This window comes from Platalea leucorodia, assembly GCF_965183815.1.
Source record: "Platalea leucorodia genome assembly, chromosome: 3".
In the NCBI taxonomy this organism is placed as follows: Eukaryota; Metazoa; Chordata; class Aves; order Pelecaniformes; family Threskiornithidae; genus Platalea; species Platalea leucorodia.
Window position 1 is genome coordinate 15,094,820 of NC_138825.1, and position 130,157 is coordinate 15,224,976.

The window sequence follows — 130,157 nt, forward strand, 5'->3', positions numbered from 1 at the left end:
GCACCCATAGTGTTTGCTGTGATATTCTGTCCCCACGTCCTCCCCGTATCCCTGAGCAAGACAGGTAGCTCTGGAGTCCCGTCACTTACCTGAAACCCCACGTGGCACCTGCTGCTCTCTGATGCCCTCCGCTGTGGTTCCTCATTCCTCCCCAAAATTTCTAGCAAGGCAGGATTTGGCACGTGCTGTGGCTTCTCTGGAGCTGCATCTGGCCCTGGTCAGAGGGCCATGGTCAAACGTCCTAGATAAATGCTGAGCTGCCATTTCCTTTCCTACGGAGAAAGCATAAGTAAGATATTTCTGTCTCCTCTGGATACTCACCAGTTTTTGACAAACTCATAGAAATTAAACGTCTTTGAGTCATTCATGTTTCTGGCAATTGTGGCTGAAAGTAGTAACTGGTTCAATAGTTTTGGAGGGTCAGCACGTGGGCAAAACGATCACGTAAGTCTCCTATTCTGAGGAAATCAGGATCAAAACTTGCCTTTCCCGTATTCACATGTAGGCCCTCCACTGACTGCTGTGCTTTTCTGGCTCTGTCTTTGCTTTTCTAATGATGCTCCAACGATTTCTGTGTTCTGAAGTAATATGTCTTTTTGTCTTCCAGGATTTTTTTTTTTTTTTGAGCTAAAGCTACTGTGTGGCAATAAGTTCAAACTCTGAAACGCTCTAGAATCGGGCCAAGTATGTATATTTTGCTCTTGCTCTGCAATATAATAGGGTGCAATAGATGATCTTAGTGGCTTTGCATTGGATTTGTCTAGAATAAATGCTGGATGGGCTCCACCACGTTCTGTGATCGTATCACAGAGGGTGTCTCCCAGGGGACGTCACTGATGTTTTCATTCATGGTTGCAGCTGTAGTACCACAAAACAGAAAAACTGAGCAGGTCTCTGCTGTTCCTCACTGCTGGTCGCAAGCCATGCGCAGAAATGAGCTGTAACTTTGAAAATGCTGCCTCAATGTGGTCTTTTTGGTGCCCTACAGGCTGAAGTTCTTCACAAATTTATCATGACCTACATAATTGACCTATATTATGTGTCTATTTGTTAAATAGGTTGCACTAATTAGAAACATGAATGGGGATGGCTTAGCGGCTATTTATTTATACTGAGGTGTGTGCCTGTTGTCTGCAGTGACGTATGGGAGGATCATTTCCAGATTTTCCCCCTCTGCGCCCTCCATATTTGACCTCTGCCTTGGATTATTGCAATAAAATGTGAACTGATTCTGCTTTCAGAGAAAAAAAAAAAGTAAAATTGTTTTTATTGCTTTTCTAGGCAAGGGGATATATCCTCGTTTATGTCCGTATGCGAGAAAATTAAGCATGAGGAGAAAATACAGCAAAATTTTCAAGCCCTTGACTTGTAGGGCAGCAAGTAGGAGCTGAGCGTGCTTTGCACTTTGGTCACTCTATTGAGACACATTTCTAGGCTGGGAAACAGCATTACTACACCCTGCTGGTATTTGAACATTTTATAACGAATGGATTTATTTCTCCTTGCACTTGTGCCTCACTTGCAGACTGTAGGAACTGCTTGAAATCTAGGGTGATGTTGAAATGTGCTGAGTTTAATGGAATGGCACCTGCTCCCAGCAAGTATGAATTTTGCTTTTAATGTTTTAGACCGAAGTCCAAAGCCCGGGTGATTGGCCTCTAGGGGCAGATTTGGATCACAGCTTTAAAACAGATGTCCGCAACTACAGACCCTAGCAGTTGTATTAACAGCGCTGTCAGGCGGTTTCCACTGCTGTGTCCTCATTCATACAGACGGTATGCGCAGAATGTAATCTAATTAAGGAGAATTCCCCAGATTTTTTTCATGTCTGCTATCAGTGCGTTTTTAACTTCTCCAGATTCATTAGAAATGCATCCATCTGTGGGCTGTCACGTAGCACTGTGTTGAATATTTTCCGTAATTCCTTCAAGAAGGTTGTTTTGAAGAAAAAATGAGTGGGGAGGATGAGTAAAGTGAAAACAAATTGCTACTGTTTTTAACTGTTCACGATTTCAGGAATTGTTCCCCCTGTCTCTTATTAGGGATGGGTTTCTAGGCAGTCAAAAATGTGTGTTCTACCAGTGAGTGTGTGGGCAAAGTGTTTTTTCAACTGTGTATATTATTCATTAGCTAAACAGGTTGTCACTGTCCCACTGCACAGGTTTGTCTAGCTGAATAGACAGCCCGTGCTGTGACCAGGCTTTTGTTAATAAAGATTTTTATGACCTTGTCATAATCTTGGAGTCAACTGTGAATATTCTGAGGGAGAAGAAAGTCCTTTCTCACCTTATCCTTCTGCCTCCTGAGCAGAAAATTGATCCCAACCTCCTCTTTAGAGCTTTTGAGAGCTATTATTGTATGATGTATGATGTTAAGGTTCAAAAAAAGCAGCTTTGGGTAAAAATGCTCTGGTTTTAAAGAACATTTTGTGCATGATATTTGAAACATAGAGTAATTTGTCTTCAAACTGAGCTCTTGAGGTTCCCATGCTCAAACTAGGGCCAAATTTGAAGTTTGGTCAGGCTGCTCAAAGCCTTGTCCAGTTGAGTTTTTAGTATCTCCAAGGATGGAGACTTTCTGGGCCCTGTCCCAGGACTGAACCACCCATAAGGTGAAATTTGTTTCCTGATACCTAATAGGAACTTGCCATGTTCCAGCTTGCGCCCGTCGCTTCTTGTGCTGTCACTGAAGATCTCTGGGAAGAGCCTGGCTCCGTCTTCTCTTCTTTAGGTAGCTGCAGATAGCAAGAAGCTCTCCCCTTTGCCTTCCCTTCTCCAGGTTGAACAAACAAGTGCTGAATGGAGGGGTAGGGTCTCTTCCCTCTCCTGCTGGCTCCCCTTTTGCTAATACAGCCCAGGGCATGGTTGGCCGCCTTTGCTGCAAGAGCATGCTTCTGATCCTGGTCAGCTTGGCCCCTGGGGGCTTTTCCATGGAGCTAACCCTCAGTCTGTCCCCTTGCGTGGAGATTTCTGTCTGTCCTGGGGCAGGACTTGGCATGTGCCTTTGCTGGACCTCATGAGGCCCCTGTCAGCCCGCTTCACCAGCCTGTCCAAGTCCCTCTGAAGAGCAGCCCTGCCCTCCAGCTTGCTGCAGAGTGCAAACTTGCCCAGAGTACGTTGCATCCCGTCTTCCAGGCCATTAACGAAGACCTAGATAGTATTGACCTCTGAAAAATGCCCTTAGTAATCAGCTGCCAGTGAGACTGCCGACTGCAGGCAGTAATTGTGGGCTTTGTGCAATGGTTTGCATCTTCGCATGATTACTTGTTTTCACACTGATTAGTTTCATGACAAATTTTCTCTGTGTGTCTTATGATATTTTCAATGACTATTATATAAAAGCATGTTAGAAGCAATTTAAAATTATGAAGAACAGAAAACTGAGAGTGTCTGTCTTTCCTTAATATTGATAATATTCTATTGCTCGATATGTGTAGAAATGGAAATATGGAAATAAAGCTGGCTGCTGACTCCCCCCTATGTATATAACGCAAGGTATCCAATCTTAAAATTAAATCTGACCTGAAGAGTTACTAGCACATGTTTCTTCATTGTACAAAAATGTGACTGGGTCAGATTAAAGAGCAAAAACTACCTCTAGAGGCCCATTTCGATGTGATGGTGCTGTCTGAGGCAGCACAGCCTTCTCTGACGCTGCCTTCCTTGAGCAACAAGAGGAGCTGAAGCCACGGAGGTCTGAGACACAGCTCTGTGGGTTTCGCTCCATGAACCTTTCATGTCAGCTTTACAGAGGGAGATGTAAACAGCTGTTCACAGGTGCTGTTCTTGTATTTATCTCAGGAGCTGTGGAGGAACGCATCAGAAACAAACCTCGACTTTAATTTAGGGTACCTTCAAAAATGTGGCGTTGTATCCAGAGGACTATGCCCAGCTTAAACATCTGCATCAGATCTGAGTGCAGTATTGTTTTCTTCTTCGCTGAATGTCGCTTCTCGTGCCCTGAGAGCCGTTTTTGGAGGTGCTCTGCTGTTGCGGTTCCCCTTTAGGAGGAGTTCACTGCTCCTGGTCCTCCATGTGGTTTTGCCTGACCCTGTACATTGGTGATGAATGCTTAGAGTCTCATAAGGGAGAATGATCCAGAAAGTCACTGTTCCGCTCTGAAACATTGTGAACCTCTCATTTGTTAGGAGGTGCCTGAAATTTTGTGTGTGAAATAAATCATCGTACACCTTTGAAAGAAAAGAAGTATTCTCAGTTAGTTTTTTCATGTCTTGCACCAGCTACTGATAAATAAATATTAGCCTTCGGTCATTTATGCTTCAGGAGCTGCAGGACTGTTCTCCAGTATTTCTAAGCTTTCTTGAAGAAGCAAACTAATTTTCAGTGGTTTAGTTCCTGTAAAATGAACAGGTTCTAGTTCCCCAGTAATAAATTCACTGTTGGTTATAAAGCACTTGTATGCCAGGGTGAATGCAGAAGTGCCTGGATAAATAGTTCTGATCAGCTCAGAGAAGCAAACGTAGGAAATCTCTGCTTTTCAACCTGAGGGACTATAAGAAGACTTTTTTCCAAAACCAGTCTCGTTGGCCTTTGAGGACTGGGCCTTTTGGAGCACCCACCTTGGGCACCCAGAAATGTGGACACCAAAACCCATTAATTGCTTTTGAATACAGAATGTCTTCTCTTGTGCCACGTTTTTTCTCAGTAAATGATGTCACCTACCTGTCTTCTAACATAATTTATGAAAATAAGTCTCTTCTTGCAAAATGTCATCTTAGTCTCTCTGATGAGCTCAGTTTCTTTGATATCATGGTGCAGAAAAATTATGCTGTAAGTGAGATTTTCGGAAGTGACTTTTGACGTTAGGCACCTGTGTGCTGGTTTGAGCCACCTCTGTGCTCAACATGAAACCGAAACTGCGTTTGTTGCAGAATAAGCAACTGAAACAACTGCTACGTTTTAGTAGAATGTATAACTGTGGTTGTCTGGAAAGGTGATGTATTAACAAGTTAAAATATTTTGGTTGGGTAACTGTGAATTTAGAAAAGCTATCTTTTGGGTCAGCTAACACACTGAAAAGCTCATCAGTTGCAGAATAGTATTTGAAATACCCTAAAGGGACCCATTTCTAAAATTTTCTGAGTGTAGTCTTTGGTGAATAGTTTGGCCATGGTTTTCAGGCAGTCATTACTCTGGGTGCAGAAGGCAGTTGCAAGGAAGCTCGCTCAGAAGAGCATGCAGGGTATCGTGTGTGCTACCACGGAGCCCGGTCCGAAGAGGGCTGCTCAGCCCCGGGGAGATGCTGAGAGCTTGGCTTACAGCAAAGTTTGTGGGAACAGAGAGGGCTCAGCATTTTCACGCTCTTTGAAATCAAAGCCAGGCACTGGAGAGAGTGGGCTGGGAAACAAGGTAACAGCCTTCATCCTTGCCAGTGCAGGCTTGAGGGCTGGGTCTTCTGGATCAAGGAGCAGACAAGACCCCAAGCTTCACCTTCCCACGCCCCAGTCGTGTGCCTCTAACCAACTTGGGAAGCTGGGATAGCGGGGAACCAGAACCACGGCAGGTGAGTGAGTGGGAAGGGGAAGGAGCAGTGGCTGTGTGGCCTGCTGAGGATGCAGGAGGTGGGACGATGAAGGGAGAAGCCTCGGAGCTGTGTCCTGCTGACCTGGCTGCGCCAGCCTGCTCCTGCCCCTCAAGCCCTTCTGTCCAGCCCATCAGAGCTACCAGGGAAGCAAAGCATAGCAAAACCGAGGACTTTCCCAGAGGCGGTAGAGGTTGCTCGTGGTAGGGACAACAGAGCCAGAGCGGGAGATCTGCAGAGGCCTGCTCAGTAGAGGTACTGGCTGGCCTTCTGCAGTCAACGGGGGAAGCCCTCCTCATGAGCGATTCAGCTGTTTGAAGAGCACTGCGTCCCAGAGGGATGAGGGAATCAGGTGCTAAACCTTCTCTTGTGTTCCCAGCGCAAAGGGAAAGAAAAACACGTTTGGGTTGACCTGGCACCAGCCCGTCCGCCCCCCTCCCATGAAAACCACTTCACCTCTAGCTTGTCCTCATGAATAATGGGGGTTTGAATTTACCAAGCGAAGTGATCGGCCCCTCCAGCCTGCTATTCATTACTCCAATTAACAATCAGTTGCCTGAAAAATGGGCCAATCTGTTTCTTGGGGAGCCGCATAGAAAATCCACAAGGCAAGCCAATTAGCATACCAGCCCTCACCGTCTAGGGAATTTAATTTAGTTATTTGGTTGATCTAAGTACCGAAATATTGTTGTTTTGTTATGGAGCATATAATGTTTGTTAAATGGCTGAAATCCCCCGAGGGCCATATGCTGCTGATATTCTTTGCGTCCTTCCGAGCCGGCAGAGGCAATAAGGCAAAACTGTTTTGTCCCGCACATGGCCCCTGTATTTTCCTGGCACGACACGGCAGCTGGACGCAGGCAGAACAAACCTTCGCCACCCGGGGTGGGCGGGATAGCTTCCCTCCGAAATAGTTGCACACTTGAGCAAGCCCATTGTCTGCCCAGAAAGCATTTCAACCGCCTCTTACCAGGCAGCCGCTGCGTACAAAAAGTACGCAGCGCCAGCCTTCGGACAACCTGTCTGCACAGCGTATTGTGCGGGGGCAATTAGTTTGCAAATTGCCCATTTGCACATCCGCGCATGAATTAGTTACATTGCTCCCACAGGATTTATTATTCTTATCGTTACTATTAAGGAAGGCCCATGAATAAATAAGGTAATTTGGACAAACGCCTTTCTCCCCACACACATGCAGTTCTCGCCTCTTCCTCAGAGAGGAAAGGCAACGGGTGGGATCCCTGGGAGGAAAAGAGTGGTTCCCAGGGATGTTGCCTCTGTGTGTTTCAAAGCCTCTGGGTTGATGCTGGTGCAATGGTGGCATGCATTGTGCAAAGTTTTTTGCTCATTTAATAGCATTTTTTTTTCCCGGTGAGAGAAAATATATGACAGCTGTCAGTTTGTACCGCCGTCGCTGGTGCATGTGCTCTGTGCTTGGAGATGTGACCCCAATCCCGTAACTGAACTGCTCCTTCATTTCTGGAGAAATCCCGTGTTGGGATTTCAACAGCCAAAGAAGTACCAGAGCCACCAATATATTCAGCCTGATTTAACGACATCAGTTTTATTCTGGTCTGAAGTTGCTGGAGCTGGTGGAGAGTCATGTTGGAAGGAAAGGAGTCTAACTGAACGGACAGTCCTGCTCAGTGTTCGCACCGCATTTAGTTCTCCAGTTCCCAAACTCAAACTGCAGATCACTGCTACCTAATCAGCAGATGAAAAAGTATAGATGAGGTGTGGATCCATCTGTCATACTCTGGCATTTTGGTCAGACATTTCAATTAATCTGTACATGCCGACGAAAGCGTTTGTGCTTTTACCACCTTTGATAATCTCTGCGGGTGTCTAAGGGTTCAGTTACTCAGCTTTGAACGTGCTGATGTTTCTCCACCATCATGAGGAAGGAGAAGGGCCCTCCTGAGCTGGGTTTTAGCTCAGCTGCTTACCTTGCACGCCTTGCAGACCCTAATATGACTATTCAGCTCCTGCTAGATCCGCACCTTCTGGACCACTGGATTTCAGCCGGATGTCCAGACCCTTGGCAGTCCAGGGGCTACTGCCAGGGCTGTGGAAAGTTATAGAAAAGCAAGTTGTGGTCAGAAGGCATGAATGTGCTACATGGATATCTGCATTTCTTCTGCGAAATCTCAGAGGCTGCTGTTGTGGATGCTCTGTAGGACTATCTTTGACTTTGAGTAGTTGATCAGGGTAAAGAAAGAAAACTTACTGCTCTGCAAATATCTTTGATAGCTGTAAAGATTTTGAAAAATACTGTTGTAACAAGAATTTGCTCTTGAGTTATTTGGCATAGTGGCTGACTTTAACGAAGGTCTGGGCATTTGCACTAGGTCATCAACTTTGTTCCTGTCCAGCCTGGCTCTGGTGGCTTGTTCTCTGACACATAACTCTGCTCTGGCACATCTTCCTTCACTGCATTCGTCGTTGCCTGTTTATTACAAGAAAAAGACATAAAAAGCCCACAGGCATTGCTGTACGGATACACGGTGCCTGATTTTCTGGGGTGCTGTGAGCCTGCAGCGTTCATAGCTTTCAGTGGGAACTGGGTAGAGTGGGGCACGTGTGAACATCAGACCCGTGTCACGGATCTGTGTAACTGGTCTGTAGTCAGCACCGAAGCATCCCAGGTTACTTGGTGTTTTCCCAAAGAGCCGGTATCTTGCTAAGTGAGGCCAGCAAGGGATGACCAAGGCAGTATGATTCCCACGCTGTTTTTGCCATTTTGTAGGACTATTTTTTTCCACTAGACTATTTGGAAGGCAAAATGCAAGGATATTTTCTTTCCAATTACAGAATTTGTGAAGGCAAAACAAGTTGCATCTTTCCTGACCTTCTCCTCCAGAAATTCAACATGTATTCTCTTGCACACTGATTAGGTGAGTTACCTATGGCAAATCCCCCTCTACATCTCTGTCGCTCAGTCCCCAGGGGCCACAAAACAACGACAAAACAAAACAAAAAGAGAAAAATATCTCTCTGCCTTGTATCGTTATGACCTAGTTGCTGATAATGTCTTTTCTGAGGGTGAATAATTTTACTGTACCCCGTGTACATATGACGCCATGTATGAACAGCCAAGTTCATAGTTGGCACAGTTAAGAACAGCCCATTTTTTTGGCTGCTGTAAATAACATTAGAGAATCGATGGTGAAAAATATCTCCCTTCTTTCTTACCCAAATTCATCTCACTTCAGAGAGAGAATGTGTTCCAGCCATGGCATTTTATTCAATCTTTTCTTCAGCTATTTTAGGCACCATCCCAAAGGACTGTCTCCGGTCACCATCTTTTTCCATGGAGATGTAGATTTGCGTTTGGCTGTAGCTTTTTTGAAAACAAAATGTATTTCTGCAGGTGGTTAAATTTGTCTGTGTATCTGACCTGACCCCGTGCTATTTAGTGCTCATTTTTGAATCCTCTGCAAATGTGATGAAAACCCAGTAACATTTAATGTTTCTTTGCAGCCTCGTGGTTAACCAAACTCTACTGGGCTGAGAAAAGGCTGGTGTTGATTTGAGGATTTAGCAGTTAAACAGATTGAAAACTCGTCAATATGGGCACAGCCAATGTTGTATAACACTCATTTCTTTTTAAACCAAAATGAAATAAAATTTCTTTGAGAAGCCATAGTATTATTTTATCAACATGCTTACATTCTTTGAGCCAACTTCTAATCTGATGGAAAAGGATCATTTGTCTTTTCTGAAGCTGTAAAAAGCAGGACTTCTCTGGTGCTGTGTTAGCTCTCCCAGATTCCTTACAAGTTAACTCGTCTATTGGCGTTGGAGAATTTCCCCTTGGAAAGTTAAGGAGCTGGTAGTTTCCTGCAGCTGTCACCAAAAGATGTGACCACTGCTTCTTTCCTCGTTTAAAACTGCAAAAGTTTCTTGACTAAAAGAAAATTATTCTGAACCGTGAACGGCAGCTTAACAAGCAGCGTATTGTAGGAAAGCTAGCTAATGAGCAGGAGATATGTTTGCTCTTGGTAAATGTAGAGACTTCCTTCTTACTTTCTTTGACTCTAATAGTCACGGTCTTTTTCAATGCTGTCTTTATATTCCTATACTGGTCCTCGCCATTTCCTGCTTGCCAGTCGGTAACCATTGGGGCAACCATTTCATTGGAGCTACTGCAGTTTAAAGCAATTAATGATGTGATCTTATGTCTCAGCCCATCGATGGTTCTAAGATTTGAGGAGCTCAGGCTATGCATGGGGTAATGAAGGACCAGGACCCAGCTTTCCTGGTACAGGCCACCAGTCTTTGGTCATAGCTGTGGTCCAAATGCTTTGGGGAACGGGTAACTGCTGCATTTTATTAAAGACACACAACTGAGATAATAATCGGATAAAAGGATCATTTATTGTCAAACGATTATGGAGCTGCATTATGTGATTTCATATCTTTTCCTTCAAAATCTCTGCATTTCAGACCAGCTTGCTGTTTTACTCTGTGCCATTAACACTTTGGTATTACACAGGAGTATATTTCACGTGGCAAATTCTGTGGAATATGGATTATGTTATCAGGAAATAAATAAAAATTTCTCAAGTTGGCCTTGGCTCTGCTGGTGGTAATCATGAAATTGTTTGTCCTTAAGCTACAGCAGAGGATTGGATTCTTAAAAACTGAATAGGGAAAAATGCTTTTAGAGTGATTTCTTTACAATAAATACATGATAGTCTTAAAGCTAACTGATAATCTTTGTGAGTCCATTCCACGTGAAGCAGGGGAGCAACCAAATTCCCAGCTGATGTAAGTCAACGTAGTCCCATTAGCTGACAAAGCTGGGTCAGTCCACAGCAGCTGAGGATCCAGCCCCGTGACTTTGAAAGAATCATCGTCTTGCTGGCAAAACCAGGGAAAAGACTATAACAGGATTTTGTGAGGGCAAATAATATTAGAGAACAAATAAGATGGGCTGGGGACCAAACAGGACGGCTGTTTCATTTGTCATTTATTGAGATTTTTTTTTTTATTGGAACATGCACCAGTGTGGGCAAGTTGTCTCATAGATCCGCTCAGGGCTGTTAACCTTTCTTAGTATCTATCACTGTAGTGCAGTTAGACTCACGAACAGTACACCTTTAATAACAAAACTCCTGAGTTAATCTCCTTTAGAGGTCTGCATGGCATTACTAGCTATAATCTAACCCTTCCAGGTTATTGTAGATGCACTTATGAGCACAAAACCTTCTTTGGGAGAATTAGGTATTTTCTTATTATGCATGCTAATACCTTTTCACTGAATATCACCAAATTCCATGAAAATCTATTTGATTTTCACTGGCAAGTTGCAGAGTTTGCTCAATCTGTAAAAGAGGATCTTAAGAATTGTCTCTAGTGAATTGTCCTCCAACTACTTCTGAATTATGCAGGTGAGGTACTCAGTGATGAACTGATGGAAGATGAAAGCAGTTTGCCTTCAGAACAGGCAGATGCAGGATGCGTGTGGGGAAGGAAATGCTGAAGCAGATGGGTCCCCGCTGTATGTGGAGCCATTTCAGGACGACGGCCTGATGGTTGAAGCATCCACCCATCTCTGTTCCTCTCTCTGCCTGCAGGACCTCATTGCCATGTGTCCTGGGAAAATGTGCGGCCGCTTGGGCTGACCATTGACCAGCTGCTTAGAAGGTATTTAAGGTTTGCAGGGTTGCATGTAGACACCTAAAGTCTGAGCCCCAGGCAGCTAAAGCCTGTATTGGATCTGGTCTTTAACCTCTGTGTCTCAGCTCCTTCAGGGAAAATAATGCTCCATTTCTCTGCCATTGTATGTCCACGTTTAGCAAACTCTCCGGGAAAGGGACCTTCTCGTGCTTTGCTTGTCGTGCTGATAATAAATAACCGCAGCAAGGAGACTGGAGTGACCACGGCGAAAGGAGCTGCGCTTGCATCGCTAGCAGCAGCAGGCAACTCCTGCCCAGGAGGTGACCCCTCATTGTGCCACAGATCCCTTACTGATCTTGTCCCCATCTGGGACGTTCAGAACTGCCTGGGCAGCAGGGCTGTCTGGGCGGTGGGTGCCCGGACGCCTGTCCTCCGCCTCGGGAGGCAGGCGCTGACCAGTGCCAGCTACCTTGCGCTCGTCGCAAGGTGGATCAGGGAAATCAGGTCACAGCAGAGATGGGTTGCAGCTTTGCCATCTGCAGAAGAGTTTGAGAGAGTCTAACATGCCGGGTCAGTGGCAGGTGTCCAAGGCACTGGGAGTATTGGAGACTCTCGTCCCTCCTGGGTTATGAAGGACAAGAAGGACTCTGCTGGTAGATGATGTCTCCCATCCACTCTGCAGAGTCTCACCTGCACCCAGCTACAGCTGCAAACCAGTGTTGGTCTTTGTGCTCCCCAGATATCATATTGCTGGAATATTTGTATTTATAGAACCCTTTATTGAGACCATAGCCGAGATGCGATTATGTGCCAAACTCTGAAACACAGTAAATGGAACAAGCTGGTGAGTCCCCATTTCCCACCATGGCTTCAGCATGGCCATGGAGGAGAAACAAGGTGGAAGATGATATAGTGCTTAGTACTGTGGGCTCTTTGATGTGAAAAATGGTCTCTGGTCCAAGGTGCAGGTAGACAGGGGTATTCCCTCCATGTCCTAGAGAGCTGAGTTGTCCAAGGGCTCCCTGAGAGCTCATGGCTGAGCTGGAAATTGAATTGAAGCTGCTCAAGTGCTTGAGATAAGTTGCCTCCACCTTCCCTTTCTAACTAGCTCATCTTGGGTCCCGTGTGCCATTCGGCTTGGGCGGCCACCCAACACGAGAAATCCCAGGCTGATCTGTGATACTCTTGCCAGCTAGTTTTACTTTGGTTTTCATTCATTACTTTTGCTTTTCAGAGAGTCGTTCCATGGGGCTTGGCTTGAAGAGGGGCTGAAATGCCATCACGCGCTCTGCACCTCGGGAGAGGAAGTGTAATTAAGCCACCTACCTCTTAAACGCACAGCCTGCCTTTGAATAATCACGGAAAGCCCCCACAAGGGTTAAACACTTTATTTAGATGGCTTTGTTTGTTACGTGTGTGCTTTGCTTGTTCTGAGAATTAACGGAAGATAAGCTAAAAGTTCATTTATAAGAGTATTAAAGGATAATTATGATGGAGTAAATGCAGCGGGTCAAAAGGCATTATGATGAACAGAATCATAATATAGGGCTTGAGAAAATAAGCTAAAATGTACGATGCCTAACATCACTCACTGGACGCCACAGAAAGTGTACTTCTTTGGTTTTCTCTCTGCTTCTTTACTCCCAGTCTAAATTAAAGTTGTGTCCGTCAGCACTCTGCTGTTCGCGCACGAACACGTAATGATAATCAATTGCAGTAACTTAAATTAAACTTTTGGGCAGGCATAAATATGTGACCTTTTAATATCAACAAAATGATAAAAAAGATTTGGTAGGAAATCTGTTTCAATCAGATTAGAGGAGAAGTGGGTAAAGCTGATTACAAGCCCGCTAAACACAGTATTTGGGCAGTATTTGTTCAGAAACAATAGCGTTAATTCTACTTTAACAAGTATTATCTGGAAAATCAATAATTAATGGGAACCCATTATCAACTTGTAATTTAGCACAGAGATTAAGTTGGGGGAGAAGTGAAAGCGAGTGGGCAACCTGCTTTTACTTGACCTGTCAGGCTGATGGATTAGCGAGTGACAGCAGGTTTCATATTTTTTTAACAGAGAGGTGGTAGAAATAAGTCAATTTGGGCCTCTTGCTGTTTGGCACGACCTTGTCCTCCTGCTTCCTCACGCTTTGCAGAAGAGCCGCCTTGCCCAGCCAGGTGACTGCGGCCCGGGAGGCGACGTCTTCGGTGGCACTTGGTCCTGGGACGAGGGGGGAAATTGCCCCCGAATCCACAGGGTGCATGGAGAGGGGTGAACGGAGGGAACAGAGGTGGGCAGAAGGGTGCTGTTTGCGGATGGTGTGAACGGGCGCGGTCACACCATCTTGGCTTGGCTTCCCAAGGGGGCATCCCCCTCCTTAACATCTTTCCGCACCTCCCAGCTTGCTGAAGTGCCCCCTACCATGTTTTCCCCTTGACTGACAGGACTCGTAGCGACATGTGTGAATGCACGTGAACGGCCAGATTCTCCCCAGCCGGCTCCTCCCTTCCCCCCCACCACATCAGCTCTATTTGGAGAAACAACCTTATTTGTCCTCTGTGCTGTGCTGGGACTCAGATGTCGCGTGTGCGCCTGTGGGCCAGAAGTGGTGCGCGCGCGACTTGTCGCTGGAGTAGGTCATTGCAACAGATGCCAAACAGATAATGGTTTTGCGAAGACGACATACTTCCAGAGGATACAGATGTTCTGATCAAGGATCTGTGTGTATGTGTGCATGTGTGTGTGTGCCTCTCTGGGTATCTCTGTGTGTTTGCTGAGGCCAGAGCAGGTTTTTAGAAGAGGAGCATCGCTGTTTGCTAAATTTCAGGTGGACAGCAGTGAGCCACCATTTCCACCTCGCTGCCGGCCTGCCCATCTTCTCCTCCTGGGCAGAGGCTCTTTTTTCCCAGAGTCGAGTTACCTACCTGGTTTTGGGCAGAGCAGGATGCAGTTTGTGGGCTGTAGTGGTTTAACAGAATAAGGGAGTAAGAGATGGGTTGGGGACAGTGGCAAGCAAGTAAGCCAGTGCTAGAGGGCTTGCGGAGCCCCCGGTGCAGCTGGACATGGCTATGCAGATACCCATGACTGGGATGTTCTTTGCCTTGCTCAAAGGCAATAGTCAAAAATGAGATCAAGGAAGCCCTGCTGACACAAGCAGTGGCCTATGGATAGAAGAGAGGCAAGTGTGCAGGGACGTATCACCTCTTTTAGCAGAGCGGTGGATAGAGCGGGAAATGGCAACGTCTCCGGCTGGCCTCATGTTTCCCACCAAACCTGCCCTCACTAGTGGTGCGGGTAAAGGACACCACGACAGGATGAGAAGCCCAAGAGCTGGCCTTGTCTCTTTGCTTCCACTGGCTGCGTCCTCCGTCTTTGAGTTGCGATGACAGTCGGTCTGGTCCTTAGAGGGTGACTGAAAGGCTGATGTCCAGACATCGGCTGGACGTCGGCTGGCCCTGGGGCCCGGCGTGCAGCCCGGGTTGTGATGGGGGCTTCTTGACAGTCAGCAAGGCGGGATGCTCTCGGCGAAGGGAACAGATTGAAGGCAGATTGTGTGGGTGAAGCAGCACCGTGCTACGCAGCTAGGGAGTGGCTTCAGAAATGGCATTTAATCATTCAACATTAACACAAGACATCTGTCACCATCCTCGGCAGTGACGGGGCTACAAGGCAAAACAATATGTTCCGGCACTCCTAATCACTGGAAAAACACTACTTTTTGCAGAGAGTTCTTTTAGTGCCCGGCACAAATCCTTCTATTTTATTATAGCAATCCCAGCCAAATCCTCCAATAAATGGAGTTTTTATTAATGTGCAGCTGTTAAATGAGAAAAAATAAAACTCAGAAATAAAAATGAATCCCTGAATAATCAGGCTGATCCCAGGCAGTAAGAACAAGCAGGCCAACCACATACTTATAGCTTTTTGGTATTATTTAAAAATACAGTCAGGGCTTTTTTTCCCCCTCTGTTTTTTTACACAGGCCTGATTAGATTTTGCTCAGGAAGATCCGAGCCACTTCTGTGGGCTGGAAGCGCAGCAAGGAGGAGTGAGAGGCTCTGGGATGAGGGCCACATCCAGTGCATGTGCCTGGTGTTTGCCTGCTGCCACGATCAGGAATTTGCTCTGGCCAGGGAGGAGAGTGGCGGGGTGGCACCATGCCCAGGGCAGCCGGGGTCCGGCTTTGCCATGAGGGATGCGCTTGCTTCTGTGTAAAAGTGAACAGAAGAGAGTGTCAAAAAGAGCGTGGAAAGAGGTGAGTGACAAAAGCCCTCTGGCCGTTGCAGCTCACATCAGAGGGACAGGGCAGTTTGCTTTAACCTGTCACAGTTTGCGGCTCTTTGCCTTGAACTGGAGCTTGCCAGGTGAAATGTCCCTCCCCGAAGTGCCATTTTGCAGTTAAAAAGGAAGGAAAATCGATCCCGTGATGATGTGATGGGTGAGGCGGGTGCTGAGTTGGGAAAAGCGATGCCTGCCCTGGGATTTAGCCCCAGGTCCTTTCCCCACGCACAGGTCCTGGCCTGCCAAGGCGTCTGCAATCCCCATGTCATGAGTGGAGAGGCCTGCCACGAAGGGAACAAATCTCCTTCCTTTATGCTCGCTATTGCTGCTGGGAGACCTGGTCCAGCTCCGCTATGCCCACAGCACAGCCACACGACCGCACGGGTGCTGGAAGCTGGGCTAAACCAGGTCCCAGGCTACAGTCCAGCTGGCAGTAAAGCAGCCATCAGGAGCCGTTTCCTGATGGCTCCAGCCCAAAGGAGAGTGCTGAGTGAGCAGAGACGTAGGAGACCTGCTGGAGCTGCCATCAGAGGCGTGCACGTGTGTCCAGGTAGCTGAGACCTCGGACAGCCCTGTGGGGACCCACCTAGAGCTAAGCCTGCAATGGAAGGGCACAGCCAGCCCGGGCAGCTCCCCCAGAGCCGAGAGGGCTGTCATCCTGCCCGAGGCGCTCAGAGCTGAGCTGTGGCCCTCAGGACAGCGGCTGTCACCGGCGGTTGGACCCTGGTCACCCAGGGGTGCTGCCTGGCGAATGCAAGGCAGGAGGGAATGCCCCGAGCTGATCACACCCTGCCCACGAAATGGCACAACCACCTCCGATATTCATTCTGATTAAATTAGAGCCAAAGTAAAGCCCTAATTCTTCTGATTAAAGCTTAGAAGTTAAGCTCTTCGGGCAGGATGCGTGCCTTGCCCTGTGCTCTCCTAAACCACTTTGTCCACTCGATGAGAAGACACTAATAATACACTTCTATATGTTTCTTCTCAGGCACGCATGATGCCCGGTCCATAGGGTGTATGATGTTCCTGGGACATCCCACCACTTCTGCCTGAACAGTGGTATTTATCTGTGGTCACCTGGCTATTTTCGGAAGCGGGGAGGTAGGAGGAACTGCTCCAAGCAAAGCAGAGGTCCAGGTCTGCCAGGGTTCAGCCTTTAAATGGCTTGGGCTTTTCCCAGAGGAATTGCCCTGGGAGAGATGCCCCAGCCCAGGCATCAGTTGAGGTGTTACCCAAATGCTCTTTTACATCAGGTGCTCTACAGCCCACAGTCACAACCCTGCAGGGGATGGTAAAAGGCAACTAAGGCTACAGCGATGAGTTAGGGGATCAGGGACAGAAGCAGATGTAATTGTCACTGTTTTAGCCTCAATGAACAGGCGTTTTACCCCAGGGTAGCTCTGTTATCAAGCTTCACTTGAGTGTACTGTACCCTGCTTTTCTGCTCTGCAGGACTTTCTGAGGACACAGGATGGGATCGTGCATGAGGCTCGCCTGCATTGCACCTGCCTTTAAGGAGGAGCTCCTGGCACCCGCTGGGAAGCCTGTCCCTGGGCGAGACCTGGGCTGTGGTTTCAGCAGGGGCTGGGGGCACATCCGTAGGGCCCCGTCCTCCGCATACGTCCAGCTTCTTGCAGGGAAGCTGGGAAACTTCTGCCTCTAACATCTTGCATGGGGAAGCTCTCCCGTCACTCCTCTGCACCACGGGCAGCGGCAGAGCCTGGTATTGTTTGTCACAGATCAATGCATTTACCCATGTGGAAGAATGTGATTACCACCAGGGCTCGGCTTTTCTTTCCCCTTGAACCGCTCCCGCTGTGCTGGTGAGGGGCTGGCTAATTGCCTCTTTTCTCAGGTTGCCCATGGGGATGGCTGCCCCGCAGCCCGCTGCGCAGCTCACGCTGGCCACGGTTCACGCCGGCGCTCTCGGGGCTTCTCCCAGCCCCAGCATCTCCTTTGCCAAACAAATGAACACTCAGCCGCTGCGCGGGGCCACGGGGCTCTTCGTTACATCTCCCCTCGTGCGCTGAAGAAACGAAGGAGGGGTCACTTAAAAAGGGAGAGAAGGATGGGCCGTGGGCTTCCAGCTAGGAGGGGAGATGCAGGTAACCCTCTCGCCTGTGCTCCAGACCGTTATGGTGCCGGGATGGCCAACAGAAGTAAGGAGAAGTGGGGTAGGACACCCTCAGCGGCGTGTCCCCTCCCAGGTGGGCTGCGTCCACCCCCAAAGATGCTCTGCTGGACCGGGGCAGCCAGCACCCCAAAATGGGGCTGGCACAGAGGTTTCCTGCCCTGGGCTGGGCAGGGCGAGGAGAGGAGAGGGAAGGGTATTCCCCAGGGTTTCTGCTCGTTCACCTGCCGGCAGGCTGGAGGGCGCTTTGGCTGGCTGAGCACTGCTGGAGCCGCGAAGGAGGGTGAGCAGGGGGGATGCTGAAGGAAACCGATAACCAGGCATCCGTCCCCCAGTGAAACTGGAACCTTTCTTGGTACTGAGCAAAAGGAAACGAGAGCCTTTGCTGCCATTTCCAAATAGGAAGAAAATATGTTTATTCCACCTTCAAAATCCAGCAAAACCTCAAGCCAAAAGGGAAGGCTGCAGACAATGATCCCACAAGGCAGAGGTTTATTTCTTCCTCTTAATCCTTTTCCTCCTCCTTTTTTCCCAGATTGTGACAATACCAATAATATAAGTCCTTATTTGAGGTGATTAAGTAACTGTTTGTTGTCGGCAACATTCAATCTGTTCATTTTGGACAATATGTTCCCTTTTGGCATCAAGGTCCACCTTGACTACATTGGAAGAATCATGTCAAAGCAAAGATCAGGAGCTGGAAAGTCCTTTGTGCTAAAATTTGTCCTTTATTATAAGAAAAATTAATCCCACCAGAAAATTTTACAGATTTTACAACTAGTTGCTGCCAATGAAGGAACTGAAGAGAAAAGAAGTTAAAAAGATGGCTCAGGAGTGACATTGGTGAGAGCAGGGCTGAGCTATGGCAGGAGAAGCAGGCGGGGGGGAGTCCGTGCACGTTGAAAGCTGCTCTTTCTGCATCTGAAAAAAAAAAAAATTGCGGAATGCAGAGTCAGAGCGCAGAAAACGCGTCCCTGACAGCGCGGAGGGAAGCTGGGCACGAAGAGCTCTCCTGCAGGGTCAAGAAAAATGGGTGAAATTTGCTACAGGAACCCTACCTCTTATATCTGTATTTCTAACACCAAATAACAGGATTGCGGGCAAAGGTGAGACGGCCAAGCACATAGGCCTCTACTCATACAAGAGGGAGGATCCACGCACGGGGATATATTTGATGTTATTTTTCTGTTAGGTCCTTTAGATGGTCTGTTTGGGACAGGATTGCTTCAGTAAAGGGTCATTTGCTTGGGTAACGCTGGTGGGCTCTGTGAGACAGCCACATGTCAGTCTCCTTAGTTCAAGGCCCTAGTTTATGTCTCTTGGGAGTCCAGCCCTTGACTGGGGGAGGGGGGCCGTGAAATTCATTAATGAATTATCTGCTCTGTCTGAAAAGAAATGGAGACATTGCGTGGTGTTGGGAAGCCGTGCTCCAGAATCTCCTGGCCTTTCTGCCCACGCCATCTCCCCGCTCAGCTGCAGAGAGGGAAAGCCCAGGGTATCGCCCGTCACGGCAGACCCAGAATTGCGTTGCAAGCCCAGGCCGGTGCTGAGAAGGGGACCTGGACCTCTTTGCCCAGCCGAAACCGTCAAATTCACCTTCAAGCAGAGGCGCTGCATTTCGGCACCTGTTTGCATTCAGGGGAGCCAATCTAGAAAGCGGTATTAAAGGGAAGAGTGAGAGTAGCTGCCTGTGCGCGTGGTGTCCCCTGCTTTAATTAGGTTAGCTTCTTTCATGGCAAGTGCTGTCATACCGAGCTGAAAAATCAATACCATATGGCACAGCACTCAGATAGCAAACTTGGAGATTAATTAAAGGAGAAGTAATTCTGTCAGGTCTCATAGCATAGCGCCTACGATTAGGCATGGCTGAACTGGTTTGGAAAGGCAAAGGCTAGGCAGCACCTTCACCTAGAGCTGAGCTGGGCTCTGCACCACTTTGGGGTCAGAATAAAGTGAAATCCTCCTTTCTCTACCCGCAGTGGAGATCTACTAGAAATATTGAAATCACTGTTTCACGTGTCTTCCTGGATTTCCCTGCGTCTGCAGGGCTAGCCACTCGCTTCCAGCTTGCTGCAGGTCAGGACGGGGAGGTGGGAAGGGAGGCATTTGTTCTGGGAGGCTTCTGCTTGGCAAGGTGCTGGGTACGAATGTGGAGAAGGGGCTGCCTGGGGGCTCACCGTGCTCCTGGGCTGGGAGCTGGGAAAGCCACGGGAGGCAGCAGAAAAAGAAAATGCAGAGGTTCAGATGTTACGACAACCAGTGCTGGACAGGCACGTAGGGGAAGAGAGGGGTGGCTTGGAGGCTGGGTGGGTAGAGGTGTCTGGGGGGGAAGGAGGCTGTGAGGTGGAGGAGAGGCGAGGCAGGGAAAAAAATCGGCCTTCGAGTCACCAGAAGAGCAGCCAGTTCTCACAAGGACCATTTGCAGCCACTTCTCCATCACTCCTTCACCTCCTGGGACCAGTCACTTCCAAACCAAGCCGGTTGTCCCTGAGCTTTTCCAGCACCCCTTGCAGTGGCAAGCTGTAGCTGTGGCTCTCGGGGCGGGGTGAGGCACGGCCCATTCCCCAGCACGTTGCTGGGTGTCTGAGGGCCAGCCAGGTCAGGAGACCAGAGTCCTGGAGCCAAGCCCAGATTTCCCATGGAAGCAACTGGTGCGTCTGTGGCGGGCCGGGGTATTTTATGATGTTACACCCAGAGCGAGTGCAGAGCAGCAGCAATGCCCCTGGCACCTGGATAAGGCGCCTGCGCTAGGATCCGGCAAGATTTGGCTCCCAGCTCTGCCCCTGTCCTGCTGCCTGGCCATGGGCAGGTCCCTTCCCGTTCCCTGGCCTGTTCGCTGCTGACATCCTCCGGGCTGAAGCACGGCGCGTTCCCCCAAGCCTCCCTACCTAGATGGCTAACGCTAAAACTGTGGGTGTCAGTGGAGATATTCTGAAAGACCTTGCTGGGCTTTAACTTATTTTCACGTCATGCCATTATCTGATTGAAGGCCAAACATCTGAATGAAGAAACTGGCTGACAATCTTCCATTCTGGAAGTTAAGAATCTAGGTTCAGTTCAAAACCCACTAAGATCAGTAAAAATCTTGCAAGGGGTTTCATCGTCCTTGGGTCGCGACCTTCATAGGACCAAAAACTTCTCTGCTCTCCCAAGTGTAAAAGAAACCTGAGGTGGTGGTGAAATGTTGTTTTTCCATTAAAAAAAAAAAAAAAAAGAAAGAAATCTGACTCCATCGTTTGGGAAGTTTCATTTCCAGGGCGCGTACCAGAGTGGGACAATGTCTACCCCTCTTTTGGGAGATGCTGATTTAATGAATGTGGCAGCTATTGTGTGTGCTTGGGAGCCTCACAGCCGTTTTTCTTCTGCTGATATTTTCTTTTCTTTCTGCTTTAATGAGTGTTTCTCTAATTGACTTGATGATTTCTGTTTAATTAGCACATTTTAGAGGAATGATCAAAAAATAATAAGATAAAGTAATCGGACAAGCATAGTGCAGAGGAATAATAGCTCCTTTGTGGGGCTAATTGGAGTGGACAGTCCATCGGCTAGTTTGGGGCTCCTCACAGTTGGATATTCCCAGCCTAGCCATGCCGTGTGCCCAGGACTTCCAAGCACCCACATAGACCCAGCTCCGGTAGTCATTTCAATTAGCTTTAATGAGCTGTGAACGAGCACCAAGGCGAACCGAGTCTGGACCTGCTCTGTTTTGCCGTTGCCCAGATTTTGTGGAAGGCTGCGGAAGCGAGCGGAGTTTGCCCAGGGGCTACGGCCGGCACAGGGCCCCGGGTACCACCAGGCAGAGCATCCCCCGGGAGGGCTGTGTCCCAGCTCACACACCCTGTGTAGGACAGGAGGGAGTTGCCGACGGGGATGTGAGATGGGCAGGTAAACAGGACTAGAAAACAACAAAATGGAGTGGAAGCGAAAAGCACCAGCCGAAGGAGCAGCCAGAAGTCAGGGCTACGGCTGTTGTGCCTGCTCCACCTGGGTTTCTTCCTAAACACCCTGTCCCTCATGTTCCCGTTTGTCACCTAAAGGTTTACGCCTCTGGGACAAGCCCCAGTCTCCTCCCTAGGAGCAGGGACAGGGCTTTCCATGGGCTACGTCACCTATAGCACCTGGAAATACACAGGGTGAGCTCTACTTGCTCACCAATTGCCAGTCATGCCTCTGGTTGCGGTTGTAGGTGTAGCACCTTGATGGTCATTTGTTTGCCCTGTGTTAGGCTAGGAATTAATTAGGAGATGGGCTCCAGGCTGCTGTGACAGCTGTCTGCGTGCGGCACTTCCCAGCAGTTTGATTAATTCTGCGACGCTCCAGATGTGAGAGCCCTATGCATCGGCACATGGTTTGCTCTTAAACTCCACTTAAACCGTGACTGCTCTTCTGGTTTTAATCAAAGGCAAATGCCTTAAGACAGAAATCTGTGCAGAGGAATTAGTCTCTGGGGCATGCAGAGTGGGACCTGGAAAGGGACCCCCCCCCCTCTGGTGCCAAATTAGGGCTGCTGAGGCACTTGTAGTAAGCTCGGCTGGCGATGCTACAGCGCTAAGCAGGTGGTGTGCACGGCCAGCTGTGGCTGCACTCCCCCTGCAAACCCTTTGCTTCACCCACGTAAACTCGAGATAGAAAAGAAGCGCTTTCCACTGCCCAGCAGTGCCAGGAGCACAGATTTCCCCATTCAACCTGGCCATGCTGCCTGCCCCTGCAAATCCATCACCCCAAAATGGAGGATATTTGGCCATTACATATACCCGCTCCTAACTGGCCAGGAGCGCACACATAAACCACCGCTCAGCCCTGGCTGCAGCCTGAGAAAAGTCCCATTGCAAGAAGGAAGCCCACCTGTAACTCAGAGGTGGGGATTCAGCCTTGCAAAATACGGACGTGCCTCACTGCTGCCTTCTCCCCTAGCGATGGGCTATTTCTCAGTTCCTTTTCATCCGTGTGTCAGAGGCAGTGTTTTCACAACAGCCATCACTTCCCCATGCTCCCAGCAGGACATGGAGGAGGTGGAAGAAAAGTCCTTTTCCTTCTGTCCGTGCTTACTGAGGCAGGGATCTTCCCCCCGGGCTCCCACCCTTGCCAAATTGCCTGCGTTGCCATCGGCTGGCTGCTCGCCCTGCTGCGCTCCACTGCTGGGCCACCTTACACCCACGCAAGGTCCACCACGGCCACCAGCCAGCTGGCTGAGCTTGCCCTGCAGAGCGGGCACCCAAGGGCTGTGGCTTCGATACCGTCCCTGGGGACCAGGCTCCAACCTCGCTCCCGCGCTGGGTTGCCAGGAGCTGATGCGGGTGTGTGGCGGGGAGCAGGCGGGGAGCACGGGGCTGTGGCTGCCGGTGCGGGTCCGACGGGTGGGTGTGTGGCAGGAGCTGGGCTGTCGGAGAGGGGTTCTCTGTCCAGCCTGGAGCATGGGAGCCTCTTCCACCCGGGGCTGCCTGAAACTGTCAGATGGTCCTTTATTATTGACCTGATTCATATCTAAACCAGGGAGGTGAAAGCTGTCTTATCCCATTACTAATCCCCTAACCCAGGCCCTTCAATACCTTCTCCTTGCTTCCCCCTCCTCATCGCTGCAGCAGGTGGTTGCAAGGCGAGGGCACATCCTTCCAGGGTTTCCCTGTCCCTGCAAAGACAAAAACCCACCGGCTGCTGGCTCAGGAGCCATCATCGGCCAAGGAGGGTCTGCCAAAATGTTGAATGTATCTGTAATCCCCCAAGGACTTGCAAGTCTTGTCCCCGGTGTCCGAAGGGGACAGCCCCAGGCACCCATCCCATCCTGTGTGCCCTGACGATGCCATCCCATAGGGTGCTGCAGGGTACGGTGGGTGCCTGATGTGGTGCTGGAGCAGCCACGGGGAGGAGGGGACACCTCGGGAACTGTCCCACCTTGCTGTGCCTCGCAGTCCTGCAAAGTGCAGCGGGGAGCAGAGCGCAGGGGACGGGGGTGCTCCAGGATCGGCTGTGGGTAGCACCCACCCCTGGGATGTGGGTCTGCGCTGGGGCCGGGGTGCTGCGGCCTCCGCCCGCCCTGGACGGAGCCCTCGTGGAGGGGCTGGGTGCTGGGGCACCCCGGGGCTGCCGGGCCGGCTGGCGCAGGCGCCCTGCCCACGGCGGGGGGGGAACCCCAGGGAAATTAGAGCAAGGGGCGATGTTTGATGTTCTGCTCTTTAAGCAATTAATAATCTTTCGGCGTCGGAGAATCAGCTGAAAATCTTCCCTGGAAAATAATGAGCAGAGAAACATTTACTGATTAGTCTAATCCCAGCTAATCCTATCTGATGAGCATATATCAAGATATCCTTTAACTGATTTATTGTCCAAAGGACCGGTGGAGATGCCCCTCTCCACCACGGCCGGGGGAGCCGGCGGTGGCAGCAGGTGCATGTCCCCCACCCTGTCCCGCAGCCCCGTCCCCCGCGGCACCGCCACGGCCGCCCCCCGCCCCGGGCAGCAGCGCCGTATCCAGGCCACCTCGCCAGCACGGGGAGATTTAATCGCTATTTCCATTTCTGCATCTATCGGCTTTCTCTTGGGTTTGAGCTTTTATGTTTCATAAACTGATTAGGAGCAATTATACGTGCTTTATCCCCAAACTTTCCAAATGCCTAGGCCATATGCATATTTAAGGCTTCATCATCTCTCCCAACAGCTCAGCCCGAACATAAACTGCTGAAATCAAGCTGATTCTGGGACAACGTCAAAAATTAGGGTTTTATCCACTAATATCTGCTCGGACAGGAAATTTGTTGTGGGTGGTGGCCGGATTATGGCTTCTAATTACTGTGGCAGATCCTCCCCGCCCAGCAGTGAAAGTCTCCGATTCCAGCAAAACTGTGGCAAAACCACTCTGGAGAAGCGAAGGTGCCCAAGGGGACCCCGGGGTGCCCCGTCCCCGGGCGGGGGGCAGCCCTGGGTGGGGATGCCCCAAGCATCCCTGTATCCCGAGCACATGGGGACCCCCAGTTGGTGGCTTTGGGAGCGTGACCCCCCCCAGCTCCCGCTCCCCTCACGCCCGTTTGCCTTTCTCGGTGCGAAGCGCGATGGCCCAGAGGGTTCCCCCCCCCAGCCCCCAGCGCCGGCCACGGCAATTATCCTAAATGAAAGTTATTGTTCTGCTAATCCCGGGAACAGCTTGCGAGGGGAGATTTGGGTCTTTCTTTAATAATGCAAAGTTAATGCGGAGTCCCCTTGTAATTATCTTTATCAGAAGGACCCTCGGTTAATCTGACCGTCCGGCGAAGGCCCGGATCAGGCGGCCCGTGTAAGCCGGTTGTAAATCGTTTCCATCAACAGATGAAGGGAAGGGGGGAAAAAATTGCAGCCCAGGTGCAAGAATCTGGGAGCAAAAGGGAGCACGGAGGCAAGGCACCTCAAGGTGGCCCCGGCCCCGGCGGGGGGGTCACCTGGGGCCTGGGGACAGAGCGGGCTGGTGGGACGCCCTGTCTGGGACGTGGGGCTGAAGGGCCACGGGGCCGGATGGGGGGACTGGGGTGGGGACCTGGGGAGGGCCCTGGGGGGCCCTGGGGAGGGGACATGGGGACAGAGCCGGGGAGAAGGCCCGGGGAGGACGGGGTGGGGAGGGTTATGGGGGAGCCGGGTGGCGGGGACCGGGGGCGCAGGGGAGGGCTGAGGGGGTCCTGGGGAGGGACCGAGGGGCACCCGGGGAGGGGACCCGGCGAGGGGATGGGGAGGGCCGAGGGGCGGGGGCCGAGGGGAGCGGAGGGAGGGGCGGCGGGGGTCGGGGGAGGGGCGCGGGAGTCCGGGGGGGCCGGGGCCCGTTAATCCGGGGATTGGGAGCGCCCCCCCGCCGGCCCGGGGTGTGATTGGAGCCGGGGCCGGCGGCGGGACCATAAAAAGGGCGGCGGGCGGGGGTGCCGGCTCCGGGCCGGGCCAGGCGGCGGCGGCGATGCCGGGCCGGGCGGAGCCGTCGGGGGGACGCTCGGCGGCGGGGCCGGTGGCGGTGCCCGTACCGGTGGCGCCGGGGGCGGCGGCGCGGGCGGGCGGTCCGGGGCTGCGGGCCAAGGGCTTTGCCATCACCGACCTGCTGGGGCTGGAGGCCGAGCTGCAGCCGCCCCCCGGCCCCCCCCCCCCCCCGCCGCCGCCGCCGGTGGCTACGAGGGCGGCGGGGCGCTGGGGCTGGGGCTGGGGCTGCTCTGCGGGCTGGGGGGGGCCGGGCGGCCCCTGCCTGCTGCCCGCCCCGCTGCCGCTGCTGCCCGCCCGCGGCCCCCGCCCGCCCCCCGGGCCGCCGCCCGCCGCCCGCCGCCACAAGGAGAACGTCTCCGGTGAGCGGGGCCGGGACCCCCCAGCATCCCCCGCATCCCCCCCCGTCCCGGCAAGGGTGGGAGCCGATCCCCTGCCCCGGGATAGCGGCACCGGCGCGGTGCTCCGGCCTCGGCCGCCGCCCCGATGCCGCCGGTCGCTGTGGGGAGGGGACCCCCGCCCCGGGCCCGCACCCCGCTGGCAGCTGGAGCCGTGTTTGGGGAGCGGGGTTTGGTCCCCCCTGCTCCCGACGGGAATGTGACTCTTCCCCTCCCGCATGCCGCTGCTGCCAGACGAGGACAGCCTGTCCGGGGACGCCGGCGACATGAAGATGTCCAGCTCCCAGGTCAAGAGGAAGAAACGCCGGCACAGGTAGAGCCCGAGAGCGGGGCTGTCCCCCTTCTCGCTTCCCGCTGTCCCTCTGGTCCCCAGGCCGGGGCGGCGGGTGTCCCCACGGGAGCGACGAAAGAGAAGGGCTTGCAGCCGGGGTGGGGGGAGGATTTTCAGGAGGGGGCTGCCAGCCCCACTGCTCGCCGTGAGGGTCTGGATCGTCTCACGGGACGCTCTCCTCTCGGCAGGACGGTGTTCACAGCTCACCAGCTGGAGGAACTGGAGAAGGCTTTCAACGAAGCTCACTACCCCGACGTCTATGCCCGGGAGATGCTGGCCGTGAAGACGGAGCTGCCGGAGGACAGGATACAGGTAGGTGGCTGCGCCGTGGGGTCTGCGGGCTGCCGGCGCCCGGCTGTCTCTTCTGCTCGATGGCCAGTGGTGGGAGGGTGGTGGCACTGAAATGCTGTGGGTGGTGGAAAAGTGGTGGCACTGAAATGCTGCAGGGCGCTTGGGGGGGCGGCTTAGCTTCCACACCCCCGGCGCTGAACAGGCTCCAAATGGAAATGCAGAACCAGGGGACTGAGCTGGCCCCGACAGCGGCTCGCTGCTGGCAGCTCGGCTCCGGAGACCCAACTCAGGCAGGAGTTGAGAGCAATTCCGGAGCTGCCGGGCCAAGCTGTGTCCTGCCAGCTTGCCCAGTAGCTTGGCCCTTTGAGGGACACGTGGTATTTTAGGGCCTGATCCTGCCCCACTGTGGAATAGCTTAAGAATGGGGTGGTAGTCTGGGCAGCAGCCAGGCTGTATCTACTCCCCTTGAGCTTTCCAACGCAGGAAGGGGGTGGGGAGAGGGACCTCAGCACCCTCTGTCATCATCGGTCGCTGCATTACGGACCCCTTTTTCTGGAGAGGTCGGTGCTCCGTGCAGAGGCAGCGGAGGGGCCCTGGGGGCAGGCGGAGCGTAGGGTGACTTTGGCTGGGATCACCCTCCTGTGCCACAATCAGCCTCCTGTAACGTGTGCTCCCTCTCCCCCCCTTCCTCCCTCCTCTCACTGACACCCACGTGTGTGCCCTCCCTCACCCCCCTCCCCGCGCACCGCACCGGCCGCCCTCCCGTCGCCACCGGTGCATCCGCACCCCGTGCTCACACACCCAAACCCCTCCACGCACCCCCGCGGCTGCCCCTTTGCCCCGGACGCACGCTCCCCCGTGCCCAACGGGCCCTGGCCGCCCGGCCGCGGGGGCCATCTCCTCCCCAATCCCACCCCTCCGTGCTCTCCTGGCTGTTACCCCTGAAGGTTTGGTTTCAGAACCGAAGAGCCAAGTGGCGGAAGCGGGAGAAGTGCTGGGGCCGGAGCAGCGTGATGGCCGAGTACGGCCTCTACGGGGCCATGGTGAGGCACTCCATCCCTCTGCCCGAGTCCATCATCAACTCCGCCAAGAGCGGGCTGGTGGGATCCTGCGCCCCGTGGCTGCTGGGTAGGTGGGAGCTTGGGGCTGGGGGAGTCGGGGGGGTGGCTGCGGAGTGAACGTCCCTTCCTCTTTCGCATGGCCGTCCTTGCCTTTTCCCAGAAAAGAACCGCACCTTGGCCATGAGCTGTATGCAGGCTGGAGAGCACCTTGGCTTTTCCACTCCCTCCTCGCAGGGAAAACCTTTTACTGCCATATCAGACAGGTGCCTGCACGTGGTTAGGGACAGCTTCCTAGTGCTAGCAGCCAGTGTGGTGGGACTTACAGGGCGTCTAGGAAGTCATCACCCTCCCCCCCAACTAAAAATAATGCTACCTCAGAGCGACCCTCTGCTCATGCACGGTCCTACACTGAGGCAGCACTCGAAATCCAGGCTGGGATGGGCCGTCACAGCACCCCTCTCCCTGGAAGTCTTCCCTGCTGCAGGGGAGGTACGGACCGGTTCTGCGGCAAGCCATCCCGTCGGGCTGCAGAGAGCAGCTGGCAGGGCTCCGGGTCGGGGAAGGCTGGTAGCTAGTGTGAGTTTTCCTCGGGATGCAAGCGAGAGCTGAAAGAAGCAGCAGGAGGGCAGGAGGTGATGCTGAGTGGTCCCGGGCAGAAATAAGCAACCGGCGCCCTTGGCTTTGCTCTCTCCCCTCTGCAAGGCATGCACAAAAAGTCCATGGAGGTGAGCAGGAAGGCGGAGAGCCAAGAGAAGCTGGCAGATGGCTGGCGAGCGGAGCAGGAGGAGGAGGAACTCAAAGGGAAGCAGGCCAGTTCCCAGAGGGGCTCCGACAAGCTTGGCCCTGCAAAAGATTCGGAGGACACAGCCATCGACCTCTCCAGGACAGCCAAGCACGAGAAGAGGGGTGTACTGAGGCAGTACATCAATGGGGAGCCCCCCGCAGAGCAGAAGGACAGGGACCACTGAGCTTGGGCTGCCCCGGAGGAGGCCAGGCCTCACAGCTTCCTGGCGAGATAATACTATTTATTGATTTATTGATATATATATTTTTTCTTAAATAATTGAACTTTTATCTGAATTCAGGGCATTTTAAACCTGGGCACACACATCCCCTTGTCCCCTCACTTTCCAGCTGTTCACTTCTCAGCAGAGCCGGGGTGGAGGGTGGGAGAGGCGTCCCAACGGGGCCAAGAACAGTGCGGAAACGAGACCACGTTGTGGTCAGCGTGGACGGTTGCTGGGGAAGAGCCGCCCTTCCCCCCTGGGCTGTGAACACTTCCCTGGCCAGCCAGGAGCACAAAGAGCAGCGATGCAATGGGAGTCGCTCCCTTCTCAAACGCACGGGTGCACAGAGGGTGCGGGAGTTTACAGACACCTTCTCCGAGCACTTCCACCCCTGCACGGCGCCCGCGTGGCAAGTCCCTCCGCTTTGAACACGGAATTCTTCCACCTCGAGGAGCAGCAGGGTTTTTAAACATGGTAGGGTTCATCCTCAAGCTGGTGTAACCTGACAGACGCGCCGGTTTATACCTCCTGAGGATCTGGCCTGCCAATGCAGCCTTATCACTGGATTTACACTGTGTAGCTTCCTTAACTCATATTTGGGAGAAGGGGGTAAAGACATTTTTGTTTATGCAATGATTTTGTACGCTCTTGAATGTTATCTGCCATACTATGCATAATAGAACAGACCTTTTTGAAAACCAAGCCATAGTACCCTGGAGCAATTAAACAATTTTGTGAATTGACATAAGAAGATATTTTGTAATTGTCTGTAAAAAGTGTTAATGTCAGAGCTGTTTCTTGGTCGTCCTATATTTATGTCTAAAAGCACTTTAGTGATCTGGATTTTTGAATGTGGCTCTTCCTGTTTTGTCCACCATTTATTTATTACGCATCCATAAATAAAATCGTGGTGTATCTTTGGTTTTCATGTTCCGCATTGCAATTTGTACCTTCCTTTGGCACATCCCGTGGTAGTTGCTAGCTTTGAGCGGATCCGCTGCAGACTCGTGCCTAACCTGGGCCGGAGAGCTCTGCTGAGGCAGTGTAGTTGTTCCAAGGGGGCAAAGCAAAGCCCTCGTGTGTCTCCCTGGAACTGAGGTCCCATCCAGTGGCCTCCACGTGCCAGAAGGTGAGTGATTTGTGCCTGTCAAAGAGCCAAACTACGGCTGATGGGTTAGGAGATGGTCCAAAACGGAGCACTCGGACAATTCCTGAGGGAAGTCACAGGGAGAAAGTTGCTCCATTCTCCCAAGGACCATTGAAAATGCTTCTCGATACAGCTCAAGCGCAAGGTTCTTCACTGAAATGTATCCTGCCCGGACGGCAGGAAAGGCGCTCTGCCTCTTGGGTCTCTGTGCAGCGCTCTCCTCCTCCTGCTGATCCTGCTGCTTTGGAGGGTGCAGAGTTGGGCCCTGCGTCCCCACGTCTCTTGTGGTTAAACACAAGGAGCAGACGCTCACTTGGGCAAGGTGAACGCACGGTGGGAGGTAGCGCTGGGGGCACCACCGCCTCCTGGGGAGGCACACAGAGCAGCTCCGTGGTCCCAGCCGCACCAGCACCCCCAGCGAGGCGCAAGGGCGCCGTGGCCATCCAACTGCCCAGCTCCTGGCTGCGACGGGTCCTCATCTCGTGGCTGGGCTGAACTGGCCCACGCACACGCTGTGACAGCTCTCCTGGAACACCTCCAGTTTCATCTGCTGGCCAAAACATAACGGAAAATTATTGAGAAGGTTTTATTACAATCTGAATAATTCCAATTTGGAAAGTTTCCTAATACAGCTCAGGGGGTGTGCGGCCATGTAACGATGCTGTCACCTGTCCCCGCCTCTGCTGCTGGGCCTGGCTCCTTGCACACAGGCAGCCACAGGCTGTGCCGGGCGGGGGGGGGAGCGGTGGGATGCTGGCTGGGAACAGCAGAGCAATAAAAGTGGCATCTGCAGATTTCCTGCCTTTCCCCTCCTCTGCTCGGCCAGGCCCTGCTGGGCGGAGGGGGGAACATATGCATGGCAAATACAAGCTTTGCAGCAAAAAAAATGTTTGCTGGGGGGGGCCGTGGGGAGCACGGTTCAGGGAAGGACCAGCCAGGGCTTATTGCAGCAGCAATTAGGCTTGCCGAGAGCCGAGACTTAGCACATTGGAGGCCTAATCCTGCCTGAGCAGCATCTGCAAACCTTTTATTTGGGCCCTGCCATGCTGGCACTGGATGCCTGCAATCATTTTTTTTTTTGCCCTGCCTGCGTGCAGATGGCCTGGCTCTTTGCCTTGTGCTGGGTGCAGCGCTGCAAGAGCAAGCACGTCACCACCACAACTGCTGCAAGGGGAAACACCACAGTCCTGGCCCCACGCAGGGTGCGGAGAACTCTCCCGGTAGGGCCAGGTGGGCTCCCAGCTCTCACCTCACACTGCGAAGGGGGAGTCATGGGGAGGGCTGCTGGCCTGAGACACTTTTTGTGTGCCAGGAAGTAACCGTTGCCACCAGGAGCTGGTCTGGCCTGGCAGGGTCTGGTGGGGCAATCCTTGGAGCAGGGACAGTCACTTGCCTCTTAGCTGCCTGCACTAAGCCTGGCAGGGAAGTGCTCGCTGTCCTTCCATGTGTCGCTGTGGTTGTAGCGGCAGTAGGAGTAGGGCAGCACATTCTCCTTGTCATTGTTTCAGATTTGATCCATCCTGAGATCAGTGGTAGCCAAACCTGGCCATGGCTCCTCTCAGTGCAGGTTCAGGCCAGGGCAGGTCACAACAGTGTGACAGAAGAAACCCTTGACTTATGGCAACGGCTGCCGCTTGCTCACATCTCCACTGCTGCAGCAGGGTTGCCCATGGCGAGACCCCGCAGCCATCGTGGTGACCGCACCGGGGCCTGGCTGGCATGAGCTTCCCTCTGCAAGGGGCCCTGGGGGTCCCTCAGCCACAACACCTGGGTTTGCTCAGGCGGGAGATCCCTTTGACGTGGCTCGGGCAAGAGGAGTTGGTAACGTCAAAGCCACTGTTCAGCAGCCAGCGCTGCTGCAGCCTTGCTTCAGCTCATCCGAGCTGCCGCCCGCCCTGGCACATCCAGGTCTTTCCACAGTGCGTACGTACAGCACTAGCTGGGGACTTAAGCAATATGCTAAACCAATCATGAAAGAAGGGACGAGGAAAGGGAAAAGGCAATAAAATGAGATTATTTTGTGTGTCTCTTGGCTTTTACAGAATTGGAGGCTGACTGTTGGGCATGCACATCTGGGGCTTGCAAGGAGGCGGTGGGGGCGTCCTGGTGACGGGCCCAGAGCTGGCCAGAACAGAGAAGGCTGCAGGGCTGCATTTGCAGAAGCATCTTCATGGTGCCATTTCTGTACAGCTCAGTAATATTAATTTCTAACTGGCATCTTGTCTCAGCCGATCCTTGCAAGCCACTGGCTGGATTTTCAGACTGAGAGGTTAGGAAGCGAGTATGAAGGCTTTGTAAGCACTCCCTTGTGTGGAGCTGGGCGATGGGACGCGGGGAGCAGGCCAGGAGCGGGAAAGCCGGCTGGAGTCCTTGAGGTAACCAGAAGCCTCGCTCCTTCCCCTCAGGCCAACAGACCCCTGCCTACCTGCGGGGCGACACGCAGGGGGTCTGGATGCAGAATTAAAGAATCCTACGGGGGTTTGTTTTTCATTACTTGCTTCTTGGCTCACCGGCAGGTGCTCGGTAGGATGCGCAGCCCCTTCCCCAGAGCAAGCCGGCTTCTCGCAGAGGCCGTGGGCACCCATCAGAGGCTCTGGCTTCCCCCAGACCGCTCCTTTCCAAGGGCAGTTCGGCTCTAACGCCAACACAAGCACATTCTCACGAACCAAGTGCACGTATTCAGCCTGCAAAATCTCACCAGGCGGGCGCTGGCGAGGGCAACCTGTTCCGCCCTGGATGCGCGCCATTATTCCACCTTCTGCCGGCGTGAGGCTCGGGGAGGGCAGGGCAGGGCAGGGCGGCAAAGGCCGCACCCGCCTTTTTGGCCCCGTTCCCCCTCTCTCCCACCCCCCGCAGCCCCCGGTTGCGGCCCCGCCGGAGCCCGAGCGCCACCCGAAGCGGGGCCGGGCCGGGGCGCTGCTGAGGGAAGGCAGCCGCTCGGCACCCACTCTGTGATCCCTGACCCCCGCAGGGCCGCTCTGCACCGCCGCTCTATGGCCTTGGCGGAGCGTGAGGCGCCTGCGCGCCGCGCCCTCTCTAGCCGCGCGGCTCTATGGTGGCGGGGGCGGGGCCGGTCTGCTCCGCTCGGCTCTATGGCGGTGGCGGTGCTGCGGCCGCTGGACGCCCCGCCGGCGGAGCTGGCCCCGGCCACCGCGCTGCTGCTGGCTCCGCCGCCGCTGTGCGCGGCGCTGCGCGGGCGGGGCGGCGGGTTGGTGCTGGCGGTGCGGCCGGCGGGGCGCGGCGGGGCGCAGGCCGTGCTGCTGAGCGCGGTGGCGCTGGAGGCGGGGGGGGCGCGGCGGGGCGCGGAGCTGTGGCTGCGCGGGGCCCTGCTGCGGCGGCTGGGGCTGACGGCCGGCCGGCGGGTGGCCGTGTGGCCGGTCCGCCGCCCGCCGGCGCTGGCCTGGGTGCTGCTGGGGGCGGCGGGGCGGGCGGGGAGGCCGGCGGGCGGCGCGGTGCTGGTGCGGCGGGGCGAGGCGCTGCCGGGCCCGGGCCCGGGGCCCGGCCCGCTGGTGCTGGAGGCGCGGCCGGCGCTCCAGGGGTTGCTGGGCAACGGCACGCGCACCGCCCTCGCCCCCCCGCCGCCCCCGCGCGAGCCCGCGGCCGGCGGCGCCCCCTGCCGGCGCACCGCGGCGCCGCCCCTCGTCTCCCGCTTCGCCGCCGCCGGCTCGGCGGAGGCGGCGGCGGCACCGCGGCTGCGGGCGGCCCCCGCCGGCGGGGCGGGCGGCGGCGGGGCGGAGGTGTGGGTGAGCCGGCGCGGGTTGCTGGCGCTGGGGCTCTTCCAGGGGGAGTGGGTGCGGGTGGGCGCCGAGGGGGCGGCCCGCGAGCATCTGGCGGCGCTGCTGGCCCGGCCGCCGCCCTGGGAGTACCCGCGGGCCGCCCGCCGCGGGCCGCCCGACGGCGCCGCCCTGCTGGCCCCCGCCCTGGCCTTCAACCTGGGCTGCGACCCCGCCGCCGCCGCACACCTCCGCCTGACGGTGAGCCGGGGCCGGGCACCCCCGGGGGGCGCGGAGGCCCGTGGGCCCGGTGGCGGCGGGGTCTCACGCTGCGCCCTTTCCCCTCCGCAGAGGTACGAAAGATCCGGCGCTGCGGACGGGAAAGGCAGCCGGTCCGTGCTGTCCGTGCCCCCCTTCGCCAAGGAGCTGCACCTAGAGATCGTCTGCTCGCCGGCCTACAGCGCCCGGGGAGGCTACGACTGCGTCCTCTACAAGCACTTCGAAACGCCCCGGTGAGCCGCGTGGGGAGGAGACGCGCTTCTGTTCGTGGGGTGCGTTCGCGAGAGGCACCCTCGCTCTCTGTCTGTGGCACCCAGATCTGATACACGCTCACGAGGTGCATAATCAACAGCGTAATGCAGATGATGAGTAGTCTTAGAATATCTTCTCGTACCGTCTTCTCCTGGTGAGTGTGCTTCGCTTGCTCGCAACATCTCTTCTCCTGTCCTTCAGAAGTCATCTTCAAGTCTCCTTCCTTGTGATCTGCCATCCAATGCTGAGGGCTTCCAAGTGCTGCCCACAAACCTCCACTCTGCGGCATGTACTTAATGCCTTCTTTGCCTCAGTTTTTAATAGTCAGACTGGTCATCCTCGGGGTTTTCAAGCCCCTGAGCTGGGAGATGGAGATAGGATGCAGAATGAAGCCCCAGTTGTCGAAGAGGTGGCAGTCACCGACCTGCTCCTCCACCTGGATGTGCACAAGTCCATGGGGCCAGACGGGATCCACCCGACGATATTGAGGGAGCTGGCAGAGGAGCTGGCCAAGCCACTCTCCATCATTTATCAGCAGTCCTGGTCAACCGGGGAGGTCCCAGATGACTGGAAGCTAGCAAATGTGACACCCCTCTACAAGAAGGGTTGGAAGGAGGGTCCGGGGAGCTACAGGCCTGTCAGCCTGACCTCGGTGCCAGGAAAGGTCATGGAGCACATCATCTTGAGTGCCATTATGCAGCAAGTGCGGGACAACCGAGGGATCGGGCTCAGCCACCATGGGTTTATGAAAGGGAGATCCTGTTTCACTAACCTGGTCTCCTTCTATGACAAGGTGACCCGCCTAGTGGATGAGGGGAAGGCTGTGGATGTTGTCTACTTGGACTTTAGTAAGGCGTTTGACACAGTCTCCCACAGTATTCTCCTGGAGAAGCTGGCTGCTCACGGCTTGGATAAGTGCACTCTGCGCTGGGTTAAAAACTGGCTGGACGGCCGAGCCCAGAGAGCGGTGGTAAACGGAGTCAAATCCAGCTGGCGGCCAGTCACGAGCAGTGTTCCCCAGGGCTCAGTGTTGGGGCCGGTCCTGTTCAACATCTTCATTGATGATCTGGATGAGGGGATTGAGTGCACCCTCAGTAAGTTTGCAGACGACACCAAGTTGGGTGGAAGTGTCGATCTGCTGGAGGGTAGGAAGGCCCTACAGAGGGATCTGGACAGGCTGGATCATTGGGCTGGGGCCAACTGCATGAGATTCAACAAGGCAAAGTGCCGAGTCCTGCACTTTGGTCACAACAACCCCATGCAACGCTACAGGCTGGGGGAGGAGTGGCTGGAGAGCTGCCTGGCAGAAAAGGACCTGGGGGTGTTGGTTGACAGCCGCCTGAACATGAGCCAGCAGTGTGCCCAGGTGGCCAAGAAGGCCAATAGCATCCTGGCTTGTATCAGGAATAGTGTGGCCAGCAGGACCAGGGAGGTGACAGTGCCCCTGTACTTGGCACTGGTGAGGCTGCACCTCGAGTGCTGTGTTCGGTTTTGGGCCCCTCACTACAAGAAGGACATCGAGGTGCTGGAGCGTGGCCAGAGAAGGGCAATGAAGTTGGTGAAGGGCCTAGAGCACAAGTCTTGTGAGGAGTGGCTGAGGGAGCTGGGGTTGTTTAGTCTGGAGAAGAGGAGGCTGAGGGGAGACCTTATTGCTCTCTACAACTACCTGAAAGGAGGCTGTAGTGAGGTGGGATCGGTCTCTTCTCCCCAGTAACAAGCGATAGGACGAGAGGAAACAGCCTCAAGCTGCACCAGGGGAAGTTTAGGTTGGATATTAGGAAAAACTTCTTCACCGAAAGGGTAGTCAGGCACTGGCACAGGCTGCCCAGGGAAGTGGTTGAGTCTCCATCCCTGGAGGTATTTAAAAGAAGGGTAGACGTGGTGCTCGAGGACATGGTTTAGTGGTGGACTTGGCAGTGCTAGGTTAACAGTTGGACTTTATGATCTTAAGGGTCTTTTCCAACCTTAATGATTCTACAATTCTATGATTCTATGTTTGTAACCCCGCTTTTCAGCTTTGAATGAAGTTGAGTAATCGGGAAACTGGATGTGTTGCCATGTTCTCTTATGACACCTGCCCCCCCGAGCCTTTTTCCTTTGGCTGTCAGGGCTTTCTGTTGGAATTATACTCGGCTGTTCCAGGGCTAAGGAGGCTATTTTGTCTGGAAGAGATGGTCTTTAATGGCATTCATCTTCTGTACCATTCCCAGAAGATTCCCCTCAGTAGTGCCTTTAGCATGCTAAATCTTTAAGTGGCTTTTTATAGTTTCATTTACAGGATAGGAATGAGTCGGTATGAATACATTCTTTTCTGTAAAAATGCATGTGGTATGGGGCGGGCAGGACACATGACCAGCAGGATTTACTCTTTTTTCACTGGTGAAACTCCCTGGGCTTTTTTGTAGGCTTGTCCAGGAGGGAGACATCCTGTGTGTTCCAACATTTGGATATGCCGAGTTTTTAGAAGTAAATGCAGACAAATTCCTCAGGTAGGTGACAACAAACTGTGACTCTGTTACATGGGTACTGTGAGAGAAAAGGTACTTTTCCGCTATTGACTCTCTTGAAACAAGACAGTTGATTCCATTCTGATCTGTCCCTGGAGTTTAAAGTTTATCTGCCTCTTATTTTAGGGGGAAGAGGGAAATTTTTTTGTTGGATTATGGAGGGCTGCAGCTAAGAGGGAGGCCTCCCTTAGCTCACTCAAATAGTCATGGAGGGAAGAGAGGAAAGAGAGAGAGAGAAACTGATGGGGAAAAAGAATGAAGAGGAGGAAGGGGTGGCCTGAGGACAGCCAGTGCCACATAAATAAAGCAAAGTGGAAGTTGGGCCTTCTCAACATGTGACAAACAACAAAGTGTGAATATAAGCCCTTACAGTTCACGTTAGAATAACTTTCTCTTTGGCCACCAATTTTGCCTTCCTTGGGTTTGCTCATATGGCTTTGAAACAGTTCTGTGCTAAATGAGAGAAAGTCACCTTTGCATCAGAGTAGGGGTGCTTGCAGCAGCATTTGTCTGGTGTTAGTATAAATGTTTCAGCTGTGTCACTGAGGGAACTGCCACAGGTAGCCGAGGCGTGTGATGCAAAGGACTGCCTTGAATTGTTCATGCAGGAAGCAACATGTAACGCTGCTCAGCTCCGCTGTGTATTTTAAAATGTAGTAGTTTTATAGCACTACTACAATGAGTATTTTCTAGGTTTCTTGGAGGGGAGGCAGGACCACAGGAGGCACAAATCTTCCATTTGTGGACTTATATATTAGCCCTGTGGCAAGCCAGAGAAGACAGCAGAGTTCATGGGACCTAAAGAGCTTGGAACTGTGTTGGTGTGCAAGTGGTACAGTTATTCAGAGGGCAGAGAAAATCCCAGAGGAAACTTCTGCAGATCCTTTAATCTGTCCAGTGGGATATCAATGTAGGAAGACATGTTTTTCCTGCGAGGCGTCCAGGACAGGATGCTTGTCAGGCTGTCGTGGTATTTGGGTGAGTCCTATCTGCAGCCTAGAGGACTCTGCGCTGTAATGTTTTATATGCTGCAGGTGAATCTGTGCGGAATTGTAGTGAAGGAAGCAATGGTAGAAGAGAGAATGTCTTGAGCTCTTAGACAGATGAAATAAGGTTAGTGCAGCCATACTTGTGGGCTGAAGCCACCAGCGGAAGCTGTGACTGTTGCCGGCCCTGTTGGTCTGTCTGGCCAGACAGCACAGCATGGGCCGTGAAGGATCCATGTGGGTCCTGGGAGAGAGCAAGAGTATCTCTGCTTACCTGTGCCTTTCAGCTGTCTTCTTGCTGACAGCTGTTTCGTTCCTGCCTTCAAGATCTTGACTCAACAATTTCGACTGCTTGTTTTTTTCCCTTAGGTGGCCAGAGCTTTACTTCAAAGTGAGGAAGATTTTAGGCATGGTGGAAGGCGAGCAGTCTGAGGGTTATCTGGTGGACACCCAGAACACCTCTGTCTATCTGGTAAGACGTCAGTGGAGAGCAGGGAGGCTGTACAGGAGGTCTGAGGCTGAGGTTGCACTATGGATGACGAAGGTGCCTGTGGAGGCTTGTGTCTCCTGCCATTGAAAAGTGGCATTTCAGGACAGACTTTGTCACTTGGTACCTGTCTTTTCTCAGGCAGTGTTCCACAGAGTGCTGTTTTCCCTTCCTTGCAGGTGGGTTCAACAAACAGCGCTGTCCCATCTGCCCCAGCCTATAACAGCCACGAGTTCTGGAGCAGTTTGTCTCCTGCTGGACTTTCTGATGTCGTGAAGCAGCTCTGTGATGCTCTTCGGCCTTACCTGAACAGTCGGTGAGTTAGAATTCCTTTTAGCAAGCCCCAGGAGAGCTGGGACCCTGCTCCTCGGTCACTGGGAGAACTGCCTCTGTGTTACAGGGCAAGTGCGCTGAGCGGGGCCGGCAGCGTTCTCCTCTCAGGGCCAAGTGGCAGTGGGAAACTGATGGCTGTCAGAGCTGTGTGTAGCTGCCTCAACCTCCACCTCTTCAAGGTAATTCCTCCTGCGGTCAGTTGATTGGTGGATTTACAACATACAAAGAATTATGGAAATGTTCTTTAAGTTAGCCATACCAACACCCCTGTTGCAACCATGACACGAGCCTACCCAGAAGCTGCTCCCATGCGCACATGCAGACAAAAGGAGTCTGAGTATGCTGAGCTTAGCAGCTCGCTCTGGCATGGGTTATGACTGCTGGTGGGCAGAACCTCAGAGCAACCATGTGAATCAGCCTAAAGGTCTGTCTAGCCCTTTGGCCCATGTCTGAAACTGGCCAGTAACAGATGCTCAGGAAGAGAGCATAAGCATGAAGAGATGTTTCCTCTGGCGTGTACCCTTTAGTGCTCCAGGATCAGTAATTTGGAGATCTCTTGTCACAGGGGGTGCATTTGTACCTTTCTTTACTGACTCTTGCTATTATTGCTGTCAGTCTGATGTACTTTACAGATACCGCAATACACAGCTGTATTTCAGCAGACTGCCTGCCTGTCATTTGATAGGTCATTGAGTTGATACTGTACCCCAGAGGGTGGCAGTAACTAAAATATACTGAGAGAAATCGGAGAGGTGATGAGGGCAGGAATCGCAGTGGCATTGCGTGTTTTCAGTTGTCCCTGCATAGGTTGGGCAAAAGACATGTTGGAAAGCGAGGCAGAGATGATGCTGAGATCTTCTCTAGCTGGGTGGGAAGCCTAGAAAAGAAATGCAGCCCTTGGTTTGATAACAGCATGTGTGCCAGATCTGGTTCAAAATCTCATGGCCTGTAGAAGAGCTGCCCTGTAACTGTGTTCACATTCACCATGCCCCCTGCCCCCCAAGAGCAAAAAAGCCCCCAAATCTTCTGTAGCAGTGCTTGGCTTCTGAAAGGGGAACAACATGAGAATGAGGTTTCTTTAGAAAGAAAGAATTGGCCAAGGTAAGGAAGTGTTATATCTGCTGTGGGGGTGAATGAGGGACACTGTGCCGCAATACAAGGCCACTGCATAGACTGAATAGGGATGGGCTTGAGAAAAGTAAATGGGAGACAAAACAGATGAGCGGCAGGGAAAGGGCAGTCGCTGGAAACAAGAGGCATCCTTCAAAGGGCACAAACCTGTAGCAGGTTAGAGTGAAGGACTGAGCGCACTCTGGGGTGACTTCACTACTCATGAAGAATCCGTGTAGTTTTTGCAATGGGAAGTCCTGTCCTGTAAACCTTCAGAAACTTACTTGAAGGTGTTACCAAGCATGTGGTGAAGGTAACTTGACCAACATGGTCTACTTGGGTTTTGAAAAGGCTCTTTGGGAAACCGAGTGGTGGTGGGATGTGAGTGAAGGTCCTGGCATGGATAAAGTGCTGGTTAAATGTTGGAAATGGGATGGGAGTAGTTGGTGAGTCTCCACAATCAGCAGCAGAGCTCTGCAGGCATCTGCACTGGGAGCTCAGGAATGACCTGGGAGAGGGGGTGAACTGTGATGTGATGGTTTGCTGATAAGTTATTAACGGTAAGAGAAAAGGGAGACAGACTGTCCTTGGACTAGAGGAGAGGTTTAATGAGACCAAGTGACTAAGCAGTAAAATGGCAGGTAAAATTCGCTGTAGGTAGTTTTACATGGAAAATTATAGATTTCAAGCTGACTGTCACCAGTCAGTGTCAGGAATTTGGTTTTATGTCAATGACTCCATGAAAACTTGAGCTCTGTTCTCCATATATGTCAAAAATCAGATCACATTTTAGGAAACAGATGCGAGAGTAGGTGCTGCTGCTGTGCCATTCCGTGTCTTGCCACAGCTTGAATGTCGTGCACAGTTCTGGTGTTCCCATCGCAAAAGCATAAAGCTGATCTGATCTGAATTCTCTCAGTGCCAGAAGGCACACAAGGCGCGAACATTGTTCTTCCACTTTGATCTGTTCTCAGTCTGTTCTTAATCCTTTCTGATCGAGTGCTCTGGGTCTTGATGTCTTTCCTCCCGTCTATCAGCTTCCAGGTGTCTTCACATTTTTTGAAAGTTGATGCTCGTCGTTTCTGCAACTGTTTATTTTTTTCCGGGAGGAGGTAGTTGGCCTCCTGCCCAGCCCCCATGACTTGGAGGGTAAAAGCATAAAGCTGAACTGGAAAAATTCAGAGGAGGACACTGCGGAAGATCAGGGGTCTAGGCCAGTTTCTGCATGGTGAACAGCTGAACAGGCTCTTCAGCTTGAAAAAATAGAGAACTTAGGGAGAGTTTGTTAGAGGTTTACAAGATCTTGAGTGGTCAGCAGAGAGTGGAAAGTGTTTACTTTTCTCTGTGCCAGCACGAGGCCTGGGGCTGTCAGGTGAAACTAGTGGGAGCAGGCAAGCTAAAGGAGATTGTTCTTTGTGTAGGTAAGAGTATTTGGAGGAGAAATCTACTGTTATGAAACCACATCTGACTGGGAAAATCCCTTTTGGTGGGAATGGTAGGTGCCTGCAGAGTACTGAGAGGAGAGGGTTATGTGCGCCTACCCTGATCTTACTCTTTCTTAAGCTGCCACTTGTGGTCATGCTTGGAGACAAAATAGTGGGCTAAACGGGCTCTTGGTCTGAACCAGTACAGCCATTCATGTTTTCTTCCAGCTGTGGCTGTACTGGGTAAGCTTCATGGCCAAAATGAGGTCTAGCCCCTGTCTCTGTCCAGCACTGGAGGTTCTGGGCACCACGGCAGTCTTCACTGACTTGATAAAAAGACTATTTTCCTTCTGCATGCCTCTTTTGTTCACCCTGAGAGTCTGGGTGTATCCTGCAAATGCTTTAATCTCCTTGAATCTGTAGAGTTAGATTTGCAAAAGTGAGGGGATTGGAAGTCACATGGTGACTTTTCTAGGAGAGTTTCTGAAACTCTGAAAGGACTTGGAAGAAGAAGAAAGATGGAAAGAAGAGAGCTGGAAGGTTTGTTTTTGTGGAAGGAAAACATAGGCTTGCTCCTTTTTTGTGGGTATTTTTTGAGTAAACTCAAAGAAAACAAGTTAAGCATTTTTGATATTTGGGTTTTCTTCTTCTATTTAGAAGTTGGGTCCTGTTAAGTTGACATTACTCTCTTTAACTGTTCTTTTCTATCCAAGTAAAGCCGTAACAGTGGGTCAGTGGGGGAGGTGGATACAGCCTTGGCCAGCTGCTGTGCAGCTCGTCTTCTGGACATGATCCTTAGTGGTGCTGAGCTCTTACTCTTCTGCAGATGTGCCATAGCTCTTGGGATCCAGTACGAGATTGCAGAGACTTCACAGTACCTTCAGATCCATGTATAGGACGTGTTTGGGAGCACTGTGGCACTGCCATGTCCTGGCAGGTGGCCTCAGGTTCTAGTGTGACGTGCAAGGCTATAGCTCTGATTTTGGCCTTGTGTGATCTTTTAAAGACTAACACTCTTACTGTTGAAACCAGAGGTATTTTCTGTCCATCTTATTCTCCTATCCCAGCTTTTACACTCTCCCCTCCTTTTCTCACTTACTGCAATGCTTACATTACCATTCCACCTTCTCTTCCCTTCCTTCTGCCTGCTCTCCTACCAGGACACAGTAATTCTTCCACGCTGTAATCTCCACCACTTGATGATCAGCAGTTTTTTCTCCTTTCTCTCTGCCCTTCTGTACTTGCATACAGATACTGCTGCCATTTGGCTGTGCCTGCCACAACCCTGTTTTTTTTCTATAGTACATGGAGCACAGGAGTTCCTGTGCTCTGTGTCCCCGTCCTTACCCTTTACGTCAGCTCTTGAGGCTGCGGCGTTCTCCCTGCTCCAAGCTACCTTTTCCGAGGATGAGGCCCAGGGAATCCCAGAGATGGTTTGGCTCGCCCTGAGCGACCTCGCAGCACGAGGAGGCAGCACTGCCTGTTTCCAGCAGTGCTCAAGCTGCTGTTCAAGGCTCACCAGTCACCAATCATCCATCACCTTGGATGATTTCATCAAATGTTTGCTTTGTAAACAGTCCCGGCCTTTAGCCACCTCTAACTTATTTTTTTACCCTGCTTACCTTCTGCCTTCCTCTTGTACTTTGAGCCTGTGCAGCACTGGGTTGAACAGTTTCCTGAGCCTCCCCCTCCGCTCTTTGTACTGTTCCTCCAAGGCACCTTCTTCTCCCTGTCTTGGCCTCTTCCACGGCTTTCCCATCCCTTCCAGCTCAGGTTGCTGAGCCGTGACATCCACTGTGTTGATTTCTCCAGACCCTTGGCCTCACCTCTTTCAGACAAAACCTTCCTGCCCCCCTCATCTCCTGCAGAGAAGCAAGAAACAGCTGTTTCTCCATGCGAGAGAGTCCAGAATGTGTCTGTTTTGAATATGTCCCAAATGTGTCTATTTTATGTCTCTGGAAGACATTCACTTAGTTCTCCTTTCAGCTGTGAATTGCCTGTGGAAAGCTTTGTGGAAGTGAACATTGTCCTGGGTCCCCCAGCTGTCCATGTTGCAACCACTGCAGACTGTGTGTTGTGTGGTCTGTCTCACAGGTTGATTGCGTTAGTTTGTGCAGTGACACCAGTGGAGCCACAGAGGAGAAAGTACAGATGGCCTTTGCCCAGGCCCAGCAGTACCGTCCATGTGTGCTCCTGCTGAAAGACATCGAGGTGCTTGGCAGAGACCGGGACAGGCTAGGAGAGGACGCCAGGGTCATCGCTACTCTGAGACGGCTGCTCCTGGACAGAGACCCAGTGCTGAGGTATGGACCCTGCACGTTTGATGTGGGCATCTGAGGTGATTGTTTGCTTCTGCCATTCCTAGGCCAGCAGGCACCGTTACATCAAGGTGACTAATTGCTAACGTGCCCTGTTTTATTTTTAATCTGGTGGAATCTCTCCCAGACTTGCTTTGTTTATTTCAGAGGGCTCTTGTTCTTCCAGCTTAGTGGCAGAGGGCATCAGGAAGCTTTGTTGTCTGCAGCTGGTTTCTGAGTTGTTCAGATGAGCAAACCTGGTGTGTTTGCTCTGAGGCATGCCAAGGGTCGCAGCGACCCTGGAAGGGAGCTGGACCCCGGGAGAATCTTGAGGCTGATGACAAGTACCGGGGTGCAGGAAGGGAGGCATCAAGTGAAGAAATGAGATGTCACTTGAAGGGCCTTGACTTGGAGACAGAGCTCCCAAAGCAGTTCAAGGGCAAGCTGGAGCAGAGTGGCTGCAAGACACCTTGGCCAGTATGTGCGCTTTTCTCAGAGGAAAGGCTAGCCATCAGAGAGTGACTTGGCGTGGGTGATGGCAGTGTAAGAGGGGAGCTTCCATAGAGCTGAGACCATGCACTGTCCCCCTTTTCTCAACAGCCACCCGGTCCTGGCGATCGGCACAACCTGCAAGCCGCAGGATGTTCCTACAGATGTGCTGACTGCTTTCCTTCACGAGGTGAAAATCGAAGCCCCTTCAGAAGAGCAGAGGAGGTCGATGCTGAGCATGCTGACTGCCAGTCTGCCTCTGGGCAAAGAAGTGAGCCTATCCAAGCTGGCCTGCAGGACTGCAGTGAGTGAGACCACAGCAGCAAGGGGAGATGGGCAGGCCGGGAGTACTGGGCTAACCTCCCCTACCTGGCCATGGAGGAAGGGGGCAATTCCCACAGCCTAGTCAACTTCAGTGGTTAACGCTGGTCCTCAGATACCAGCTTTAACTGGAGATTTCTAGTGTCTAAGGACTGCACACCTTTTGCAAAGGTGTCGGCTGATGCTCAGCTCTGCTAGAAGACAGAGCCAATAGAAAAAAAAGAAGCTAGAGCCTTTAGCCGGGGCACAGAAGCTCAAAGAACAGCTCTGCGAGGAATTTTTCCCCATACACCTTCTATGGCCTAACTGGAGCTGTGGTCAGGGGCTGAACTGATGCTCTTTGTTTCCGCATTCACAGGGTTTTGTGCTGGGAGATTTCTGTGCCTTGTTGTCCCACAGCAGCCGGGCTGCTTGTACCCGCATCCAGGCCTTGAGGTAGCACAGGCAACAGGGCAGGAGGTGGGGGAGGGCAGGGGCTGCAGCCAGCTTGATAATGCCAGGAGTGGGGCAGAGCCTGAGTTCTTCCCTTCTCTTCCCTTCTCTTTCCTCTCCAGTTTTCCAGGCGGACTGAGCGAGGAAGTGGAGAGAGATTTTTGCACTGCTGGGTTTCCAGTGCTTGAAGAGGATTTTAGTGTTGCGCTGGACCAGCTGCACGACGCCCATTCGCAGGCGGTGGGAGCCCCGAAGGTAGGATGCTGGGGCAGAGGAGGGGGGGTTGGTTCTCTAGAGCTGCTCGGCTCCGGATACTTCTCACAGACCTCGCCAGACGGGGCTGTGCTCTAGCATGTCACTTCCTCCTCTGTCCTTCCACATGTTCCCCCAGCCTTGGGTGGGAAACAGTCCCACTGTGGGCTTTCCCCCACTAGTGCTTTTCACCCTCTTGGCTTTGAATTTGGTCAGGGAAGCCCTTGCTGCTCTAATTGGAGACAGCTCGATTGGCTGGTGCCATAGGGGTGCCAGCTGTGTAGCCCAGCCTTTCGAGAGGCAAAGGCAACTGCAGGCTGGCTCTCCAGCCGCTTGGCGTGTGGGAACAGAGAGGCTGGGGCACAAGCTGGTGAGGGTGTTTCCCCACATGTGTGAGAAGCCTTATACTTGATCCCTGGCCTTGGACACTGCTCAAGCTGGCACGGGCTTTTCTGACAGCCGGGTAGTTTGAAGAGCTTGGGGATTCTTCAGGGAAAGGGACGTGGACTGTCAGAGAAAACCAGCAGAGTCAGCTTCTCGGGAGGGGCATGATCTGCCCCCGGCAGCTCGGCACCCAGGGAAACAGCATTTGGCGTGGCTGTTTTTGCTGGGTAATGTGGTGTTAGGACCCAGCGAAGTGATTGGAGCCTCTTCTCCACACCCTCGACTGCAAATGACTGAGCTCAGCAACTGGCCTTGGAGCAGTTATTCTGGCACTTTCCCCAACTGCCCATTTGCAGTCCTGCCCTAGCAGGATGACACCTTGCTGGTGTCATCATCCCGGAGCTACTCCAGGACTTAATTCATTCATAAATTTACTGGAGACTGAAATGAGCTCTGCTTTGAGGCATTTGCCAAGTTCACTGTAAGACAAATAATAACCATAGAGCATGCTCAGGAGCGAGTGGTGTGAATGGGAGCTAATTTTGTTTGTATTTTACAATCCTTTATCAATTTCTTAGTAGTTATAATTGGCTACAGTTCAGAAAGCCCATTAGCAGACCTGGATACTCTCAACATACATAACTTTCAATTCCCTGCTTGCATTTTCTGGTTAGTCACACATTTGTTTGCAGTTACAGCTTGAGCCTCCTAGAGAGAACTAATTTCAAACCTCCAGTTGCTAGCAGTGTCTGCAACATGTCCTAGACTTACGATGTTCTCCCCTGAAAACAACCTTGCTGCAGTTTTCCAGCTCCCATGCTGATGTCTGTAGAGCTTTTTCTAGCGAGGCAGTATAAGCAAGAGTGGAATGGAGAGGGCAACTTTTCCATTCATCGGCACTGAAGAAGGAGGGCCTGTGACCTTTTCCTTTAAAAGATTTTTTTTTCTGGAAATCCTTATCTTGTCTGACCTGATTTTCCTGGTGGACTTGCTGGACAGCTGGAGAAATAGCGTGAGATAACATCATCTCAAGTAGCAAAGGAAGGACAGCCAAACTGGCTGAGGGGGAAAGAATTTTGCTCTAGCCTATTTTTAAACTCCCCGTTTGTGCTGGCACCTGTTCCCCACCTGGCCAGCAGCTGGGGGGAAGCGTTTTGGGGCTTTGCTTTCTCTGCGCATTCCCAGGAGAGCTGCTCTGACTCTCGGGAGGATCTGTCATGCAAACTGTGGCATTCCTGCTATTTCTAAAGCTGCGAGCAGAGCAGCAGCATCCTCCAAGATTGTTTTGCTCAGCGTAAAATAATGAAAGTGGCATGGCTCACCCCTCTCAAGTTTACTGTCTTTCCTCTCTTTGCAAGGATCCCTTGCATGTTTGCAGTTGACCCCATCCCTATCTATTTCTTGTAAGCATCCATGGACTTTGTTCTTGCATCCCCCCTTTCAAAAGCAGCTAGTTTTCTGTATGGTGTCCTCCAGGACGTCTGTCTCTCGCATCCTCCTTCACACGACAGACGTCCTAGTAGCCCAGGTTTTGTCGCTCTGGTGTGAAGCCCTTGCACAATCTCACCACCCTGGGGGACAAGGTGCCCTGAACACAAGTAGCTCGTAATTGCTAGGTCCGGGTTGCTTTTTTTTTTTTTTTCTTCCTATTTTTACCTTCCCTCATCTGTCCCAAGGGCTGTCTGCAGCAGGGCTCTCTCCCCACAAAGCTGCAGGCAACCCTGGCAGATAGTTTCCCCGGGATATTTTTGCTGACAGATGATACGAGGTGCAACGGAGGATTGGAGACGAGGCAGCATGCTGCAAGCGCAGCTTGCTTGGCGCCGCATGCAATTTGTTTTCCTCACTGCAAAGCTCGGGAGAGCTGAAATTTGGATGCTGGGGGATCCCACAGCAGGGATGTCTGGGTGGTGCTGTGTGGGGCTGACTTGCTGCGTAGCCAGACACAGCTGACGGCACAAGGGGCTGATGACTAGTACCCCACTGGAGCAAGAGCTGCCCAGGCCTCCTTGGGGCTCAGGAAGAAGTGCTGACAGGGACTCTCCTTGTCTTGGCAGATCCCCTCTGTGTCCTGGCAGGATGTTGGTGGGCTCCAGGAGGTGAAGAAGGAGATCCTGGACACTATCCAGTTGCCCCTGGAGCACCCAGAGCTGCTGTCACTGGGTCTGTGTCGCTCTGGTCTGCTGCTGTACGGGCCTCCAGGGACAGGGAAGACCTTGCTGGCAAAAGCCGTGGCAACCACGTGCACCATGACGTTCCTTAGGTGAAGAGTGGGGGGTGTCACGCAATGGGGCTGACTTTCTCCTGGCGGTGGATGGGCATGCTCTAACTGGCTCCCTCTTCTCCTGCCCCACAGCGTGAAAGGGCCAGAGCTCATCAACATGTACGTTGGGCAAAGCGAGGAGAACGTGCGTAATGGTGAGCAGATTGCATCCTGCTCCTGCATGTGGGAAGATGGGGCTTTTCTGTGGTGCTGGAGGCAAGGAGGTAGTGCTTAAACCCCTCTTCCGAACTCCTACCCACAGCTGCCAGCAAGGGCACGAACTGAGCTGTCTCCCACACCCAGCCTGTTCCCTGCCTCGCCGCAGCTTCCCCTCCTACTCTCTCTGCTCCTGTCGCTCTTGTCCCTGGTGTTCCTGATGGGACAGCAGCCCCTCAGAGACACAGCTGAGCCTCGGGGCCCATCGTGCTGGGTGCTGCATGTCTCCACTCCCACTGAGCCCCTCAGGCAGGAGCAGCTGGTGGTGAGGAGGCAGTGTGCAGCTGGTTTCCATCCACAGCTCTTCCCTGCTGGTGATGTAGCAGGTCCTGTTGCTGTTGACTGCTCCTCCAGGTCTTTCTCACCTTTTGTGCTGTCTCCTCCCAGTGTTTGCCAGAGCCAGGGCAGCTGCTCCCTGCATAATCTTCTTTGATGAACTGGATTCCCTGGCCCCCAGTCGTGGGCGTAGTGGAGATTCAGGGGGCGTCATGGACAGGTCAGTGAGCATCCTGTGTCCTTAGAAGAGTACATACCTGCCTCAGCTGGGGGGATGCACAAGCTTGCCCTGCGAGGCAGAGTCCATCCCAACTCTCTCTACTTTTTGCCTCCCTGCTCCCTTCAGCTCCTCTGCATGGCTCCTCTCCTCTCTCTGGACATTAGTATCGCTGTTTGCATTGCTGCAGCTTCCCGATTGCCCAAGCTTGTTGTGCAAACATTTGGTTAAGACAGAGTCTCTTCCAGCTGCTTCTGTGGCTGCCAACTGTTCCCTTTGGCCTCTCCAAGGTCATCCTTCACACCCCTGCCGTGCTCTCCTCCTATTAGCTGCTGTTTCCCTGCAGTGGGAAACCTTTCAGCTGCCTGTATATACAGCTTGGAGATACCCAGAAACAGGGTTATTTCCCCCCAGGCCTCTTCTGCTGAGCTGATAGTCCCCATCCAGTCTTCCCTTCCATCCACGAGGGGTTCTTCAGAGTTTTCCAGTGACACCATGTGGCCCCGGCATTTGTCTTCACACACACAAACCAGCAGCTCTGGAAGGAGCTGGATATGGTGCCCATTGGTCACCTCAGGTGATGATCCTGGCACCCAGTGGAGATATCCCCATTCCAGGAGGTCTCTGCAGCACCGAAGTACTGTGCTGCCAGACCAGCTTAAGCCCCATGGCTGCAGAACTAGATCTGCAATGTTAACCATTCACCACCCTGAGGACTGGTTGGCAGCGTCACTGGCCTGCCAGGGTGTCCCTGGCGTGGACTGACAGGGCAGGCTTGCAGCTGAATGTGCTGGGCAGTACCACGTAGCAGGGAGAGCTAGGATCAGCCAGCACATCCGAGTGGGGAACCTGGGCCGTAGCCATGCGTGCCTGCCTGTGTTTGGTCTGTGTTGCCAGTGTCTGATAGCATGTATAAGCATGTGTGGCCATCCTGGAAGGATTCAGAGCCAACCACAGGCCTGAAGGACCGTCTTGGTACCAGGGGTTTGCATTCGCTTTGCAATGAGCCTACACGCTCTCTGGCTGCGCTCAAACAGAGAATTCTGGATGGCTGTGTCAGGGCTCTTCAGAGACGAGAAACATGAGCTGAAGTCCAAGACATAGACCTGCCAGTGGCGTTGCTTATTCCTCTTCTCCTTTGGTGGCTGAGGGTGACAGCGGGTGACTTGCCAAGGCCTAGTTGTGAGCGTCCTCTTTTGCTCCCTGCAGAGTTGTCTCACAGCTCCTGGCTGAGCTTGATGGCCTTCATTCCACCAGAGAGGTATTTGTCATTGGAGCGACAAACAGGCCTGACCTCCTGGACCCAGCTCTGCTCCGGCCGGGCAGGTATGTCGCATCACACCCTGCCTCGCACCAGGGTAGCTCCCCAGAGTTCGTCAGGCAGTGATGAGATTGGCCTGTGTCCCCACCACGCTCCCTCCACAGAGGCTGTTCCTAAAGCTCCCCCAGCCCTGGCTTGTGGGGAAAATGGGAAGCCAAGAGGAGGCCAGTGCCTATGGCTGTAGCAGCAGCACAAGATACTGCTGCTTGTTATCTCCCACCACTCTGGTTGTTGCCCCAGCAGCAGAGCAGGGCAATAAGGGACCTGCCGTGGCACCAAACTGGCAGGAGGAATTGGTCCCCCAGGGCCTGTTCTGCAGAGCTGTCCCCCAGCCTGTCCTCATGCCTGTGGCTTGCCTGTCCTGGGGCAGGCCTTTGTAACTGCTGTTGTTGGACCTCAGGTGGTTCCTGTCAGCCCATTTCTCCAGCCTGCCCCGGTCCCTCTGAAGAGCAGCTCTGCCCTCCAGCACATCGACTGCTTCCCCCTCAAGCTTTCTATCATCCACAAACTTGGTAGCAAAAGGAGCTGCCCCAGGGCCACCCTTCAGTTTCCAGTGCACAGGGCTAGCACCAGTGGCCAGTTTGTCTTGGCCTGTTCTCAGCTGTCTCTTCTCTCTGCTGGCAGGTTTGACAAGCTGGTCTATGTGGGCATAAATGAAGACCGGGAGTCGCAGCTGCAGGTGTTGAGCGCCGTCACCAGGAAGTGAGTGACCCTGTGCTCTCGCAGCAGCCTTCCACCACTCTCCAATGGGTCGCAGCTTTCCTGGGGTTGATGTGTAGTGTGCTCCAGCTTGGCTTCATGTCTGAGCCCTGGGGAGCACCTGAGTCACTGACCCACAGCCAGCAGAACTGGGGCTGGTTTTCCTACAAGATGGGAGCAGCTTGGCTGGCTGACCAAGTGGGGGGGCTGGGAGAGTTCTCCAGTCACCGTGCCCACATGCTTCTTGAGGAGCTCAGCCAGATCCTAACAGCGTGATGGGACTGCAGCGCACCAACATGGCAGGAAGCTCCCATTTGCTTCCTGCAAGAGTTCCCCTAGCACATCTCCTGCTGTTTCCAGGTCCAAGGGTGAAGGCAAGCTCTGTTTGTCTCACTGCCTGTCCTCCTGCGATGCTGAGGGCTGTTCAGCCTGTGCTCTGTGTGTCTTTCCAAATACTGGTTGTGTGGGATCACTGAGCAGTGGGGTTTGGGCTTCCCCAGCTGCTCTGAGTTCCTGAAAGCGTCTCTGGAGGGAGAAAGGCAAGCCCTGTAATTCAGGTGCAGAGGTACCACCCACCACAGCTGGGCGAGCAGCTGCGAATCTGCCTCTGCAGGGACTTTCTGTCATGGTGAGCTGTGATCGATGCTGCCCTTGACGATAAGCTAGCAGGAGAGGTGAGAGCGTGGGCTGGCTGCGAGCATCTTTTCACACCGTGTGGCTTGGCAGTCATGCCCTCCAGCGCTGTGCTGCTGTTCATGCTGAAGGAGGCTCACTGTCTGCAGTGTGGTTCTGATGGGATGGTTTGGTGTTAGTGGTTTGTGCTGTCTGTAATTAAACTTGTTCTTATCCAGCCCTGGCTGTAGGCTGTTCCCAGGCATGTGGAGCACTTCATTTCTTTGAGTGAGAACTGAAAGTTGCCTTTGATCCTACTTAGCAGGAGAGAGGATCTTGCTGCGAGGATGTTTCAAAGAGAAGTGACTGCATTGAAACAAACAAACAAACAAACCCCTTTCTGATTTTTTTTTGGAGTATGCAGGGCACAGTCCAGAAGCGGCTAAACATGGGGCCTCCGATCCCTCCTGCCCAGTCGCACTGGCTGCTGCGTCTCTCCTGGTCTGTGTTTTCTGTGGCTTCTACACCTGCAGTTTTCTCACTTGGCAGGTTTAAACTGGATCCTTCCGTGAATCTCACCACCATCCTAGAAAAATGCCCAGCTCAGCTGACAGGAGCAGACATCTACGCCCTGTGCTCGGACGCCATGATGTGCGCTGTCAAACGCAAGGTGGAATGGATTGAGGAAGGTAGGAGCCCAGCCCCTACCTGTCCCACGTGTTGGGACGGCCCAGCACAGGGGCAGAGAGGAGAGTTACCACTACTGGTTTTGGGGCTTTGTGAGATGAGACTCGACAGCTTTGGGACCATGTCTGAATGCTAGGCTCTGGGTTACTGGCAGGCAGGTAGTTTCTGCAGGTGTGATCATCACCTCCAATGCTTGGCCCCAGGGGGAAGGAGGGAGACACAGGTTTTCCTTCCAGTCTCCGGTGGCTGGAGAGGGGGCTGTTGGATCTCACCAGCCGCCCCTGTGCTTGGCTCTCAGCCTTTTCCTGTTCTCTCTCTCACGCAGGGCTGGATACCGAGAGCTCTGCTCTGATCCTGACCATGGAAGACTTCCTGCAGGCTGCTGTGAGGTTGCAGCCGTCAGTCTCCGAGCAGGAGCTGCTGAGGTACAGACTCATCCAGCAGAAGTTTGCTGCCTGCTAATGCTCAGCAGAGCTGGGACTGGAGGAGTGATGGGGACAGTGTGTTAAGGGGTACGAGAGAACAGGCACAAACAGGCACCCACCTGCTCTTCTCTGATGTCTCCCAGGCCCCCCTCTTTCGAGCTTGGGTGGAAAAGTGGCTGTGCAGTTTCTTGAGCCAAAGCCTGGTGGAAACGCTGCTCTGCTCAGCCAAGCTGGTGGTGGGTTCTGTAATGGTCCCTCACATCTCGGAGAGCACTTTGTAGCTGCCGGGAGCATACTGGGATGACTTCCCCACAGGGAGGAAGCCGAGTCTCATGGTTGTGGGCAATGTAGGAGTGTCTCCATGGGTGACAGAGCATTGGTGGGGGAGCAGGGTCCAAACTGCACCCCATTTGGCAGCAAGAGTGGGGCTGGAGGCAGTTGCTCGTTGGGCTGTCAGCCTCCAGTGAGGGGTGCTGGCTGGAGGGCAGCAGGACCCAGGGCACTGCTGCTGCAGCTGGCCTGGGCTTGACATGGTCTCTCTGAATAAATACAGGTTGTCGGCACTAGATATTCACTGCCTGGCCTCAGGTCTTTGCTTGCTGATGGTGTCTGTGGGCTAGGAGGGTCCCTGCGAGCCCATGGGTGGGCTGGGCGTTGCAGAGAAACCAGTGTCCTGCAGGCAGAGGTGGGGAGCACACCCACGAACAGGGCTGGGGGTCACTCTCGTCTGGCAAAGGTTGCCAGAATGGCTGGAGCCCAGAGCAGATGAGGAGAGGCTGAGGGAGTGGTGCTTGCTCAGCTGGGAGCTGAGCTCCCTCTGCAGAGGGAGCCCAGTTCTTCCTGGAGGCGCTGGGTGACAGGACAAGAGGCAATGGGAGCAAGTGCCAGCAAGGGAAACTCCCACCAGAAACTAGGAAAAACTTATCACAGGGAGAGGGAGGGCTCCAGCCTTGGAAATACTCAACCCTTGGCTGGAGCAGCCCAGAGCTACCCTGTTTCCACTAACCTGTGCTGAGCGCGAATTGGCCCATACCCCCCTGAAGTCCTGTCTCGCCTCCCTCTGCAGCCTCACAGCAGCTGCCGGCGTGATTGCGTGTGCCCCGCTTCCCGACCTTTGCCAAGGATGCCAAATAAATCTCCACTTGAGCTGCGTGTGGCAGCCAGCTGGCCGGCAGCTGCCTCTGCCTCCGCCAGGTCCCTGCAGCTGCTGGCGTGGCTCACGGGCAGCCCCACGTTAAGCGAAGGGCCCGTGTGCGCGCCAGCCCGCGAGGTCATTGCTGCCAGGCTGCACCGAGATTGCTGGCAGTCGTGTCCCTGAGCCAAGCGTGGCTGTCGAGAACCAGCTCCCCACCGAGCTCCTTCTCGAAGGGCTGGTTCTCCAGCAGCTGCAGGCATTTCATGCGCGAAGACCCGGCCGACGCGTGCCTCAAGCCCTGTTGCTCTGGCACCTGAGCGTGTTCAGGCAGAGCTGTCCCTGACCGCAAGGCGCTGCTGGGATCTGGCCACCATCTCTTCCCCAGGGCGGGCAAGGAGGGAGCTGCAGCCACCGCAGAAGCGCTGGTGGGGTGTGTAGAGCCTCCCCGCCCTGGGAGCCCCGGCAGGGGGGTGGGCACCCCTGGATAGGGCTGATGGGGTGTCAAGGGGTCAGCACCTGGTTGCGGGTGCAAGGGAGAAAACCAGTTGCAGCACACCCCTGTGAGCGGTGCTGCGGTGGGCTCGGCAGCAACCACCCAGGAGCCAGCCCACCCTTGGCTCCGCTTCAGTGGGCGCCCCAAACCCCACACCGCAGGCATGACTGGCACCTACAGCCGCGGGCTTGGGGGTGAGGCTGTGCCTGCACCCACCCTGCGGTTACGTGCTTCCATGGGAGTCCTGTGGCGGCTGTGGCCATCCCCCTCGCCCCAGACACACGGACACACGGACCACGGGCTCCAGTAGGTCTCATGAGCGCTCTTAATTAATGGGAGGGAACTCCCCGGCGGCTCTCAGCGATGTCCCCAGCCCCCTGCTTGTCCCCAGAGCCGCTCGCAGCTCTCAGCCACCACAGTCTCATCTCCACGGCCCCCTCAGGCTGTCTTCTTCACGACGTGGATGAAGTAGCAGGGGACGTGGGCCTGCCCCGGCGTGTAGGGCTGGAAGTCGCCCAGGACGCTGTGCTGGCACTTCCCCTGGAAGGCTCCTTTCAGCAGGGCTGTGAAGGCCTCCAGCCGGTGCGGGTAGTACGAGAGCCGAAACTTGCTGCAAGGAGGCAACAATGGTGAGGTGGGGGGACAGCGGGGCACGGTGCCAGCCCCTCCCCGTGCTGTCCCCGCGGCCCCGCTCACCTCAGCTCTGGGTCTGCCCCCGCCTCGGTGGGGGGGACCTGCACCGTGTAGTCCAGGGTGACCATGTGCGCCTTGTTGTTTACCAGCAGCACCGAGGTGGTGATGTCCTTGGTCAAGTCACTCTGGGGACCGCAGGAGGACGTCTGTGTCCTGCAGGGATGCAGTGGCCCCCAGCCCAGGCACAGCCCTGCTCCCTGCCCCGCCTGGCCCCCTCGGGGCCAGGGGGCTGGGGCAGAGGGGAGTGGGATGGGGCAGGGTCTGCCAGCCACCCACCTTGTAGTAGATGTTCTTGCCAGGCGGGGCGCAGCCCGTGGCCAGGATGTGGTCGTAGTTGCGGTGGTCAATGACCAGGACGCCCCCAGGCCGCACCATGCTGGCGATGTTCCTCAGGGCCAGCTTGTGGTCGCTCTGGTCCCCTGCAGAGGAAACCGTGGTGTCCCCAGGCACTGGCTGTACCCCATGGCACAGCCCATGGGGCCTCATCTCACCCATACACAGACACACATGCACACACCTGCCCCCCCCCCCCCCCCCCGAGTCTCAGCTTGGAAAACCCACAGCCCCACCCATGGTATGAGCTCAGGCACGTTCTCAGCCTCACCGGGGCAGAGCGTGCCACGTGGGGATCCCACCACCCCGCTTGTGGCACAAGTCTGGGTGTGTCTCCAGCCTTGCCAGAGACGTGACATCGATGCACACAGCTCCACCGCCACCACGGGACCCAATGGCCCCACTCATGCCACGAACTGGGGCACGTTCTCAGCCTCCCTGGGGACACGCCATGACACAGCAACTCCACCGTGTGTAATCCACTGCCCCACTTATGGCATGAGTTAGGGCGTGTTCTCAGCCCGCTGGGAGATGCTGTGCCTAGGTAACCCCCCCCCCAACTCACCTTTGAAGTCAGGCAGGTGCGCGAAGGAGTTGCCCAGGCAGATGACTGCGTCAAACCCGTCCCCTGGCTTCTCCAGGTCCTTCTCCAGCGTGAGCCAGTTGGCCTCCTCGATGACTGCAGCGCGGGGGAGCGGGTGAGGGCAGGGACACCCCCACCTACCCAGCAGCCTCCCCTGCATGCCAGACCTCCACCCCAGCGTCGCCCAGCCCTTCCCCGGCCCCTGCGGGTGCTGGGTCCGGCCTGGGCGGGCGAGGGCCACGGCCGGGGCTCGCCGAGCAGCCGGCGCCGGCAGGTCCCTGCCCGTGCCTGCAGCGAGGCCGCCCGGCCAGCGGCGCCCGCGCCGGGGGCCTGAGGACGGCGAGGGGCCGGGGGGAGCGGGCCAGGGGCCCGGCGCCGGGGTGGGGTGTTGGTGTCCGCACGCCCCCCGCGGCCCCCGCACCCCATCGGTCGAAGGGCTCCTCCTTGCGCCGCTCCCAGCGCTCCTTCAGCGCGTACTTCAGCATCTTGTCGCTGGCGTCGACGCTGGTCACCTGGAAGCCCTCCTCCAGCAGCATGATGGAGTCCACCCTGGGGACAGGGCCGTCAGCGGGGCCGGGGGCGGCCGGGGGGGGCCCGGGGCAGCCCCGGGGGCGGAGGGGAGGCGGGCGGGCGCGGGGCGCGGTGCCTCACCCGGTGCCGCAGGCCACGTCGAGGACGGAGCGGCAGCGGTGCTGGCGGAGCAGCGCCAGGAGCCAGCTGCGGTACTCGGCCGTGCGGCTCCGCGTGTCCCCGATGTACAGCTGCCACACGCGGGCCGCCTGCCCGTCCGCGTACTGGTCCGGCAGCCCCTCCGCCGCCACCCCCAGCGACCGCGTCCGGTACACGCTGTCCACCATCCCGCCGACACGGCCCGGCCCCGGCCCCGGCCCCGGCCCCGCTCCGCCGCGGCCCCGCTCGGCCGCGCCCCCGCCGCCCCGCCTCCACCCCGCCCCCGCCGCCCCGCCAATCCCCGCCGCCGCCAGCCCCCCCGCCCCGCCAATCCCCGCTCGCCCCGCCCCCTCACACCGCCCCCCCATTGGCCCCGGCGGCGGGGGCGGGGCCGGGCGGCAGCGGCCGAGCCCCCGCCCGCGGCCGGAGCCGCGGAGCCCCGGCGGCGCGGGGGAAGCAGGGCCGGCGGCGGCGGCGCTTCTGGGGAAAAAAACGTCTTTATTTACAGTGCGGGCGGGACGAGGAGCCGGCGCCGGGGCGGCACCCGCGGCCGCCCGTAGCTGGAGCCCCAGCAGGGCCGGGGCGGCGGCTCCGTGCCGCCCCCCCCGGCCCCCGGCTCGCAGGATGGCACCGGGGCGGGCAAGGCTGGGCCGGGCGCTGCGGCCTCCACGCCGCCACCCAAGTCCCTTTTCCTTTGGTACCCGCAGGACACGGCGGGGCGAGGCCCCGGGGGGCCCGGGCTGCCTGCCTACAGCTCGTCGGCCGGGCTGTGGGTGAGCGGAGCCTCCTCCTGCACCCCGCTCTCCTCCAGGGCCTCCCCTGCGGGCAGGAGGCCGGCAGCTCCCTCCTTCTCATCCTTCTGGCCCTTCTTCTTCTTCTTCCCGCTTTTTTTCTTGCTCTGCTTCTCCCCCACGCTTGCGGAGTCACCCTTCTTGCCAGTCCACTTCTCTGCCAGGCAGCCTGGGGAGGAGAGGGGGCCCTGAGGGAGAAGCGGGGCTCCCCGCACCCCGTTGGGGCTCCCCCGCCCTCCCCTGCGCGCCCTCGCTGCCCGCGGCAGCGGCCAGCACTTACTGGTGTCCTTTCCTTTTAGCACGTGGTCGGCGCAGAGAAACTGGGAGAGATCCTCCGTCTGGTGGTGCCGGTACCAGTCCTCAATCACGTCTTCGTACTCCTCCACCAGCACGTCGCACTGGCGCAGAGAGGAGAGCCGAGCTCCAGCCACGCGCTGCCAGGTCCTGCCGACACCCCCGTTGCCGGCAGCGCACCCCCGGACCCTCCCTCCCCCATGCTCCAGCCCACAAGGCCACGGCAGCCACCGAGGGCCAATCCCACCAGGCCGGGTACCTGCTTTTTGAGGTCAGCCACCTCAGCGGAGGTCTCGTTCCACAGCTCGTAGGGGATGTCCATCACCACCTTGACGCCCTTGTGCACCAGGTTGTGCAGGGTCTCGAAGGTCTCCGACATGCCCTGGGGGAGCAGCGCTGCCCGGTGAAGCGCCGCTCCTCCCGCCGGCCTCCCGCTCTCCCCTCCCAGCGCCGGCCGCGCGACCCTGCCCAGGGACGCAGGTACGCGCAAGCCAGCCAAAATCAGGGTTCCCCAGGGCATCAGTGTTACCAGGAGAGCATTCAAATCCCCCTCTGCAAACCCGCTCCCAAAAAACAGCAGGAAGACACGGGCCGGGCTCCCTCCATGCAGGCCACCCCCACAAGGACAGCGCCCCACACCTGACTTGGGGGGCAGCGTGGCCTTGCATGCTGGGCGCCGGCAGGGGACCCAGGGGATGGGAAGAACGGACCTCGGTTCGGCGCCCCGGCAGCGCAGGGGTGGGTGAGGGATGCTTGGGAGCAGGGAACTGGAGGACAGCCCTCACCTTTGCGAATCTGTTACTGCCGCTCCTCTCCTTGTGCAGGTTGTAATCCAACAGCCGCTTGCAGATGTTCTCCGTCACCTCGATTAACCGGATGTCCCTGCATGGAGAGGAGGGAGGGCTCGGACTCGGCACTGCCCCCCAAGAACAGCCAGGGCACAGGGCAAGCCTCGGCCCTGCCGCTGCGGTGGAGGAGCGCTCTGCGGCTCCCCCAAGCCGAAGGAGCACCCCCCGGCCGCCCTGTCCCACCCGCCCCACCAGCCCTGGCACGGTTCGGTTTTCCCAGAGGAGCAGTGCGCGGCGCAGCCTGCCTGCGGGCTCCTGAAGCCCCCGGCTCTGCAGACTGCGGGCAGCGATGGCGGCAGGAGACCACCTGTCCCACGTTCACTTACGACTGCGTGTACTTGACGGCAGAGCCCTTCCCGTCCAGGAAGCCATACTTGGTGTCAATCACTTCCTTGGTCTTGCCAGTCTCCTCAAAAGCGGATTTCAGCTCCACCGCCACATACTTGCACACTGCGGGAAGGTAAAAAACACAGGTGGGTTAGGGGGTCTTGCTGCTCTGATGGGCAGTGTGACACAGCGCCTGGGGAGGGGACAGTGGCAGAAACAGGCACCAGGAGTCAGGCATGCTAGAGCCGCTGTGAGCAAAAAAGACGCCTCGGCCATTCAAAGAAATAACCAGGAACGGCTCAACTGATTCCATGGGCCATCCCTTGAAGCAGAAACCCCCGAATCAATGCTTTGGTGTAAGTGCATCCGCACAGCCAGCTGCTACAGCACAGCTGGGAAGGCAGACGGCACCAGTTCTGCCTGCAGGTGTCCCGACAGCTCCGCTTCGCAGCCACCGAAGCCTCTGCCTCCACGCCACGAGCCGCTCCCTTCCTCCTGGAAGAGGATGGGGTCTTTTTGCAACGCGAGCCCCGGCGTGGGTGACAGCTCCTCCTCGTGACACCAGCACATCCCACCCGGTGATGGTTCCCCCAGCGCCCTGGGGACACGGGGGCTGCGCTGGGGACCGAGCAGCCGGCAGGGCGCGGCGGGCCGGGTGGCGGGGCAAGACGCTGGCTGCGGACTGTGCCACCGCACGAGGGGCTGGCAGCTCCAGCAACACCGCACGGGGCACTGCCTGCAGCAGAGACCACAGCACCAACAGCTTTATAACACAGCGTGTGTTCTCTTTTATAAAACGAAAAAAAAAAAGAAACAAAAGCTTTATTTCTTCTGTAACAAAGAGTCCGACAGAGCTATAGAAACCGAGAACAGGAGAAGAGAAACATCTTGGGGGTTTACACGTGGAAATGTGGAGGGATGGAAGCCAGGCACAGTGCGGCCCTTCCTCCTCCGCAGCCGGGGTCCCGGGAGGCTGGAGAAAGCTTTGTCCTGTGCTGCAGGCTCTGTTTGCTGGGAGCCACCTCGTCTTTGAGCCCCACTTTAGGAGAAGGTCCAAGCCCCAGCAGGGACGGTCTGACAGCGAGGAGCCACTGCATCTTCTCCCAGGCAACGACGTGAGCGGCGAGACATGCCACAGGCAGGAAGAGAGCGAGGCGGCTTCTCCAAGGTGGCCATGCGTGTGCCAAGCAGCGCAGCGTGCACCTCCTGCGCTCTCCTTACTCTGCTGGCACCAGGGGCTGGAGGTGACCGCAGCCGTTTCTCAGGTGGGACGAGCACTCCTTCCCGCAGCCCCTCTGGACTCGAGGGCATCCCTCTCCGCGCCACACCTGCTGCAGCACCCCCGGGCGCGCCGGGAACGCTCACTGCTGGGTCCCGTTACCCCGTTATCGCTACGCGCCGACGCGGGGTCCGGGCCTGGGCAGGAAGAGGAGCAGCGCGCGGCCCGCGCTCGCTACGGTGCTTCTGAGGTGATCGGGGTGCCACAGCACAGGCGGGACATCAGCGCCTCCAGAGCTGCTTCCCCGGCAGAGAAAGCTTTGCAAAGAGCCCCGGAGTTTGATTTCTTCCTTTTCGCTTTGCTGCCGAGCTCCGCATGTCCCTGCACAGCAAAGACAGAGGAAACCACGGCAGAGAGCAGGGGTCCGTCGCGACCTGCCCCGGTTTGCCCGTGAAGCCTTTGATCGCCGGTGAATCCGGGGGCTGCTCCGGGAGGGCGCAGCACTGAGGCCTGCCAGCAGCGGCCACCACCAGCCCCAGCTCCGAGCCGCCAGGCCGCAAACAGCAGCGACCGCCGGGGCGCGACCGGGCCCGGGGGCTGCGGCCGCAGCCTCCGCACCAGTCGCCCCCCGGCCGGGGCAGCCAGCGGGCGGCGGCCGATCACCGGGCCGCTCCGGTCCCCCCCCGGCCCCGCTTACCCTCGCACTTGCTGGGCAGCCGCACCCAGTCCGAGTCGTCGCCTCCCGCCGGCGCCGCCGCCAGCAACAGCAGCAGCAGCAGCGCTGCCGCCGCCGCCGCCGCCATGGCTCCGCTTCCGGGGCCGCGCTTCCGGGATCGCCCCGCCCGCCCCGCCGGGTAACCATAGCAACCGCGCGGCGCCGGCCAATCGGAGCCGCCCGCGGGCCTTCTCGGCCACCGTAGAATGGCCCCCGCCCCCGCCCGCTCAGCCCCCACGTGGGGGGCGGCGGGCGCGCGGGCCGCCCCGCTCCGGAGGGGTCCCGCCCCCCTCCCTCCCCGGGCAATTCGGGGCCCTCTCCTACCCCCCGGTAGTTCCGTGTCCCCGCCACCCATACAAAAGCGGCGGCCCCTCTCCCACCCCCCCGGGGTCCCCCCCCGCGTCTCCCCCTCCCTCCGCCGTTCGGGCGGCTCCTCTCCACCCTCCGCAATATTTCAGGCGCCTTCCCCAGGCCGAACCCGGGGGGACTTACCCCGCGGGGGGTGGGGGGGCCCCGCCCCGGGCCCTCAGCTCTGGGCGAGGAGGATGGAGGTGAGGAGGGCGTCGGAGAGGGCGACCTTCAGCAGCACCACCCGCACGGCCACCAGCAGGGCGGCCGAGGCGCGGGCCGGCGGCTCTGCAATGGACGGGGGGGGGGGTGACGCCTGCCACATCACCCCGCTGCCCCCACGTCCCCTCCAGCGTTGCCGTGGGGCCAAGACTTCAGGCCCGACAGGGTCCCCAGGGCCCGGTCGTGGGCTTTTGTCACCCGCCCACGTCCCTGAGACACCTCGCGTCACCCTCGCGCTGTCCCCGAGAGCAGGCTGGCTCTGACCCACCCTCCCCACCGAGATGGAGCTTCACCCCCTCTTCCCCAGCCCCGCGACGCTGCGGGGACCCACCCCGACCACCCCACGGCCCCACCGGGTCCCTGCCAGGAGCCCAGCAGGGTTTCCTCCCTGGCAACTGGCATTCCCGCCGCAGCAGGGCCCGGAGACTCACCGGCCGTGCTGCCGGGACACGGCTCTGCCGCCTCCTCATTGCCTGTGGGATGAGAGAGCAGCTGGGGAGGCGTCGGCAGCGCCAACACCCCAGCACACCTGGCTCCGGGGCTGGCCGCAAACCCCTTCCTGCGCTTGCCGGTTGGGGCAGCGACGTTGGCCCGCGGGGCCTCGCACCTGCTCCCCGCCAGCCCCCCGGTCCTCCGGGGCCACCGGGGCACTGGGCAAGACGGGCAGAGAGGATGGCAGCAGGGCTGTACCCGTGATGCGGATGGGGCTGGAGCTGTGGGCTGGGGAGGTCCGGTTGGTCCCCACGTGGCAGGCGAGATCCCCCTCGGCTGCGGGGTCGTCGGGGAGAAGGGAGACAGTGCAGACGGTGCCACCATCCTCCTGGGAGGCCCCGTAGGCGAAGGACTGCAGGGCGCTGCCGTTCTCCCCGGAGATCCAGACGGCATGGCCAGAGCCGGGGGCCAGGTCGCTCACCACGCAGACCACCAGCCGCCGGCGCTGCCCAGCCACCACCATGGTCAGCGGTGGGGCCAGGCTGGGCAGTGGCTGGGCCAGGCTGGGCAGCGGCCCGGTGGCCCCGCCAGCTGGGTGGGGGGACAGGGGTTAGGGGTGCCGTGTCCCCCACCACCATGGCTGCCGGCTCGGCGACCCAGGCTGGCGGGCACCCAGCCCTCCCGGGGGTACTCACTGGGCAGGAGCGGGAGCAGAGCGGCGGCCAGCAGCACCCAGGGCACCTCCATGGCAGCGGCAGCGCCGCGGGGCTTTGCCGAGGGAGGGCTCAGCCCCCAGCCGCGCCGCCCATCACCCGGCGTCGCGGCCCCGGGGCCGGCAGCAGCACGGCGGTGACAGCGCTGTCTCCCGCCTCCCCCCCCCAGCAGCAGTGGTACCGCCCTCCCCACAGTGGTACCGCCCACCCCCCCATCCGCACCCGTGGTACGGCCCGCCCCACCCCGCCCTCCCGGTGCTACCGGTCGCCCCATGGAGCGGACCCCGGCCCCGCCGCCGCCGCCGCCCGCCCCCTCCTTCGCCGAGGTGCTGCGGCTGGTGCGGAGCGGGCGGGAACCGCCGGGCGCCCGGCACCCCCGGGCCGCGCCCACGGGGGACGCCCCCACCGCCTCCCGCCTGCCGCCGCCCGCCAAGCCCTGGGAGAGCCGCCCCGGGCCCGCCGGGCCCTGAGCCGCCCCGGCGGCAGCACGGCTCCGGAGACAGGTGATGGGGGAACTTACGAAAGAGCTCGTAACGGGAAGCGCGGGGGGACGGGGCCGGCGGGAGCCGGCCCCCAGCGGGGAGCGGGGCCGGAGCCCAGCGGCAGGGACAGGGCCAGCTCCCATCCCACCGGGCTTTTTGGCTGAGGTCCGGGGTCGGAGCCAGGCTGGAAAGCCCTCTGCTTTCTTCTTCTTCGGCCAAACACACCAAAAAAAACCCCAAACAAACCCAAAAATACCCCCGCTGCGGTGCCGCACCAGGAGAGGCGCTGGGCTCAGCAACACCACAAACTCCTGAGCCACCGCGGTCTCTTGCGGTCAAGGCTGCCGGCTTTGTAGGGCCGAACTTCGTGCCTTCTTCATGAGTTTCGAGGCATATGTATTGAAATAAAGCAAAACAAAACATGTCCAATCACTTTACGACGTACCCATCATTAAGGCATACGTTTTGCAAGGATTTTTCTTCAAAAAACAAAATATATCTCTTTTTTTCCCATCATTTCCAGCATTCACTTCATGCTGTTTTATGACCTCTTCATCTTTGCAGCTGCAGCCAGTGCTCGGAGAACGAAGAACCCCTGCCGCTCTCAACCCAGCAGCCTGGTGGGAGCGGTGATATCGCTTGATTTCCACACGCCACATCTCAAGAGCTAGTGATCCTTTAGGAAGCGCAAACGAACTTCAAGAGAGCTGCGTTTCCTCGCCATACAGCTTGGCGACCGCCCCCGTCTCGATACAAACATCAAATTAATCTCGCAAACGTTTGAAGAACCTGAGAACTGACTTAACGCTTGAAACCCGTGGGGGGCAAAGGCAGGACTGACCCGTGCTTCCTCCCTCCCAGCAGCAGCATCGCTGTGCCCGAGGACAGAGCTACTCCACGTTGAGCTTTGTCTTTATGTTCATGGCTGCCAGCTCTGCCACAAAGTAACGGAAGACGTGGGGCACCGGGACAACCTCGATCGTGTCCACCTCGCCGCAGACGGAGCAGGAGTACCTCCTGTTGCTCGTCACAGAGGAGGAGTGTGGCGGTTTCTCCAGCACAGGAGATGTCATGCTGCCGCAGCTCATGCAGACGTAGGCTACGGAGCCATCGGAGCAGTTGAACAGGCGGTCTTGCAGCAAGAAAGACGTGCCGTGAGCCAGCAAAGCGTCACGCTCCATCTCGCCGAAGCGAATCCCACCTTCCACGTTCCTCCCCTTGACGGGCTGGTTGGTGACAGCGTCTCGGGGCCCCGTTGTCCTCACCTGGAACTTGTCCGAGACCATGTGGCGCAGGCGCTGATAGTACACCACTCCCACAAAGATGTCCGCCTCCAGCTCCAGGCCGCTGATGCCACTGTACATCTTTTCCGTCCCAAAGAAGTTATAACCTGCGCTCACTAAAGTCTCACCGAAGTATTTCAAAGCGGAGTTCTTCTCTGTGAAGGTGAAGGGAGTGGCGTCGTAGGAGACACCGTGCAGCGCCGCTGACTTCCCCGCCATACTCTCAATTAACATCCCAATGGTCATACGGGAGGGAAAGCCGTGAGGGTTGAAGAGGATGTCTGGAACCATCCCGTTCTCTGTGAACGGCATATCCTCGACTGGCCAGAGCTGGCTCAGGATACCTTTCTGTCCGTGACGGCTGGCAAATTTGTCTCCGACAGTTGGATTTCGGGGAACCCTCACAGTGATGCAAGCCTTCTTGAATTTCCCGGTGCCACGGTCATTACTGCATAACCTGACGTTGTCTACAATGCCGACTTCCTTATTCCTGTGTAGGTGGAAAAACAATCACAGCAAAGCTGTCAGGTGCGCTCATGATTTTTAGCTAGGAAAGAGAAACGAAGGAAAAAAACCAAACCACTTCCTAAGTCTCATAAAATGCCTCGGGACAGCTGGGGAACAACATCGTTCTTGAAAAGTACTATTCAGTAGCGAGGGAAATCAGACTGCGTAAGAATTAGGGCAAGGAAGCAATACACCGGCATCACACAAGTGCCATTCATTTGCTTTTTCTAATACTAGAAACACAGCTACAGCTTTCAGGTGATCAGGTAATGTGCCACCCGTGATTTAAAATAAAGATCATTTAAACCTGATTCATCTGTATTGCACTTTATCTGAGAAACTGCACCCCAGTGCCATTTGTTTTGTGTCAAGGCAGCAGTCCCTCTCCCTACCCCCAATAAATTCACACGATCTTGGTGGGATACCAAAATAAAGAACTGGGCTCGGTGCAAAGCAGAGAGGGAAGTTCAGAGCAGAAAGGGAAGGCGCAACGTGAGCTGAGAAGTGCCCCTTTCAGGGGTGTGCTGCTTCTGCAGATGAACCCTCAGCCTCATGTTCCACGTGCTAGGCGTCTGCTGCAGGCTTAATTGTTGTAATAGAGCCGTCGGCCCAAACTCTCCACTCATTTTGGAGACGGCAGCTAAGGAATAAATACATTTTGTCCCATGTTAAGACAAGATTACTTTTCTTCTTCTCCTTTGAAGTCCTAATGAACACAGTGCTTGCGGAAGGCCTGTACCTAAGTTTAGCTTCTGTTTCAAAGCTATTATTTTGCCATATCCAAATGCAACCAGGGTACAGGCCACCACAGAAATAAAGAACAACCCCCCCCAAAAAAACAAAAAAAGGAAACTGTGCTTCATAAGCCTCTTCCAAGCTTGTTCAAACTTTCGAAGTCAAAGCCTCCCTCTCTTCCAAGCCACGCATAAGATCTAGCAGCATATGCAGCACTTAGGACAGGAGGGAGAACTCCATCTTAAGGCTCTCTGGGGCAAACTGGGGGCAGGAGCCAACACTGAGAGCTGGGAACCTCATCTCTCTGTAGGAACCCAAATAATTATCCGATTTGGACCAAGAATGAACAAAAGCTGAATGGTACAGAGGTAAAATGGCTCTCTGGGTAAAGAACCTGAACTAAGGCCGTGATGGCATGAGAGAGCTGGGGGGCAGGAGCGTGGGGTGGGAAAGCCAAAGAAGGCTCCACAAGTGCAAGGACGAGGCTGAGCTTACAGATCCCCACTACCACATGCCGAATCTTTTAGCCCTGCTCTACAACCAGGACGACTAATTCTACGAGTCCACAGCAGTCTCCCTGGTGCAGCTAAGGCACCGTTATATAAACAATAGTCTTCCCAGTAATGCCAGTTACTGTGTTACCCAAGCGCTTCTCAAACTAATTCGCCTTCACAATGTGAATAACTACACACCATTAACCTCACTCTATCAATGCTGTAGAGAGACGCAGGTAAGACCTGAAGTTGTACAGACAACTGGGAGCGCAGGATGCATTTAAATGTCAATGTTTTTGCTTCCCTTTCCTGAAGGAATTAAGATTTTAATGAAAGCCTCAGCAACCTTCTCTCTTTCAACTGAAGTTCAAAAATCTTACAAAACTTATCCTTGAAATATTCCAGGGGGAGGGAGGGGTGTAGTTAACACATTTTAATATTCTAGCAGTTCGGAAGATGCAATGTGAATAAAAATGCTCTTTGAACCCCTAATCCTGTAACAAATTTGCTTACAGGGTCTTCTGGCAAGTCTCTGGGACGAGGCGCTTTGTTTTGATTTTGGTGTTTCTTTTGGTTTTTTAGACAGAACACCTTATGCGGGTCAATTAACAAAAAGCTACCGAAAACGACTGGGGGGGACAGGCAGAGGAACGGTCCTTGGGAGACAGCAAAACATTTCTGCAAGGTCTTTCTTTTTACCGGCCTCAGATTCTCTTCCTGGGGTAAGTCAGGCTCTGCAGCATACACTGGCTTACGGAAAAGCCGTGATACACACATGGGAGTCACCTACATGAACTTCATGCTCTGTCAAGACACGGACACTATCACGTGAGGAGAAAAGGGAACACCTGGAGGAAAAGATACTGCAGCTCATCAGGGCCAGCTGCTCTCAGACTGCTCACCAGCAGGCGTGGGGAGCCAGGAGGGACAAGCTGTACTTACGGATAGTACACCGTGAAGGTCTCCCCTGTGCTGAGGTTCATGAAGCTGTAGAAGGGGTCCCCAGGCTGTAGGATAGAGCCAACAAAAGGCAGTCCGTCGGCATCCAACTTCTCCGTAAGGTTCGGATCACCAGGCCTGACGCCAAATACTAAATTATCGCCTGCCCTGCTGGCTTTAAGGGCAAGGTCAATGCTCTCCATCTTGATAACACTTCCATAGGCAAACCCTCTCTGCCAGGAAGATTTGTTCACAATCTAAAAAGAAGCAGCAAAGGCCTGTTAAAGACTTGCTAATAACTTCAACAAAGAAAGCTTTTCCTTTCCGATCTGATGCTTACCTTTTTAACACTGCCTTCCTAAACAAAGCCTCCCAGCAAGTCACCGTTTCAAAAGGCCCCAACCTCCTGTAACCCCAGTATTTTTCAATGCTGGAAGCCCACTGCCTTGCACAAGGGAGCTCTGCTCTACTCTCAGTAGCTCCAGCACTACCTGCGGTAACAACACTTAACCGCTGTGCTCCTTTATCTGCCCTAACAGTGTGTGGACCAGCAGAAGCAGAAAACAGGCTCTTCTCGGCTAGGTACCACCCTTCTTCCCAGGCCCCCCCATCAAATTCCTTTACAGAACAGTACGATTTCTCCTTTTGGTGGCTTACCATTGCATCTTCCATGTCATAGCCGCTGTAGGAGATGACAGCCACAATTGAATTGGTGCCGACGGGATAGCTGTCCATACCATAATAGTCATACATGCTGGGCCGCACCAGAGGGCTCTGGGGAGTGTGAAGGTGGTACAGCTTGTTATCTGAGCGGTCCTTGTAGTTATAAACTGGAAACCCCATGGTTTGCTTTCCTATAAAGAAAGAAAGTTGGATTTATTCAGCATCAATTCAAAGTTAATCTATGTTTCATCCTCCATGTATCTTGTTAAGAAAAAAGCTGGAAATAGAGGGAAATAATTTAGAGGGATTATCAATCTTAACCCCCTTGGAATTCAATAATTGCCCTAAGTCCAGCTAGAAAAGTTTCTGTGAACCACAACACTCAGTTCCTTTCATATCATTTCATAAGGACTATTTGTAATTTTGTGTCTTTTCTGCAATTTCAAAATCTCCAATAAGGCTGGTGTGGTGTTTTTTGGTTTTGTTTGGTTGGGGTTTTTTGTTTGTTTTCTTTTTTTTTCTTTTTTTTTTTTTCCATCGCCCCAGAGTTTCCCCATAGTGAGGCACACCTTACATATTTCCAGGCCAAAAAGCGTTTGCTTCTGCAGTATAAATATATTGGCAAGGAAAACAAGTTTTGAACATAGTCACATTGGTACTTTCAGAAAAGTATGAAAAATTGGTAGCGTTTTAAGGATATCTTTCTGATAATATTGTCAGAAATGTAATATGCTAGCGATGCTATGGACGTAATGAGACCTGTTCTCTTGGAAGTCCCTACCCACACACTTTCTCTTAGTCTACCTTTTTTTTTTTTTTCCTTTTTTTTTTTTTTTTTAAATAACCTTCTTGCACATCACTTGCACCTCAGCTGATTGAAATCCCACTACATACCCTATTCCAACCTCTTTCAGACAACCAAATAAATCAATTTAAATCTTTGTCAAATAGTTGTCAGAAACAAAACCCACCCTGTTGCCAGAGTGCTGTATTACTCTCTTGCAAGAGATGCCTAGCAAGTGTCCTCTCAACAGCTGCAGTGTCAAGACAGCAGTCGCTGACTGAAAACAGGTGGCAAGGAAACCTCACACTGACTACTGCAGAGCATCTGCTGTAGCTACCAGTCAGAAGTAGGTTAACCTCTGTCAGTTGTGGGGACCAGAGGACTGTTGGCAGCACAGTTGTCAGACACTAACACCACCAAACAGCTGGTGCAGTGCCCTTCACTTGTCTATGTGATCAACAACATCAAATTAAGAAAAAAACAAACAAACAAAACTTACTAAAGGCTTAAGGAAGGCAACATGAGTGCAACAACCTAGAACTGCCCACTGGAAGGCAGCCAGGATGATAAACCTGACTTCACTTCCTTTGCCATGAACAAAATGACTGTTAATCAACCTCAATGTTGAAACAACGGCTGGGAACAGCTGTTACTTGGGAATGCGGGAAGACACACTGGAATAGACACGCGAGACATTTTTTTCCCCCCTCTCCCTTGCCCAGGGCCTTGCAGCATTAGGTACTACAACACTTACCCATCTGGCACTGGTACATGTTTCGTGGACTTTGGTTGTGGTCAGAGAAGGGGATGAGGTTGGCCACCACGCTCAGAATGCTGTGAGGGAAGAGCTCCTGGTGAGTGGTCATTCCGGGCACCACCTCCGACTCCAGCGAGGCCACGTTCATGAAGATCTGCAAGCATCAAATCGGACAACGCTCGTTCGCTTCCTTCTTTTAAAGGGAAGGAAGAAAAACAAAGCTGCCTCCGATGTCTTTTTATCCATTTCAGTTTTAGCTGTGGTCATTTTCTGCACCTTAGTGTATTAGCAGGCAAGGAAAATACCAGACAGCTGTTAAACTGCCTATCACAATCACAGGCCAACTGCAAGTCTGGAAATACAAAACTGCAGTGACATGTCCTCCTTCCTGTCTCCCATTTTAATTGTTCCAAATGGGCAAGTTCCCTGGCAATCCACTGCTCGGCTGCCCATGAGCAATTTGGAGAACATGATGTAACGTAAGATGAGACAGTACACACAAGACAGCAATCCTTCGCCTCAAACGCTTCACTAAGTTAATACTGAGAGCAGATTTCAATATCTCAAAAAGATCCCTACAGTCCATCTAAGACATTTACTGGAAACCAATTAGCAGGAGGCGAGAAAACCCTTTTGCCACCTATTCTAGCTCTTCCACACAAGCTCCCTATATCCCATCCTCAGTTCCTTTCACAAATATTTTCCAAAACATTGTTTTTGATGCTGGGTACCTCTGTAATAGTCAGAGCTTTGTAAAGGAAATATGCAAACCCCACCTGTTCCAGAGTACCAATCCATTCATTCCTTCCATAGGACAGGTTTCTGACAGGCCGCACCATCCGGCAAGGGGTAGTAAAAATGAACAACCCAGGATACAGACTGGGTTTTCCTGTCATTGGGATAAGGACCACTTCTGCCCGTGCAGGAAATCTCTTCTCTTGTGTTATCTGTTTGTGCAAAGGAATACCAATTTAGAAACGCAAACCAACACTGATTTAGTTAAGCTGCATCCAACAGGCTACACAATGAAAATGCCAACCACAGGTGTAGCTGCTAATACAAAATGATGGAGAAAAGATTTTAAAAATACTTCCAGAAAAATCTCCACCAAGAAAAGGACACAATATGTCTATCTTACCTTTTTCAAGAAAAAAAGTTCTTCTAAAAATGATGACTTCATAAACCAGCAGACCAAACATACGGATATAAACAAGGAAAACAGAAAAGCCCACTCCAATACCAACATACAGCTAAAGATAACTTACTGTGTCAGATTAAAAAAAAAAAAAAAAAAAAAGGAAGTTTACAAAAAGTTCTAAACGTGCCTAGTTTTGACCACTGCATATTGAGGATGTTTAGCCAAGAAACATTTTAAACAAGACAACCTTGAAACGGCGGAGGGTTTCTGCAATCTCAGGAGCCAGCTCCCACTCTACCCAGCCTACCACAGAGCCATCCAACACAACTCTATAACACTCCGCGTAAGGCTTGCTTGGAGTCGCATCAATGGGGGTGACACCTGTGAGAAGAGGGGGTTGGTAGAAGGAACAGCCAAAAAAGCAAACAAAACACAGAAGTTATTTCTGCAGGAAGCCTCAATCCACACCAAAAAGCTTTCTGAGACATCAAAAAATTCAGACCTACAGGGCACAGCTGTAGATTACTGAATGGAAAATGTAAAACCTGCGCAACTAAGAATGCCATTCCCCTCCCCATTCTTCTGATTGAAATAAGGATTCCCGTTAAGGTGGCAATCACAAGTGAGCTGCAGTTTAATTCAAGTCACCAGCAACATTAGGAAGTCACTGCTTGGTCCAGTTTCTTAGAGCTTCTACTGTGCAATTCCTTGTGCTAAGAGACATTTACATTGAACTTTATGCTCTCCAAAAGGCTGACACGCCTGTATAAGCAACGTGCTACTTACCACTAAGCAGAAGCACAGTAAGTACAGGTTTAACTTGATTTCACCTTCTCAAGTTAACAGTGTTCAGTGATGGTATCTGGAGGACCTTTCCCAGATACGGGTTTGCAGGGCAGAAAGGTAAAAAGGAAGACTGCTTCATTAAATGATCAAGCCCGTAAAACATACCTAGGGAACACAACAAAGGTGGAATGTCTGTCACAGGCACCGTCTCTGTCACTATTTCACACACAGCTGTCATGTGGTTCATCAGACCGCAGGGTTCTCCATCTGGGGTGTCCACAGGGCACAGGAAACCCCAGGATTCGGGCAGCAGCTTGCGGACGGTTGTGGTTCTCATCTGGGAAAATGCTGCCCCTCTGTGTATGCAGCGGAAGTGGGAAAGGTAGCGAATGAAATTCAGCTTGTCTCCCACCACACACAGACCGCTGTCCTGTAACATGCCCAGGCCTTGGGAACAGAATTGAGATTTACGTCAGGACGTCATCCAGCTTTAACAAATAAAGTATGATGTTACAAGGCAGCCCTAAATATGCTCACACAGGATCCCAACAACAGAAGGCACATGTGCTGTTGCCTGTGCACAGGCAACTCAGTGACCTGTAAGAGGCCTAGAGACTTTAAATTCCAAGCTATTGCTTAAAATCCAACTCCTTTTAGAAACACATGAAAGTCATTCTCCATGAAGCGGCTTGGGGATTTGCAGCTGGTACTTTTTACTGAAATTCTGTGGCCTTCTAATCTCATTTCATTTTCTAGTGGGCATTCCATTACAACATCATCACACTAGACACTTCAGGGAAGCACCAGGTAAATTCGAAATATACATTAGTGAAGCAGTTTCTCTCCATTTAAGCTCACATGACCAGTGAATGGGGCAGTCCTTATAAACAAATGCCCCTTCTCTGTCTTACATTGCACCTTCTGAGAAGAAATAATCTTTGGGAAAAAATCAAAATATGGTTGCTATTCCGGACAATGCTAAATTCAGTTTCAACTATTGATCTGGGTAGAGGCTTTGCTTTAACAACTAACCTGTTTCATACCATGCATAAAGTCTACGCTTGAGGAGAAACCTTGCCTTTTTCCTCAATTATCCCTTTTTACTCACACCACTTTCATTAATTCAGTTACAGTGTACAATGTCTGCATGCAAGCAGTTATTTTCAGTTAAGAGCTCAGTTTTATGTTGTTTCTCATTCTGTTTAGCAGGAAAAAAAAAGGCTTCTTAAGCCTGAAGATTTACCGGTTTTAGATCGCAGGTTACCAGTTGCAAGAAGATATTCAAATGGCTTTGTAAAGTCTGTTGCCAGGCTGAATGCCTTCACCAAGCTGTCTGCATTTATGCTGATATCTGCCTTTTCTGCTCTTTTGTCCAAAACGAACTTAACAGATTGCAACCAGCTTTCAAGCCTCTCCTATGGTTTAAAAGTGAGAGATTTAAATTTAAAACAGGAAAAAAAAAGCTGAAATTAGAACTTCACATCAGTTGCATATGCTACAGAAATCCTCTGAAATCAGCAGGGTGGACAACTTTTCGTGAACAGCCATATTTCCCACACTGACTTCATTTTATCAAAACGCTGATGGTATCACGCCAACACAGACCTGCAAGGAAAATACCCATCCAACTGCTTAGTAATCACTTCCACCCAGACCGGTGATGAGTCTGGCAAACGAAGTACAAGAACAGAATTTCATAAAGAACAAACAAAACCCAAAGCAGAAATGGTACGTATAATCTGACCACAAGAATAACTCCACTGATTAGCCTGCTACATACAGTGACAAAGTAAAACCGCATTACGAAGTAAGTTTAGATACCAAAATGTGAAGGCCATGGACACACAGTATTTAAATGTTGCTGAGACAATCTGAGATAGTGGACTGGATTTTCATTTTAACTGTAATTTTATCACTGCTGTGATCTTAGATACTATATAAAAACAGGGAAAAGGACATAAGATACCCAACAACGCTTTGAACTCTTAGTAAAAATCCACTGTATAGAGCCACACTGTGTCTACTGTATGCTCTAGTCTATTTAGGATCTTTGCATTCAAAAAAGGGGCTGTTAACTCACTCCCCTGCTGATCTGACAGGGCCAGGCAGGAAAGCAACCTTTTCTGGTTCCTGGTGGCAGTTCCATATAGCATTAAAATGCTTCACAGAACTCACTTTTTATTTTATTTCTAAACTCACTGAAACCACTCAAGAGAAGTTTTAGTAGTCTTTCAATAAAACAATGCTAAGAAAATTTTGGCTAAAATGGAAAAGAAAGGTTATCTAATAACTCAGAAAAGTATCTTTACTTGGGGATGGGAACTACTATTCCACAATGATTTTCACTGGATAATCAAGCTTCTGAACAGGAATACTTTCCTCCCGGCATCCTCAAATGAGGAATCCCTAGAAAGAAACTGAGTTCATATTGAATTAGAATAGATTAGGAAACCACCTTTTTGCATCGCCAGTAATAAATTAACTGCGTAAGTCAGAAGCATGCCATCAACTTCCTGATCCGTAAAGGAATTTAAAGATGGGAGAGCGATGACATCATCATGAATCATCACTTTTGGAAGATGGGGGGGCAGTTATTTCCTTGCACATTTGCTATGCGAAACAGCAGCAACACCACAACAAGGCAGATCTTTACCACTCCCGTATCAGTTGATACAACAGAAGTACGCTGTTTCAAAACCCTCTTCAAACACCAGAAGGATCGGTATTCCGCCTTCCTCAGACTCCCACCCTGAATGGGGCGCTTTCATTTGCTCTGGAAGGCTACGAAGCTCTTTATTCCAGGTTTTGTACAAGCTTTTCTTCAGCATATTTAATACCCTATACTGAGGCAGCCAAGCCTTCCTCAGCGACACTGCCTGGTTACATCCAGCACTCAGGCTTCATAGCATATCCAGGCTCCCCGCTCTTCAGTCTGGCTCCGGCACTTCTGTCCCCATGGTCACTGTGGGAACTGGACTGGATGACCATTACATTCACAGGCTTAAACCCCTTAAGACCTTACCTTTAAGAACATAAGGAAAAGCTGTCCTGGGGTAAGCACTTCTTGATTCATCAGACTGTCTGGATTATCCTCCATGCACTCTCCTTTGGCAAAGGCATACAGCTTCCGGGTCATCATGCAGAGCAGGTAGAACTTTTCAGTTCTGTTTGTCAGGTGTACGCAGATACACTTGCTGGAGAAAGAGAAAGGAGAAGGACAACTAACACCATCTCTTCCTGCTAGCTGTTCTTCACATTTCTTCTAAATAATCACAATTTTTTGGCTAAAAAGCCTAACAAGGCACAAGCTTTTCCAGTTGCCCTTAGTATTATATGAAAATTCCAAGAAATAATATTTAAAAAAACCCAGCTGAAAAATTATCAACTTGTCTTTTTAAGGGGCTAGTTTTGTTAAGGATATACCTGGTTGATTAAATGAAGGTGAACCTGTGAAAGATTGATTTTACACAGTCCCATGTTAGATGTCCTTATAAGTATACAGTTTATGTAAACAGATATTTGAGTCAGGACCAGTCAACAGATGAGGCTTGTGTGTTATGTTACAGTAGCTCTGACACCAATCATATACACACACATATCCACATACGTGCACCCCACCCCAAATCTGAGCTGGAAACTAGTAGCAAACCACGAAACATTTCTGTTAATATTATCAGTGTCCTGCCACAAAAACTCCAAATCTCCATTGCTATCCACCCACGTGTGGAAAATTGTGGGCTGAACAACACTCTGGCACAAGCAAACGGAAAGCCAGACCTAACTCCTGCTAAAGCTGATCAACTGCTTTCCAAGACACTTGAGATCACCTGCTCTCCAAGACACAAGTGCCATAGTCTTCCATCAGCACTCGAGGACTTTTTGTGCTTTTCACTTCTGCTCTACATTGCCCTCTACTGAAGCCTTCACAACTTCACTGCAAAGCCAGACAAAACTCCGAAGGGAGAACCTGCCTACACTCTGACATACAGGGTACATCCCAATTTATGTTTTCACGATTCCTCCTCTTCTCTCTCCTCAGCTGAGGCAAATAAGGTGTACAGACCATATCAGAGGAAAAAAAAAACAAACAACAAAAAAAGCCAACAAACCACCCACCAGAATATTTAGAAATAAGAAAAACAGAGTAATTCCAACTTTCTTGAAATTATCCACTCACATTTCTCAGTACAAAGTTCTGTGCTTCCAGTTAGTCTATGGACTTTTAAGTGCCCCTCTGAAGCACCCGCAGGCTGTCTTTGTGTTTCCAGCCACCTGACCACCCCCTCTTTACAAGAACTCAAGGACCCGGGCATCCCAAATGATCCTTTTCACGTGCTAAAAAACCTGTCCAAGAGCAAACACCTACTTTACCAGAAAAAGAAATTATTTAGTTGAATGCCTGTCACACCGGCAGTTTCAAAGCCAGCTCTTCCATTCCTTTCTAACTTATTCCATGGAAGAAGCAAGACTTTAAAGCATCTAATTTCTACCGTTTTAAAAGATAAATGTAATTCTCATCATAGTTGGCAACGACTGTGTGAAACTGATGAAGTGCCACAAATGGCAGTATTTCTGTTCAACAAATGGAACCTTGAGCAGTCACAGACCTAGTTTTAACCTTCTCTTCCTTAATCTTTAATATTTATGTTTTTCATCAAATACATCAGAAAATTGTATCTAAATAACAACTGATACCCTCTCCTGAAACCATTTTGGGCATACTTGTGTCAACCATTAATACACATATTTCTGAACACTGCAAATACAGATTATCATAATATCCTGGAGTCACATCAAAAACTGGCCACTGGCTATCGTTTCATAACTGCATGTGAAAACCATAACAAAGTGTGATATAATATGGCAGAGTACTCTTAAATCTGTCTATAATTTCAATACAGTTACACTGATATCACACACTCCTACATGCATACATACATACATACTTCAAAATGAAATCTGCAGCCTGTTCATTGCTGTACCACTCAGGAAGGTTAAGTTTTATTCTGAAGCTCTTTCCCAGGTATTCGAGGACGTTTTGCTGTGTGAAACAGCCTGCATCCACTACCGCTCTCATCATCTCAGTAACGCAGTTCACATAAAAGGTGTCACCTTCCTTTTCTTTGATCAGCTCTTCAAAAATCTGGTAGTCTGGGAAATTAACTAATGCCTGAAAGACAGAAGTGTATCACATCAGAAAAACAAAGTCATAGCAACATCTGTCCATAAAATACAACAAAAGAAATAGGGCACCCCACTGATTTGGGTTTTCAGCCCTCTGGAAATACCCTTCCACCTATGCAAACTGAAAAATACTGCAGGGTTGAGGTCCTTTGAGAGTAATGCAGCGGATATTCATACCCCGATGATGATCACAACAAGTACTCCCAAGCCAGTGAGACCACTGGAAAAAAACAAACTTGCATCCTCTAAATTAACAGGCATCTCTTGTTTAGGTAAGATCCACTAATATCTTTACAGAATGAGCTCACTTAGAAACATGAATTTAATTCACCATTGTCTCAAGCTGCTACTTATTCTCATGCAAATCAAAAGGCAATTTAGCCTTTTGATGAAGGCTATTAGAACGAATTCACTTTAGTTTCAGCACTTCATATACTAAAGCTCATACTTAAATCCAACATTCTCAGGTCTTGGTGTTATAATGGTTTCCTAGTTGTTTCTTTACCTCAGGGTTAAGCAAATATGTTGTCCACCAATGACTTCTGTATTTACTGACAAACGTGTCTCATCTTTAAGTAAACTACTTGTTCATCACATTTAAGTGAGCTTCAAAAAGTTCAGGAAAAATTGAAGGCTGCATGAAAAAGACACTAAGGCAGATTTCTTTATGAAGGGGGGCAATGTAAGCTCAGTTCTGCTTCTTGGTAATCATGATATATACAATCTGGAAGCAGCCAGGGCACGTGCTGCCTCTTGTCCAACAGAGGAGAGCACTGGGATGATTACACAGCAAGAAGAAACCAGAATTCTAGCCAGAACAGAAGCGCAGTGAGGCCACATTAGCAGCAGTCTGCCGCAGCAGGACCTGGATGTACCACAGGAAACCAGTACAGAACTGAGCTTGATTGGTGCAGAGGGGATGCAAACCCACAGAGAGTGACACTTATGGAGGAATTTGAACTTCAGACAACATGGCCTGCTTATCCTGAGATCTCATGAGCTACCAGAGAGCCAGTGCAATTCCTCTGCATACTAAAACAAGAGGTAATCAGCTACTTCTCGTAACTACTTTTGTTGAAGCAAAGGCTGAAGAAAAGCACTGAAGAAAAAGTGAAATGCATTGTGCAACAGCAACGTGAATACAGCAGGTGGAAAGAAGATACAAATTGACTGAGGCTGATTTACACGATGCTTCCATCATGTAGTGCCACAGGCCTCTGATCTGCTTTAACACTTAGCTGCTATAGGCAAAATACAGGGCTGAAGTACTCTGGCTCTGCTACTAGAGAAAGCATGCTTTTAGAGGAGAATTTAGAAAGTCTTGGCTCAAGTAAAACTTTTGTCTGCTATCCAAAGAACAGTTTACATCTACCAAATGTGCTCAAATAGATCCTTCCAGATCTTTATTGCTTCCAGTTCCAATTAGAAACAGCATTTTATTTTTCTCCTTAAAAAGACAGTTTACTTTTAGATGGGACAACCTGACTTTAATGATTAATGTTGTTCACTCACTGAACACTCAGCCATCATTCTGTTTTAAAAAGATTCTCGAGATCTTTCACGTTAGGTGGCAAACTCTTACACCCTCCAAGAGCTATTCATCCAGTGTGTTCATTAGCAAAAAGCCATGAAACCCTTGCATAACTCTCCCCTCCTCTCCTGACCCTGCACATGCTTCCTCTGCTGCAGCTGAGTGTTACATTACAGGCACAGGCTCGGTTTGGACTGTAGTTCTTCAGCCATTCTTCAGAAGAATGACTGAAAACACTTAATATGGAATTAGCTGCTCATTACTTAAATAAAAATGCTTAGCAAAACTTCTCTGTATATTCAACACAGAAAGCACGAGCATTAGTTGTTTACCTTCAGAGCAAATCCCAAGGGAAGGAAGAACAACTCTTTCTGAAAAATGAAATTCACCATGACACAACCGTTTTCCAAGTAGTGAAGGTTCATATTTATTGCAGTGTGCTCATCCTTAACACAGTGCATCACTACTCCTGCAAAAATTAACACAAGCAAAGACCAACGTGAGCTGTACAAATCCAACCGGCTGCATTGCTGTGACGTGGCCGATCAGGTGTGAGACAATTCACGAGAGAAACTTGGGTACTTCGTGGCTGAGAACACCAGGCAGATCACTAGTTTCAGCATCAGTCTCCCATTTCAAATAAATACACCAGCTCAGTGCAGTTCTTAGTGGACAAATGCCTCGGGACAGCCAGCACACTTGCTGAGAGGCTTGGAAGATGCACACAGTTTTTAAGAACAGGAAAGCCCCAAGCCTCAACTATTCTGTCTATAACCTTAGGTTGTAGACACAGCAACACACAAGTACTCTTTCTAATGGCACTCTAGGTCAAGTTTTCACATCTTTCTGTTTGGGTGGCACCACCGAAGCAGTGTTTCCTGGTCCTGTCCCATGCTATCCACTGCAGGACAAAGAAAAATAAAACAGATGGGACCGTTTAAACTGGCACTGCCTCAAAGTTAATTCATGTGGAATCACGGTATGTGCTGAAGCACCACGGTCCAGTCAAATCAGCAGCTGGTAACCCCTGATTTTAAAACTGTAACTTTACTGGTTTAATTAAATTTTAAACTTGTTTTACTGAGTATACATGACATAGGTATGGGACAGCCAAGAATCTAGTTCATCTGCTTCATGTAAATTAAACCTGCCATCTCAAAGTACGGATAAACAAATTCAATGAAACAAGTTCAGCAGTTTACACTGACTTCTACTGAAGGTAGGGTTATAGTTACACCTTCCACATAACAAAAGGTTACACATACTGCAAGGCCTGGAGTACAGTCTCCTTGCTCAGCATGAGCAGCTCAGACAGTTCCCACAAGACCAGCACCTGCCTCATGCTTGTACCATTAGGGCAGTGTTGACCCTTTATTTTTATGTGTAGTAAAAAATATAAACATTACACAAGAGCTACACCAAAACAAACTACCACAAGTCAGCTATAGATGGTCACTCCTGTTTATCCTCAAGTAGTTACTAGCAGGACGCTGCAGGAAACTGTTCAGCTTACCGTACTCTGTGAAGCCAGGGCCTCTGTTTTTCCATTTGTGTCTCGTCATTGCAAGAGGGAAATTTCGCCTGGGCATAATCAGCATCCTAATAACTTTTTCTAAGCCATTAATTATAAAGTAGCCTCCCATTTCCTGGCAGAAGGAGAAAAATCACGTTAATGTGCTTAGAAATTCGTAACCCAGCGTTTTAAGTAAAAGTAATTGTATGTTAACAAACATTTAATGTTTTAACTATGAAACACATAGCAAGACATATGTTTCAGCACTGCATTTGGAAAGGCTGCACTCCTTGCCAGTGACTATTAAGTCTAAATGTAGCATATAGTGCAAGGAAAGGGATGCATGTTCCACAATTTGAAGGAAGAAAGAAAAATAATAATAATAAAAAAATGTGCGGTCAACTGAACAGCTTTGAAGAGCTGACATTAACTATTTTTTTAATAAAGACTCTGAAGTTCTCATTTTGAGTTTATAAACCGGAGGGATCTTCAGTGCAGAAATCCTCTTTCCGGTCACATACAAGCTTAACACTGATAAATTTATAGCTCCCCAAATGGTATGCCATTAGACAAAAAGTATTTCAGTAATGAGTAATACTATGAATGAAGGTACAAGCGGCACGCTAGGCGGGCAGCAATAGTACACCATTGTAGATTTTTTCATAGTTTGCTGACTCTTTTTGTGAGCACAAAATACAGCCCTAAATAATTCTGTATTCAATTCCCCACAGCTGACATGCTACTGGGGAGATGACGAAAAAGCTGCAGAAGACAACTCAGAATTAAAATGTCTCTTTCAATGCCTGTTCTCCAAATCTCTGTCTCCACAGAGGCCCACTCACAGCTACATAGCCTCAGTTGCTGGTTAGCAGTTGAGAAGTCATATACTGGAGCCATAGGTATCAGCACCAAACAGATCCTGTATTCAAAGACAGTTGTGACTGCAAATTTTTCAAGATGCTGTATGGAACCACCATAAATAGGGTACATTCAGAGAAAATAACAAGTCAAACTTGAAATAAAATATAAACGCTCAAGTTCTGTAAAGAGAAGCTGGCCTGAGATGTAAAATGCAGATTTTCCTGACCCACAACATCCCCGTTACCTCTTCCTCCTCATGGTGCTCTATGAGCTCTTGTGGAGAAAGATTATAGAGGTTGCACAGCTTGGACTTCACCATGATTGGAATATACCCCAGGGGCTGTTTAATGGTCCCTTGTGGCATGCCATTCACTGACCAGCTGATGTCAGCCTAAAACAACACAACGCAAACAGTTAGCCAATTAAGTTGCCCTTTTAATCTTTCCTGCTATATTAACTGTACATTTAATATAACCACAATCTGTCTCACAAAATTCTATCACTGTAAAATGGTAATAATGATAATAAAAAGCAGAACATTTACACATGCATAAAGATTACTCCAGGGAAAAGAGTCAACATGGGTTTACCGAAGAAAATAGTACAAGTCTAGAAGTAGGTAAAGAAGCTGCTAGTAGAGTAAACAAAGTTGATACAGTCTACTTTGCCTTTCAGACCCTTCAACACAGCAGCCTAAAAAGAAAAAGCAGCCACAGGATATGAAAGGAAACCTTCGAAGTTAGCAAACAGTTAAAAGAAAAAGTAGAAGAAAACAGAAGCTGTTCAATGAAAGGACATCCCCACTACAAGCCTGCAGAGACCCTTCCTAAGACTTGTTCAGCAACATATCCATGAGTGAACTGAAAAGTGAGAAAGAAAAGTGCTTGTGAAAAAATAATTTATTTATGATGACAAGATCTGGCAGTGGGTCTGCAGAAGGACCCCTTGACTGTAAAAAATGCAGTGATAAAATGTACTGTGGGAGCAAACAATCCTAACTTTATACACAGAATGATAGGCTTTAAAAGAGCTGCTGCCACGCAGGAAAGAAACACCAGCATTGCAATACAAAAACATGGGTTTAACACCTGGCAACAGTTAAAAGAGTAAATCGCGTCTTAGGAATTACCAGGAAAAGGAAGGGAAATGTTACTGCACCCCTCCAAATCCACGGTGCAGCCTTACACCAAGACCTCTGCACAGTTCTAGTCTACGGTTTAAGCGATGGCTAAAGGTATAAAGCGGCTCCCGTATGAGCAGCCGCTCAGCAGACCGGGGCTCACTTCTCATCTTAGGGAAGTGAGAACTGCAGGAAGAATCTGAGGGAGGCGTACGTGGTTAAAGGCAGCATGGTGGAAACAGGGAATAATGACACGCTGCTTCCTGCCATGCAAGGGTAGGCAGCGGGAGAGACCAACCAACCTGTCCAAGCAGGAGGCAATACCTTCTCACACAAGGCACAGCAAAATGTTTTGTTCCAAACATTTACATGGGTTCAAAAATAAACAAACAAACAAATATTGGAAAAAAAAAGATAGGAAATAATTCAGGTATGGAAAATAAAAGTATCTCTAGCTCTGGAAAATCTAAGAGCCACTGGGAAAATGGCTGTGAACAATCTGCAACTGCCCTACATTCATGTTCAGGTAAGATACTGCATTTACAGTCGCTTTTATCACTGTTAGTTGTAATGCTTTGGGCAAACTAAAATAACAACAAAAAAGCTGAAATTGCAAGCAAGCATTCCCTTGCACTGAGCGCCTCATGCAAACTTACAGCTCAGATACAATTACACAAATTTAACAGAAACAGCAATGGCTGTGCAATCCTTTCACAGTGCAAAGGAAAAGATTTGCTGAGGATGCTGCTTCTTCTCTAGGCCAATTTCAGAGCAATTCAGAAAAATGATGAACATATGATGTGAGCAAGAGGGACGGGTAACTCTGGACTTCTATTCGGGAGCAACACTGCTTCTGAACCCTGGATTCCTGCAGAAACAAGATTCGGATTGTCACGCTCTCTGGGATGACAGGGGTCTCCTTCCAAGGTCGTCTGAACTGGCTGGCCGATTGCAAGGCAAGTTTGACAGCGGAGTGAAGCACACAGCTAGGGTCCCGTGGAAAAGAAGGGGGGGGGGAAAAAAGGCCCCGGCCCGTTACGAGCTCGGTTTGGAGGGAAGTTTGGGCAGCGACCTCACGCTACACCAACACCCGAGACCCCAGGCGGGACAGAGCTCTTGGAAACCCCCCGGGGCCGGTGAAAGCGGGAAGGGGTCTGCAACCAAAGCAGGCAGAAAGGCGGGAAGGGCTCCGGCGGCTTTGCTCCCCCCGGGGAGCTGCCAGGCGTGACGAGGCCACTTACGGCGATCCGGCCGCGGTAGGTGCTGCGGAGGCCGCGGCACTCGGCGGGGAAGACCCTCCTCTCCTGGCAGACCGTTCCCGCCGGCACGGCGGGGGGGGCGATGGAGACCCCCGTCACCGCCAGCGACACCCGGCTGTCCTTCAGCGCGAACTCCAGCGGGGAGAGATCCTGCAACGGCACCGGATGAAGCGCGGCGGGAGCCCGGCGGGAGGCCCCGGCCCCGGCCCGGCTCCGCTCCCCCCCGCCGCCCGCCCCTCGCCCCCCAGACCTGCACGGCGCGGTAGACGCCCTCGCTGACGGCGTAGTTGAAGGACTGGATGTGGGCGCCGGGCAGGTCGCGCCGGGCCACGCTGCGACCCGGTGGCCGCGGCCGCAGCCGGTGGGGGTCCCCGCCGCGCCCCGCCATGCCGGCACGCGCCGCCGCCGCCTCGCGCCGCCTCACGGGTAAACGGCGGGGGCGGGGGCACGCGGCGCCGGGCCGCGTGCAGGGCTCGTCCCGCCGCCGGGCCGCCGGGGGGCGCCGCGGCACCGCACCGCCGCGTGCCGGGCAGCGCGCGTGCGCACAGCCGCTCCGCCACCGCCTGAGGGCCGCTCCCGGGCCTGCGCCCCGCCGCCGGCCCCGCCGGGTCCTCCCGTCCCAGCCCCTCACCCTGCGCCCCGCAGCCCCCCCAGGCGTGTCCCCCCGTCCTCACCTCTCACCCTGCGCCCCACACCCCCCCAGCCGTGTCCCCCGTCCCAGCCCCTCACCCTGCGCCCCACAGCCCCCCCAGCCGTGTCCCCCGTCCCAGCCCCTCACCCTGCGCCCCACAGCCCCCCCAGCCGTGTCCCCCGTCCCAGCCCCTCACCCTGCGCCCCACAGCCACTCTCAGCTGTGTCCTCCCATCCCAGCCCCTCACCCTGTGCCCCATGGCCACCCCCAGCTGTGTCCCCCAGAGCTATGCTCCCCCCGGCAGGTACTGCCAGCATCGTGTCCCCAGACATCTGCACCCACGTCCCCCAGGGCCCCTGCAGCAGTGGTGGGGAAGATTTGACACCCACCCCACCCCACATCACTCCCTGCCACCTCCGCACCCCTGGACCCCCAAACAGCCCCCCGTGCTCCCCAGCTCCCACCAGTGCTGGGACAGCCCTGGGGTGTGAGGCCAGCGCCCCTCATGCCATGCTGCCGTCTCTCATCTGTCACCCCGAGGTGAGGAAGCCTCCATTGCGGGGCTGGGCTGGCTCCTGGGGTCCCACATGGCAAGGGGGGCAACACTCACCACAGGCACCCACAGGAAGGTTTCCTGGGGGACCTGACACCCCAGGGGCTCACTGTCCCAAGGAAACACCGCAGGCTGTGGGGTTTGCATGTTTTAATGATGGTTTAGGAGAGATGTGGATAGAGTCACCGGAGATCCATGAGCTCAGGCACCTGCCAGCCCCACACGCACATGCTGACGTGAGAGCAGCTGGCGACACGAACCAGAGCCTGGTGGGCTGCCAGCTTGGCAGCGCCACACGTACCCCACCATCCTCTCAACACCAGGGTTTTCTGAGGGCTGCCATAGCGGACACTGGCAATGAGACATGATTATGAACCTACGTACGGCACAGCATTGCTCTCCTGGGAGAGAGCTGCACGTGGAGAACAAGAAATGCTGGGAGCAGGGACATGCAAGCAGTCCTGAAGGGCGCTGGTCACAGCAGGGCTGGGAAGCCGGGCTGCCTGGATGAAGTGGCTTTTGAGCCTTTCTTAGACTTCTCCAGCATTTTCCGTGGGCTGTGGCCAGCCACCAGATTTCGGCAGGAATACAACAGCTGTTGCATGGTAGTCACGACTAATCTGGTATGAGACAAGCCACATGGGAGTTACCTGAAACCCAGAGTCCAGCGGGACCAGACCCTGCTGGAAAACGCAGCCAGAGCACCTGGGCCTGAAATCCTTCATGGCTGACATGAAGGGATACAACTAAGACTAGAGACATTCTGCAATATGGTAGGTGTCTTCTGGAAACCCAGCACCATCCTTTGTGAAAGCTCAGGAAAAAGAGTATGACCTTCTCTATTGACCTTTTAGCTGAAATAAGCTAGAAAACATTTATTGTTGTGTATTCCTAAAAAAAAGAAAGAAACAAAAGTCTCACAAGGGCTCGTGAGCATCACTTGCAAGGTGCATCCACGGCTGCAATGCTCAGGCCTCAGCCACACATGCATTCTCTACTCCACCTTGTAGCTAGTATTTTGGGCAAGACCTTAGGCACTGTGCTCCCCATCCCTTATCATTTACCTCCTGTGCTTTACCTTGGGGAGCACTTTGAGAGCAGGTGGTAAATACAAGCGATACCTGCTGTTTTCCTCCAGAGGCTGTTGCTTTTTTCTGAAAAAATTCAGCAAACAAGCAAAGGATTAAAGTGTCCCTGAATCACTATCTCCCGCAAGCCCAGCTGAAAAGGCAGGGTATGAATAGCTGCAACACCTGTGGTCATGGCTCCGCCATCAACTTGAAGCCCCACTTTCAGCTGAGCAGCAAAACCAGCCAGCTGCTGACATGCCACAACACAATCCAGGGTGAAAACAGGGGAAGAAAAGGCCTTGGAGTTAGGCAGAGGCTCCTGAGCCGCTGCTCCTCCCGGTGGTACCAGCTGCTCCAGTGGGGACCGCTGCCTTTGCCTCCATCCAGGCAGCTTTCTTGCCCTTATCCCACTACATTGGCAGGAATCTCACGTTACTGTGCAGTAAGGAAGTGATTTGGTTTTTTAATTTCTCTTTTGAGGGGAAAAGAAGGATGGGTCTAGCACCCCAGAAAATGAGCATTTCTCATTTCATTATGAAGGGGGAAAAATCTTCTCTTCTCACTTGGCACTCTGTTCTTGTCTGCCCTAGAGCTTGTGAGAGCCCAACGTCTCCTCTGTCACCTCAGGCACATCCTGGACCAGAGTGATTGCTGTTAGATCTTCCCTTTTCTGGGCAAAAAGGTGTAATTTTTAAGCTCACATGAGCTAACACGTGAAAATGCCAATGGAGACATGGTGAACTTTGCAAGTTGAGTAACAACCGTTACAGCCTACATTTTACCTTACCACTACGCTTTACCTGGCCTGCAGTGAAACTTTGACATCTACGTGCTACCCTAAGGTTAAAAAACCCAACCAGTCCTTCCCCCACACCCCCCTCCCAGCTTATCACCCAGCGCTTCCCGTCTCACGGACTGACACATTCATGGTCTCTCTTCTGAGCACCCACAAGGCCCAAATCCTGGCACTCGGGGTCTCCCTGGAAGCGAAACCACCCGCCAGCACTCGCAGTGCAGGGGAACAAAGCTGCAGGCCCGTTTTCACGCCGCTCCCGCTCCCTGTCACTTCTCAGCGTGCAGCAGTGCACCCTCCGTCTGCCACAGCCCCGGCAGATACGGATCCACGCCGTGCTTCAGGGCGCTGACAACTTGAGAGGTGCCTGTGCCGCTCTTTGGGATGTGCCCTCTCCGCGATGCTTCCACAGGGTTTTGCTAAGCGCTCTGTTCCCTCCTGGATTTGAGTGGTCCTGTGTGAAACGGTGCCACTTCTGGATTCACAGCATGTTGCAACAAATGTCCATCCCATAACAGCATGATCAAAATGCATCACTCCAAGGACACCTGGGCTACAGTCCTGCCTACAGAAAGGTGCCAGGATCGTCTGCTGGCATGAAGACCTCTGAAATCTCCGTCACGAGCAGAGACGAGTATGCCAAAGCGCTAGGATCTTCTGAGGGAGGCAGAAATCCCATTGCTTCATTCACTTCCCATTACACACAGGCAGCCAGAAGCTTGTAACCTCCACAATCCCTTCTTGTTTGTTTGTTTTGGGTAATGGGAATCAGTTTATTTCGGTGCCAACCACCTCTCCCTGCCAGAGGCAGCAGAACACAGCCCTGAACACCCCCCGCAAAGCCTGCTGCTGTTACAAGCGCCACTGTGCTCTGCAAAGAGCTCTAGCTTGGGAGGGACGTGCTGGGCTCATGCTGAGAATTCAGGTACACTTCACAGGGTGGGCAATATGCCAGGGATTTAGGTTATACTCAAAGCAGATGTTAGGTCTGAAATTCAGGGACCTCAAGGAATTTAATCTCCCCTTCCCCCCAAACACCTGCCTTCCCAGCTGTGTGGCAAACCTATACACAAGGAATCTCTTTCCTGCTCTACAAAACCTCACCCACCTTCCCCCTAGCTGGGACCGAGCTGTGGACTGTGTTCAGGGCAGAAAATTGCAATATTTGTCAAATGGAGGAGAATAAAATTGGCTGGATCAAATGGGATAAAAATCATTTGGGCTGAAAGGTTTCTGATTCAAGGCTCAAATGCATGAAGGTGAAAGCTGAGAGAAGAGCCTAAATTCACTGCAGTGTCTCAGAAGAAACTGAGGAGATCTGGTTTCTGCTATTTGAAACACTCTTAGCACAAAAGTGATGCTAGAAATCCTACAGCCTGCCGGTGAGCCTTGAGGGGGGTCTCTCTACCGCTTTTAAACAGAATCCAACTGCATCAGACTGGGATGGACATTGATTCAAATCTCATTAGGAAAAGGGATAGCTATAAATAAACAAAATTGCCTTCCTTCCTTGGGTTAATTCACCGCCTGCAGTTCAGCACCCTTTTGCCAGCTGTTGCCTGGGTGTTCAGCCAACCAGCTTGGAAAATGACCTAAGGAAACTGAATTCTTGGTGTTCCTGGTTTTAGGCATCCTGCGATGCAAGAGAGCTTCCTCCTTTCTACGTAATAGAGCAGGAACAAAGGAAAGGAGTCACCTATTTGGAGCTGAGCTAAGGCACTAATGACGCAGTAGGTGAGGAAAAAAGAAATGCAGCGGGAGGAGGACAACTTCCCAGTCACAACATCCCGGAAGATCATCGTTCTCTTCGCTCAATTCCCTTAAAAAACCCAATGTTATCTCTATAGAAAAGGAGGAGCTAATACAGTATTATAGTATCCCTGTTGGGGTTTCATTTTAACGTTATTTTGTTGTTCTCCCAGAGAGATTTGTTTCAGATATCAAAGTCACACGAGCTGTTTCTAAAGTGGATTTTGGTGAATGCAGGCAGAGTTATCTGAGCAGCTCTGGCTCATCACAGCTCTGTGTGGATGTCTGGTTTGTTGTTTTTCCCCATGATTTCCCAGAAAATAAGAAGCCTGTCTCTATCACTTTTTGGCATGATACTGAGATAAACCACCGAACTGTGCTGACCCGATGGGTGCAGTCTCTCCCTGTGCACAGCAGAGGCATTCCTGTTGTCATCACAGCTTGATAAAGATCGATGATGGCTGGCTTGTCTTCTGCCCAGTGTCACTGAGGGGGAAAACGCTAGAGATGGCTACATCCACAATTCCTTGGCAGAGCTCTGCATACAGCTTCCTAAGAGACGAGAGAGAGAGAATCAGATGCCCAGGCAGGACAAACCAGCAGGCCTCCGACCAATTTTTACATAGACATGCATTTTCCCAGCAGGATCTATGAGATCTATGAGGATCTATGAGATCCTGCTCCCATTACAGGTAGCTCCAGGGTGGCAAACAGGAGGAGGGTGGCATCTCTTCCATCTCCTCCCCGCCTACCCCAGCAACTGTCTTCTTTTTCAACGGCGCTCCCATTCCCAATATTGCTCTCTGCCAGACAAAACCCATTATCCAAGTTTACTGTCAGAACAGGCTCCTGAGCAGAGTCTCCACGCCCTCAGGCCCCAGACCTGAGTCACTGCAAGATGCACAGGGGCAGACAACAGCTGAGCACCCCCTGTACCTGCCTTCCAAGTCGGGGAGTCGTGATTATCACACCAGACCCTGCTCATTTGGGGATGTGCCCCAGAAGGACTGCACTGATGCATTCACGGTTTGATGAAATGCTGCACTGGGGTGCAGCTGTGCACATCGGCTTGTGACCAGGCACAGAGATTTCACAGGACCCTTCGGAAGTGCAGGATGTGCTTCACCATGGCACAGCTCATGCAGAGCAGGATTAGGGAGAAGAGAGACAAGGTGTTTGAGAAATGAGTTAACAATAGCTTCACTTTCTGCTGAAGGAAATACATGTGCAACCTCCCTGAACATGCTGGCATCTGGGACATTTTTAGTACCAAAGCTGTCTTTACTAGGATTAACAACGTCTTCCACCCTGTGCCCTTGGGGCTACATGACAGTAAGATGCTTTTTCAGCTCCTGGGAACGTTACTGCTTTCAGCAGCCAATTTTTGTCTTTTAAATGGGTACTGTGTGATATGGGTGCTCCAAGTTAGAATAACCCTGAAGAGGAGAAGCCACAAATAGCCAAAACCTACCTCAGCTGCTTTTGATGGCTTCCAAGTACCCATAGAGGCACAAAGCAAACAGGGCATTGCTGCAACCCAAATCCACCCAGCAGCAGCCAGATTCTACCCATACAGCACCAGAAGGAGGTGCAAGGCAGCATTGCACCATGGTGCATATGCTGAACGGCGTGTCCTAGACACAGAAAGCTCCCCAAGCCCTGGCCCTGAAAAGGCTGCTGAACAGGCTGTCTGGTAAGTTTGACCTGTATTTTTTGTCTACTGTTAGTGATGATCTAATCTAATCTAATCTAATCAAATTCTAATGTAGTGATGTACAGCCTGTTCTGTTTTACTGGGCTTGTATACAATACAGATGCCCATTTAGCAAAGATTTCTAGTCTCCTGCAGTTGTCTCAACCACATAATACAGCATTTCCTGCTGTGCCTATGCAAAGACGTTCATGGCCATGGCTGTTTGGCTGTCCCAGCCTCCCTCTGGCTGGTGGAGGCTTTGATTCAATGTCTGCAGCATCCACAGCGTGCTCTGGGGTCCTGCTGCCCGCAAATTCAGTCACTCACTTCCAGCTGCTGCCCTTAATGCTACTCATTTATCATGTGTTCAGGTAAAGACCAGCCACCAGTGGCTCCACAAGAGAGACTGAGAAACCACCTGACCCCCAAAGCATTAATTCTGCAACGTAACTTCAACCCAACAGTGTCAATAAAAATGACCCAAGTTATATTCAAACCCATTTGTCCAAAAACTGAGGTTAATGCCCCATCTCACATGGGAAGGAAGCTGGGGGATACCAAACACAGAAACAGGAGCAACAAACTTAAATCAACTGGCACTTAGAGCAGTGTCCGCTATGGGTTAGCCTGGAAAACTCCCCTGCCATTCACTTTCTTCCACCTTTTTCACTTGGAGCTGGGACACAGCCATGTTTTGGGTGAGGCATGTGAATGGCAGCATCGCAAGGGTATTACAGAAACTGATTACTCACTGGGCGCATGCCGGGGCCCCATTGACTTCTATCAGCCAGACCTTCAGCTCCTCATCCACCATGAAGTCAAAGCCAAAGAGCTGGAAGCTCTGGTAGTGAAGATGCTTCGTGCTGATCGCAGGCTCTATACACATAAGGCAGCTTCTGTGAAGGGAAAAACAGAAACTCAAGATGAAAAGCCCAGCAGACACACCTGTCGTGCTGCAGCTTCTGAGGGCATGTGCATAGCACAGGTAAGTGGAGGGGTCCCCTGTTGCCCTGGGGCTGCCCCAAATTACAAGCTATATCCAACACAGATCATGGTAACCAGGTCCCTGCAAGTGAGATCATGCAACCATCAAATCACACGTGGGGACACCCCTGAGTTAAGCCCCAAAGAGCTGGAGAGCAGCACCCACCCTCGCTACTGGATTAGGCAATGCTGAAAAACGTGATGTGCAATTAGAGCCTGGAGCAGAAGGCAGAGCCACAAAGGGCTGCACCAGGTCCCCAGGGAACTTCCATTGAGAGCTCATTTGCCTCCGAGTCCCTCAAAGACTGTGTCGTGTCTTTTTGGTGTAAGTACCAGCAACGGGGTACTTGCAAAGTAAATTCCGCCACGAAGGATCACTTTTGTCAAGACCTGGATTCTCCATGGCACCGTGATGTCCGAGATCTCTCTCCAGGCACTTTCTGTGCCCAGGACGTAGCTGGCTCTGTGTGGACTGAGCAAGACAACCTATGCCAATGAGTTGTGCTGCTGATGGCAGGGGAAGCAGTGAGATCCTGCAGACTTGAGTCCGGCTTCATTTCCCCTTACACCTTATACCTTTTTTAACCTCAACCTCTGCCAGCCCTGTCTTTCGACCTACCCGCTTCCCTTACCAAGTGATCTCACTCCATCCTTCTCCAGCCACAGCTGGCAAAATGCAGACATGTCGACACATACCCTTGAGAGAACAGCACCTACGGAGGTCCCTTTTCATTGAGCAATGACATCGGGGTGTTTATGGCTTTATCTTAAATTTATGCAATTGAAACCCTTCCCTTGTTGGTCTTTCTGCTTCCCCAGCTGTGTCCATACACACTCCTTGTCACTGAAGGGTCATGTTCCCCTATGCAACAGGCAGCTGGCTACCTTATTATGTGTTTGATTTGCAGTAAGATGCTATTCTCAAGCGTTGTGTTCAGGGCATCCATCAGATACTGGTTGAACTCCTCAAAGAACATTTCATTCCCTTCCTCATACCGCCCGTAGTTTTTGGAATATTCCTTCTGAATGCAGTGATTGGTCAAGTGGCAGGTTTTGTCCTGGAAATTAGCACTGTTGTATGGTTCGGAAGAGGTCCGCAGGACACCCTCTCTGTAGAGGTAGATATTATATTGATGATCCACAAGAACCCAGCTCCTGGGGGGCAAGAGGACAAACTCTAGTCTCAGTGGCTTAAAAAGAAACAGCACAAAAATGAAAACTGGTATTATTACAAAAGCAGAAAAGGTTACCTGATGTCAAACTTGCGATGCCCTGGCTCTAAAAGCAGAGGCTTCTCCAGGTATTTCTGAATCACGTGCACTTGTCCCTGCTCATCGATGAAGTCCAGGAGCTCTGCAGCCTCTGAAGAAATCAGGATCCCTTCCCCTGGCACAGAAAGACAAAATTAGGCAGAGGATCCTCCTACCTTAGCTGGAGCTTTCTCTGGGCCCAAACAGACTATGGGTCATTTGCCCAAAAAGCCACTCGACGTGCGAGAACGCACGGCCCCAGGGCTGGTCGGTGCCCTAGCGATGTCATGTTTGCTCAGCGTCAGACAGTGAATCTGCGGAGGGATCTCCCTGTTACCACGCCACGGGGCATCTGGCTCCCCAGCAACGGGAGCTAGCGCAAACGGGAACCAAGGGTAGCTGAGATGCATGGCCTGCCTGGGGCTCGTCTGCAGGGGGTGGCTATCTAGGAGCGAGGGGATGCACAGCAGACAGGGACCTAGGCAAGCAGTGAGGCAGCTGCTTGTTTTGGGGGATTTTGTTTCCTTTTCTGGTGTTTTTTTCCAGCTGGGCTTGGTGGGGGGGAGTGGCACATGTGTTGAGCACTTGTTGAATTTTGTTTTGTTTTTCCCTGTTTTTCAGCAGTTTGGAGAACAGGGGTTTTGGCAGTTTGTCTGTGAGACTTTTCCTTTTTTTTTTTTTTTGTTTTTAATTTGGAGAGGGAGGTTTGTGGTTTTTTTATCCTAGACTCAGACTTTCTCCTCCTGCCCGGCTTTTCTGGCTGCCAGAGGCAGTCACACATGCACACTTGTGCAGTGTTGCTCTGCTCACCGAGTTCATTTAAGTTACTATTAAAATCATTGCTGAATTAGGAAAAAAACTATTTCAAAATGTTCATCCATGTAGTCAGCATTTTCCCCTGCTGTGGAAGCTCTTCATTAAAGAAGTTAGATGTGCCATTTAAATACCGCCACATTTTGGCTGAAGCTGTCACTGTTCATTTCTTGCAAGAGTCCAGATATGAAACCACTGTTGCAGAGCAATGAAGAGAGAACATATCCCTTCTGGGATTTGATAAAGGGATGGCACGGTGCCACTTGAGGGATAAACCAGCTCAGGTAAAATCATCTAACACTTCTCTGGTATTATGTCCAGTCTTCAGGCATTTAGTTAACTTTTTTGGCCTAAAGCTGATGACTTGAAGTCCTTTCATCAAAGTATCTTTCTCACCCATGGTTTATGCAGGGGGCAAGATTTTTAGTCCCCTGATCACAGCAGGGCCAGGCAGAACCTTGCATTGCTACACCCACAGGCTGTGCACTGGGCAAAGGAGGGAAACATCATCTCTGTAAGCCAGTAAAGCCCCTGCAGTGGGAAGATCAGCAGGCACCCGTTCTGCACTGGACAGACGGTGGAATCAAGACAGGGGTTAGCTTAACTGTGCACCTAGTCAGCAACCCAGTGAGGCAGCAAAGCAGCTTATGCGGGGCAGCTGTCCCTTCTCTCAAAGAAAACACCACAACATCTACCCACAGTTGAAAGATCTCTCAACTCTTAAGTCAGGACACCCTAAACCTTTCATTTTCCTTTTACTGACGGACAACCAAGCTTCCACTAGACCTGTCCCAAGTCAGGGGCTGTGCCTGAGCTGGATCTGCCTTGGCAATTGATGTCAACAAGCCTTCTTCTTCATCAGAAGTAATCCCCAGACATTTAAAACTTCCCTTTAGAAGATTAACATAAGGCTCTGCTTTCCACTTTAATTCTCAGCTCGAGTTCTACAGCACACTAATGAAAATGAAAGGTTACTCTGCTTTAATGCAGAAAAGATGGGATCGCACTTGAATAAAGCATGTGGAGAGTTTAAACCTCCCCATCCTGCAGCGAACCACAGCAATGGCCTTTTCAACTGCCCAGATTGATTCTTTGCCAGACAGTTACACCACACAGAAACACATTCCCTCACTGGAATAATGAAAGGACTTATCTTCCCTTCCTCCCTGATGAAAATAAGCATACTCTTCTGATGCTTCTTGGAAACACAGCCAAGAAAGCACAGCAGTGAAGGAAGCCAGCATGGATGGTTTTACCATGCAGCCTCTCTGCAGCCACCTCTGGCTTTCACATTCTCTGGTGATCTTTGTAAGACTGCATCAAAAGTGACTCTGCAAATATGAGTAATATATGTGGGCTTGTTCCCTTTGAAAAGATCAGGTCCTTCCTCGGGCTGGGCTCTGCTGCCCAAGGTCTGCACGCACCGCAAGGCAGGTTTTCATGAAGCCATTCTGGTGCCCGTGATACTGCTGTAACAGACAGCACATAGTTACCAAAGCATTGCATCTATAGCTGTGTCCAGCTATCTTGTCTAATAGCTCATTATTTTTGTAGAGGGAGCGATGCAATGACCCTGGAACAAGGACGGACATGTTATCACTTAGGTATCTATTGCCTTTCTCAAATTAAGGGGACATACAGACATTGCTCTGCTTGTCCTTGCTCTGGTACCTTCCCCTGAGGCTTCGGTGTAATTTTGATGCCCTGAGCTCGTGACTGCTCAGCCAGTCTCTCAGCGTGACCATGGGTAGGCCATTGGCACCAGGCATCTGGGTTCAGTTGAAAGACAAGCAGCATATTTCTGCCCGGATGAAATCAGGCTTAGCCGCAGCATGGAGAGCTGGGCTCCTTGCCCTTGAAGGCTGCTGTCCTGCCTGCTGCCCTCCTCCCCCCAGCCTGTTCTGCTCCCTGTTATCTCCTGCTCTCCACATTCCCCTCGCCTGCTGGTCCCTGCTGCCTTCTCCCTGCAGCAAACTTTCCCGCATTTTGAGGCGCATGTATAGAAAAGTAGAGGTCCTTTCACTGCCATCCATGTCCTAGGTAGCGTATGCATGTTACAATGCGTGTCAGGAGCTCCACGCCACCCAGCAGACAAAGGAGAGCCCTGTGCTGGCTTGACTGGCATGAAGTTGGTAAGTGAAGCCCTCCATAGACAGGCTAGATATCAGCTGGGTTCAGCCAAACCCTGGGACTCTACTGATCAAGTAAAGACTAAGGAATAATGAGAAGGTGGCTCATTTTGCTGGAGAATGAACCTTTGGCACCAGCTGAGGACTTGGCGATCCAGACGTTGCCTTCTTTGCCTTCCCGCCGCCTGTTGTAAGCTGCCAAGAAGACCTCCCGCTCATCTGTCCTTGTGTTGTTTATGAGATGGCGAATTCCATTCTGCGCTGGAGCCACAGGGGTTTTCAAGTTTGTTGGGTAAATCACATACGACTCAGGGAACCATGTGCAGGACTCCGATAGTTCAGGGCTTGTCTTGATTAGCCTGGGTGAAGAGAGACAGGCTGTTAATCTCCAGAGTGTCCCCGTCTGCATGGACATCATTTAATATGTAAAAATTACCATTAACTGGGCTCTTTTGCTTGGTGATAAATAGCAGCTTACAGTCTGTGCTAAATTATTATATTTTCCTTAGACCCTTGAAATTAGGGTTTTCCTAAAGATATCATGGCAACCCCAACCTGCAGCCAAGCACTGCTCTTTGAAACAGACCTGCACGCTTTCATTAAACGTTTTGTAGATACTCTGGATATTGTGAAACAATCAGTAGAGAAGTTTCCATGTAACTAGAGCTTGCGGTGCGTTCCCTGCACCATCTCCGCACAAGGGAACTGCGGAGGTGTGTTTGCTAACACAGAACGGGGCAGGAAGGATGCTGTGATCACAACAGGCAAAAGGGAAGCCAGAGCAGTAACGTTCTCTGTGCCGGTGCTTAGCTCTTGATCCCATCCCCACTGAGATCTGATCAGGTGTTGCAGCTGTGGATGAAGACCACTGGGAACTCATTGAAAGCAAGGACACAGCTACCCCTTGCGTCATGCAGTCTCCGATCTCTCTGGCACATCTCTCCTACCAGTAATGTCTAGAGATGCCAGCAAACTCCTGTTAGCAGAGCCCAGGCCTGTTTTCTTTCAGAGTCAAGGGAGCCGCCTGCCTCTCTGAATGCTCACTCTGTGCTTTACTTAAGGCCAAAAGCAGAGCTCTTGACTTGCTGACTCTCTCTGTGCATTTGTGCCTCTCTGTTGAAATGGCAGGCAGTCAGTGACACCCTGGGAGCCCTGGGGAATGTAATTTGTGGTCCCTTGGGTTCGTAAGTAGCTTGATGCGCGGTTGACCCCACAGTTATAAAGGTCAGCCAAGCTTCAGGAGAGAAAAACAGGTGTGCAAGCACTTTCAGCACTGCCTCCAGACCACGGGCCGCAGACAAATCTAGCTGGGGAGCGCTGTGAATGCTTGTTTAAAAAGTACTCTGCTCATTCCTGACAAACACCATCACCACTGTAAAGAAAGCAATTGGGACCAGGTTCTTCCCCGGGGAAGGAGAGGCCTTGGATCAGCACACACAGTCTGCAGGACAGCATCAGTAGGAGGCAGCGCAGACACTAACGTGGAATCCAATGCTTGAAGGAGATCAAGAGCTCTGACATGAAGGTGCCCTAATGGCCGCAGAGTTTGCACGGGGACGAGGGTTATCTACAATGAAAGCTCATCCACATTTCCGCAGGAGATCCTGGCACGGCTGGTCATGCAGAAATAACTCCCAGAGCTCTTCCTGGAGATGTCTCCAAGCATTTGTTTGACCAACAAATCTGATTAGCTAAAGGCATATTAGTGTCTCATCTCTGTATGAAACAGAGAATAAAAGGAGTAGGTTTTAATTAAATGTCTGCAAGGAAAAAGAGCAGATATGTGGGGTTTTTTTTCCTTTTGATTTGGCTCTGATCTGATTCAATACACTCTATGGTTTCAAGCAAATGTAATTCAGTGGAAACGGCATTTCCCCTGAAGTTACAAAGAGGTCTTTGTGCACACAGACAGCTCTAGAGACCAGTGCAGGAGGCTGAAGACAGCACATGCTAGGACAATCCCAGGGCAGCTGTTCTGTGAAATACCCTCCAAACAGGTTCAACACTCGACAATGGTTAGAAGAAAAACTTCTGCCAATCCCATGTAACATTTCAGTGAATTTCTTACTTCACCAGAGATGCTTTGCGGCACAGCTTGTCTGCTCCCCTGTAGTAATTCACCAGCTGCACAAGTCCGGGTTCATGGCCTAAAAAGGGGAAACAAACAGGTCAGACAAACTTCTCAATTAACAGAGGAAAATCACCTGCTTGGCACAAAGGACTTGTGCAGTAGGGAAGAGAAAGGAGGCCATTTCCTTGCCCTGCATTGTAGAAACATGCTCTAAGCTGGTACTGGCTCCTGTGGTTTCTTTCTTTTAGTTATGAAAACCCATGCGTTTACCCAAGTCTGTTTTGAATCTGACACTTCCATTTTCTAAAGGAAAATAATAATTTCCTAATTCACATTGGGAACTGGCAGCGCCACCCAAAAATGTTCTCCATTTGCTGGTGGCAGTTTTTAAAAGCCAAGATTTCAGTTACTCCTAAGTGCAGGAGGAGGATGCAGGGAAGCACACCATGATACAAGGATCACAGCTTAGGAGAGGGCATTGTTTCTTTGTCACATAGAGCAGCATTCCCTGTCGGACCTGATATCACAAAACAGTGGGAAACGTAAAAAGATTTGGAGTCTTGCTTCCCTCTGGCAGTTTGCAGCAAGCCCCCTTGGACAGGGTGGGAAGGGACCTCTCGGGGTCTCTGCTCCAACCTCTTGTTCGGTCAAAGCCTGAGTAGCTCTAAGGATGAAGATCCTACTGCTTCTACTGGGTCCTTGTCCCAGTGCTTGACTGCCATCCTGTGCCCCCCTGACTATCCTGATGGCCAGGTCACTACAGGGTGTCTAAACCTTTCTTGTACTGGAAAGTCCCAAACCGGACCCAGCATCCAGCCGTGGCCTCACACGTGCCAAAAAGAGTGCCAAATAGATGAGTACCTCCTTACCAATACGGGACTTCACACCACAGCCTGCCTTCCTTCACCTTCTCACACTACACGAACACTAGCGCTCAGCTCAGCTGGAAGCTCTCTGTGGGGACCGGATGGCAGCGGTTGTCCAAAGGGTAACGCAAATCTGGGCAACACCACGCAGCCTCTCCCACACAACCAGCGCAGCCAAACACGGATGTGCAAGAGGTGAGTGATGCCTGGGGCAATACCTGGCTCACTGGTGACAACAACTGACAAGAGCATCGATAGGGAAAACATGATGGAAAACTGCTCTGGTTTGAAATGACCTAGGACCAGGGGGATCCCCCAAGCGCGGCAGTTACTTCCACCTCCACCTTCTCTTTTCAAAAAAATGCCTGTGGGAGTGATTTAGACCCTGAAAAAGGATTCAGAGTTTTAGTTATGCTCCTTGGTGATTGCCTGGAGCAAACATTACCTTAAACATCAGGCAGCTGCGAGATCACAGAGAGCGAATATCTATTTCGGCCCCAAAGTCATGGCCCTGACCTGGGTCACTAAATACAAGATAGCTGAAAGCCATATTCTAGAAAAGATCTGTAACTTCAGGCACTCCAATGTGTAGCCAGCACTGCCAGGCACTAATTTACTGAAAGAAATTAGCAAAAAACATCAAATTTCCTTCTGTTTCCAGTTTATTGATTTTGCTTGGAGGAATCGAGGTCCCGAAGCAGATCCCACCACTCTGTGTGGGCTCTGCCCCACAGTGGTCAGTCCACCCCGTCACCAGTGACGGAGGAATGGGGCTGGTGAAAGGAGGAGGACGGGAGCGACTGAAACCTGCTTTGAAACCACTGCTGTTGGATAACTCTGACCTGCTGGGAGGCACATCCTCGTTGGTTCCCCAAGCATCTCCACGGAGCAGTGGGCTGCAATGTCGAGTCTCGCAGTCAGCAAGGAGGGACCACGAGGCGGGAAGGGGAACAGGTTCCTGGGCGTGTTGTGAGGTCTGCACCATGCATTTAGCAGGGTTAAAAAGCTGCCAAGGCACTGAGCAAACTGGCGATCCTCCCGTGGCCGGCAGGGCATAGTCCAGCATCCTCTGCTCCGTGAGGCCTCTGCAGCCTGTTCCTCCTTTCCCTCCCCTTAGCACAAACTGCTTTTCCATTAGATACAGACTTAGATGCAGACACTCATAGCTTAAGGACAGGATCTCCCAAGAATTAGGGTATCAGTGAGAGCAACAGAAGTCCCTGCAGCTGGACAGAAGCAGCGGTGCCTGCTGAGAGTCCCCGTTTCTACCCCTCTCCCACGTCAAATGATCTAGCTTAGCCCCCGAGTAACGCAAATCCCTACAGTTCCCTGAATTAACGTCTGCTTCCACTGTGTAGAGCCTTTAGGAAACACAAACCAAGCCAGCTTTGATGCAACAGTTGCTCAGGAGGAGAGCTTTAGGAAGATGTACCAGAGAAGATGCAGCTTTTTGGAAGATGTACCAAAATAACCATGTTATTTTTGGTCTGAATCTACTGATTTCAGGCAACCATCTCCTGCTACAGGAGGATGGGTTAAAGAAGCCAGTGCCAAAGCACGGTCCCTCTCCACGGGTCATAGATGTGTCTTGGCTGTGAGACACTGTTTGAATTTTTGGGCCTCACATGCTGAAGGGCTTCCCGAATCCCTTCTACCACCCCAGGTTGCTTTTTGAGGATGGAAGGGGTTAGTAAGAGACGGCCACAAGCCCACCATGGCTGGACATGCTGTGCAGGCCCACTCACATCAAAGAACTGTACTTGTTCTGCAATGAAGCCTGATGCTCACAGGCCCTGCCTGCTGGCCACGTTAAAGCACAGGTCTGCTTGCTGCGCCTGGCTACAGCGTGTGTGAGCATCCTTGGTGCTTAAGCCTCTCCCGGTGTTTTCCTGCCTGCTGCAGATGCCCTGATGCTGGGAGGTGACCAGATGGCATCGCCATGCGATGGGGGCTTTCCACTCACAAACGCATGGGGAGAGAAGGGAAGAGGTGCTGGAGGTGGTGACTTGCAAATCTGAAAGCGCAGTCAGTGCTGGGTCTCAACTGCAAGAAAGGGGCTGCAAAAGCCATCCTGCCCTAGAGCTGCTGGGGCGAGGGGGGCTCCTCCTGCTCCGACGTTTCTGCAGCCAGCAGCAGTGCTGCGAAATCCCCCCAAGGAAGGAAGAAACCAGGGCCAAGGGCAGGGAGGGAGGCCAGGAGTGTCCTGCCAGCCATCAGATGCAGACACAGGGGACCGCAGGAGGGAAACACCTGCTCTGCTGGGGTTTGCAGCGTCCTCATCCCACAGCTGCTCTGACAGGCCTGGTGACAGGAGCCAGCACAGCAGCTGGCACCGTGCACGGAGACCTGCCAGCCTTGCAGCTCCTGCCGGCTCGCCCCCAACCGTGGGCAATGACAGTGCATCTCTGCTCCCTGCCGCGCCCTACAACGCTGCCAGCGCCTGCCTTGGCTCTCCCCGCTCGCGGGCAGTGCGTGGCACTCTCTGTCCCTGCTCCTGGGCTCTTCCCCACCCAGCAGGACAGAAGGCTAGGGTGGCCGTACTGACAGCCCTGCCAGCCACGGGACAGGCAGAGTGCATGGCAGGCAGGGGACAAGCCTGCATGGGGAAGCTCCTGGGGCCCTGCCTGTTGGCAGAGGGGGTCAGACAGCAGGGAAGAAGGTGTGTGAGGGGCTGGGGGCTGGCCTCGCCCTACACACACACACAGAGGCTCTGGAATAACCCTCACCCTGCTCCAGGCAGGGACTAGACGTGCTGTCACCCCCACCAAACCCCTGCAGAGGCACATCCCCACCAGCCTCGGCTCCGGGGCGAGGGTTCGAGCGTGCCTGGCTCAGACCTGTTCCCCCACCTGTCCCAAATTGTAGGAACACCCCCACAACGTGTAACCTCAGCACCGCCACGTCCCTGCCCCGCGCCAGGCAGGGGGATGCCGCTGGCATCACCGTGCTCCCCACGAACCCGCGCTGGGTGACCAGGAGCCCCCCGCAATGGCGAAGACGGCCCCAAACGCGGGGCTGCAGGACAAGGCAGGCAGGCCGGGAGGCGGGGGGCTGCGCCGGGGGGGACCCTGAGGGTCTGCGACATGTGGGGGGGGTATGGGGGTCCCTGGGTGCCTTCCACCAAGCTGGGCTGGGTGTTTTGGGGGGCACCGGTGCAACCCCCCTCCGGGAACTTGGGGGGGTGGGTGTCCTCTGCGCCCCGGCTGGTGGCGGCAGTCCCCGGCAAGGACAGCCGGTCCCCGGGCCGGTTTCTGCAGGAGCCGCCCCCCCCCGGTCCCCGCCCTTTGTTCTGCGCGAGGCAGAGCGGGGCGGCCGCGGGTGCCGGTGGGAGGGAGCCCCGGGGCACGGCCGGCTGCCGCTGCCGGCGGGAGCCCCGGCGACAGGGGCCGGGGGAGGGGGGGTCACCCCCTCCCAAGCGGCGGGGGGCTCCGCCGGGGCACGCCCTGCCCGCAGCCCCCGCAGGGGGGGCGGAAGGCTGCGACGAGCGGCGGGGCACCCCCCTCCCCCCACCCCCACCCCCCGCGGCGGGGGAACCCCGGTAGGCGGGAAGGGCACAACCGGGGGGTGAGGGAGGGGCGGCGGGGGGGCACACAGCCTTACCCAGCCTGCCGAAGGGGAGCCGGTTCCTCTCGCCCAGCATCAGGTTGAAGCGGGGGTTGTCCCTCCGGAGGCGCCGCCACTGCCCGCTGGCCAGCAGCAACCGGCTGACCTCGGCGTACACGCTGCTGCCCTCGTCCCGCACCACGAAGGTGTACATGGCGGCGGGGACGGGGGCACGGGACACCCCACCCTACCCCCGGCGGCCCGAGGGGTGACCCAGGCCCATGCGGCCCCGCCGCAGCCCAGGCAGGGCCCTGCCCGGCCGCCGCCGCCCGCCCCGGCTCCGCATGGCCGGGGCCGCCGCCCCCGCGCACCGCCCGCCCGAGCCTGCCCGGGGCGGCGGGGGGGGGGGGGGGGGGCTGACCCGGAAGCAGAACCGCCCCCTCCGGACCGGAAAGGCAGTGACGTCGCAAGGGCGCGGCGGGCGGGAAGCGGCCTCCCCGTCGCGGGCGCCGTGTCCGCCCCCGCTGCGGCCTTGGCCCTGGCGAGGGCCCGCGGGCGCCTGGGCACCCGCGCAGGCCGCCGCCGCCGCCACACGGCGGGCACGGACCTCTGCGAGCTGGGGCAGGCACCGCCCGGCGGGACCCGGGGAGGCTGGAGGCAACCGGAACCCCATGACGTGCAGGACGAAGGGGGGAGTCAGCAATGGCGGAGGCTGGAGCTGGGGGGGCTCCGTGAGGCGGGCATAGCCCCGAGGGCCCTACGAAGAGGGGCACAGCCGTGAGGCGGAGGGAAGGGGCCGTTTCCCCCAGCTCAGTGCTCGTCCGGCTGCGCCTAGGTATTGCGTCCAGTGCAAGAAGGATGTCGATAAGCCAGAGTTTGTCCAAAGGAGGGCAGCAAGCAAGGAAGGGGCCAGGTTGCCTCCTCTGCTCTGCCCCCTCAGGCCTCGGTTGTCCGTGTCGGGGGGCGATCCAGTGCTCTGAGCCACGCTGCACTGGGGCTGGAGAGCCAACAGACCTTCCCCTCTGCTTAACCCGTTCAACGTTTTCCTTGATATCTTTTACTTTTTCTAAAGATGCATTCTTATCTTCTCATGCATTGTTACCACCTTTGTTTTTTCTGTTTGTGAAAAGGTCTTTTTGTTTGTAACCATCACTTCTGTCCTCGTAAACAAGTCTGCAGCGGGCCACAGACATCTCTCAAATTCAGAACCCGGAAATCAGATTCCCCCTCCCCCCAAATCAGGTTTGTCCTAACAAACCTATCAGTAACGAAAAGTATGAGTTCTTGAGTGCGTTAATGCCCTGTTTTTCCTACAGACACTGTACAAGGAATGACATCAGCATTGCATGCTCACATTGGTTGCTGTAAATCATGACGTATTTCCAACAAATAAAGAACATTTTGCTGAAGGAAACTCAGATGTCTGGTAGATTGGTCGTGACCTGCATGCTGATGTTATTGCCTTTTCTTCTTTGACAGCACAAGGTGCTATGTGATTCATGGACAGAAAAACTTAATTTAAAAAATGGCTGCTATCTCATTTTCTCCTGCTAAATTGTTCAAAATGTTTTTAATGAAATGCTTTTCCAAATGTTTTTAATGAAATGCTTCTCACCGTGAAAGAATTATGGACAGGGACAACAATTAGTGTTTCTAAGCTGGTATAATAAAACACCAATTTTATGAATAGTCTAAGGAAAATACAGAACACTTAACTACAGGCCGAATGGATGATAACAACATTCAAATGAAAAAGAGCTGTCAGATTATTTTTTATCGACTTTGACAGAATGCCAAAGTGGAGGTTGTTAAAATGGGATGCTATGGTGTGTTCTATTTGTTACTGGGATGAAACTTGGGATACTGAATTTTGCCTTTATGAAGCTAAAAGTTGTTTCCTGAATATAAACCAGGAACAATCAGAGCTTAAAATACCTCCCCAAGAAAAAGAAAAGGATTTTGAAGCAATGTTGTGTCAACCCTGCCACGTAGAAGTGAGCCATGGTAATTTTTTAGTGCACACCTTGGCCTGTGGATATGTTCCTGCGTGGGCAGAGTGGGAATGGGAACTGTCAGCCCTCAGTCCCATTAATTTGGGACCCCATCTGTTGTCCTTTTGACAAGACTAGAGAGATGGGGAAGAAATCGGGACATTAAATCTCACCTTTCTCCTGCCCTGGAATGAAATTTTACCTTCTTTATTGAAAGTTTTCCTGGACTGGCACTTGCCAGGTGGTGACAAAGTGAATTTCACAGCTTGTCTTGCCCCCCGTCCTGGATGGCTCGGAAGAAAGTGCTGCAGCGTTAGCCTGCTCAGGCTCCTCTGCCCGCAAAGGAAAAACGTCCTTTCCAGCTCTCCGATAGCAGCTAGCAGGATGGCCAAAATAAGGTGAGGCTGTACTGCTCCCAGGTCAGAAACTGATGACAGCATTACAAATACAATTTATTACACTCGCAGGCATATAGGGAAGATGTGAAAACTCCTGTAATCACTAAATGTGAACTAGTGAGAGATACCAAGCTTGTCCAAACCCAGAAATTTCTACTCTTCGGCACAGTTTGCATGCTGCTTCATGGCATAAGCACCTTGGGGTATCTCCACCATGTATTTGCTGTAGGTAGGGGAATCCCCTGGGAAGGTGCCCACAAGAGTGCTCTGCACATGGCGCTTTTGAAGGTATATTGTGCTCTATTATTAATGTTGGCGTGTTGTGGCTAGCTGATTATTAGCTCTGGTCTGCTGCTGATAAACCCAAGGCAGTGCACAGGGAGATGCTCTTTTCCCAGGGATTTGGCAGGTTATTTGACCCGTTCTTTAAGACACATAATACACAAAATTGTCTCAGCCTTAGGGTGGTTCTGAGGAGTTTGCTTTCCTTTTCTTGCCTTAAAGCAAAAAGATGATGTAAAATATTTTGCCAGGCAGCTTATTTCTACTAGGAGGCGCTCTGTGATCTGGGATTGGGTGGATCTCTCCACCCGCTTTCCCCTGTATCCTCAGTTTGTGTTATCCTCATAGGGCCGTGCCTGGCTTAGCTTAAAATGCCTCACAGCCCAGGGAATCACGGTGCGCCTGGGACTCAGCTGCTGAGGCCATTCCCTCTTCCCAATTTAGGAAAGCACTGTTTGTCAGGGTTCCAAATTTATAGATAGTTTGGTGGCTCATCTCTGTTGTTTGCAGAAGTAAGTGCAAGAGGCAATGGCGTTCTGTAAATGTAAGATCAATGTGTTAGACCAGGAAGCAGAATGAAGTCTGATAACAAATTATTTAATATTCCATGCAAAAGTTCCTGTAGTGAGGTTTTTTTGGGGTGTTTTTTGTTGTTTTGGTTTTTTTTTTTTTTTAGCTTAAAGGATACTTATCACATACACAGTAGATTTAAATACTCTGCAAAAGCTTTTTTTCTTCTTTGTGCATGTGGGACAAATGCTTGCAGTTGTCCCATTCTCAGTGAGATTCCTGCATGTGCTTTTTGCTGGCTTTGAGCCTCAGTGTGAAAAATGTCCAGACCACCCACTTCCAAATTCAAGAAATACTTGTAGCTACAGTTCAAGGTTTATCCACCCTCCAGTTAGATTTATTTGAGATGATTTGGTTTTGTACGATTCACGCTCAGTATTTTTTATTGCTGCATTGTGTTTCTTGTGGTGTGTAAACCAATGGATTGTAGTTTCTGGAAGGCTGTGCGGTGATCTGAAAGGTGCTGCTAGTCCAACAAGGCCAAAGACTGGAAGAGCTTAGCACAGGGTGCCTTTATTTCCATACCCTGTTAGACCTCTGCATTCTCGCTCCTGGCCAGAGTGGGTTACAGACTGGGTTACCCTACAGAGTGCGTTAGCTCCCTCCAGCTGGTTTCGTGATCCGCTTCCTTCCTCCAATGTCCTCAGCCCCGCTTCCCTGCAGAGAGAGACTAGGAGGACAGTAAAGGCTCTTTTATTGACAGGTCAGAGCATAGCTCGGTTTTGCAGTCCTACATAGTGGCTGTCCCACGGAGTCCCTCACTTCAGCAGAGCCTGTAGCGGCATGCCCTCGGGAGCACCGATTTGTGGTGGCCCTTTCGCTCTGGAAGAAAAGAAAGTACATTTGGGCTGATGGACAGAAGAGCAGGAGGCCTGGCAGCCCCGATCCCCACCGGGCTGTCCCTTCATCCGCTGCCACCCGCAGATGGGGAATTACAGGCGGCAGAGAGGGACGTCTCCCGCCTCTCTCAGCAGGCTCCAAGTGCAGGGCAGGATGGAGCTGACTCACTTTGCCTTCTCCACGTCCTCGATGCCCTCAGGCAGGCGCACGTTGAGCGTCTCCGGGAGCAGGAAGGCCACCGAGCCGCAGCACACCGCTACACCACAGTACGTCACCTCGGGCAGAGGCTTCCACACCTCGTCCAGCAGAAACACAAGTGGGGCCAAAGCCCCGCCGAGGCGAGCCACGAAGGAGGTGTACCCCATCCCATTCTGCCTGGAAGGGTAGGGCACCGTGGTGGTGCAGACCACCATGAGAAAGAGACAGGTACTTCTTTCGTATCACACCTTGGGAAAAAGTGCAGACCCTCTGCCACTTCCCCCTATTTTTCTCTAAGTGCTGAGGCTTTTTTCCTCCCAGCTTTTTCCTCTGCCAGGTTTTTTCTAGGTTGTTTTTTTTCTTTCTTTGTATCTTCTTACAATGATAATATTTCCCAGAGAGCAGCCGTAGCTGCTGTGAGAAATAGATTTATGTCTATTATGAGAAAGAAGCTGCAGTTTCACACTAAAAATATCTGCTCTGAAGTTGTTTCCATTTTAAATGTCTAAAACCCCAAGTACATTTTCTACCCATCCCCTAGTAAGTCCTCCGATCTGCTGAGGGCAAACCTAAGTCCCTCCTTCTCCCAGGTACGCCTAGGCAGGTGGCATGCACTAGAGATACCTGTGAGGACCTTTGGTCCTGCTGTAGCTATAAACCCAGGAGAGCTCAGAGAGCGGGCCAAAAATAAGACCTGAGACCTTACTAATTTTCAGGGGATGGATGGCATTTCATGCTGACAACAAGGATCCCAGGACCTATTTGTGCATAGGCAGAATAAGTACTGCAGCAGGAACCAACATTTTTGTCTGTATCTGTCAATGTCTTTGAGCACATAAAAATAGAAACCAATCTGAGAAGTGGCCGATCAGCGTGCCCACGTTGGTTTAAATATGCATCGTTCCCCACATGCAACAGACCAGTGAAAGTTAAAGGACTAAATGGCAGAGAAGGGTACCTGGGGCAGGGGGGGTCAGAGGTGAGGTGGGCCACAAGGCCTGCTGTCATCCATGAGGGTTTTTTCAGACTTTGACAAAGAAACGAGTGAGGTGATTCCCTCCACCAGTCTCAGCTATATATGCCAAACTGTGCTGGTGCTAAATCTGGTTTTATGTCACCGTTACCCAGATATTTCAAATAACCTCTCTTTTTCCTCCTGAAAGGCTAGTTAATCCCTGCTTTAATATCATCTGATGTCCAGAAGACTGTCAAACATGTGGTAGTATGTTATAAAACTTGATATTTCAAGTGATTATTTTCAGGGTCTTTTAACACTTATTGGCAGATTATCGTAGGGAACTAAGACTTTACTAACCACAGATGCTTTATGGAGTTAAAAAATCTTCCTACACAGAATACTCCTCACCTATTTGATACATCTCCCTGTCAACATAACCTAACCACACATAACCCAGGTAAAAAAAGAGTAGCTTTCTGCCCCTTTCTTGTGAGTATGTGAAATCCCTAGAACCTGTTACTTCTAGAGGCAAGGCATTGGTCTTGCAGTCCTGCTGTGCTGATGTTGAAGACCTGAGGGTGACATCCCGCCAAGGCTCTGGCTGTGCACTCAGGCAAGTGGCATCTCTTACCTCAGTACGGTGGGGTAGAGCTCAGAGGTGTACAAGAAGACGGTAGTGAATGCAGCTTCTGAGAAACCTTTGCCCATAATGGCTACTACAGAGCGCAAGGAGGTGAAGGCTAGGAGGAAAGAAAAGACATTTATGACAATGGTCAACGAGCAGTCTCTAGGAAGAAGCTTCCTGTGGCCTCAGGTACAAGAAGGAAGAAGGTTCAATGCTCCTACAGACAAAACAGCTTCATAGCCCTGGAGCTGCTGTCTGCAAAGTCTGGATCAGTAAGTTTGGTAACTTAGCCCAAGTGGGAGCTGAACTGATGAAAGGATAGGTCCTGGCATTTCCCATTGGACAACGTCTGTAACAAAGATAGGCACTCCACCTTGCCATCACTGGACCCTTATTAGCTGCTTCACAGTGACTGGAGACCATCTGTTGCCACCAGATATTAGGGCTAGCCCACATTAGCAACCTTGTCCCACAGATGCCCTTTAAGTGGATGACATCTCTATACAGAATTGCCTGTGGACAAGATCTACGGTTCTCCTTCTCTAGCACTGCACAGAATGGAAACCTCCCCTTTAGCAAGTACTGCATATGGCAGAAGAGTGTCTCACACTTGGGAACGATGACGTTGGCTCCTATGCATAGTCCAGTCAGGATGAGCGCCCATGCCTGACTCTCTCGTCGTCCAACTCGATTCACCAGGACATACATGATCATCTTGGCTGGAATCTCAATGACGCCAAAGACAAACTGGGAGAGATACATGTCGAGCCCAAAGCCGGTTAGGTTCATGCTCATGCCGTAATAAGAGAAGGCAACACCAAACCTGCAAGGAGTGTGTGGAGATGGGGATTAGGGAAATCCATCCAGGGAACTGCAGGACAAATCCCCTGTGTGAAGTGCCGCTGCTTACCACACAGCCCCAGAACACAGAGAGATCTTCCGCAGGACTGGTGTCCTGAACAAGCTGATGTAGGAGTAACTCCTTCCTGGCTTTTTGTCTGTTGCCATCCTTCTGAGGTCCTGGTAGAGGTGGAAAGAAGGAAATAGCTCAGCTGCTGTACTTTTAGGATCCAGACATGAAACCCTAGACAGGCTGGAGCCTTTGCTCTTCCCAGTTCCAGCTCCACCTTGGATTTTCCATACATTCCCATTGCAGAACAATTCTCTGGGCATACGTTGTCAGAGCATGTCTTCCTAAAACTTTACAGATTGCCTACCAGTTTAAACCTCTTTATCTTCCCGTGGCCCCTTCTTTCCTCTTACCTACATACCCCATGTGGCAGAAAGAGTTGCAGAAAAATGGCAGATTATGGTGTTAGCAAGTCAGCGTTGGCCAGTTTCACCCTCTTCCCCATGTGGTTGCCTGCCGTTGTGTCAGGTCTCAGGCAGGAGCTAATAGTGAGCTGCATGCTTTATTCTCATGAGTGCATTTATATAAAGTGTGATCATTTATACATCTGTTTATATAAATATGGAATACATAAAAGAGACAGGCACTGAAAAGTAAGCCCTGCCCTTAAGGAAGAAGAGAGTGCTTGTTCACAAAGTCTTTTAGCAATTGATTAAGGGGTAGGTGTACGAGGAGAGCTGGTAAGTTCTACTCACTGACTGAGGTGCAAGAGATTCACACAACTACAGGACTGCAATGCAGCTATACCTAAACTAGTTGCCATAGGCTCACTGTCTAGTTAATGGAGATCTCCAGTGGAAGTGATGGAGTAATTTTATCCTAGAGCAAACAACCGCATTTGGTCAGACAAATCGTGTGCCAGCCTCCATCGGCTATTCATGCAGACTGTAAAGGAGACTGCAGACAGTGATGGTGTGGACACCTAATGTTGGGAGAGATGAATTCCTCTTGCTTCACCATGTCCAAAAATCATCAGCAAATGCAGGGTAGGACAGTTAAAATTGATTAGGTTATGAATCACAGGAAGCCTTGAGGAGCGAGTCCGGTTAACCAGTTACATGTATTCTCAAATCAATATCCCCTTCAGAGAAAGCAAACCCTCAGCCAAAGCTTTTGCATAAATGCTTAATCCCAGCTACAGAGCCACACAGGGAACCTAGAACTTAGATGGATGAAGAAGGCCTGCAGCATCTTGGACCAGAGGATCATCTTCTCCAGTGCCTTGTCTCCAACAGCATCCTGCAGTGGAGCCTACAGAAGAGCTGGGCAAGCATATAGAGAGATTCCCCTGGAGATGTCACTGCCTGCAGCCGTTCAGGGACTTCCTGAACCAGACAGGGTGTCTGTCTGTCTGTTTAGCACCTCGATGATCCTTTCCCACATTATCTAGTGGTTGGTTGAACCCATGTTTTTCTTTTATTTCTGTACACCCATCGCTGGATCTGGTAACTTTGTTTAATACTGCAGTATGGCAAGTAAGTTAATTTTTTAAACTTTCACTTTTTAAATTTTTTTCCTTTTTCACAGACAAATAGTAAGTCTTTTTATCCAAATGCATAGAATGAATCATAGCACTGGTAACAAACTACTTCTGCAATGCTGAGAATTTCAATATTAGATTCAAGTTACCCTGATGGCAGTCTGTCCTCTCTTTAAGTTGCATGATTTGCTATTAAAATGGGTAACGTAAGACATTAACATGGAAAACATCTTCCAGCATGTATTGTTAGCCAAATTTCTTGGCATGTGGAAGGACAACTAGGAGACTTAGAACAGCGAGAACCCCAAGAAACTTAAATTGCATATAATTCAGTGGTGGCTGGGAGGGAGGGGGGTGAGGGAATCTGCAGGCCTACAGCATCACCTACAATTAAGATAGTGCTGAACAGTTATGGGGGCTGGGGCCTTGTGGAAATATCTAATAAAATCATAGAATCATAGAATGTCCTGAGTTGGAAGGGACCCACAAGGATCATCGAGTCCAACTCCTGCATGAGAAATCCCAGCCCAAAGAGCTCTCTGGTTAAAGGAATTGTACAAAACAAAAGAAAGTGTTAGGAAAGGGAAGAGGATAGCTGTAAGTAACAGCCTGTTTCACTACGGAAGAGCTAAGATTTTATTTCTAGTTGAATACTATTCTTTGCAGGTTTTGGATGAGTGACAAATCTTTTCATACTGAAAAAAGAATTTCACACTGGGAAATTCCTTAGTCAGTTCTATAAGACAATGTTATTAAACCTGAGAGTACGTCAGTAACGTGCTGTGCAATTATCCGGAGATTATACGTCTTTCAAAGTTCAGTCCTCTGAACTAAGGAAAATCAGTTGTTGCCTTAATAAGCCATCAAAACACACTGATGCACGGTCAAGTCAATTAAGCAAACTAGAATCAGGCAGTTATGTATTGCCTGCATGTTTAGATACGGACAAGAAAAAACAAGTATGTCCTTATAAACCTCATGAATCCGGCAAGGTGTCGCAACTGCAAATCTTTCTTGATCCAGTGATCACAGTATGGTGTGACTTGGTGCAAGGCTGTGATATTGGGGAAGCCCCAGCTACATTTCCTAACCCTAAGAATGGTATGAGGGTGCAAGCCCATGCCCTTCCTGGTGAAACACTGCACTCTGAAATACCGAGTCATCAGCCAAGGCTGAATGAAAGAGGTTACAACTTGTTATTTTTACATATTTAGTCAGAGCCACTGGCTTGATTAAAGGCAAGGAAGAGTCACACTCAACACCTGTCTGCCATAACCAGTAAATTCATAATTTGTCACATGATTAAACAACATGTTTCTGTTGTAAATCAAAAGGGCTAATCACCTCTTCAACAGATATTAAGAAACTGCTTTTAAAAATTGGCATGCTGGCCAGGATAAGACAGCGGTGTGGTTGCAGGAGCACTGGGTGTGCACAGAGTTGCAGCTGGACCGTGACAGCAAAGCACAAGGCTCCTATGCTGGCGCCAGGGGTTTCCCATTTTCCTCTGTTGGTAAGAGGAAAACCAATGGATATTAATGGAAAGATTGATATTTAATGAACCACAAACTTCTGTACCCACTGGATTTCATAGCAGAACTTTGTTGCTCTTGAGAAATCATGTGTATCAAATTAGTCAGCAGTGACAGAGGTGCAGCCATCCAAGCCTGGCTGTGAAGGGTTGTTGTGAGCGCTGACTATGCTCTGGTGTCTCTCCAAAGGGAGAGACCAGCTTCTGCCTGGCCCTTGAGTCCTCCCTAGAGCTGGGACGTCACTTGAGCTTATCACCATCCCCTGGAGCCACCAGCATGTCCTTAAGTAAGCGTCACAGACCAAGGTCTCAACATTTGTGAGTCTGCGTGCAAAAATACATTTTTAAGATAGAACTCAGCATGAGATGAAGATCTCCAGCTCAGCCTCATACCTTCAGCTTTGGAGTTGAAAATAGGTGGCTATTTTTTAGGGTTCTCCTTCCCCTTTATTTGGTCAGTCATCCAGCTGAGCATCTTTGCTCCATCCTTTACACCTCTGGGGTCAAGCAAAAATGGGTTCAAACCAGTGAGCACATGCCTACTTTGCCCAACGCCTCACCCTTGTCACATTCCTTTAAAACTGCTGGCAGAGCTGTGACTGACTTGAGAGCAGAGCTTTAGCCAGGGGAAAAAGTTTACTATGCCAAATGTCCTTTACACCCACATTCACCACTGGGGCACTACGGCTGACAGTCTTCCAATTTCACAGGTACATGAGATGCAGCCTGAGGCAGACTAGCCTTTACGTTTTCAGATGACACTGCATGCAGTATCTCAAGTGCAATATGCTAACTACATGCTATTAATGTGTGTCTGCTTTGTGCTAGCACTTTACCAACACTTGGCAAACACTATGGCAACGAAGAAGGCAAACACTAAGCTGCACAAATTGCTCATGCACCTCCACACTCTCCTCTCCGTTATGGGAGTGATGCCTCTGCCTTATTTTTTCAGGCCATGCTTCTCACTTGCTCCATATTTAGTCCAGTGCATTGAGGCTTCTTGTCATAGCAATAACGGATGCAAAGACACTCCACCTAATGAAGGGGATTTCTGGCCTCATGGGAGCTGAGCTGCTGCTTTATCTTTAGGAGTGGATGTAGCTGCTTTCTAGAGTAAAATGGAGCATGGCACCCTGTGCCCCACAGATCACACTGCAGGCTGAGCATTGCTTCGGGTATCAAATAGAAGTAAAATAGAGAGAGAGAAAATGGGAGAGGAAGAACATGCATCCAGATCTTCAGTTTCTCACCTCTGGTGAGAAAGCGAAGTCTTTCCTTCCGTTCATTCTTGCGCATCTAAGCAGATGCCTGTGAGCTTGTTTCACTTTGCCATTGGCTATGAGCCACCGGGCAGACTCTGGGACCCACCTGGTGCGAGGAGAGAAGACAGTGTTCCTGTTGGTGTGCCATGTTTTCCACCCCACATACATGGCCCTGGCCAAAGAGAGTCTTCTCTATGAGACTTCAGCCTCCACTAAAAATAGTAACTGTGGTGCATGAAAATAGGTGTAATGGGACACCTTTGTTACACGTACATGCTGTTCTACCCTTAGAGGAGTACAGTCTGCTAATTGAAGTATGTCTAGCCAAAATTTTTATCATATGATCTTTGATCAAAGCTTGAATTTTCTGAGCTGGTTGAAGTTTCAAGCTCTTATCAATTAAAATTGGCTGCAGAGAGTTTATATTTACAGGTTCATCCTTTCTGGGACTCTAAACTTTGAAATTGTATGATATTAAAAATTACTATGTAGAAAGGATTTAGTGCACTCTATGCTTACTTTGTTAATTGCTAAAATTATTTGTTTTTCACAATAATCAAAGCCTTCTGCACAAGACAGACAACGGGTCTAAATCATTGTGGCTGCAGCCCCCAGTGAAGTATCCATGCTAGTCGTTGAGCGACAAGGGATGCCGCACTGCTCTAGAGCTAATTAGCAACTCTGAGCGGTCCGCAAAAGATCCAGCACTTGTCATAAACTAGCATCTGCAACTCCCTCTTGTTGGACTTCTCTCTGATCTTGCATCTGGTTGCAATTCATGGCTACATGGCCCTGTTTGGCTGGGAGCTTCCCAGGCCACAGTGCAGCCCATCTGGCCTAGAGGGTATATGGTGTTTTGTGGGTCCGCATAGCGGTCAGGGTCCAGAAGACATTGGAAATACCCCACAGTGGCTACTTTCTCCTAGAGCAGCCAACACCTACCAAATCTGTCCCCTGAGAGAAGCAGAAAACAGGATTTGCTGGAGGCTTTCAGCTGAGCATCCTCTGCAGTCAGTGGGAAGATTTACAACCTTGAAGAAGTATGTGGGTACGAGATCTACTAAGGTCCCACAGTTGTCAAAAATCTCTCGCTGGAGTCTCCCACTGGAGCAGTCTGAGACCAGTTCCCTGTAAGCTGTTGGTGATTAATGTGCCCTAAATCAAGTTACAAAAAACCTAACAAACAACTGCAGTCACTATTCAAGCAGTAGCTGAAAAGGATGTGTAGAGCAAAAACATTTGCAGAACTGGTCTTCTGGAAAGTTTTCAACTCCTTCCCATAAGCTTGTAACCCAATGCACCTTGGGAAATACAAAGAGTGAAAGATGGCATTCTGCACTCATTGCCACCATCTCCAGAGTATAATATTATGTCTTTTGGTTGTCTAATGTCTCAAATGAGTTCTGACATTGTGTCAACAATATCTACAGAGTGTGCTAAATTAGATTTTGATTCCATACTTCAGGGACTTTTAATTATCCTGATTAATCACTGACCTCTTGGGTGCTGAATTTTGATCAGACTACAGTGTAATTTGTTGGAGAACTAATCTCCATAAAAGGCATTAACATAAGAGAAAAAAAAAAAAAATCAGCTATCATGGAGAGGGTGGGTCCACATGTATCCCAACATTTGCGTTGCTGGAGCCAGTCCTAGGATCAGCATTGCAACGTTTGCCACGCTCACAGAGCAGCAGAGGCAAATCACAGCCCGCTCCTATCCCCACCAGCCGTCCGGCTGCAGGTCACTGCACTCACCACAGGCAGACAATGCTCAGAAGACAAGGTCCTGTTACGGCTACTAATAGCCAGTGCCATTCCCGCACCAAGTACGCTACCATGGCCAGCAGCATGTTCCCGATGCTCCAGAAGATGCTAGTCAGGATCCCGGAGAAGGTGCGGTGCTGTACGTCCACCCACTCCATCCCTGCAAGAGGGAGGCAGCGTTCAGCTGGGACACACAGGACTTCTCCAGGAAGGGGTCTGCAGGGCTTTTTAACAAGGGCAAAGCAAGGTAACGTCCCTGGTCTTCTCCTCCAGGAGAGCTCCACTGTTTGGCCAACATCTGGCACATTTAAAATGTTCATCCACAATGCTTAACCTCTTGCAAAGCTGTAAGCAACTAAAATAAAGCCTTAAAAGAAGAAATACTGGACATATAGTAAGGAACAGTGCTAAAAACACCTTAGGTGATACTTTTTTTTATCCCATTCAATAGCATTCAGATGGTCGTCTTCATCAAACAGGTATTTTTTTTTCCCTTAACCATCTTGCCTGCACAGTTTCCCATTTCTCTGCCCACTCATTATTCCAGATGAAAGAAGTATGTTAAGATGAATTGTCGTTCATGTGGAATCTACCCCAAGTAGATACTACTGCACATGTAAAGCCAGAACCGATGGTGGTCTCCTTGTTTGTGTGTGTGAACTAAAAGCCAATTTTCCTCCAGATCTGGACATCTTGCTACAACCTCTAACAATCAATCAGAAATGTCCCTCCCAAGCTCCACTTTGCCAAGCAGGCATCAATTTTATAACAATAAAAAACCATAGATGGCCTTGGGATTTGTCAGATCTTGTGTGGACTTTTCCAGTACTGAAGCCATTTTAGCTTGATTTTGGCTGTATCTGCAAAAATCCTGGACATTTTTGCTGCACCTGTAACTTGCTCTTGGGTACAATGAGTCTTGCCTAGTACATCCCAACGGTATCTACAAAATCATCTACTGCTCTGTTGGGTACCCTGAAGTTTGGAGCTTGTTGTTATTATATAATTACCTAAATTCTTCAGCTTCAGTTTTGCCTAGCTCTGTATGGTTTTTTTGTGGTTCTTTCCCCCCACTCTTTCTAAAAATACAGTTTGGGAACTTATGAAAACTGTGAGCACACTCAAGACTGAGGAGGTAGAAACACCCCGCGAATGACACGCCGTGCTCCTCCTGCTGAGGACGCGGCAACGCTGCTGAATTGTGCTAACAGTGTGTTTGCAGGCTGAGAACTCAGTATCAGAGGAAAGGGGCAGATACTTTTGTCTGTGACTTTTATTGTACTACTGATGATCCTTAGCAGGAGTTGGGTAGTGTGGATTGCAAGTGTTAATGTTGCAACGGAAGTACTAATAAGTGGTTGTTATATTTTGAGTAGACTGTTAAAGCATTAATTAGACTAACAGAAAATTGTAATTCTTGGATCCTCCCGAGAGGGATGTTCTTTTGGCTGCCTGTAGCAAAACTGCACACATAACGATTTCCAAACTCCTGTTCCTACTAGCTCTGCCCTTTCTGGTAGACAAGTCCCTACCTACCGACTGCCTGTCAGAAGTCCCCCTGTACAACCGGGCACCCACAAACCCCCACATGCTTACCCAAAGGCAATACAATAAGGGAGACGCCGCTCAGGGCCACCCCGGTGAGGGTCCGTGTGATGGCCAGCATGCTGTAGGAGATGGAGGCGGCACTTAGCATCCCAAATACGACAGAGCACACAAGCGACAGCAGGAGCATGGCTTTCCGTCCGAACCTGCCATGAGCACAAGCTGGGTTACAGCGGCTGGAAGCCTGTCCCGGGAGTAGGGTTTGAAATGGGGCGAACCACAGACTCGAGAAGGAAAATGAAAATATTGCCTGCTCTGCAAAAAGTGCAAGATGCAACGCCCCAGAGAGGAGGAAACAGCTCTGGATATAGCCGGTGCCACAGTGGTGCAATCCCATTCGGAGGGCCAGCCTGCCCTGTGAGCATCGGGCACGAGGCTCTCCAATGGAAGGAGCAGCACCGATCAAAACAATATACCGGGCTTCCCTGTTCAACACTATCATCAAAAGCAGCGATGTCAGCTTGAAATCCCATGCTGCTGGCACACCCTGCTCCTTCCAATGGCTGTCCTCATGCCTGCCTCAGCGTGTCCTCCTCCCGTGGCTCACTCAGGACCAGCCACCACCACCGCTCTTGAGGAGGAGAGAGAACCATTACACTTTCACCCCGAGCCTTGGAAGGAAAACAAATCCCAAAGGAAAATAAAAGGAATTCAATTGTCAGCCCACATGTGCAAATAGCCCTGGTGTCCTAAGAGGTCTGTGAGGAATCTGCTAGGAGGTCGTTCCCCAAGGGTTTTGGAAGTTGTAGGACCATCTTACCCCTGGTGCAGAGTCCTGTGTGGAGAAATACAGAAAATCAAATACACACAAATGCACATGTACACATGCACACATGGAGAAATATGTGTGTATGTATTTCTACACAACCTATGAAAATTTAAAAATCAAAATGGAGCACAAGGCATCAGTCTTCTGATGAACATCAGCACTGCACATGGTGAAACCTTAGGTTCAAACTGGAGTAGTAAATTAACCCTGTCAACAGGTAATGTTCAGTCTATACGGGCTGAAATCCTGGTCTGATTCTGGCATTAAGGCTCTCTTAGTGACCACCTGAGAAGGATGGTGGCAAGAATGATTGCTCCAGGGAAAAAAGTGATGTGCTGGGACATAATGCCACAATAACATTCCCAAAAATGATCATAAATGACTTCATGCAGCAGCTAGTTAATGAATTCACTGGAGAAGACACAACTTGTGGCTGAGGGCCAGGCAGTTTGCTGGATCTGCTTTGAAATTTAAGCAGAGCCAGTTTGCAAAAGTCATCTAATGTCCCTGGGTCGGAGCAGCAAACACCCAGAAACACACAAGAGCTGGATCCGGTTTCCAATAGGGTAACTGCCTAAGAGAGAAGATACATTTTTTTAAATGAAGGTTTTTCTTGAAAATACAGTAAGAAGGATATAAAACCATAAGACTCCCTGCAGGGTGCAAAGCAGCTATTTATGGACCCATTACTAGACTCTCTCAGCAAATGCATGCCACCTGCTTGGGAAACCAGAGGCAAGCTGGCAGGATTGAACTGCAGGCTACAGGGAGGCTGCTAGAAATAATGCTGTTAAAATTGTCTTCAAAGGGAGAGGTAGGAAAGCACAACCTCTGAAACATTAAATGTAGAATACACAATAAAAGGAGCAAAATGCACAAGCATAAAAATTTATAAAAAAGCCATTTTCATAAATATCCCAATCTGGAAGTCTGCCAAAGCATCATACAACCAATTCAGTACAAGGACAAGGTACAAAAGGAGTGTTTGGAAAAAGAGCAGACAATAACAGAAACAATATATATTTTTTTGCATATGTATGTTCACAGGGAAGGTTGTTTGAGGGTTTACCAGGGTAAAATTTGTCAGCAGAGGTGTTCTTAAATCCAAATGTCTGTAGAGGCTTAGAATAAAATGAACCTGAACTGTAGCAAAATGCCAGAACCAGATGGTTTTCACCCAGGAGCACTAGAGATGAAATCTCTGCATTACTGTTAGCACAAAGAAGTGGGACCTCTTCTCTGTTAGAGAAAAGGGAGGTTGCTAATGGGATGTCAGCTTTTATGGGATCCTAGGGGAGATGGGGGGCATGACACCTGAGGTTTAACAGATCTGCCAAATTTACTGCAAATTTACTGGATGCGCTGCCCCCACTGCAATTACATGGGCTGCAAGCCTTTCCTGACGTGACCCACGGGCCCTGTGGCCAGGTAGCTCAGCTGGGCAGTGCACAGTCAGCTCTGCTCCAGGCTGCTCACGAGGGCACAGCTGGCTGTCAAACCCTCGTTAGCTGCCGCTTTGGCAGACTGAAGGGCCCTGGTCTGGCTAATTGGAAGTCAAGCCATAACTTGGTCGTCTTTGTTAGCTTCTCCAAATTTTCTCCCTTTCTTCTGTATCCTTTTGAGATGGGGAAGGAGGGTGAAGGCAAATCAAAGCTGCACACAGTATTCAAGATGTGGGGCCACCATGCATTTACATGTTATTGCATAGTGATATTCTCTTTACTTTTATATTCCTTTCCTAATGATTCTTAATTTTCCATTTGCTTCCCCAGCCACTACTCGTTGCTGAGTGGATGTTTGCCTAGAGCTGTCTGTCATAACCCCAAAGTCTTGCTCCTGAGCAGCTATGGCCAGCTCAGAGGCCTCAATTTTAAATGAAAAGTTAGAATTGTTTCTATCTTTATTTTAGATTAATCTACCCTGAAATTTTGCCTTCTGATGCTCCCATCCAGTCACAGAGCTCTTTAAGCTCCTTCTGCAGTTCTCCACACTCAGATCTCATCTCTACCAGCCTGGTCACTCAGCATCACCTCCCCGCTCGCTCCTTTTCCAGAGAGTTTATAAATGTGCTGAAAAGCACACAAATCCAAGCACAGGCCCCCACAGGTCTCCCTCCATCGTCACAACTGAACACTTACATCTCCCCTCTCCTTCCTGGCTTTTAATTAATTATTTAGTCATGCAGAGACCTTCCTTCTTATCCTAGGGCAGTTCAGCTTCTTTAGGAGCCTTTGGTAAGGAAAATTCTTGAAATACGTGTAGATGGTATCTATCTCCCCTGTTCACATGCCTGTTACTGCATTCAAAGAAATCCAATATGTTTGTAAGGCATGAACCTTTTGCAAAAACCCCGCTGATTCTTCACTAGTATGTCGTATCCACCCATGCGGTCACTGACTCAATCTTTCAGAACAGTTTCTACTAATTTGCCTGGTACAGATAGACGTCAGGCTGCCTGGAATGTAGTTCCCGAGATCTTTTTTGGAAACCAGTTTAAAACTGAATTGATACATGATACCTTCCCAGCCCTCTGCTGTGGAGGTCACACCATGCCAACCATGTTCCAGCTTTTTCATCCTAAAGGTCCTGAAGGGCTCTGGGATGACAACTCCCTGCTCCTGGCAGTTTATTGGCATTCACACGTTCTCCCACTGTGAGCACAAACTCATGCATGTCTCACACTACAGCCTTTTTATTTCCAGATCCTCCTTTTACGCCTTGATCTTCTACTGGCTCTTCCCCCTCACAATCCATCTGAAAAACAAATTATTTTTCGTTTTGCTCTAGCAGAGGCCTTCTCTTCTGCCTTATTTTGTCCTGCTCCTTTTTGTGATTCTGAATTTCTTTCCCTCCAACCGTGCTATAAAACCATTTTAGATACAAAGCCAAGACACACAGTTTGAGGATCAGCCAGGTGTCTTGGATCCTTGTAAAAGTATACCGATATACTCATATGCAAAGATATGGATGTAAAAATTCCCATCTTCAGCACTAAGTCTCTGGGTGCTTCATACTGTGAAGCTGGTTCCCCTCTGCTATGCAGTGATTTTGTAGCCTGCCGTACACTAACGCTTGTTTGCTCCCAGAGGAGGGAAATTGGGAAGCAGTTTCCTGTGCAGGAAACTCAGACATTAAATAATGAATAGCTTACAGTGAATAGCACATCCTGATTGCATGCCCACACTATGTATTCTCTGGTAGGTTTCCTGGTTCTGCTGTTTGCAAAAATATTTAATTTCTTAATCGATGCCCTTTCTAGGTTATTACTCAGATTTTTTTCAGGTTTACATTATCACATTCTAACATTTAACCAGAGAGAGCAGATTTGTTCCTGTTTTCCCCATTGCCTCAGCTCTTCCTTGAGGAATGCCTCTCTGCTTCTGATAACCTCCTTTAATCTGCTTCTCTAGTAATGACAGTCAGTTTTTGCTTTCTGGAGACTTTTTTTTTTTTTCAGCTATGGCATGCATTTGCTCTGAGCCCTCACTTGGGTATCCTTAACCAATTTCCATATAGCTTGTAAGGAGTTAGTTAACTCTTCTTTTGGTTTTGTTTTAGCCAGCTTTCTCCTTTTTTAGACAGTTGTCTTTTCTGAAATAGGTCTAACAGACAGTGGATTTTTTCAGTTTTTACTGTTCCTGCAGCAATGCTGACAACAGCGTTGTGGTCATTGCTGCAGTGCATCTTACTCCTAACCAAGGCCAGAGCTGCTTCTCTGGTGGGCTGCTGACTGGCTGATCCATGGAGCATTTAGCCCCTGCATTGCTTCCCAGTATGACTTCAATCCAATTTTTATGTAAGAGGCCGGATTCTCCCTTTACGATTGTGTTTTCTCCTTTCTCTGCCCCTCTGATTGCCTTTTTCAGGTCACAGGTTTGTGAAGTTCTTGTCACGAAACCGAAGCCCTGGAGGAACAGCCTGAAAGGGGTCAAACCTGTCTGAAAGGTATCCGAATACCACAGCCCCGATTGTAACGCCAATGAAGAAGAAGGTTGCAGTCGCCTGGTTCAGTCCGCGCTGCTCGCACACGAGGTCCCACTGAAACACAAGGCCAAAATGACACTTAGTGCCCAGTTGGCTTTTCACAACCCTTCCCTCCGGTGGTCGACCATTGTGTCTTGCAATTTATATCGGCCTAATCTGATTGAGGGGTAGAATCCTGCACTAAACTGCACGTAGGACAGTGCCGGAGTCCTGAAAAATGTAAAGCTGCATCTTGTAAAACTCAGAGACCTCCCAGTTATCTGTCTCCACTGTGACAGCCTCTCTGTGGACACTTGTTGGCATCAGAAAGCTTTCCTGGGTACCACTCATCATGGAGAGATCCCCTTTTTCCTCTCCTGACCCCTGTGATAGCCGCTCTCAACCTGCTCAGGTGCATGTCTCCCCTGGCTCTGTCTGTCATGCTCCTGGGATTGCCCTGGTGAGATGGGCGTTTGCAGGGTGCCGCACTGCAGTGAGCTTAAGATGTGCCTCAACCTTCATTAGGGAATGTTGTGTTGATCATAGAATCATAGAATGGTTTGGGATGGAAGCGACCTTTAAAGGTCATCTAGTCCATCCCCCCTGCAATGGGCAGGGACGTCTTCAACTAGATCAGTTTGCTCAGAGCTCCGTCCAACCTGACCTTGAATGCTTCTAGGGATGGGGCATCTGCCACCTCTCTGGGCAACCCATTCCCGTGTTTCACCACCCTCATTGTAAAAAATTTCTTCCTTATATCTAGTCTGAATCTACCCTCTTGTAGTTCAAAACCATTACCCCTTGTCCTATTGCTACTGGCTCTGCTAAAAAGTCTGTCCCCATCTTTCTGATAAGCCCCATTTAAGTATTGAAAGGCCGATATCCAGTTACTGTTGCCCTGACCAGTTTCCTTTGACATTGTCCATGCAGGAGGAAGGAGGGCAGAGGGGGAATCAGACCAAATACTTGCTCCTGATGCTAACTTACTAATTTCTTACTGAGAAGTTGGTCTAGACATTCTTCCTAATTAAGTTAATGAGCATCATTTTACTTTCGTGGAGGTGCAAATGTCACTAATCATTACAGAATGCTGTGCCCAAGCTGCAAAGTTAATTTTCTATATGTGCAAACTTGGCAAAACTTAATTTAATCATCAACCCAGCCTTGCAGCCTCTCTGACAAGGCCAGCCAGACCTTGAGCAACCTTTCTTGCTGCAAGAGCAAAAGACTCTGGAGAAAGCCCTGGCCCCTTGAACACGTCCCGAGGCCACTGCACCGTGGGTGCAGCATCACGAGGCTCCATGCTCAGCGTCCGCGCTGCAGAGCACCTCCCCTGCCTTTTCCCCCAAGGTTGCTTTACACCTTTCTCCCTGAAACAGTGCAGAAATCAGGTACAGACCTGGTGCACATCTGACCCTCACCTCCGTGCCTGCCAAAACCAGGGGTTGTTGGGTGCTGGGGAGGAGGCACCAGCTCTAGGTTAAGACTCATCGCTGCTCTCACTGAGGCAGTCAGCTGCTATCATTTCAGACCCAACCGTGCCCCTTTTGTCTGAACCGAATCGTCCCCTTCCCTAAGATCTCGTGTGCTTTGGGCCACCTTTCAAGGAAAGTAAAGCATAAACACCCAGAGGTATCACTGTTAGCCTTAGCAAAGCATTTCAGAAGGCAGGTGGTTAATGTTTGATGGGCTGGGACCTTGGGCAGGCTCAAGGTTATGGCTGGCCAGCATGCTGCATCTCAGCGGGAGGCCCTCGGGCAGCACATTTGGCTTGACAGCAAGAGACACTGGTGGTACGAGAAGAGAGGCAGCACAATCTTGGGGAGAAGAGGGGGAAGCCGGAGATCAGTGAGGAGGGCTGGCCAAGGGAATAGAAGTTACAAAGCGTTTGGAAAATCAAGGAAGCAAGTCATGGGCTCATATGAAATCCTGATAGGGTGTAATGCTGTGCAAATGCCATGTTGCCCAAGCAGAGAATATCCTATATGTGTGTCTTCCTCCCCACCCCCTCCAATCTCTCAGTCACCTGGAGAAATTAAGATGCTTATAACAAGAAATGTTGGCTTCTAGCTATCAATCTAAGCAAGATGCTCATAATAATAATAAATGTTGGCTTCTAACTCTGAGCTTCAGAGAGCTTCCCCATCCCATCTCCATCTAAACAAGTAATTTCCACTGGTTAAAATGCAAAGATACCCCTCTGACTCTGTGCACCCAGCAAACACTTCTCCATCTGCTCCTCAAAACACTGAGCTAATTTCATTTTTGGCTAGATCACAGGCCAGGCGTTACCTGGGTGGCGATGGTGGAGGTGAACTGCGAGTGGTCGTAGACCCATCCGTGCTGGCAGTGCTGGATGATGGAGTTGTTTTCTGGTTGCAGAGAGGAATTGAGCAGCAGATGAAACTGAGGCTGCGAGAACATCTCACAGGACCTGAAAGTGCCGTCGGGCTCCCGGGGGATGCTGATGAGTAGAACTTCCTCCATGGTGAGGTTCACAAATGCCTCTTGTTGTGGAATTGCACAGTGATGAGAGGGGGTAGCAGCAAGAAAATTGTGCAGCAGGAAATGCATGGGAAGGTTGATTCTTGGGAGGCAAAGGATAAACAAAATCAAAATCTGGAATCTGCCAAAGCCACCAATTTCCAGCAAGAGATCCTCAAATTTCATCTTTTCTATAGAGTTTGCTTGTTCAGAGCAGCTATGTACCAAGAAGCAGCAACATGAGCTTGAAAAGCGGTCTCTGTCCTTGGAGCTCAACTTCCCATGGCTTTTCATACAGCCACTTTGTTGGACTTTGAGACCTTGCTGAAAGGTTGTCAAAAGTCACAGTGAAACTCTCCATTTGGGGTAGAGCCAAAGAAATTATCCTATGTGCACAAAACACATCCATTTCAAGTGGACGCAGCACAAGGTGCCTCCTCTTTTTAGAGTCCTTTTCTCCTGTTGTGGTATCTGAGAGGGACATCCACATTAGGAAAGGAGTCGTCCCAGACGGTTGCGTCCCGACAGGTTAAGGGAGCAGTGGATCATGCAGCAAGCAGGGGCAGCACCCCATTGCCCGTTCAAAGGCTACAACCCCTTTGCAGGGTGCACGTGAAGTAGCACGGTTACTGACAGCTTGCTATAGGTTATCTCCTGCTGCATCTTCACACTCTGTACCTCTCTCCTCACAGTCTGCATCCTCCCTCCTCCACCCACCCTGCAGTTTGGAGCGTTTGTGGATGCTGATGTGTCATCCCGAACCTTTCTCCAAGCTGTTGTCCTGGGACATGCTCTGCTTTAAAGCAGCTCTAGTTTGGCCATCCACCTAGAAAGCGGTGGTGTTTGGTGTTGGGATGCAGGCACATCAAGAGGCTGGGCACAGATAAAGTGCAAGTGCTGCCTGCTGCCAAGCACTGCTGAGAGCTGCCTGCCTGCACTGCCTTGGCTGGTGACTGCCTGCCCCAGTCCCTGCAGCAGAGGGATAGTGAGAAAGGGGTGTAGAGCATCAGGCAAGGATGAGGAGGTCCAAAAAAATATTTCATAGGGCCTCCTGCTGTGGCTGAATGCCCAGACTGAGTGTTGCCCAGATATTAAGTACTGCAAGGGTGCAAAGCACACTGCGAGGATAACACCATGGGCTCACGCTTACAAGGCAAAGGACGCCATGCTGTGACCTTCCTGGTCGCCCGTGTTTAACTAACGTGCTGCCCCAGTCTTCGCTACAAACCAGTTCAGTGCTCATCCTGGGAAAAGAATGAAGGAAGCATAAAGGAGTGAAGCAGGGACATCTGGCAACGCTGTGCCTCCAGGGTTGCAGTTTAAACTGAAGTTGAACTAAAGGACAAATTGTTTTTCTTCACCACTGGTCTTGTAAGAGCAAGGAACAGAAACTCTCATTGATATGCTGTTGCAGATTTAAACTGCAAAGCCGCTCCAGCCTCAGAAATGAGGTTGCGGGTCATTGCTCTGCAGCTCCTGGGGCTCTGCTGTTCATACTGCAATCGCTTAAAACGTACATCAGTTGATTGCTGTGTTTCTCTAACCCAAGTGTGTTCATTTAACCAGTCACCAGATTTAGTCAATGACCACCATGTGTGCAAATGCTGTGACTGACTATGCCCTACCACTTGGTTAATTAGACTCAGGACCTGACTCAAATGGCTTGGACTTGCCCGGCAGTGGAGAGAGCGGGCGGACTCCTTTGCTGCTGCTTTCACGTATAAAGCTGGAAAGAAGAGTTTACTTTTTACTTCACATGTGTACAATTTTCTTCTGCAATCTTTCTTTCTTCTCCTTGTCGGGATGCCAACTACTCGTCGAGAGGGAAGATTATTAAATGACTCAGTCACTAATGTGCTGGCTTTTCTGTTTCCAGCAGTAATTTCGGAACACCTTGTGTGGAGCTGTAATAGGCTGGATGGTGAAAGTAGTGAGGGAGTTGATTTGCTCCTTTAGCAATTAGAGCCACCCCACGGGGTATCTCAACTGCTGCAGAGTAGCTGGAGATCTGATCAGTTGTTAGAGGCTGGTGCTTAAATGGTATTTTTCTCCTATGGGAAAGCTGCAGATCCTGAAATCCTCCCTCCCCCTGAGTTATTCCTGACTGCCATGAAAATATGTGTCCATCAGAGCCCATGAGCTAGACTAGCCTTTCTCTCAGAGCGCAGAGTTGTCCCCATCTAACTGCAGCTCATCGCAGGCTGGGAAGCCTGCAGGAGGGAGATGCGCCACACGCGGAGAGTCTCCGCTTTTTCTGTTATTTGCAAAGGCTGGTTGGACAGTGAGGTCCTACAAAGTTGGCCAAAGTCAGCTGAGGATGCCTTCAGTATCAATCTAAGGTGCACCATACTGCAGCGGTGTATCCAAATGCTCTTGGCGGGACGTGTGCGCACCAGATTTTGTAGCTCAGTTGGAGAAAGCGGAGGAGCAGCCAACAAAGAGGTCCTGGGGCTCCTGAAGATCTTTGTTTGGTGTTAGAAGAAAGTGACTTTATGCCATTCTCACTTGGTGCCACATTAACAGGACTCTTATACTTTCCATTACTTGCAGTTGTCACGTGTGCAGCCGTTTTACTCGGTTACACAAACAAATGACAACTATTTTGTAACTACACTGGTTCTGGCCAGAGCTTCTTTTCTTGCCTATCAGAAATACGAACGTTGATCCTGCTTTAATGTGAAATGATGTGAGCTGCTTCCACGTCTTCTGCCACGTGTGATCATGGGTCCACAGCCTGCGCTCGCACCCTGTCTGCTCCCTCGCCGGACCTCGCAGACCTGTCTCATGCCCCTTCCTACGGTCATCTTATGGAACTATTTTCTTTACATTTTCATCTCACCAGTGCTGTTGGGAAACTGTAGCAGGGTAGAGATTCAGCCCAAATTATTAGGCTGTGTTTTACTGAGGGAAGGGCAAACCCAAACGACTCCTTCAGCCAGGGAAAGAAAGACACAGCAGGAATGGGAAGTCCAGGCAGGATCAAATGTTTTCTGGGGTGAGGTACCAGCTGATTAAATCACTGTCACTTGCAGAGGATAATCCTGTGTGAAGTAGAACGTTGCCAGGGAGCTCAAGACACACACCTGCTGGTTCAGGGAGCAGCACGAGCAGGGGATGAGCCAGGAGCTGGGCAGACTCCAGCGCTGGCCATGCCCTCCCCACCAGGGCACAGTCCCACGGGGTCTCAGCATGGCCAGCAGAGACGGGGATGGGACAGGGCCCATCAACAGCCCCAGACACAGCGAGAGGATGAATCGGGACCAGGGTCCCTACAGGGAGCCCGGTCTGGAGCAGGAGATGGGGTAGGAGACAAGGCCACAAGGCAGGTCCAAGGTCCATGCAGCAGCCAGGGCAGGAGACAGGGACACATCTAACGCAGCTCAGACAGGGATGGGAGACCCAGGCCTGAGCTTAAATGAGGTCCTGGGCCATAAGAAGAAGGTGCATGAGGGGCAGGTGTACGGCAGTTAACACCCATTAGTGCCCTTGAGGCCCTGACATACTGTATCTTAAATGAAGTACCAGGGTTTTACATCAAAAAGTCATGCAATGCTGCCTGGGGAGCTTGGAGCAGGCTTTAGTGCTGGCTGGAGCGCTATTTTTGGAAAGCCTGTGCAGACAGTAAAGGTGTGGGAGTGAAAGTACGCACAGTCACACACTTACTTTCTTCCACTGAAGGAGGAGACGGGGAGGCTGGATGCTGAGAGTGATTTGTAGGTAATTACTGGGTGGGTGAAGCAGGGTCTAACCCTCACCCTGCCGCTGTTTCTCTGCCCACGTGGCTGGGCGGTCATCACGTCCCAGCAGCTCCACAGCTCCGTCCTGCCCTCCCTCCCCCTCCCAGGCCATTCCCAACGGGTTCCTCCCCAAAAGGAGTAAAGAAAAGCTGCGAAGTATCCAGGGGAGCTGCCATCACCATACAGCACCAGACCTCCAGCATTGGAACTGCTCTGCCTTCCTGCACTGATCACCTTCCTCCACTAATTACCTTCCTTCCACCAACTTTCTCATTTGAACCTAAGCATTCCCTAGCTCCTATCATCTCTGGTGACCAAGATTTCAGTTTTGATTTTTTGTCTCTGTGTTTGAGTAGGGATCCTCTGCACTTTGCAGCTTCAGCAATACAGGAACTGACTCAGGCTTCGACCTCTTGAATCAATAAGAATCTCACCCAGTACTCCATCTCCAACACTAGCAAGAAGCCTGGGAAAGAGTGTAGGAACAGGGTATTTATCTAGTCTTACTTTCCAGATGGTCCTCTTGCCTCCAACCTATTCCTTGTTTGAGGGTGCAGTTTTTGTGACTCCTGTTAGATGCATTGTCCCAAACTGGATGCTTATTGAGAGCTTTCAATTTACATCTATGCTTTGGGTTAAAATTCCAACATAATTTTATTTTTAGGTAATTTTATATGCCTGCAGACAGGTTTATCGTCATGTATGTAATTGCTGAGGGTAATGTCATGTAATGTCATGTATGTAATTACTGACATGCAGTTCATGTTTTTATATCGGTTCATCCCAGTACACAAGTTTCTGAAGTTCCTTAATTCATCTCTTTTCACACCGCATGTTCTGATCCATGCATTAAAGCTTTGCACGCCCTGTCAATCTGCCTGTCCATCTGTCCTGTATGTGGCATTGAGAGTATGTCAGAGAATGTGGCTGTAGGGAGCTCTTCGGTGCAAGCCACCGTGTGGCCCTTCCTTGGCAATGTTGGCTGTTCCAAAATGTTCTTCCTGCCCTCACCAGCTTGGTGTTCTTCTGCTCACAAGACGTCCCCTTAAGCAGTCGCTGGGTTGCAGAGGCGGTGGCTGAGCAGAGAAGATTGTGAGCTGCCTGCACTGTGCCCAGCCCATCCGTCGCAGGCGTGCTCACCAACCGCAGCTCTTGCTGGACTCCTTCCTATCATCAGCCTTACCTGAGTGGAGAGTTGTTGCTTTGGTCTGCACTTCCTGCAGCTGGGCTTTTTTTTTTGCCATTTGTTGCTGAAATTAGAGCTTGGTGGCCTCTTGATGCCACAGACAAACTCGCCTGGGCCTCGTTGGTCCATGCATTCACAGGACTCGTGGTGACGCCACGTCTGGGTCTGCCGTGATGGCTCCATTCCAGCCAGCGTCCCTCACAGGCAGCTGTGGGACAGGCCCTGGGAGGGTGGCTTGGTTGGTTTGCTTTCAGTGTAGGATGAACTCCTCAGCCGCTGTTGTGCCCTGCACCTTCACCCCAGCCTCAGAGGCTGGGAGCCACACGTGCAGCCTCCCCCCAGCCTACTGAGCAACCTGCCGGGACCCCAGCGCTGAACAGGGGCTTGGACTAGAGACCTCCCGAGGTCTCTTCCAGCCTGAATTATCCTGTGAGCCTATGAACATTAAACCACAAGGTTTTGGACTTGTTTAGCCTGTTATTTTAAATCGGAGGATTTACTTCATTGTATTTTAAATACGAATTAGTAAATTTAAGCAGCTGGACTCAGTTGCGTTACTTTGTCTTTGAGCTTTTCTGTAAGTAATGAAACCTGTGTAGATGCTGTAAGTGTCTGTTTGTCTCCAGGTGCTCTCTGCAATCAGACACATTTTAGCAGCTTCCTTGAAGCTTGAAGGTTTGAAGGACCCTTTCTCACCTCAGTGGTCCTTGGGTCTAGCTGACTCCAGAGCCCCACTTTGAGTCCATCATAGCCACCCTCTTGCATTAGAGGGCAGATGAAGGCAAGGTCAGGAATAACAAGTGGGAGCTGGGTTTCCTTGCAGTGCAGGCTTCCCCTACAGTGCTACGGCACTTCTACGGCTTGCCTTGTCCGCACTGGGGCTTTTCTTGTCTTGAAATATTCAGGGTGGCTGCGTCAGGTCTGCAGCAGAAAGATCTCTGTGCCCAAAAGCTTCTTTGGTTTTTCCAGCTATATCAGCTGGTCCAAGAAAAGATATCGCCTCCTCCTACAGACCTGTCTTTTCATATTTCCTGAAACTGTTCCAGTAAGAGCAGCCTGTTTTAGTTTCTTTCTCCACTTGCTTTCTCACTTGACAAAGGCAGAGTGCCTCAGCCAACGCTGTACCCGGCACCTTGCATCTGACAAACACGCCTTCCAGAGGACCTCTCATTTCACCATCTAGGGGTGGATGATGAAGCCCCTCCGGCAGCCCCTCCTGCTGGCAGCCGGTCCATGCAGTTCTGAAATATTTCTCAATTTCCCAGTTGATGCGGCTCAGCTTTAATTTTCATCTGCCTGTTCCTGACACGGACTTAAGGAGCTTCTTAGATCCCAGTGTTTCTTTCTATGGATTTAGATTCTGCACTAGAGTCAACTGTGTTTTCTTTTGGCTATAGGAGAAAGAATAAAATCTGTCATCATAGGAACATCTTTCCAAGGGAGCACTTATTTTTTTATTCTTTTCTTCACTCTCGCCAATTTTTCACAGCTCTTTAAAGCTGAGAGGAGCTGATGGTGTTCTCCTGTCAGCTTGGTGTACCCAAAGGAGACTAAGCTTTCTGCTGCTCCTCATTGCTCCTTAATTGGCTTACCATGGGCTACTTTATCTCAGCTTGGCTTAGTTGTGTCCTGGGGCTCAGGGGGGTTGGCAGCTTTTACCTGTGAACTATGCAGCTCAGTGTATAAATGTGGAAATAGTGTGTTTTGGGATGTTTGGTCAAATGCTATGTATGATGAGCTATGCAATGTAAAAAAAAGAAGCCACCATATTTGCCTAACAAAGCTAACTTCCAGAAAATCACGTTGACTGGTACAAATTATATCCTTACCCCGTAGTTTTTTTTATCATCTGAAATCTCAGACAGAGCACTTGTTTGGTGTGTTAGACCATGATGACGCTAGTTGAGCTATTTTACCATATACTCAAATGTTTCAAATAGGTATTTCAGTCCCAACCACAGTCATGAAATTAGGACAAAGTGAATTTGAATTTCATGTCCTCCCCATCTCCTCCTGCTGCTGCCTGGGAGCATTAATGCCTTGTAAACACTACTTTAACCAGTGATTTGAGCCACATTTAGATTAATTTTAATACCTAACCATCTTCACTGGATAGTGGCCACACTTATTCCTGCCTGGGCTTTTTTTTTGTTGCTGTTTTTTATTTATTCATGGAGCTGAATATCATTTCATTATTGGTTCTCTGCAAAATCCAATTCTTCTTTTGACTCTGCTTGCTTTATTTCTGTACCACTATCAAGATCTCTGCAATCCATATCAGCAGCTGATGGACAGCAGTGAGTAAATCTGCTTTATTAATTGGATTGCATTTACCATGTTTTTTATGATATGCGTTAATGAAACGGGAATCACGGTGCAACTGCCAAGACGCTTGCTGACAGCCTCATTCTTGCTCCTTATGCCTTGGGCATGGCTGAGTGGGACTCTGGGGAGAGAGTTTCCTGGGAGCATCGTTCACAAGGGCAGCTGAACCTGCCTGGGGGGGACCTGTGCTGGTGCGTGGGCAGGGAGGGACAGCCCCCGTCAGCTGGAGCCTGAAGCATCACCAGAGATCAGTGAGCAGACACCAGCCATGCTCCTGGATCCAAGGGGAGACCTAAAGAACCATTTTCACAGGACTTGGGTGTACTGTGGATAGTTGGCTGCAAGCCAGGGAGCCCTTTGAAAACACTGGTGAGAGCAAGCATGAAAAGACAGACCTCACCACACAGTGAGCTGGACAGAAAGCTACTTATAAACCCTTTAATTGTTATGCTTCCTTATCTAGCAGCTCTCAGTTTCCTTCTTTTAGTTTCTTTTCAAGGTGCAATGGTGGTGTTATAGAGGTGCGAAGTCCTTTTCATGTTGGCATGCTTACCTGAGGGAAAAGGCACCAAGAGATCCACTTCAAAGCACTCAAGTCCTTTGCGTCACATTAAAATATAATCGTCCAGGGAGCTCTTCTTGGGGTGATTTCTCTCTTCCCTCCAAATATGAACTCCTCATAGTTTTTGTTCCTCTACTAAAAGTGATTCCATGTTCATGTTCTTCAGCTCTAAATCCCATCAAACTCACCAATACAGTGAGTTCTCAGAATTAAAACCTGTCTTTTGACATATAGGCTGAAATGTAAAATGCTCAGGGCAGAATCACTACAACTGGTCTAAATCTAGCATGTGAAATAGCAATGCCTCTTCCTGCAGGAAATGATCACCTCCATGCTGTCACAGCTACCAGCTGTTACATCAAATAATATTTGGGTCCTACCTTACCAGCAGGATTTGTGAAAACCTGCCAAGCATTCAGCTTTCTTACTACTACTTCTTCCCAAATCCTTGGATAATGGCCGCATGGTCATTATTTGGACATTGCCAGGATATGTCTTCTCCCGTACTGTCTGCCATCCCTTGATTTCCATCCCTCTGAAACTCTGGTCTTGTTAGCTGTAAATGCATGTCCTTTGGTAAGACAAGAAAGGGAACGTTACACAGCTGAGCAGAGAAATCCAGTCCGTAAAGCTGCATGTGAAACATGCTAGTGTTGAGCACTAACAGGGTCACACACACAGAAATACGGGCATAGCTGCACACAAGGTGGTCTGAATCAGACACAACGTGGCTTGAAGGAAACACAAAAGATGTTTGTAGCATCGAGCTAGGTTCATGTCCCATTCCATGGGGACAGGATGCATAAATGTCTTTGTGTTTACTGGTGTCTTAGCTCTTATTTTTGCCAGCTCAAAACCCTCAGCCCAGGGTTCAGGCTTCTGGGAGCTAAGGACCAGATTTGATGCCAAATCCTGGTTTGAGTTTAACTAGAATATCTCTAGGTTGTGGGAAAGACTGTTGTGAGAGAGTCCGTGAGCTAAAGCAATGCCAGAGAGG

At 51.5% G+C, this 130,157-nt stretch overlaps 8 protein-coding genes across 13 annotated transcripts; 2 read left to right on the top strand and 6 right to left on the bottom strand.

Annotated features, from left to right (window-relative positions):
- Nucleotides 1–25,488: 25,488 nt before the first annotated feature.
- On the top strand, nucleotides 25,489–28,551 carry VSX1 (visual system homeobox 1; the record flags this gene model as incomplete). The annotated part of the gene is given in 7 exon segments (XM_082306358.1): nucleotides 25,489–25,663; nucleotides 25,666–25,745; nucleotides 25,747–25,864; nucleotides 26,135–26,213; nucleotides 26,420–26,543; nucleotides 27,470–27,650; nucleotides 28,286–28,551. Coding segments are annotated over 7 exon segments (1,023 nt in total).
- Nucleotides 28,552–32,829: 4,278 nt separating this feature from the next.
- Nucleotides 32,830–52,258, top strand: PEX6 (peroxisomal biogenesis factor 6; the record flags this gene model as incomplete). 3 transcript variants are annotated; one of them, XM_082306250.1, is made up of 17 exons in its annotated part: nucleotides 32,830–33,711; nucleotides 33,802–33,962; nucleotides 36,387–36,470; nucleotides 37,844–37,946; nucleotides 38,141–38,277; nucleotides 38,362–38,473; nucleotides 42,923–43,131; nucleotides 43,726–43,918; nucleotides 44,294–44,370; nucleotides 44,490–44,622; nucleotides 47,061–47,266; nucleotides 47,360–47,421; nucleotides 47,870–47,978; nucleotides 49,185–49,301; nucleotides 49,921–49,998; nucleotides 51,157–51,296; nucleotides 51,620–52,258. In XM_082306250.1, 17 exons carry the CDS (start codon nucleotides 32,830–32,832, stop codon nucleotides 51,754–51,756), a joined length of 2,940 nt encoding a protein of 979 aa, XP_082162376.1. In that variant the 3' UTR covers nucleotides 51,757–52,258. The 3 variants fall into 3 exon arrangements, with proteins under 3 accessions (XP_082162376.1, XP_082162377.1, XP_082162378.1); XM_082306251.1 differs by lacking the exons at nucleotides 47,870–47,978; nucleotides 51,620–52,258 and having other exon boundaries at nucleotides 51,157–51,282; XM_082306252.1 differs by lacking the exons at nucleotides 47,870–47,978; nucleotides 51,157–51,296; nucleotides 51,620–52,258 and having other exon boundaries at nucleotides 49,921–50,014.
- A 1,527-nt stretch (nucleotides 52,259–53,785) lies between these two features.
- On the bottom strand, nucleotides 53,786–55,828 carry LOC309588159 (glycine N-methyltransferase-like; the record flags this gene model as incomplete). The annotated part of the gene is made up of 6 exons (XM_082307084.1): nucleotides 55,608–55,828; nucleotides 55,378–55,505; nucleotides 54,939–55,052; nucleotides 54,317–54,459; nucleotides 54,044–54,165; nucleotides 53,786–53,957 (listed from the first exon to the last, which is right to left on the bottom strand). Exons 1-6 carry the CDS (start codon nucleotides 55,811–55,813, stop codon nucleotides 53,786–53,788), a joined length of 885 nt encoding a protein of 294 aa, XP_082163210.1. The 5' UTR covers nucleotides 55,814–55,828.
- Nucleotides 55,829–56,108: 280 nt separating this feature from the next.
- On the bottom strand, nucleotides 56,109–59,920 carry CNPY3 (canopy FGF signaling regulator 3). Its single transcript, XM_082307086.1, has 6 exons — nucleotides 59,802–59,920; nucleotides 57,885–58,008; nucleotides 57,496–57,592; nucleotides 56,970–57,092; nucleotides 56,697–56,814; nucleotides 56,109–56,585 (listed from the first exon to the last, which is right to left on the bottom strand). Exons 1-6 carry the CDS (start codon nucleotides 59,905–59,907, stop codon nucleotides 56,374–56,376), a joined length of 780 nt encoding a protein of 259 aa, XP_082163212.1. The 5' UTR covers nucleotides 59,908–59,920; the 3' UTR covers nucleotides 56,109–56,373.
- A 320-nt stretch (nucleotides 59,921–60,240) lies between these two features.
- PTCRA (pre T cell antigen receptor alpha) lies at nucleotides 60,241–61,568 on the bottom strand (the record flags this gene model as incomplete). Its single annotated transcript, XM_082306220.1, has 4 exons — nucleotides 60,241–60,455; nucleotides 60,821–60,862; nucleotides 61,080–61,412; nucleotides 61,517–61,568. The coding sequence occupies 4 exons, from the start codon at nucleotides 61,566–61,568 to the stop codon at nucleotides 60,346–60,348; spliced, it is 537 nt and encodes a 178-aa protein (XP_082162346.1). The 3' UTR covers nucleotides 60,241–60,345.
- Nucleotides 61,569–62,902: 1,334 nt separating this feature from the next.
- POLR1B (RNA polymerase I subunit B) lies at nucleotides 62,903–81,905 on the bottom strand. 2 transcript variants are annotated; one of them, XM_082306243.1, is made up of 15 exons: nucleotides 81,821–81,905; nucleotides 81,553–81,720; nucleotides 79,436–79,582; nucleotides 78,331–78,463; nucleotides 77,150–77,286; nucleotides 75,049–75,272; nucleotides 73,125–73,296; nucleotides 71,346–71,517; nucleotides 70,268–70,549; nucleotides 69,564–69,697; nucleotides 68,955–69,125; nucleotides 68,176–68,332; nucleotides 66,632–66,828; nucleotides 65,978–66,231; nucleotides 62,903–63,789 (listed from the first exon to the last, which is right to left on the bottom strand). In XM_082306243.1, exons 3-15 carry the CDS (start codon nucleotides 79,553–79,555, stop codon nucleotides 62,907–62,909), a joined length of 3,036 nt encoding a protein of 1,011 aa, XP_082162369.1. In that variant the 5' UTR covers nucleotides 79,556–79,582; nucleotides 81,553–81,720; nucleotides 81,821–81,905; the 3' UTR covers nucleotides 62,903–62,906. The 2 variants fall into 2 exon arrangements, with proteins under 2 accessions (XP_082162369.1, XP_082162370.1); XM_082306244.1 differs by lacking the exons at nucleotides 81,553–81,720; nucleotides 81,821–81,905 and adding an exon at nucleotides 80,968–81,025.
- Nucleotides 81,906–86,573: 4,668 nt separating this feature from the next.
- On the bottom strand, nucleotides 86,574–100,055 carry TTL (tubulin tyrosine ligase). 3 transcript variants are annotated; one of them, XR_014227755.1, is made up of 8 exons: nucleotides 99,773–100,055; nucleotides 95,304–95,382; nucleotides 93,362–93,594; nucleotides 90,294–90,429; nucleotides 89,929–90,198; nucleotides 88,812–88,955; nucleotides 87,303–87,502; nucleotides 86,827–86,914 (listed from the first exon to the last, which is right to left on the bottom strand). XR_014227755.1 is itself a non-coding variant. In XM_082307664.1 (7 exons), the coding sequence occupies exons 1-7, from the start codon at nucleotides 99,927–99,929 to the stop codon at nucleotides 86,801–86,803; spliced, it is 1,137 nt and encodes a 378-aa protein (XP_082163790.1). In that variant the 5' UTR covers nucleotides 99,930–100,055; the 3' UTR covers nucleotides 86,574–86,800. The 3 variants fall into 3 exon arrangements, 1 of the variants encoding a protein (XP_082163790.1); XR_014227756.1 differs by having other exon boundaries at nucleotides 86,831–86,918; XM_082307664.1 differs by lacking the exon at nucleotides 87,303–87,502 and having other exon boundaries at nucleotides 86,574–86,918.
- A 3,659-nt stretch (nucleotides 100,056–103,714) lies between these two features.
- Nucleotides 103,715–121,536, bottom strand: SLC22A7 (solute carrier family 22 member 7; the record flags this gene model as incomplete). Its single annotated transcript, XM_082305168.1, has 10 exons — nucleotides 103,715–103,778; nucleotides 103,965–104,171; nucleotides 105,584–105,692; nucleotides 106,186–106,400; nucleotides 106,488–106,597; nucleotides 110,752–110,869; nucleotides 112,521–112,689; nucleotides 114,126–114,280; nucleotides 118,838–118,941; nucleotides 121,159–121,536. 10 exons carry the CDS (start codon nucleotides 121,534–121,536, stop codon nucleotides 103,715–103,717), a joined length of 1,629 nt encoding a protein of 542 aa, XP_082161294.1.
- Nucleotides 121,537–130,157: the final 8,621 nt, after the last annotated feature.

Bases quoted from the DNA above. Each gene is read 5' to 3' on its own strand.
- CNPY3 (XM_082307086.1), bottom strand. From the start codon at position 59,907: ATGGCGGCGGCGGCGGCGGCAGCGCTGCTGCTGCTGCTGTTGCTGGCG. The intron at 58,009-59,801 runs GTAAGCGGGGCC...ACCTTCCCGCAG, and splicing joins GCTGCCCAGCAAGTGCGAGG to TGTGCAAGTATGTGGCGGTG. The intron at 57,093-57,495 runs GTGAGGGCTGTC...CTGCTCCCCCAG, and splicing joins GCAGTAACAGATTCGCAAAG to GGCATGTCGGAGACCTTCGA.
- POLR1B (XM_082306243.1), bottom strand. From the start codon at position 79,555: ATGCCACAAGGGACCATTAAACAGCCCCTGGGGTATATTCCAATCATG. The intron at 70,550-71,345 runs GTAAATCTTCAG...TCTGTTCCCAAG, and splicing joins TAACCTGCGATCTAAAACCG to GCCTGGGCATGTTACAGGAC. The intron at 66,232-66,631 runs GTAAGCCACCAA...GCTTCTTTTTAG, and splicing joins ATGACATGGAAGATGCAATG to ATTGTGAACAAATCTTCCTG.
- TTL (XM_082307664.1), bottom strand. From the start codon at position 99,929: ATGTACACCTTCGTGGTGCGGGACGAGGGCAGCAGCGTGTACGCCGAG. The intron at 93,595-95,303 runs GTAAGAAATTCA...CTCTTCACCCAG, and splicing joins CGCAAAGCATCTCTGGTGAA to GCTAATCAAGACAAGCCCTG. The intron at 88,956-89,928 runs GTAGCCAGCTGC...TTCCCTTCACAG, and splicing joins CAAATCAAACACATAATAAG to AAGCTGCCTTATGTGTATAG.